Raw genomic sequence first — 144,179 nt, forward strand, 5'->3', positions numbered from 1 at the left:
GCTGTGGCACCGTTAATTAACAAACGAGGGCGGCCAGTTAATGTGTTTCTGAGAATGATTATGCAGAACACTTCCAGAAACACTGGCTTAGAGGACTTCGCTGCTGCCCTTTTTGGGGGAGAGGGGAGTGGCAGTCCATAAGATCACCGGTACGGAGAGGCCATGTCCATCCCATCACAAACATGATAAGGAATTATGTACTGTTAATGGTTATTAAGTGGCAAAAGACTTGATAGTGGAGCGGGGAGTTCAGGAAGAGGGGTGGCTTATTTTCTCTTATTTTGTCTGTTTTTAGTGTGTTCTTTTAAAGTGAGATCTCATCAGTATGGAAAGCACAAACATTTTTACCAATCTGGTGAGTGCCAGAGAAACACACTTAGCTGTATTCCAAGAAACATGTGCAACAGTACAAGTATGCCTTACTCATTGTGCCCATAGGACTAGTATCCGTGATCCTGATCTCTGAGATATGTTAATAAAATGCAAAAACACTGCACTGTTTCTTGAGCTGTAAATAAGATGTTTTGTCAGTTTCACTGAGAACTAAATGAAACCATAAAGGGCTCATAGTCATATTTTTACTTGAGTGAATTCAGATGTGTGTTAGCAGCAATACCTTTCTCAGGCTATGTCTAGGCTGCAAGCTACTTTTGGAAGAAGCTTTTCCAAAAAAAACTCTGTAGTGTAGACATACCCTATCCTCCTCCCTGAATCAAATTTTCTAGACTGTCATAGGTAGGAGGATGTGCTTACTTTTGTTCCCTTTTTTTATCAGTTTTACTCAATGTTGTCTATACATCCTTCTGCTATTTCATCAGACCAATATTTCACAAACTTTTGATTTGTACATATTTATCTACATTGCTATTGTGAGACATTATAATCTTTACTTGGCTTCTGTTTGAGGCTGTCTTCAGAGGTTGTCCTTTCTAGATATTTCTTTTAGGAGACAACACAGAAAGAATAGCCTATCTAGCCCAAGAGACACCTCAAATACTAAAAACTGAAGACAGGCAAGCTGATGAAGCTGGAGTGGATTTTGAGGTATTTTTTTGTGAGATATATGCAAAACACGGGCTGTTGGAAATAGGTTGCACTTTGCAATAGCAAAGGAAATATTTGCATAAACCTGCCAATTGGTCTTTCTATACCATTCCTACTTTATGAACTGATTAATTAATCAGTCTTTCTTTATTGAAAATCATTAAAATTAAATCAAATACACCCATTGCAGGAATGTCTTACGGTGGATACACTTACAAGGTTAATTTTTGTTTTGGAGATGTATCAACCCCAGAAACAGTGCCAATATCTAAAATGGAGAATACCACTAGAACTTTAAGGAATTGCATAAGTATGCCCACAGAGGGACCTCAGAACAGAAAGTGATTTTGCTCCATGTATAATTTTATCATATGGTTGTTAGATCTGATAATGTTCGTAAGGGCTTTTCTAGACGGCATTCCTCTCTTGAAAGAGGAACGCAAATGAAGCAGATCAAAAATTCAAATGAAGTGCAGATTTGCAAATCTCACGCTTCATTTGCATAATTGTGTGAGCGCGCTTTTTCGAAAAAGGGTTTTTGCAAAAAAAAAACCGTCAGTCTAAATGGGGTTCTTTCAAAAAAAGTGGTTTTTTTTTTAAAGAATCCTGTCTAGACTGTGGGGGGAGGAGGTTCAAAAATCCCTTTTTCGAAAAAGTTCTCTCGAGCAATTATGCAAATGAAGCACGAGATTCGCAAATCCACGCCTCATTTGAATTTTCAATCTGCTTCATTTGCATTCCTCTTTCAGCAGAGGAATGTAGTCTAGGCATAGCCAGAGTCACATGAGCAGTCCTTTTGATTTCAATAGCCTTATTTGTATGAGTGAAGTAAGGACCGGTTGGGAGTGTTACAGCTTTTACTTTTATTTTCAAATGACAAGAGACCTTCTGAGAAGAAATCCTGCCAATACAAGCAATTCCATTGACATTAATAGAATTATGGGAATAATGGAACTTGGTTAATTACACTGATAATTAACAACATAATAATAGTTTAAGTCATGTAGGGACCCTGATTCCTGATTCAGTCTGCTAGGGACAGCCACAATGTAAATAACTTCTATGGTGATATCTCAGTGGTGAGCTTTGTGGTTTTAAAGAAAGATGAATCATTTAATAATTAGTTATTTGATTATTAATGGTACTGACCATTTATAAAATAATTACATTTGCTGTTGTGCAGGCTATCTGGCACACTAACCCTCATCCCCCATATACTCTTTTGCATGAATCTTCCCTGATTAAATTAGGGTGTATATTACCATGATGGATTCAAATTTAAAGTGGGCAAACATGCTGCATGTATCTTAATAAGCAGAAGTCACATACAGATGTAAAAAACACCTGTTTTTCAGCTTCCAAATTATGTGCCTTTAATTTATTTTTAACTCTTGTGAACATCCAGCTGCATCAGTAGTAAAATAGGCAAACACCAAGCAGCTAACACTGTTCTGCTATAAACTAGGCATATCCATTAAAGTCACATCTGGTGGATCTGACTGACAGTCAGAAGAACTGTTAACTACAGAATGGCTTGCCAGGACATTAAAAGAAAAAGTCACTTCTCCCTGATACCAATCAATCATTCACCCTCTGCCAGTACAAATGCACATTCAGAGTAGAATGAGTTTGACCTGTACTGTGATCAGTATAATAGCGAGCAACCATTGCCAGACTTTAGGGGTGGAGATGGGACTATAAGCCAAATGCCAGGAAGTCACATGTTGCTAAATGGCACTATAACACGTGAACACTAGAATGGGCAATTATCTGTACTGTGATAGATACGTTCACTAGAGAATATCAGAAATTTACTGTATTATTTTTACCTATAGGGTATTTTATTCAGCATTTCACAGATCAGTTTTCCTGTACTATTGATAAAATAATCTAATGCTTAGAAGTCCTTTGTTCTTTGATCTAAGCTTTAGATCATATGTGTAATCTCTTTGGTCCTGATTCAGCAAACAATTTAAGAACAAACTTAAGCTATCTCTGTTCAGCAAAACTCTTAAGCACTTATTTAAATCCTATTGTATTTAAACCAGTGCTTTCCTGAATCAGTGCTTTACCCTGAATGTCACAAATTCTTCTCAGTCTACCTTGCCTGTTTATTGCTCATGAAGGTCAGATCTCATCCAGATGCCCATAGTTGCAGCTTCCTGCAGCATTCTGCCAGAAGTTGCAGTCTATATAGTCTGGCAAGCACTGGGATTGCTCTTTCCCAGTGCTTCCTGGAGCACAAGACACTGGAGGGACAGTGAAGATCTGGCTATGGCATAATAATTGAGCACACATAAAGGAATCTTACAGCTTTTCCTGTAGAGATTTGGCAGTGAGCATATATCCCCATGACTCCACACCACTGCCAATGCAAGCCAGTGCCTATAAGGCAGGATTGATTAACAGACTTTGTCAGGAGGAAGCGACAAAGGAACTCTCTCTCTCAAGCAGCTTCTTACACCACAATGTTGTTGCTTGTACATCTGAACCCCTTTGAATCTGTGATTAGCTTGAATGTGTTCTTTAGTGTTCATGTACTAGACAGGCGATGTCCTCGCTTAGTTGTAGAGAGAGACACATGCCCCAGTTATTTTTTTTAAATGTACAATGATCCCTTCATACAGACTGTTCTATTACCTTGTTGCCTGCAACAGCTAGTATTTTTCAGTCCCACTGTGAACTCACCCAGATTGGTGTAAATGAGGACTAACTCAATTGGGGCCAATAGGTACACTGGGTACACTTTAATGTAGCTGGGAACAGAATCAGCCTTGTAGGTTCTGAATAAAATGAACCCATCTACAAAAATATACCCATTGTATTCATCACTTCCTGGAAACACAACTTTATTTGGGTTCCAATTCAAAAACATCATTACATTTCACAAGTGCTGCAATCTCTGTTTAAAAAGATAAACTTAAAAAACAACAAATAGTCAAGTAGCACCTTAAGGACTAACAAAACACGTAGATGGTATCATGAACTTTCATGGGCACAACCTACTTCTTCAGATGACAGGAGTGTTGGAAGTCTAGATCCAAGAATAAATAAGGGAAGAAGGGAGGGAAGAAAGAAAAAAAAATGGATAGGAGGATTTAAAAAAGAGACAGTGATAAATAAGCTTTATAGGGATAACTGAGTTAGTCTGTAACAGAAAAAACTTAAAAAACAACAAATAGTCTAGTAGCACCTTAAAGACTAAATAGTTACTAAAAAGATAAAGTAAGTCATAGACCCCAATAAAAGACAAAACTGACTAACTGGAACGGTGGATATAATCCCACTCCATTTTCAAAAGCTCAAAGCACAATGTGATTGGCACAATTACATTAATAATTTATAGCCGTGGAGAATTGTTGGCCTGTGCCTTTTTCAGAGCACATCTGAATCACCATGATTGCTTGCTTTGACAATACTGAGAAAAATTGGAGATATGGAGCTGAAGGAAGCAAATGTGCTGCAATGCAGTCATTGTGCTGGGCAGCCTAGCTGCTACAGCTGGCCATCATCTGCATTTTTTTCAGCCAGAGAGAAGCCTGGTGCGGGGGTAAATATCATTCCTGTGGGAAAAGAATCCCCCCTCATTGCCATTGTTTGGGAGTGCTGAAACTTCCCTACTTTGTGTGTATCTTAGACAAAATGTGAAATCAATTCCAAAATATGCAACCTGGCTGTGTTTGGTTTCTCACAGTGTCAAAGACGCTTTTGAGCAACCGCCATCCCTCCTGCTCCTAAGAGAGCATGGAAAGAACCCTACTTCACTTGACTGTACTGGTTTTGGCATGCCAGTGTGCATGTATATATACTGGACTTGTTATTTCTGGAATCAAACGCATGTGTGGTTTAGAGAATGATTAATTTTCTTATTTTCTGAGGCACACCTTCACAATTTGATTTTAAAATGGTGTGTATTTTTGAAGAATATAAACTTAGTCCAATGTTATGCTAACACACAAATTCTGTCCTGGAAGGCATGTGTATATGTATAGATGAGTGGATACATATAAATATGGCAAGTATTTGGAGCTAGAGAAAATGGTCCACTGGTTTCCCAGCTTACAACTAAATTCATCCTATGTTCATCAGCCTTTTCAAGCACATGGAATCTTGAATGCAAGGATTAGTTTGAATAGGTCCAAGGTTTTGCACAGCTCTATCTGTTGCCAGTGCTGTATTATTTTTAGTACTTTCTGTCCTCTTCTCATCTGAATTATGACTCTGTCTTTGGATCCAAAATGATTGTTGCTTTACTGACAAAGTTCTGTATAATAAAATTGAGTTCTTATTTATAAGGGAAAAAACCCATTTTCCTCTCAATTCAGACATTTTAAACACTCTGGGTATGTCTACACAGCAAAGTTATTTCCAAATAACTTTCCTAGCATCTACATAAGCCAACTGCTATTTCAAAATTAATTCAAAATAGCAGAGGGCTTATTTCAAAATTGGTAAACCTCATTCCATGAGGAATAGCACCAATTTCAAAATTGCTACTTCGAGATAAGTGCTGTGTAGATGCTTATTTCGAAATAGGGGGCCTCCAGCCCTTCCAAGAGTGCTCTGCTGGCTGCCCTGGCCACAAGGTAACTTCTGGCCTGATGCCTGCCGGAACTAATTCCAGCTGGCCTTAAATGTGATTCAGTGTCCAATCAGTGTGGCCGTGCTATTTTGAAATAGCAAAAAGCTATTTTTAAATGCATTTTGTGTGTAGACGCGTTATTTTGAAATAAGATATTTCGAAATGACTATTTCAAAATTAGATATTTCGAAATAACCCTGTAGTGTAGACATACCCTCATACCCCCATTGGTGAGGTCGGGCAGATATAGCTCTCACAGTCTACAAATTATTTTGCCATTCATCTAGCTCGATCAGTTTGAAGGGAGCCTGATCGTGGTCTTTGCGGTAGTACGTTGTACCATAACTAAGTTTTGGGATATCCTGATATGACTCTTCAGCTAAAGAGCTTGGCTTTTCAATAGGACCTATGGAGACTGGGCACCCTTAGGTCCACTTGAAAAATCCCATCTGAAAACTATTATAGCCTTGAAATACAAAGTTTTTATGTTTCTGGAAAGAAAAAAGTGTTGTTTACTGGAAATTAGTGTCTAAAGGCCCTAACATGTATAGCTTTGTCTTCCTTAAAATGCTACCTTTAAATGCTATGAAATTTACAGGTTTTTATGGGTTTTTATTTTGAATTAATATTGATTTAAACCACATGTGAGGATACATGGAGCGAATAGAAGCTATTATAATACATAAAACATGATGTGATATAGCAACAAGTAGCTGGAGCTTCCTAATAAGTGTATATGGAGCTACCTGTGAGGCTTTTGATATAATTACTAAGGAAACGAGGAAGACCCTCAGGATTTTCATCTGAACATTGAAGTGGGTTGATATACAGTCATTCACAACAGTGGAATTAGGCCAGGTGTTGGCAATAATTTTTGCAAGGGGACCACTTAATGAATTTTGGTACGTGGCATTGGGTCGGCTCCACCCATGGAAGGGACAGGTCCTGGGGCGGAAGGGGCAGGGCTGGGTACTAACTTTGCCCCAGAATTGTCTGGGACCAGAGGCTCTGAATTAAAAACACAACAAAGAGCTCCCAGCTCCTGGTCCTGCTGCTATCGTGTTGCCTGGCAGCTGCCTGGGGATGCTGCGGCCATTTAAAGGGCTTGCAGATCCGGCCCCTGCCGGGGTAGCACCACAACTGGGAGCCTTGAGCCATTTAAATAGGATCCTGGTGCCTGGGCCACCACCTGGAAATTTGGTGGCACAAGCAGCAGGATATAAATAGAAAGCAGCCAGATGCAGTCCGTGGACCAGATCAAAGTGTCAGGTGGGCCAGATCCAACCCTCAGGCCACATATTGCCCAGCCCTGAGTCAGGCTTTTATCATCATTCAAGGTTTGCAACATTTAACCAGGACCAGTACACCTTTGGATGTATTGCCCGCTTCCAAAGCCTACTTGGTGAATTCTAGCCAGCTGAAAATTTCAACTGGAGTTTCCACTGGAATATAATGTAAATTAGACAAAGGTAAGTTCCACTTGTATCCTTTGAGATAAGGATAATTTAATTTGCATTTTTGGTTTGTCGTTTCTTTTTGTATTTGTTTTCTTGCTTGTGCATACATGTACCTCCCATTAGGAAAAGAGAGAGGTTATATTACACTTAGAACCTTTGTAATTTTCCTTTTAAAATTTTGACTCCCGTGGTACATCTCATTTAAGTTTCCCCAATATACTCAACCAATACAAACTTGTTAAAGTTGTTTGCATGCTAGAATGTCCATCAGTTAACTTAACACCTATATATTTGGATTTTCATGAAGTGCCAGATTCTGTTACCCTCACAATGAATATAATTTTCTAGGGCAAGGTCTACTCTGCAGAGCTATTTCGGTATCCCAAAATAGCTATTCTGCGTCTTTTGAGCAAGCCCATTATTTCAAAACATAACAGGCTCACTATTCCAATGTCCCTGTAAACCTCATTTGACGAGTACAGGTTGCTTCGGAATAGTGATCTGTTTTGAAATTTGGTGCTGTGTAGACTGTGCCAAATTTTGAAATAAGCTATTTCAAAATAAGCTATTCAATTTGCATAGCTTAAATTGCATAGCTTATTTCGAGCTATGGGTGCAGAGTAGATGCAGCCTAGTAGAGCTACTGAAAAAGATGTGGCTCTTTGCAGAGTAAAATATTACTCAGTGTGAGTGCAGCTACAGGGACTGGCCCATAATCGATGTGAACATATCTTTTGAAAGATATATTGTAATTTTAATTTGCTTTGCTTAGATACTAGTGTCTCTTCCCCGGGCTTATATTTCAAACTTCAGGAAATTATTTACTGTGTTTAGTGATGTACTTTGTATTACTGAAAAATAAAACAAAACAATACAGGGACAATGAAAATAGAGCAGTGGAAGTTTTGTATGATTTATTGGAAGTCAGTCAATTTAATGAGTTATAATTCTCCTTATGTGTTGATTTGCCAAGTGAGTTCAGAACAATTTGTTATACTCCTGTGTTTTTTAAATCAAAATATGCAAGCAATGTAAGCAAGTGTCAAATTCTTGAAAGTGCATTTTACCAATGTAGATTTTTTTTTTTGCTACCTACCTGCACTCAAAACCAAAACAATATAAAACTTTAGAACAGACAGTTCCATTCAGTCTTACTTCTTGTTCAGACAATTTAATGTGAAATAATGCTGCCCGCTTCTTATTCACAGTGTCACCTAAAAATGAGAACAGGCATGCATGGCACTTTTGTAGCGGGCATTGTAATGTATTTACATACTAGATGTGCTAAACATTCTTATATCGCTTCAGCCACAATTCCAGAGAACATGTGTCCATGCTGATGATGCTCATTAAAAAAATGTGCTAATTACATTTATAACTGAATTCCTTCAGGAACGGGCAGGAGATTGTATGTCTTCTGCTCAGTTTCACCCTGATTCTGCCATGTAATTTATGTATAGCTGTCTTGAATGATGACAGCACATGATGCTCATTTTAAGAACACTTTCACTGAAATTTGACAAATGAAAAGAAGGTACCAGTGTGAGATTTCTAAAAACAGCTACAGCACTCAACCCAAGAATCTGAAGTGCCATCCAAAATTTGAGAGGGAAGAGATATGGAGCACGTTTTCAGAAGACTTAAAAGAGCAGCACTCCACTGTGTAAATTACAGGATCCAAACTACCAAAAAAAAATTCAACTTTCTTTTTGTGACATCTGTCTCAAATTATACAAATTAACGTGAACTTGCGTCAGCCCGCACTGCTCTCGATCATTATCAAGAAGAACCCATTGTCAGCATGGATGCATGTCCTCTGGAATAGTGTTTTAAGGGTGAAGGAACAGACATATGAATCTCCAGTGCACCTGGAATCTAAATATCTTGCGATGCTAGCTACAACAGTGCCACGCGAATGCCTGTTCTCGCTTTTAGGTGACATTGTACACAAGAAATGGGCAGCATTATCTCTTGCCAATTGTAACCAAACTTGTTTATCTGAATAAATGGCTAAATGGGAAGTAGGACTGTAAGTTCAGTGTTTGTAAGGAGATTGCATGACGTTACTTTAAATGAGGGAATTGAAAAATATCATTTCTTTTATTTTTACAATGCAAATATTTTCAATAAAAAATAAATATAACATGAGCACTCTATACTGTGTATCCTGTGTTGTAATTGAAATCAATATATTTGAAAATGCAGAAAACATCCAAAACTATTTACATAAATATTCTATTGTTGTTTAACAGCGTGATTAATTATTTTATTGGCTCAACAGCTCTAACCAGAATTCATTGCTAGTATTTCATAAATATTATTATTGGAAGTATCTAAAGTCTCAGGACATCATTCCAGCTCCCCAAACAGAGGTAATACAGCATTTTGAGCCTTCTGACATAACTCGAGCCCTAGTGTAGCCCATTTACCTATATTTGTTAGATCCCTTTGATTTTCACCACAGTCTTCTCTAATCTGAACAATTTTGAGGAGATTTTGCAATAGTAGTTTACTCTTTTGTCTTGATCAATGACAAAAACTAAAATGTGCTGGTCCTTGTGGCATCCCACTGTTGTGGCACCCTTCTGTTTTCTGCCTCCATGTCTGTTTCTAATCCATGACAGAACTGTGCTCCCTCACTCCCTGACTACTTAATTTCTATAATTTTCTTTTGTGAAGGACTTTGTCTAATTGTGTGTGAAAATCCAAATAACACATATCAACCAGCTTTCCTTTACCTACTATCTAATCTGCAAGAAGACTTGAGACATATCCAGGACTTGGTTCAATCCAGAAAATCAGAAGTACTAATTATTATTTTTAGTCAATTGTTTGCTTAGCACTTGCATAATAACAACCAAACTGAGCTTGTCCTTGACATAAGAATAATAAGTGATGAGAAATAAGCTGTTTGGGTCAGCAGCTTATTTTGTGTGGGTGGAAGCTGAGTTTAAAAAATAAGAGTATAACTGCATCTGTATTCGCTATAAGAAATAAATCCATGACTTGAAGACATTTTTGAGGATATAGCTGCCCCATAAGGATATTGTAGCCAGAGGAATTCTGTTAATGGAAGGTAATTTCTATTTCCTTAATTCCTTGTGATCAATCTAAAAGGAGACTATTAGATTTCATGCTTCTGAGCATAAACTGCTCAGTATAGGTTGAACCTCTGTAAATTGGGACTCTCCGGTCTGGCAACATCCATAGTCCAGAAGGACCACGAATATTCCATGACCAGAAAGTCCCAATGCACAGCTAGTGGCTGGGCTCCCCACAGCTGGGATGCCTGGCTCACCACAGCTAGGCTGCCAGGCATGACCCAGCTGAGCTGTCCAGCAGAATTGGGAGCATGGCATGTGGCAGTGGAACTGCCCGGCAGGACCAGGAGCACTGCGTGCCCTAGCAGGGCTCCCTGATAGGACCATAGCTCAGTGTGTGGCAACGGGGCTACCTGGCAGTACAGGAGCCCAGCACACTAGGGGCTGTGCTGAAGCTGGGCTGCCCAGCTTAGCAGGGAAGGGGGAGGGAGGTGGAGACTGGCAGGGCAGTGGCGCTGATAGCTGTGTGGGGAGCTGTCTGAGAGGCTGGTGGCTGATCCAGGACCGGGAGGACTGGTAGAAGGGGAGCCAGATATGACCTCCCCTGGTCCAGCAAAATCACTCTTCCAGGACCAGTCAGGTTTCAAGAGTACTGGACCAGGGAGGTCTAACCTATAGCTAGAGTCAGGAATAAATTTCCCCAGTGGCATAATATTCCACAATTGTCCACATGTCTAGGTTTCTAAAAAAACTTTTTTTTTCATTTTTGTAATAGATGAGTGATCTTAAAAGACTAACCGAATTAGATGGCACTAATATGTGTTTTCAATCAAAGACATAGAGGGCCAATTTTTTATTGGTTGGAGATCCACAAACACAAATATCAACCTATATTGCACAAAATTAGTTACTGTTTATATAAGTATAGGCACAAATATGTGCACATATTTTGCACATGAATCTCAAAATCTTTTTTAAAAAAAATTTACAGCAGCATCTATAAGATATTTAGTCAATAATTATATGTTTGCCTTAGTTCCTTCTATACCAATGACACATTGAGCAGTCCACTGATTATGGTCACTTGCTAGTTGTGGAACTTCTTTCCAGGGAATGTCAGTGCATTTAACATCCACTGTCTTTTGCCAGGTATTCCCTGGCCTTCCTCACTTGGTTTTTCCTCCCTCGGGTATTCAGTTCAATGCCTGCTTAGCCATGGCTCCCATCTTCTATATGGTGTATGTATGCCAAACACCTGAGTCATCTTTCTTTGTTTATGGTTATGTCTACACTGCACAGCTTTTCCGGGATACTGGAGGTATTCCAGAAAAGCTCTGTCATATCCAAGGAACACGTCTACTTTTCTGAAAAAAAATTCAGAAAAGCAGACGCGTTTTTTCAGCATCCCTGTAAACCTCATCCTCTGAGGAAGAAAGGATGTTCCAAAAGAGGGGGGTTTTCTGACATTTGGCCCCATGTAGATGGGCCAAAGTCTCTTTCAGAAGAAAAGCGGAAAAAGATACGCAAATTGCAAGCTGTATGTTCTGTTCTGTCAGCTCCCTTATTCTCACATTTATTATTTTGTCCTCCCAGAAAATGTGTAGTATCTTCCTCAGCTTCTGGTGCGAGCAGCTTCCAATCCCTTTTTGTTAGCGATTGTCATTGGCCATGTCTGCACTCTGTACAGTAGCATCTACAGCACAATCACAGGCAGCGGTGGATATAGGGCAGGCCAAGTGGAACTACGCACTACTACCTGTCAGCTGTGGCCGTGGCGCATGCACAAAATTATGCTGTCCTGGGCCCTGCACTTCAACAGGCCCCACGCCCTAGGCCTCGCAAAACTGTCATCTGCCCTGATCACAGGTTTTAGTTTGGCTTGGAGACCTCTGCTTGACCAGATATTGGTCATCCTTCCACAAGTAGTTGTTGCTTTTCCTAACTTCATATGAATACCCTTCTCGCAGCCACCTTCAAATGTCATTATACTTCCCAGAGAGCAGAACTCTTCTACCTGTTCAATTCCTTTTCCATCCATATATTTTGCATCTATTGTCCATTTTCCTACCTTCATAATCTGCTTTCCATTTTCTTTCACTCGTGTTTTTGCTGCTTCTTATTCTATTTTGTTCTACATCATAGTTAGTTAAGCAAGATTGTCAGCAAAGTCTTTTTCTTTTTGCTAGACATTGAGATTTACATTATTACTTGCTCATCGGGGTTCTACACAGGTACAGTAGTCTGAGGAATGATTCACTTTCCAGAATCAGAGCCTTGGATGCAAAGACACTGGTGAAATATTAGTTTCTGCAGGAGGTAATATGGTGCTCTTTCCTGTAATGCAGCACTGATCCAAAGTTCCAGTATCATGTTAGAGGGCCCGAATCTGTTACAGATTATAAAAACTAGGTTTTGACCTGCAGAACTAGAATTTCACTAGAGTTCTCTCCCCCACTCCTGATGTGTGTCTCCTACGTCCATTTCAACCACCGTCCAAGCATACTCCTCCTCTCTTTTTGCCCTGTCTGTCCTTCCTGAGCAAGCTGTACCCGTCTATACTAATATTCCAATCATGTGTTTTATCCTACCAAGTCTCTGTGATATCAACTATGTCATAGCTGTGTTCATTTATTAGTACTTCAAGTTCTTCCTGCTTATTTCCAATACTTCTTGCATTTGTATACAGGCATCTAAGATACTGATTTGATTTTGCCCCTCAGTTCTGCCTTGTCTCTTCTTTATTATAGCACATGCGCCCTCCCAGGCTTCCATGTTTTTCACTTACCTGTGAGCTTTGGTCACCTGCCCTCGTTGAACCTAGTTTAAAGCCCTTCTCACTAGGTTAGCCAGTCTGTGTCCAAATACTCTCTTCCCCTTCCTCGAAAGGTGAACACGAGGCGTACAGCTAGTTCGAACTAGCTACTCCGTGCCGCGTGTAGCCGCGCAGCACGGGGTCCGAACTAGCCAGCATTTAAAAATGGCGCCGCCCGGCTTTATGCAAATGAAGCCCGGGAAATTCAAATCCCGGGCTTCATTTGCAACTCCGTATGACTACATTACCCCCCCCTAGTTCGAACTAGGGGGGTAGTGTAGACATACCCTCAGATACATGCCCCTGGCAGACAGCATACTTCCTGAGATGTCATTTTAGGGGGACAGTTGGGTGCCACCTTCCACCTCAGAAGAGAGTCTACAACTACTACTACCCTACACTTCCTCCTTGCCGTGGTGGCTACAGATCTCCCAGCCTTGGGGATACAAGGCCTCTCCTCTTCTCCCTTTGTGGGGTGATTCCTTATCTCCTGTATCCAGCACAGTGTAACAGTTCTCCAGAAACATGGTGGTAGGGTAAGGAGCAGAGGTGGAGCACTGTCTGTTGCCAGAAGTGACCAGCTGCCAGTGTCTCCCTGAGACAGAGCCATCTCCTCCTCCACCAATGCTGTGTAAGCAGTTTTTTGTTCTAGGGCTCTATCCAAGGTAGAGAAGGAACCATGGCATGCAATCAACGGATGCTAACAGGGCAAAGGAACACTATTGTGCATGTGTGGCGCAACAGGTCAGTGCTGGAAAAGATCTCCGATCGCCAGCGCAAGGACGCACCGGCACCTAAAGTAGAGCACCCACAGGGACACACATCTTGAAGATCCCTTGTTATTGCACAAGGTGAGTAACTCTCTTTTTCAGGGTTTTAGTCCTTATGTGCTTTTTGAAGCTCTGCTTATTTACTAAATAGAATGCAACAGTACCTTGGGAGCCATTTCAGTCTATCAGGTACATCTGTAATTAGTACCCAGTCGATGTGTAGCATGGTGCTGTCATTATGTTGATATAGACATGCATATTAAAAGAGATTACTACATAGGCACAGTAGGTGATTCACAGATGGTAATAACTCAGCTGTTTTAATTTTTAAAAACCCTACTAGTCTTGATTTCAAGATATAAAAGTTTAACAGTTAAAACACTTCCACTTTAGGGAGACAGAAAAAAACGGGGATTTCTCATTTTAATTGCATCTTTATAATTTAAAAATCAGATTTTCATTAACAAAAATAAAAAAATATTATGTTGTGAGTTGGAATACCATCAGGATTACAAAGATAAGTTGGAGATGGGCAAATTTAGTCTACATCACATACTTAGGTTTGTATAACTATGTCACTCAAGTGTGAATTTTCCAGGCCCCTGAGTGACATAGTTACAGTAACCTAATCCCTGCTGAAGATAGCACTATGTTAATAGTAGGGCTTCTCCCATTGACATATTACCATCGGTTGGGGGAGTACCTATTCCAAATGAGAAACGCTTTCTCTGGTCAATGTAGGTAGGTAAGTGCTACAGCGAATCAACAGCTTGGGTACAGCTTCAGCACAGTAAATGCAGACAAGTCTTAAATGTGTGTATGGAGGGTTTGGAGCAGGAAAGGACAAGTCAGAAGTTGTTTTTTGCAAGCCATTCTGGATTTGGATTAATGGTTTGGATTCAGTTTCCATTTTGTTCCAGACTCAGTTCAGCTATTAGGCTGCATGCTGTGTTCAGGTCTTCACTAATGTATAATAAACAGACATTTCTGAAATGAAGTCAGTGCAATTATACCAGACATGAATTTAGCCCTTTACTCTTATTTATGAACAATGACAACATAGCTCTTATCAGGTAAAAAGGTGTGATTCAGTTAGCAATAGAAATTATCCCATCATATTCCACATTGTACTGCACTTGCAATTTAGTCAGCCCTCTTCTAAGTAGTCGATTAAACCTTTAGTTAATAATGAAGATTTTTCTGTTTTTCATTCCCAGATCATTCAGAGAGGTGGGACATCACAAGTAAAGAACAGATAATTGTGTGATGTTTACAGGAGTGGGTGCTGAATGTATGCTGCAAAGAGAGGAAAATAGGTCTCTCTTGTCAAATATTCCATGGCCCCAATATGCCAGAGCCAGTGTGTTGATAAGACAGATTCCTTAATGGGCACACATCAATAATAAACTATTCTCATTCATATGTCATGCTTGAAAGGAACAATGTGAACAAAGACTGAATGCTACATAGAACACTGTCAGAAACATTTTCAAACAGAGCTACAAAAGCTAAGAGCTATTATGTACATACAGATTCCTAGTTTTGGATTTAAAATGACATTTAATGGTAAAAATGTGTCAAATAAATAAAATCAGGTGCACAGTAAAATAGTACCTCACAGTGAGGAAGGCTGTTCTTGTGCAGGTGGACTGGAACTAGGAACATCATGGTTCAGTTGCCAGTTCAATCAAAGTCTCATTGTGTGATCTTGAGCAAGTCACGTAATCACGTGTGTCTCATCTGTGAAATGGCAATAATAATTCATACATTCATAGATTCTGGGCCAAAAGGGACCATTGCAATCCTTTAGTCTGACCTCCACTATAACACGCCATAGAACTTCCCTAAGAGAATTCTGAGAGAATCTGATATCTAGTCTTGAATTTAAAACTGTCAGTGATCCACTGTGACCCTAAATAAATTGTACTAGTGGTTAATTACACTCACTTATTCTCCAGTCTGAATTTGTCTAACTTCAATTCCTAGCTTTTGGATTCTGTTGTACCTTTCTCTGCTGGATTGCAGGGCCCATTATTAAATATTTGTTCTCCGTGTAGGTGTTACGACGTATTATCGAGTCACTCTTTAACCTTTTCTTAAATATAAATAGTTTTAGGCTCTTGATACTACTATTCCCTTTCTCTTACCATTTGTCATAGTTACTTACAGGCAGAGAATGTTTCTTACTGTGTGCATGTACAGCAGCTAGCACAGTAGTAACTTGGTCTCAGCTGGGATTTCTAGGCTTTACCATAATATAAATAAGTAACTTTTTTTAATTACAGTTCTTAGTCTTGACCTTAAGGCAGGATCAGTGGCAATTAAACTTGTTCAATTGATTTCTGAGAATTAGAAATTCTGATTCTAACATTTTAATTTGCTAGGTTGGCAACTATTTCGGATTCTCTGCTTACAAACATTCATGTGAGCAATGTTCTGTCAATATTGTGGGAAAATTAATTTTGAAGCCATAACTAAAAATGTTTCCATCACTGGTATTCATTTCAACTATCATATATATAGTAGCCCAATGTCTGTGACTCTGTAATGCTGAAACGCTGGCTGTTCCCTCTGGACAGCGCTGTTGCCTCCCGCCGTGGCACTCAGCTGACTTCTGCGATGCTCAGCCAGGCCGCCACATGGGAGCAAGCGGTGCAAGCGGCCATTTGGGGTCTGCGCTCCCCATGCAGTACGGGGGTGCTGCATGGGGAGTGCGGGGCCCAAACGGCCGCTTGCTCCTGAACAGCAATCCGACTGAGCGGTGCAGAAATCAACCGAATGCCACAGTGGGAGGCAATAGCGCCGCCCAGAGGGAACAGCCAGGGGGTGGGGCCTGAATGAGTGTGCATCTCTGATGTCAGGAAAGGGTGCCAGATTCAAAAGGAGGAAAGAGGAACAGACATGGAGGAGACAGAGAGGAGAACGGAGGAGGTGGACAGGTAGCAGAGGACAGCGAGAGAGAGAGATGCAGCAGGAGGAGAAGAAAAACACAGAGTGAGAGGAAGGAGGGGGAGAAGAGAAAGAGAGAGAGAAGGAGAGAGAGGCAGGAGGCAGATGAGAACTGAGAGAGAGAGAGGGCAAGGCACTAGGAGGAGAAGAGAGAGGCCGTTTGTACACTTGCTCCCATGTGGCGGCGCGTCTGAGTGGCGCAGAAGTCAGCCGAGCGCCACGGCAGGAGGTGAAGGGGGACGGGGTGATGACTTATACACCCAGGGGGAGGGGCCTGTACAAGTGTGCATCCCCAAAGGAGACAGAGAAGAGTGGAGAGAGAGTGAGAGGCAGGACAGGGAGAAGAGAGAGAGAGAGAGACGGAGCAGAGAGCGTGTGAGAGGCAGGAGGAGGAGGAGAAGAGAAAGGGAGAGTGAGAGGCAGGTGGGGGGAAAAGAGAAAGAGATAGATGGAGAGAGAGGCAGAAGGCGGAGGAGAGCTGAGAGAGAGAGGGAGAGGCATTAGGAGGAGGAGAGAGAGACAGAGCGAGAGACCAAAGGCTCAGGAGAGAAGACCGATGTGGAGGAGAGACCCGAAAATCCCGTCTTATGATGGGCTAATTGGCTAGTTCATATAATAGTCTGCCTTCATTTCTGAATATTCAAAAACTAATAATGACACATTTCTAATAGTTCTAAGTCTAATGAAAGAAATATAAATTTAATTAACTATTTTTCAAGACAATCAGTTAATCAAAAGCAATCCTGAACTGTCATGTCCTTTAGGGGAATATGATAAGATTGCTTAACTAAGGCATGTAAATTCAATCACAATATGAAAAATTAATGTCAATGTCTTAGAACATTATAGGAGATAAAAAATAATAATTTTTTTAAAACCACAAGAGTTTTGTAGGATCAGAGTAAAAAGCACTTATCATCTTGAATATCCCTATTGCCATCAATGGGACTGTACTATTCTAGTGCATACAGAAACTGATATCTGATAATGGCTAGTCAAGTGCCAAGTTGTAATTACTGCTCCTGATTGGGCAAGGTTTGTACACGTTCTGTTGTGGGGATTGGTTGGTTGGTTGGTTGGTTGGATGGTGTTTGTTTCTTTGTTTGTTGCCCCATCTCCCACTGCCCCTCTCACCAAAACCGTTTGTTCTTCATCAACCTGGGTCTTGTCTTTCAGAAACTCTTTAGGGCAGATACTGTCATTTATTATATGTTCGTACAACGCCTAACTCAATAGGCACCTGACCTAGTTAGCATTTTTGTGCTATCAGAAATGTTAAATAATTGAAGAGATACTGTACTATCCCACCAGAGTAAATGTATTAGAAGCTAGCCTGTGTTAGAATGCTTGTTACCCTTCTGAAAATCTTCACCAGTCCTAGCATAGCTTCTGTTTGCTGTAGTGCTTTTCCATCTTTTAAAACACCTAGATATCCACAAAATGATTGCATTCTTCTTGCCTCTTATGCAAGCTGCTGAGGAAGATATATAACCAACACATAATTGGACATGTAGTGATGTGTTTTCAGGGCATTTAGGAGAATGGTATTGACTAGGTTGTTTGACTTACGGATTTTTAGTAATATAAAAGATCAGTACATATGAGACTGGAGTGTATTATATCAAACAACAACATTAAAATTCATTAAGTCTAATAGCTGCTTGCTACAGAGTGAAAGGGAAGGTACCTGTGACTAATTGGCTGCTGCTGAATGAAAGGAAAGATACCTTGATTTTATATAGCAGAGAAGAATAGACAAGAAGAGAGCAGAAAGTTCTGTGTAGGAAGAGAGTCAGGAATGGTAGGGGAGTGCCTCAAAGGCAGCCCAGGAGCAGTTTGAGCAGGGGCTGAGCTCCTGTCAGGATTCAATTTATGATACAGGTTCTGCTCTTCAAATGGGATGACTCCCAGGCTGCAAGAGCTCTTGCTAGAGTGTTGTAAGAGACATTAGCAGTAGAATATAGTCAAAAGGAAAAAGGTAGGGTGAGTAACTTTAATAATCAAGAAACCTACTGTTGTAATTTATGTACTTCTATGCTCATGCCCCAAAGTCTCTTGAATGGGTAATCTCATTTCTACTTTAGCTGTCTAACTTATTGATAGATCTGGGAGGATAGACGCAGTGCCAGCAATAGAAATTACTTGAGTAGTGAGGTAAATTTCAATGTTCCATTGATAAAACTGAAACATTTTATAATGTCATGGCTCCTCACAAACATTCAGATAACCCTTTCTCCAGTGACCAGGTTCAACCACTTTGACAACCAGTGGACAGCAATGCTTTGTGTGTGGTTCTTCTTTGAACAAGTGTGACCTCTCTATGACTTTCTAACGTAATTTGGGGGGCAGGGGGAGTGCTGTCTACAGTTTACATGGGCAAAAATCAAAACCAGGAATCTGATATGGAAAGAATTAAATTATTTGCTATTCAAATAGGGAATGGGCTTCTAACTATTTCTTAACGGTTTTTAAGATGTTTTCACAGAAACAGTAATGGGAATTAATATAAATGACTGGGAAAAGTTTCATAGCACTGACTCTCCTCCAATTGACCAAGTTTCCAGAAAAGTATAGAAGGGACAAGAAAGTGAAAGAGCTAACTGAAACACCGATTAAATATTGTAAGACTGAATCAAGGGAGTTTTAGGTGTCGATAATATTAATATTTCTTACATATATTTGCCATCAAAGAATCCTTTCATTTGTTTCTAGTCTAGCTATCTTGTGCTCTTCTTGTCCTTTTGTATATATTTTTAGAATGAATAAGTTGTTTAGTTTTAGTTTCGCATCACAGAATAGAGTTTTCTAATGAAACTCACTTTCACACATCAGCAATAAAGTGACATATAACCACATCTTTTTCAATCAAAGTGGAAAGCAATTTTGTAAAATTGTTTCCATCTGCTATTTTTGCCCCTCTGCCTAGCAGGTCAGCTTCTCATTAGGGAAAAAATCAGTGAGGTGGAGGCTTGGTATTAATATAATCTGTTTTATATACACCCATTCTTGACAAGAAATGATCATAAATGATATATAGATAAACCCCTCTTTCAAAAATCTCAGCCCAGGTACCAAGTCCAGTTTCCAGGAAGCAATTCTGCCCTAAGAATCTACTCTAATTAAAGAGAATAAGACAGGCAGTAAACTTCCTGGTTTGTAACAGCTTCTCCTGCAAAATTTCATAATCTGATCTCTGAAATATTTTGGGCTTTAGAGTTTCAAAGAAATAAAAATGTTGAATGCCTAAAATTTCACATAAACAATTTCAGTCAATCTTATTTTAACATGGCATGTGTATTAATCTTAGTTAATTAACCATTCACCAGCTTTTAATTCTTCATAAATATTTGATTTATTCAACGACAAAAGAATACATTAATGTACAGTTCCACTTGCTATATATACAATAGCTTGCCTTGCAGAACACTTGAGTTAAACAACCTCCAAACTTCTAAAAAATCAAGAAATGCTGAATTAAGATTGTTCTCTTTAAGCAGTGCCCCACATGCACATGCACACCTTTACTCTGCCAGGGTATGTCTAACACTACAGCGCTAATTCAAACTAACTTAGTTCGAATTAGTTAATTCGAACTCAGCTAATTCGAACTAACGCATCTAGAACTAAAAACTAGTTCGAATTAGCGTTTTGCTAATTCGAACTAGCGCGTCCACACTGATTGGATGCAGGGGCACATTTAAGGGCAGCTGAAACCGGTTCTGGCAGGGCATCAGGTCAGTAGTTGCTTTGTGTGGCTGCTGTCTGAGGCTATCTGAGGCTCGTGCTTAAAGGGACCCCCCTGGACAGCTGGTTCTCAGCTTTTCCGCTTGCTTGCCAACCTCGCCGAGGGACAGCAAAGCGTTGGTCTCTGTGCCCGTCTGTGTCGATGCTTCCCTTCGGGGATGCCACCACAGGTGGCAACATGGAGCCAGAGCTCGCCCTGCACCTTTTGGTGCACTTTCTGGACTTGCTGCTGCAAGCCTGCCAGCAATGGCTCGAGGCTGCCTGGCACCACCTGGTGCACGTCAGCCCCCTGCCTCTCCGCCTGGCCGCCCTGGGGGCCATGGAGGAGCCGCGGCGGCGCCCCGGCACCGGCGTGTCCTGCCACATCTGGCGTCTGGACACCAGCAGCGACTGGTGGGACCGCATTGTCCTGGACCTCTGGGAAGACTGACAGCAGACCCAGAATTTCAGGATGAAGAGGGACACCTTCCTGGAGCTCTGCGAGTGGCTCGTCCCTGCCCTGCGCAGAAGGGACACTCGCATGAGGCCCGCCATCCCCCTCCAGAAGCGGGTGGCCATCGCCCTCTGGAAGCTCTCCACGCTGGACAGCTACCGAGCCGTCGGGAACCAATTCGGCATGGGGAGATCCACCGTCGAAGCGGTGCTCATGCAGGTACGGCACTCATCGGCCACTGGACTGGGGGGGAGGGGCACTGCAAGAAGGGGATGGGCCGCCCCAGGGAAAAAGGTGGGGGAGGGAGGAGGGAGGAGGGAGGAGGCGAAAGTGCCCCGCACCGGTCTCTCCCGGCCCTACTACACGCCGCCCGGGGTGGGTTGCTTCCAGGAGTGGGGCACGGGGCACTGCCAGGGCACGAACACTCCCAGCCCCCCGGGCACCACACTGATTCACACTTTGCTGTGTCTCTCCACAGGTGGTCAAGGCCATCAACCGGGTGCTGCTCCGCAGGGTGGTCCGCCTCACCGACCCAGATGCCGTCATCCGGGGATTCGGTGCCCTGGGCTTCCCCAACTGCGGGGGGGCCATCGACGGGACGCACATCCCCATCCGTGCCCCGGAACACCAGGCCTCCCGTTACGTGAACCGCAAGGGGTACTTCTCCATGATCCTGCAGGCCGTGTGTGACCACCGGGGACAGTTCACGGACATTAATGTGGGCTGGTCCGGCAAGGCACACGATGCACGGGTGTACCGCAACTCCTCCGTGTGCCAGAGGCTGCAGGCCGGGACCTTCTTCCCCAACCACCACATCAGGGTCGGGGACATGGATATGCCCATCTGCCTGGTGGGGGATGCCGCCTACCCCCTACAGCCATGGCTGATGAAGCCCTACACGGGGCACCTTAATCCCTCCTGCCAGGCCTTCAATGCCAGGCTCATCAGGGCTCGCATCGTGGTGGAGGGGGCCTTCGGGTGACTGAAAGCCTGCTTTCGATGCCTCCTCACCCGTCTGGACCTCGCCGAGCACAATATACCTCCTGTAGTGGCAGCATGTTCTGTGCTGCACAATTTGTGTGAGAGAAAGGGGAAGGCTTTCCTGCCAGCCTGGATTGCTGAGGCTGACCGCATGGCTGGCCACTACGCTCAGCCCCGCACCGCCGCTGTCCGGGAAGCCCACCGGGGGGCTGTCCGGATCCGGGAAGCCTGCGGGAGAGCTTCCTGGTGGAGGAGGAGGAGGACTGAACTCTCCCTGCATGCCCCACTGGGGCCTTCTTCCACCTTCTTCCACCTTCCCCTTTGCCCTTCCTAACCACCCTTCCTAATTTCAAATAAAGACACCTGTTTTGGCAAACAACATCTCTTTTTATTTAACATAAGTGGGGTGGGGGGACGGAGGAGTGAGGGTGGGAGAGGGGAGGGGGAAACCTGGGATGAGGGAGCTGGAAGGGGGTGGAAGAGAGGAAGGGAAAGGAAAACTCAGGGGTGGGGGTCCGGCTGCCTCTCCTGTCTTGAAACACTGCGGGTGAGGGGGCGTCGGGGGGGAATGGGTGTGGAGGTTGGGGCAGCAGGGACGGGGGCTGCGGAGGTAGCAGGAGCAGAGGGAGCAGGGGGAGCAGGAGCAGGAGCAGGAGGAAGCGGGAACCGGTCGAGGAGGCTCTGGAGGTGGCCTCTGAGGGCACGGCCCTGCTCCTCCAGAGCCTCCAAGCTCCGCTGGTGCAGCCGAAGGTCCTCCTGGACCCAGTGGTCCTGGGTGCGGAGCTGGTGATCCAGGAAGCGGAGGTGCTGCCGCTGGTACTCCTCCTGGTTCCTGGCTCTCCTGCTGGCCCAGGCGCGGGTGGCTGCTGCAGGTGGGGTGGTGCGCTCTGCAGGCCCAGGTGCTGCGGCTGTGGTGAAACAAGAGCAGCGGTCAATTCTCCCTGGGGCCCAAGTGGGTGAAACCCAGCCCCCCTCTGCAAGGCCAGGGCCCCTGCATGACACCCAGCTGCTGTTCCATGGTGGGCAAGGGCCAGGCACACGGTCCCGGGGCTCCCTCTCTCACCAACCCCCCGTACACCTATGGGGAGCATGATGGTACTCACATGTGGAGGCTTCCCCGGACTCTGATGACACAGGCGAGTGGCTCAGTGGGGTGCCTCGGGGGTCCTGGGTCCTGGGCAGGCTGCCGGCAGGCTCCTGGCTCTCAGCGTCCAACGACTCCTCCTCCTCGGTGTCACTGAGTGGTCCCTCTGCCCCAGGGTCGATGACCACCCTGGGGGCAGAGACGGCATGAGCCCCCAGGATGCAGTCCAGAGCCAGAAAGTGGGGGCAGGCCTCCGGGTCGGCCCCTGGCAGGCAGGCCCAGGAGTAGGACTGCCGCAGGTCCTTAATTTTGCAACGGACCTGCTCCCTGCTGCGGTGGTGGCCTCTGGCAGCCAGGCTGGCAGCCATGCGGCCGTAGACAGCCGCGTTCCTGTGGCTAGTGCGGAGATCGTGGACATTGGAGGCTTCCCCCCAAACCTGGATGAGGTCCACGATCTCTGCACTAAACCACGCGGGCGCCCTCCTCTTGCAGCCCCGGGCAGGCTCCTGGGAGCCGCCAGGCTGGTCCCGGGAAGAGGGGGAGGGCTGGGGGGCATCGGGTGGCTGGTTCATGGGGTGTCAGGTGCAGGGTCTGCTGGCACGGTGCTGGCAGCCTTGCAACTGGCACAAACTGTGTAGCCAGCCCGTGGCCCTTTAAGGGCTCCGGGGCCGGGAGGGGGGCAGTAGAGTTTGCCTGGTGTTGGCCAGAGTGGCCAGCAGGGCAAGCTGGGAAGGGCTAGCCTCCCACTAGTTCGAACTAAAGGGCTACACAGTCCTTAGTTCGAACTAGTAAGTTCGAACTAGGAGTTAGTCCTCGTGAAATGAGGTTTACCTAGTTCGAACTAAGCGCTCCGCTAGTTCGAATTAAGTTCGAACTAGCGGAGCGCTAGTGTAGCGCCTATCAAAGTTAATTCGAACTAACGTCCATTAGTTTGAATTAACTTTGTAGTGTAGACATACCCCCAGTCCCGCAATGTACAAGCTCTTCTCCTTTTACAAGCAAACAGAAAAAAGCTCTAGGTGTGGACATAAGCATTTTTGCTACTTTAGAAAAGGCCTCCCAGACAGTTTGAACCTGGCTTTTTTGCTGGTTACAAAACACTTCTTAAGTAAATGGTACCATCAGGGGCGGCCGTGAGCCTAGGCAGACTAGGCGGTCGCCTAGGGCACCGCCGGCCCTGGGCACCCGATGATGATGTCACGGGGAGCCCAAGAGCCCGGTGATTATATCATGACCATTGATGGCCGTGCAGGCGGGGGCACTGATTGCACCTTCCGCTTGGGGTGCCAGCTGTCGCAGCCGGCCTCAAGCCACCCCTGGGTACCATACATGGTCTGGCATGATTTTCGTTAGCCAGATGCCCATTTCTTCATAGGTGTGGCCAAGTTTTTTCAGTCACATAAAGTTTGTTTACAGCCACCACTCCTGGTCTCAGTGTTCTATGCTATTATTTAGCCTTTAATGTTTTCTAAGAGCCCAGTAAGCAGTGGAATTGTTGGTAATGCTGCTAGACAATATTGACCTCCCATGGTTTGGCAAATTTTCTGTCTCGGCACCCGTCAGGTCCCAAAGGTGCCAGACTAGAGAGGTTCAACCTGTAGTAAAATGTTACTGAAATATGTACTAAAGGCATGTTAGAAGCTGGAGCCTCTGTAAAGATGCATGAAGTAATTGTCCACCCTAGGAAAGAAAAGCGTTTCATTTCCTTTGCTAGAGTTGTGGAAAACCGTCACTGCAAACTCTAAAATCTTGTAAAACTCAGTTGGTGTGAGATTCTTTCACAAAATGCAAACCAGCCAAGGGCATCTGTTAGAATTGTCTGGAGGCTGCAAACCTTGAGATGAAACTTGAATTATATAGCTTCTGTCGCATATGAATGAATCATTAGTGGATGAGTGAAGTCGGCTGGCCTTGAATTGGATGTGGGTTTGTCACAAGTTCACATAGCATAAGTCACATGCTACAACTTCAGAGTCTGTGACTGAGCCAGCCTCATGCAATCTGGAGGGCCAGGGATTATACGATCATGGATTCACAGAAAACAGTTCTGGAATTCTCGTACTAATGGCACCACCAGAATTGGGTAGACATTTTATTCAAGATAGTTAAATCCAAAACAGGCGGTCAGCTGTTATAGAGGGATCTCAGAAAAGTAGGTGACAGGGCAACACAATGGCAGATGAAATTAAGTGTTGATAAGTGCAAAGTATTACACATTGAAAAATGCAATCCCAATTACACGTAGGCTACGTCTACACTGGCCCCTTTTCCGGAAGGGGCATGTAAATTTCACCAGTCGTCGTAGGGTAATCCGTGGGGGATTTAAATATCCCCCGCGGCATTTAAATAAAAATGTCCGCCGCTTTTTTCCGGCTTTTAAAAAAGCCGGAAAAGAGCGTCTAGACTGGCCCCGATCCTCCGGAAAAAGCGCCCTTTTCCGGAGGCTCTTATTCCTACTTCAAATGCAATCCCAATTATACATACAAAATGATGGGATCTAAATTAGCTGTTGCCACTCAAGCAAGAGATCTTGGAGTCATTGCGGATAGTTTTTGGAAAACATCCATGCAGTGTGCAGCAGCGGTCAAAAAAGTGAACAGAATGTTAGACTCCATTAGGTAAGGGATCAATAACAGGACAGAAAATACCATAAAGCCACTATGTAACTCTATATACTGCTCCTACTTCTTGAATACTAAGCAGCTTTGAACGTTCCATCTAAAAATATATATATTCGAATTAGAAAAGTTATAAATAATGGTAACAAAAATTATTAAGGGTGTGGATCAGCTTTCACATGAGGAGAAATTAAAAAAAATACAACCTGTGGACTGCTGAGCTTTGAGAACAAACTACTAAGGTGGATATGATAAAGATCTATAACAGGGATTTTCAAACTTTGGGCTGCAGCTGATCAACGTAAGCCTCTGGTGGCTCACAAGACACTTTGTTTATCTGAGTGTCCACAGGTGCAGCTGCTCACAGGTCCCAGAATTCACAGTTCACTGTTTCTGGCCAATGGGGGCTGAGGGAAGAGGTGCAAGTGCTTTACCTACCTTGCTTTACCTTCCAGCTTGTTTAGGGTTGATATCTGGAAACTAATTTGAAGCAACTGACAAATTTAAATCATTCTTTGCATTTGGATTTCATGAACAATGACCATTTAATCAATAATTTAACAGCATTACTTTTAAATTTTAAATTTAACTAAACAGTTACATTTTATTTCTTTTCCAGTACTGTTTTTGCCACAACTGTGGACTCACTTCTCCTGTTTGCTGCTTTTGTTATAATTTAAAAAAAAAATGAGTTACCACAGAATGTTAATGACTGATCTACCCCAGAAATTGTAGTAAAAGACACTAGAATTTGAAGAAAAAAAATTGTTTCCTTCTGATGCATGCTATCTGTTTTGCTTTTTCCATCCAGTCACTAGAATACTATGTACATACTAGGAAACAAATTTAAAAATTACCTTTGGAGTTTGGGTTTCAGAGTTTTGATCAAAGTCCCTCAGTCTATGAAACTGAAAGGTTATTGTCTTGTGTCATAAGTTTGATTCCAATATAGTGGGGAAAACATCCTGTTTTTTCTTATATTTCTGGTTAAGATATTACAGGTTGGACCTCCCTGGTCTGTCTCCCTCGGGACCTGACTCAGATGAGGGATTTTCCCAGAACAATGGAGGCCATTTCTGGCCCCCCTGCCACCAAACTGCCCTTCTCCTCCCTCCCTCTCCTCCCCGCTCCCCGCCAGCTCTGGCCTGGCCACCAACCTCTGGGCCAGCTCCCACCATGCCACCAGCTTTGCTGCCTCACACCCAGCCCCACCAGGCAGCCCTGCTGCCTCCCACCATGTTCCCAGCCTTGCTGGCATCTCTGCTGCCATGTGCTGAGCTCTCAGCCCCTTCGGGCAACCCCACTGGTGGGCACCCCTACTGCCACGTGCTGTTGCTCCCAGCCTTGCCAGACAAACCTGCTGTCCGGCTGGCGCACAGGACTCCCAGCCACCAGCCCTCCACCGGGACTCTCTGGTCCTAGAACACCATGGTACATGTTGCTGGACCAGAGAATCCCGATTTAGAGAGGTTCAACCTTTATTAAGAACTCAGTTATAATCTTATTGCACAATACATGCAAAATGGCCCTCCAAGCCAAATGCACAGCAGTGAAATGCTCTTAGTGATTTGTACTACTGTGCTTGTCTTACTGCTAATGTGCTTCATTTATGATGGAAATTAGCTTCAGTCTAACTTCCATTTTTAACTCTAATATTTTAACACTAAATGATGTAACAAGAAAAATGAGAGAAAACGGTCTGCAATCTGTATCATCTCTGTTCAACAATACACAGAGGATTTTTCCAATTAATATTATAAACTTATATGCAGTTAGAGGAAAAAACAGGGAGAAAACTGAAAATAATTTTTAGCATCCGCACTAAAATTTCTTCAAAGAATGTATAATCTTTCCCCTCCTATTGCTGCCTGTGGATCTCTATTTCATATATTAATGAAAGGTTAAAAGTGGTATGAAGGGTAGTAGAAGTTGCACATCAGTTACTGCACCTCATTGCTGATCCATTTTACGTCTTTTATTTATTTATTTATTTATTTTAGAACCGTTTCTACTCTGCTCTCTCCCACTCACTTCTTTTCAGGCCCTTTGGCATCTAACTTACAATGACAAGGCCAGAATCAGAAAGATGCTGCAGAGAAATGTAAGTTATCCTTCTCTGTGCGCACTTCCCTGACTGCATTGCAAGGAGAGGGAGATACCCCAAGGTACGGCATACAATACTGCCACAACTTCCTTAGCATTTTCTGCCAGCAGTTCAGAGAATGTACATTTCTAGTTCCCTGCCAAGGAAGGCTGCCATGAAGATGTACTAACCAAGAGTATCTCATCAGCCCTACCTTTAGGTTCCTAGACCCTGCTGACTTTATGGGCAATAGTGGCCCCCTGATGGAGGGGAGTTTATAGCATATCACTGAGCTGAATCTGGCTCACTTAAATCCTTTTATGCTAGCTCATGACGAACTATTGATATGCAATTTTCACAATCATTTATCGTATCTCTGAGTTTGGCCCAGTATGGCAGGATGTAAGGAAGGGGGAGGTGCATTTAAAATAAATAGTAATACCAAAAGGCAGAGGAAAGCTTAAGCATTTTAAGATTGCCACTGCCCCCTGAGCAACCCAGGGCCCGAGAGGGAGGATTTCTCCTTATTTTGTCCTCTGTCTCCAGAGGTAGTGACAAAAGGTCCATGGGAATTTTAATTCCCTCTCAGCTAAGGTCTCCAGAAGATGGAAGTGGGGGGGGGAAATGACAATGTCAGACACTTGAATACATGTAAGTAATGGCAGAAGCACTTGTTAAGTCAGATGCTTCTTTGAAACATCAAAAAACAAATTAAATTTTCATAGGAAACATGCAGCACTGTGTATTAAAGCACAGTCAACATGCTTCAGCATTTGTAGTTAGAGCTCTGCAAGCAGCCTGCCCCTAGGTATCTTGATTTTCCTTTTTCAAGGCCATCGTGCTAACACCATGCCCATGAAAGATGTTACCTCCAAATGACTACACTAAAATCACATTAAGCAGCTCTGTTAAATCCATTGATTTTAGATGTTGTAGGGATCTCAAAATAGTGGGTAATCTTACATAACATCAATGCTATGAGGCATAACTGAGGAAGTTGCAGCCTTAACTCTTAAATGGAGCTAGAGAAACTGAAGATCTGAAAACTAACAATGGAGGTTAAAAAAAAAAGAATGTTCTCTCTGTTCAGCAATAGTGGCCCACACATGGACTATATTCTTAACAAAGCAGTCAGGCCAACAGCAGTTACTGATAAAATACACATATCACTGAAGTGACTGGCATGACAAACTCCATTTGTTTTTGTGACACACTGCATTACTGAGGCTGTGAAATAACACTGCTGTTGTAGCTTGTAGCACAGCTCAACAGACCTCTAGAGGGGAAAAACTTGCTTCAATGTTTGTCAAACTGAAAAATGGTCGCCCCTTATGAGCATTCATTACAATAACCTTTAATTACATGATCGCTTGCTATTTTTCAAGCAGTACGCTACAGTAGCAAGCAGCTCTTGGATATGAACCTGCAGCATCTTGCAGGACTGTCTACTAGAGTTTATACCAGTCAGTGTTTATGAAAATAAACAATACAATTTGCTTCAACGATGTAGTTTACACTTCATACTATTGAGATTAGGATTTTGTGGTTGTATTTAAGAGTAACTTTACCGTTATGACAGGTAAATGTTTTAAGTATGAACCTAAGAAAGTTATGTCATTAACCTTCCAATTATATGAAAGAGCGATAATGAGAGATAACAAAAATATAGAACAACACAGGGCAAGATTCTGATACATGTATATACAGCAATGAGCGAGTAATTGCATTGAAATTGATTGGATGACTCAAGTATGATACTCCTCAAAATGAATAAAGGTTTCAAAATTCCGCCCAGTCTATTTGCACTCTATAAGCATACTGCAGTTAACCGTGTATTATTAAGTATAATCACACATTCCAAATTTAAGGTGCAATGAAGTAAGACATGGGCCAAATCCAGAAGTCTTTTTCATCTCTTATTTACCTTGGGACAGATTCTGATCCTATTGCTCTCATTGGGCCTCATCTTAATCTGCAAGTAGCCCTTGGCTCACTGGGGCTGTTTGTAGAGCAAGGGGCAATTCAACTTGAGTAAAGGGATCAGAATCTGGTTCCCAGACAAACTGCCACAAATGTTAGTTCCTAAGAAAAAAATCAGAATTTGGCCCTTTATGGGTATGTCTACACAGCAAAGTTATTTCAAAATAACTTTCCTAGCGTCTACACAGCCATTCCGTTATTTCAAAATTAATTCAAAATTAATTCGAAATAGCGGAGGGCTTATTTCAAAATTGGTAAACCTCATTCCACGAGGAATAGTGCCAATTTTGAAATTTCTATTTCAAAATAAGCGCTGTGTATTTCAAAATAGGGAGCCTCCAGCCCTTCCCAGGGTACCCTGCTGGCCACCCTGGCCACAAGGTAACTTCTAACCTGATGCCCTGACAGAACTGGTTCCAGCCTGACTTAAATGTGATTCAATGTCCACTCAGTGTGGACAATTTCAAAATAGAAAAACGCTATTTTGAAATGCATTTTGTGTGTAGACGCGTTATTTTGAAATAAGCTATTTAGAATTAACTATTTCGAAATTAGATATTTTGAAATAACACTGTAGTGTAAACATACCCTATGACAGCAAAAATAAGGGTTTACAGTTAAACAACATTTTCTGTCATTAACTATGATGTTACCAGTGATGCTTATTTCATTCTCTAACTATGCTATTATTGTTTACAAAATAAGACTTGATTAGATTAAGTAGGCCAAGATTTATTTTCAATTTATGAAAAAATCAATGTTAATGTACTTGTGCTTGAAATTAGAAATGTATTGTTCATTATCATAATAGTCACGGGGAAACATAAATTTTAATGTAGAAACAAATGGTTTTTACCTGCTTTTAAAAAAAGTATATTCAATACTAATGCAAGTAATATTTCAAGCTTAAGAGTTAGAGTTCATTATTTTTATTTAGATTTAGCTATATTGCAATGGATGGGGGAGGTAGGCCCTGCTCCACATCCTCAGGAGGCTAACTGCCATAGGCTTCTAAATGCCATTGAGGATCTGAACCTCTCCCCTGGCACAATTAACTTCTCCCTGTGTTGGGACTAAGAATCCTCAAATGCCTGGTGGCAGCCATCTAGTGGAAGTTCCTTTACTTTCTATGCGATGGGTAATAAATATAAGGGAACAAGTGAGTTCCTTATACTCCCTTATGAACCATGCAAAAAATGTCCTCATCTGTTCTTAAGAATTCAGTGATAAGGTACTGTGGCGCTGGAACTCGTTGGAAGGAGGGACTGAGCGGTACCCCTATGCTGGGGTCACACCTAGGGCTGCCAGCTCATTGCTACAAATGATGCCTGGTCCATCCAGTCCAGGAGACTTGGCAACCTAGCCACAGCTGGAGGCAGCTGCAGAGCCCCAGGCCAGTGGTGGGACCCCAAGTGGCAGCAGAGCCTCCACGGCCAATGATCTGTACCATGTGATTGGTGGGCTGCAGGACTCTGGACAGTGGCAGGGCTGACGGGATGCCCAGAGGGGCCGCCTGGAGGCCAAGACCTGGGATTGGCAGAGCCAATGGTGGGGCCAGCCCAGGGGTATGGGGAAGCCGGGTGGAAAACCAGCATGCCCCCCCCCCCTCACACACACATATATATACTCCTACTTCCTGAGCCAATGATAGGGTCTTATTTACCAGTCTTCTCACAATACATTTGGAGGAGTGGTTGGAGTTCACGTTACACATTCCAAAAAATCAATAAAGGTCCTCCCACACTTGCACCTTTATCACCTCATCAGCCAATCTGCTGGTGTCTGCTTGGCACAGGAGACAAGCCTCAGGCCATCTCCACGTGGTCATTATGGATCCACTCCTGCTTTCTACCTGCTGAACCCCAACATACATCAGGTGTGCAAAGCCATAAGCTTGCCCTAGATTTTGTTTCACTGTTATGCATATCCAGAACATTTGAATGTAGTTCCTGTGCACAGAGAGTCCATTAAACACAAGGCATTACTTTCCATTTTTGCGGTGATACAGAGCCACAACATGCACAGTACATACCTAGAGCCACGCAAGTGTCTTTTCTTTTATGCTTTGCTAACCCTGCAGTATTTAAAGAAATGAACTGACTATATGAGAGTTCTGAACAGCTTTCAGATGAGGAAATGCTCTTCAAAAAAAGAAAACCTTCAATCTTAGAAAGCATAGTTAAAGTGAACAAAGAACTGAATCCTTGAGTCGATGTGAATTATTGTATGTTTAAATTAAACAACAAACAAACACCATCAGAATAATCTACTGGCAAAATTACAGTTCTAAGTAGGGCTCAGTGGGTGTCATGGAGGTCGCAGAAGTCATGGATTCCATGACTTTCCGTGACTTCTACAGCAGCCAGTGTGGCATGATAGGGGCAGCTGGCCGCAGGGTCTGGGTCCATGGGTAGCTGGAGAAACAGCAGTGGTGCAGCGGGCAGCCCTGGGAGCAGCTACTGTGTGGCAGTCCCTGGGAACTGGTGCTGTTAGTCCCAGCGTGCACCCTCCCCAGGACAGGAGCTCCTCCTGCCCACACCCCTAGAACAGCAGTTCCCTGGCGGTGTCCCCCTCCAGAGCAGTGTCCCCCTAGTTAATATTTGCTCAGGGGTATTTACAGTACAAGTCATAGGCAAGCCATGGTCAGTGATTTTTTGTTAATTGCCCATGACCTGTCCATGACTAAATTCTAGTCTTAGTTATAATATGGTTAAAATATGGACTATAATAGGGTTGGCACATGGCATGGGGAATGGGATATGAAATAAGACCCATCGAAGACATGGAAAATGAAGTAAAGTAGACAATTGTAAGGGGGTACCCTGATAATGGACAGTTCTATGGCAGAGGTGGGGAGGCTTTTATCTATGAGGGGGGGCACTGACCCACAGAAAAAATCAGTTTAGGCTCACACATGGCCCTGGAGGGGGCACAGAGGCTCCAGGTTTCCTCTAGGTTCTGAGGTGGGGAGAGAAATGAGGGGCTCAATGTGCACAAAAGGCTTCCAGCCTGGGGCAGAGGGTTGAGATGCAGGAGGAGGAGAAGGCTCTGTCTAGGGGTGTAGGCTCTGGGGTGGGGCTTTGGATGAGGCATTTGGGGTGCAGTAGCAAGTTCTAGACAAGGCCAAGGAGCTTGGAATGTGGGTGGGAGCTCAGGGCTGGGACAGCAGGTTGGAGTGGGGATGGGGTGTAAGATGAGGCTCCAGGAAGGAGTGAGGGTGCAAGAGGGGGTTCTGATCTGGGAGAGGGGATTGGTGTGCAGGACGGGTGAAGGACGTGGGTTTGGCCGGATGACTCTTACCTCAGGTGGCACCCGGTCAGTGGTGCAGTGTGGCTAAGACCAGCTTCCTGGCCCTGGCTCTTGTGTGGCTCCCAGAAGCAGCCGCCATGACTAGCCCCTATGCAGAAGGGCCAGGCAGCTCTGCATAGTATGAGCTGCCTACTCCTGCAGCAACCACTGACTTCGGTTCCCAGCCAATGGGAGTTGTGGGGTCAGTGCTGGGGGATGGGGGCGGGGGCAGCACACAGCACTTCCTGGATTGCTCCTCTGCCTAAGGCCTGCAAGGACTTGCCTGTAAGCCAGCATTTGAAGTGTCATGGCTTGGGGCTTCTGAGACTTGCTGTAGGCTGGATGAAATGAAGCAGTAGGCTGGATCTGACCCGCAGGCCCCCCCTCCCGTGTTCTGTCAAATCAGCACTGCATCTCAGCGCTGTTTGTTACATATTCACATGCATTTTGCATGCAGTGTTATTTCTTGCACCTTTGTATTTATGCATACGAAGCATTTACAATTGTATCTCAACTGCTGAAGAAAGTTGCATGCTAAATGGGGATTGCCTGCATTCTATCATTTACGCACATCAATGGATAACAAACGTAGATAAGATGGGTGAAATAATGTCGTTTATTGCACTAACATTTGCTGATCAGAGACACAAGCTTTCAAGCTGCCCAGAACTTTTCCTCAAATCTGAGAAAGGTCATCAGGGTCATAGCAAAACACTGTACAAGATTAAATAGATAGGTTAGCATAAATAGTTAGGCACATATTCTAAGGGACCATTCCAGGTGACCTGCCTGTTAACACCCCTGTAGGCAGAGGACAAAAAGGAGGATAGTGGGTTACAGATTGTTGAAATAAGCCATAAATCCAGTGTCTTTGTTAACACTGTGATTTTTAGTGTCTAGCAAAATTATGAATAAGATCCCAGGCTCGTCTTTTCCAAGTGTTGAGCAGGTTCCCTCTGAAGATGGGGACTGACAGGTCAGATATAGAACGATGGCTTTGTGAAAAGTGTTCACCCACAAGTGATAGGTTGTTTTGTCTTTATCATTTTCCTGTATGAGTGCATATGAGAATGTATTGATTGTCTAGTTTCACCCACATAGTTATTATTGGAGCATTTAGTGCACTGGATGAGGCACATCACATGTTGTGATAGGGATATATGGGACCCATGGATCTTGAAAGGTATCTAGTGGTAGTGTTGACGGTTATAGCAGTGCAATGTGCTTTTGCATGAGTCATTCTGGAAGGGTCTGGTGCCTCTTGGAGTTGGTGATGTCCTGGTCTGCAGAAACTTGCTTATGATGAGGAAGTTGGGCTGATTTAAGTCTAAAAGAGGGGGTTCACAACAGATTTCTGTGCAGATGGGTTCACCAATGTGTATGTGTTATAGTTTGATGAGGCCTTATGTGGGTTATAGCATGGAATGCTGTGTGACAACTAGGAATTTTCGGTCAGAGGAGGTTTTATTTCTATAACAAAGAAGGTTCTCTCAGGATATTTTGATACCCTGTTCCATTAGGCAATCCACTTTTCTGATGCACTGTCCTTGTTTCGGAAAGGTGATTTTGAGTGTTTTATAGTGTATATACAGGATTTTTCTCCTCAGGCTTTTTCCTTGGTTTCAACAAAGTGTTTGTTGTGAATGTAAAATTGTTATAGGTGAAGATGAAGTGGATGAGTTTGGTTATGTGTTTTGTGTGTATATCTAAGTGTTGTCCATAGTCCTGTATACTAGAGGCAGGCAGCTATGCCATCATTGTAAGGAATGTTATTGTATAGGGAAGTGATGTCCACAGTGTTCTGAGGGAGGCTGTTAATTTTGCTGAGTTTGTGGAGGAGGTTAGTTTGTGCTGGAGGAAGCTAGCCCTATATGTGATGAGTGGCTTGAGAATGATTTATCTGAGTCTTGACATCCTTTCAATAAGAGTGCTATGACCAGATATGATGGGTCTGCCTGGGTTCCCTTGTTTGTATCTTGAGAAGCATGCAAAAGACCCTGGAGTGGGTTCATAGGGTTCATAAGGGATGAGTTTATAGAATTTCTCTGGGGGCTGTTTAGGGAAGGATTTGATAATATCCTTGAATTACTTGTTGTCAGAGAGCTGTCGATTGGCCTTATTTGTGTAGTCATCATAGTTGAAGTCTCGATGGAGCCCCCTTTATCTGGTGATGTAATCACTATTTCTTGTTTGGATTTCCTAGACTGTGTAGCTGTCCTCTTAGCAGTGGAGAGATTGTTCTGGATGTGAAGTATAAGGATTAACAATCTATTTTTTTCCTGAAGCAATCAATGTAATGATTAAGAATGTGGAATCATCTACTCTGTGCTGTCCAAACAGAAGATTCTTGTTTCTCATGATTAACTACGGGATTATGATAATTGTGAGTGGTGTCCTTATTATGAAATAATTATTTGAAGCACAGCTGGTGGAAGAATTCTTCTTGTTCTCCACATGTTAGTATGGCATCAGGCTCTGTGATAGGCGGAAGTATAGTTCCATAGATGGTACAGATAATTCAGGGGTAGTCTTGATAAATTGATGATGATTCGCTGCAATGTCTATGTGGTCATTATTGGTACCATAGTTTCTCCCAGAAGTGATATTCTGAGGTTATTGAATACAATCAAAGAATAATAAGTTTTGAAGGGACCTTGAGAAGTCATTTAGTCCAGTATTATCTAGACTAGTGTTTCTCAACCTTTTTTGCTCATGGCCCCCTTCTGAGCCTCGTTTAATCATAGAATCATAGAATCATGGAACTGGAAGAGACCTCAGAAGGTCATCAAGTCCAGCCCCCTGCTCTAGGCAGGACCAATTCCAACTAAATCAACCCGGCCAGGGCTTTGTCAAGCCGAGACTTAAACACCTCTAGGGATGGAGACTCCACTACTTCCCTAGGTAACCCATTCCAGTGCTTCACCACCCTCCTAGTGAAATAGTTTTTCCTAATATCCAACCTGGACCTCTCCCACCACAACTTGAGACCATTGCTCCTTGTTCTGCCATCTGTCACTACTGAGAACAGCCTCTCTCCATCCTCTTTGGAACCTCCCTTCAGGAAGTTGAAGGCTGCTATCAAATCCCCCCTCACTCTTCGCTTCTGCAGACTAAACAGACCCAACTCCCTCAGCCTCTCCTCATAAGTCATATGCTCCAGCCCCCTAATCATTCTGGTTGCCCTCCGCTGGACCCTCTCCAATGCGTCCACATCCTTTTTGTAGTGGGGGGCCCAGAACTAAACACAATACTCCAGATGCGGCCTCACCAAAGCCAAATAAAGGGGAATGATGCCATCTCTGGATCTGCTGGCAATGCTCCTCTTAATGCAACCTAATATGCCATTAGCCTTCTTGGCTACAAGGACACACTGTTGACTCATATCTAGCTTCTCATCCACTGTAACCCCAGGTCCTTTTCTTCATAACTACTACTTAACCGGTTGGTCCCCAGCTTGTAACTATGCTTGGGATTCTTCCGTCCCAAGTGCACTTGTCCTTGTTGAACCTCATCAGATTTCTTGTGGCCCAATCCTCCAATTTGTCTAAGTCATTCTGTACCCTATCTCTGCCCTTAAGCATATCTACCTCTCCCCCGAGCTTAGTGTCATCCACAAACTTGCTGAGGGTGCAATCCATCCCCTCATCCAGATCATTAATAAAGATATTGAACAAAACCGGTCCTAGAACCGAACCTTGGGGCACTCCGCTAGAAACCGACCGCCATCCTGACATCGAGCCATTGATCACTACCCACTGGGCCCGGCCTTCTAGCCATCTTTCTATCCATCTTACCATCCATTTATCCAATCCACAATCCCTTAACTTGCTGGCAAGAATATTGTGGGAGACCGTATCAAAAGCCTTGCTAAAGTCAAGCTATATAACATCCACTGACTTCCCCATGTCCACTTACCTCATCAGAGAAGCTAATCAGATTGGTCAGGCACGACTTGCCCTTTCTGAATCCATGCTGACTATTCCTAATCACTTTCCTCTCATCCAAGTGCCTCAATATGGATTCCTTAAGGTTCCCTTCCATGATTTTTCCAGGAACCGAGGTAAGACTGACCGGCCTATAGTTCCCTGGATCATCCTTCTTCCCTTTTTTGAAGATGGGCACTACATTTGCCTTTTTCCAGTCATCCGGGATTTCTCCCGATCGCCACGACTTTTCAAAGATAATAGCCAAAGGCTCCACAATGACATTTGCCAACTCCCTCAGTACCCTCGGATGCACTAACTCCGGACCCATGGATTTAGGTACGTTTAGCTTTTCTAAATAGTTCCTAACCTGTTCTTTACCCACCACGGGCTGTCCATCTTCATCCCATCTTGCGTCACTTGGCGCAGAAGTCCAGGAGCCGACCTTGTCCGTGAATACAGAGGCAAAGAAAGCATTGAGTACTTCAGCTTTCCCCACATCATCTGTCACTAGGTTACCTCCTTCATCCATTAGGGGCCGCACACTCTCTCTGATCACCTTCTTCTTGTTAACATGCCTGTAGAAACCTTTCTTGTTATCCTTCACATCCTTAGCCAGTCGCAATTCCATTTGCGCTTTCGCCTTCCTGATAACCCCCCGGCATTCTTGAGCTATACCTTTAAACTCCTCCCTGGTCATTTGTCCAAGTTTCCACTCTTTGTAAGCTTCCTTTTTGTGCTTAAGTTCACCAAGGATTTCCCCTGTAAGCCAGTCCGGTCTCCTACCATGTTTGCCTCTCTTGCTACGCGTCGGGATGGTTTCTTTCTGTGCCTTCAATAAGGCTTCTTTAAAATACTGCCAGTTGTCCTGGACTCCTTTCCCCTTCATGTTAACATCCCAGGGGATTCTGCCCATCAGATCTCGGAGGGAGTCAAAATCTGCTTTTTTGAAGTCCAAGGTGTATATTTTACTACTCTCTTTTCTTCCTTTGGTCAGGATATTGAAATCTACCATCTCATGATCACTGCTTCCCAGGTTGTCACCCACCTCCACTTCTCCTATTAGTTCCTCCCTGTTTGTGAGTAGAAGGTCAAGCTGCGCACGGCCCCTGGTCGGATCCTTTAGCACCTGTGTCAAGAAGTTATTCCCAACATTCTCCAAAAACTTCCTGGATTACCTGTGTACTGCTGTATAGGTTTCCCAGCAGATGTCAGGGTGATTAAAGTCCCCCACGAGAACCAGGGCCTGCGATCTGGAAGCTTCGCTTAGTTGTCCGAAGAAAGCCTCATCTACCTCATCCACCTGATTCGGTGGCCTGTAGCAAACACCAACCACAACATCAATGCTGTTGTTTGCTCCTTTAAACTTAACCCATAGACTCTCAACAGGTTTTTCTCCCTCTTTATACTGGAGTTCAGAGCAATCGTAGTGCTCTCTTAGGGTATGTCTACACTACCCTGCTAGTTCGAACTAGCAGGGGTAATGTAGTCATCCACAGTTGCAAATGAAGCCCAGGATTTGAATTTCCCGGGCTTCATTTGCATGAAGCCGGCCAGCGCCATTTTTAAATTCTAGCTAGTTCAGACTCCGTGCTGCGCGGCTACACAAGGTGTAGAAGCCTAATCCGAACTAGCTAGTCCATGCCGCGTGTAGCCGCGCGGCACGGAGTCCGAATTAGCCAGCATTTAAAAATGGCGCCGGCCGGCTTCATGCAAATGAAGCCCAGGAAATTCAAATCCTGGGCTTCATTTGCAACTGTGGATGACTACATTACCCCCGCTAGTTCGAACTAGCGGGGTAGTGTAGACATACCCTTACATATAGTGCAACTCCTCCTTTTCTCCCCTGCCTGTTGTTCCTGAACAGTCTATACCCTTCCATGACAGCGCTCCAGTCATGCGAGTCATCCCACCAAGTCTCTGTTATCCCAATTAAATCATATTTCTTGGACCGGGCCAGGGCCTCCAGTTCTTCCTGTTTGTTGCCCAGGCTTCTTGCATTAGTGTACAAACACTTCAGGTAACCAGTTGATCGTCCTATCTTCTCCATTCGAAACATGGGTCCTCCTTTCTTGCCCCTTCCTCTCTGCATTTCTTCCCAGTATCTGACTTTCCCACTCCCCTCAGGGTTTTGGTCACCATCCCCCGACGAACCTAGTTTAAAGCCCTCCTCACTAGGTTTGCAAGCCTGCCCGCGAAGATGCTCCTTCCTCTCTTCGTTAGGTGGATCCCATCTCTTCCTAACAATCCTTGCACCTGGAACAGAGTCCCATGGTCGAAGAAACCAAAGCCCTCTCTGCGACACCATCTGCGCAACCACGCATTTATGACCTCAATTCGACGATCCCTGCCCAGTCCTTTCCCTTCATCAGGGAGGATGGAGGAGAATACCACTTGCGCTCCAAATTCTTGGATCCTTCTTCCTAGCGCTACAAAATCTGCAGTAACACGCTCAAGATCATTCTTGGCCGTATCATTAGTTCCCACGTGGAGAAGCAGGAAGGGGTAGCGATCCAAAGGTTTGATCAGCTTGGTAAGCCTCTCAGTGACATCCTGAATGCGAGCTCCTGGTAAGCAGCACACCTCTCGAAATTCCAGGTCCGGACGGCAGAGGGATGGCTCAGTCCCTCTATAGAGGGAGTCCCTGACCACCACCACCCATCGTTTCCTTTTGGGGGTGGTGGCCGTGGAACCCCCATCTGTAGGACAACGCATCCCATGCCTTCCAGTAGATGGTGTTCCCTTCTGGTTTCTTCCTTGTGAGGTCCCTTCCAGAGCTTTCAGCACTGCAGAGCCTGTGGAGAGAGCTTGAAAGCGATTACTTACCTCTGTAGCATTGGGGGATTCCCGTGCTGGCCATTTTCCCCTTCTAGAAGTTACATGCTGCCAGTTTTCTTCTTGGTCACGTACTGCCCTCTCTGGCTTTTCTGTCTGCCGTGCTTGAAGGATTAAATGCTGCCTTCTATCGAGGAAGTCTTCATCCTCTCTGATCAAGCGTAGGGTCGACACTTGGGCCTCCAGTCCTCTAATTTTTTCTTCCAAAACATCGACCAGGTTGCACTTGGTGCAGATGAAATCCGTTCTTTCTTCCGGGAGGAAGACAAACATGGCACACGCTGTGCAGGTAACAACAGCAGACCCATCATCAACCATCGCTGCTGTCCTGGAAAAGGGATTTAAAAAGAAAGGCAAGAGAACCTCCCGCCCTTCCCTCTCCCCTTCCAAACTCCCTCTCAAAACTCCCTGTTAGCACTCACCTGTTCGCAAGCTCCTTGGTCGCTTGCCCACTGCCTTATAAAGCCCCTCCCCCTACCAAGGCTCAGCCAATCAGCAGAAGCTTCTAGAATTCAAACTGTTCGCAAGCTCCTTGGTCGCTTGCCCACTGCCTCTTTGGCCTCCTTCATAGCCGCTGTTAGTTGGAAAAAAAGGTACATAATTTACCTAATGTTCCGTTTTTTCCATGTGGCCCCCTAGAGGTAGGGCATGGCCCCTGGAGAGCCATATGGCCCATGGTTGAGAACCACTGATCTAGACCATCCTGGGAAGTGTTTATTTAACCTGCTCTTAGAAATCTCCAATGTTGGAGATTCCACAATCTCCCTGGCAATGTATTCCAGTGTTTAACCATCCTGACAGTTGGAAAGTTTTTTTTTCTAATGTCCAACCTAAGCCATCCTTGCTACAATTTAGGTCCATTGCTTCTTTTCCTATACTCAGAAGTTAATGAAAACAATTGTTCTCTCTTCTCCTTGTAACAACCTTTTATTACTTGAAACTTGTTATAATGCCCCACTCTCAGTATACTCTTCTCCAGACTAAGCAAACCCAGCTTTTTCAGTCTTACCTCATATTTTGTAGACCTTTAATCATGTTTGTTGCTCTTCTCTGGACCTTCTCCAATTTATCCACATCTTTCCTGAAATGTGGTGTCCAGAACTGAACACACTATGCTAGTTAAAGACTAATCTACACATAGAGCAGAAGAACTACTTCTCATGTCTTGCTTACAACACTCCTGCTGATATATTTCATAATTATGTTTGCTTTTTCTGCAACAGTCTTACACTGTTGCCTCATATTTATCTTATGATCCCCTATGACTCGCATATCAATTTCTGCAATACTCCCTAGAAGTCATTTCCCATTTTGTATGTGTGTAACTCATTGTTCTTTCCTAAGTAGAGTACTTCACATTTGTCCTTATTGAATTTCATCCTGTTTATGTTAGAACATTTCTCCAGTTTGTCCTGATTATTTTGAATTTGAATTCTATCCTACAAAGTACTTTCAGTCCCTCCCTGATTAGAATTTTCTACAAACTTTATAGTAGTTATTGCTGGTTCCATTTTTTGTTTTTTGTGAAACACAAAACTTGTGTGATCAAGTACTTTTCATTTTACACATCTGGAAGGTTAATTCATAGGAACATAGGGCTGACAGATATCTCGTGTCAAGTCAAGTTGCCTTCTATTGCAGGCAACCTCATCATATCATATTCAGTAAGATAAATTCCATACTCCTGAAGTTGTAAGCCCCTCCTTGATATATCTGTATAATCATAAAAACATAGTGTTTAAAGAGCCTAAGTCCTATTTTCTTTCTCAGTGCCAGGTTTCTTATATAAGAGATAATTAGCCTGAAACCCTAAAATCCTTGTTTATAGTAACACATGCATCATCGTCATTTCAGGTAGCAGAGAAGCATTTCCCCAAACAATGCTCATTTTTACAACCCATGCAGTTTTAAATTGACTACCAAAGTAGATTTATGAAAGGCATGCATGCAGAAATATCCCTCCGTTCCTTCATGCTCAGTATTATCAAGGGATACAAAATAAGTGGCCTCAAGCTAATTTTAAGGAAGCATAAGCATATGCTGTTGTTCATTTTCAAATATATTTTTTCCCTGGGATCCTAATGATTCACTATATGCTTCACATTTCCAAGAGATAAACAAGCTGATCATGCCAATCTATTAACCCTTTTAGCACCGATCTCTTCAGTGCAGGCAGCACTGTGATAATTTTTTCAAGTGACTTTTTTTTAAAGCATTTTCATTCTTCATTAAGAGACAGCCCTGGAGAAACAGGATAATAGCTATGTTTTACCAGAGTGGAAATTCTATGTATAACTTTTTCTTTGGTTCTAGTCAGACAGCTAAGGTTTTAGAAGACAGCAAAGAATTTATTATGCTACAGGTTCTCCAATTGTAAGCAAAAGAGGCTGTCCAATCAAATTATGCCAAATGAAAACCACCAGAGAATGGGCAAGGATTATAATGGAGTTCATCAGGATTTATTGGGAACTTTATTGTTTATTGGGTACTTTACCAAAAGAGTTCCATATACCTCTGCTCAGGAGTTACAGTTCAATAGATAGATAGATAGATAGATAGATAGATAGATAGATAGATAGATAGATAGATAGATAGATAGATAGATAGATAGATAGATAGATATGAATGGCTACCAAATATTTAATATATTGAAATATTCTAGCAGTAGAATAGTTAGCTTAAAATGTGTTTGGGCACAGAATGGACATTGGAAACTTAGTAGGTGTTAAATGGCAATCATCAAATGAATTGGTACTATCAGTCTATTTCATATCCCTCCTTCCATGCCCTACCCCCTCAGGGCTTGTCTATACTGAATGATACTTTAACAAACACATCAAATACAGACAGATGTTTGAGAAATGTGAACTGAGGGCCTAGAATTACTTCATTAAAACTCTGCTTGTTCTTTCAAAGTTTGAAGACTTGGTGGATGCTATTTATCTTAATGCTACACTCTGAGACCTGGCCTTCTGTCAGTTACTCATGGAAAATGGAATTACAAGAAGTAGTTAATAACGCAAAGGTTGCAGGGCTGCAATTTATCATTTTAAATGGCTGGAAGTAGCACTTGGCCATAGAGAACCATGCACAAAATTTACTTGTTTTAATAGAAGGTTTTTTTCAAATTTATAATTAAAATTTATTCTGAAACTTTTCAAAAAATACTAGTTTTTTAATGAGTAAATGCTCAATGTTGAGAGCAATTTGATTTAGCTATTAGTGGAACTCCAAAGATCACAGTACTTTTCCTAGTTCTGTTAGGCTATGTCTGCACAGCAGCATTGTTTCGAAATAATGTCAATTATTCCAGAATAACAAAGAGCATGTCTACACTGCAAGCCGTTATTTCAAAATAATAGCTAGCTGGAGGACTTCTTACTTTGACTCCTGTAACCCTCATTTTACAAGGAGTAAGGGGAGTCAAAGGAAGAGTTTTCTTCCTTCAACTTCCTGCTGTGTACACAGCACCAAAAGCCAAATTAAGTTATTTAGACTTAAGGTACGCAATTGATGTAGCTCAAGTTGTATAGCTTACTTCAACTTTTGTACTGCTGTGTAGACGTGCCCATAGTGACCTCTTGCATAATCTCTTATCCTAAGTCACTTACCTTTTTGTGGCTTCATTTCTCCCCTTCTCCCCGGTGTCTCTTTATCTGTTCTATACAGCACTTGGGGGCAGGAACTATGGGGGCTAGTCACTCTTGGTAGTACAACATCTAACTCCTAAGAATCCTGCTGCCTAGTGCAATTCTCAGCCCAGGTTATTTGCCCACAATCTGCATGCAGTGCAAGAGGGAGAGTTAGGAACTAAGAAAGGGATTCTCAGAAGCCACTAAGTTGAATGGGAGCTGCCAAAGCTAGGCAGGACTGAAATACTGAGGGAAGGAGTAGGGCTTAGGCCCAGATTCACAAAGCCACTTGCTACCTCCCCTTGATCTGTGCGTTAAGCAGAAAGCACCTATTATGGGTTCTCAGCCATGAACCCTCCACAGGAGTTAGGACTGACCTGGCTTAGCTGCCTTTCTCATGAAAAGCTGAGCCCTTGGACCATACTGGAAATCCTGTATATGATGGAAGCCACTTCAAGCAAGGGGATGCTACAGCACACACACACCCAGCCCCTATGCTTTCATTCCAATATAGCTAGCAGCTTAATAGTTACAGCCTTCTCACTGTATATGGGATATTTAAATTCCAGTCCCTGCTCTGGCTGATTTGGAGCAGGCATTCTAAACCAGGACTAGGCAAGATGCAGACTGGGGGCCGGATCTGGCCCATCTAACACTTTGATCCGGCCGTCGGACTGCATCTGGCCACTTTCTATTTATATCCTGCTGCTTGTGCCACCAAATTTCCAGGCAGTGGCTCAGGCAGCAGGATCCTATTTAAATGGCTCAAGGCTCCTAGTCGTGGTGCTACCCCGGAGAGGCCAGAGCCACAAGCCCTTTAAATAGCTGTAGCAACCCCAGGCAGCTGCCAGGCAACGCAATAGTGGCAGGGCCAGGAGTTGGGAGCCCTTTGTTGTGTTTTTAATTCAAAGCCTCCAGTCCCAGACAATTCTGAGGGAAAGCTAGTCCCCAGCCCTGCCCCTTCTGGCCAGCTCATGGCCATGTACCAAAATTCATTAAGTGGTCCCCTTACAAAAATTATTGCCCACACCTGCTCTAAACCCATGTCTCACACATCCCAGTGTAGAACCTGAGTCACCGAGTGTTGGGTAGTCTGGGGTGCATGTCAGCTGTTGAAACTGTTGGATGTTGTTCAAATAAACAAATGTTCATTAGGGCAGAGAGACAGCACGAAACTGACTCTGCAGTCAAGTGTGTGTGTGTTCCTGTGCAGGGGCGGATGAGAGTTTTGCGGGGCCCAGGGTAGCACAATTTTGCGGGGCCCCCCTTTGGAGACATAATAGAAAAAAGGCATCAAATGCGCAAATTGAAGGCTATTTTTCATATTAAATGTAAATTGGGTAAATTTGATAGAAACTTAATCTAGTTGGATAATTTTTATTTTAATTATATTGTAATTCATTCTTAAACACAATTCTGCATTAATAATTAAAAATTTTAATTTGCATTTAAGTCTATGATAGCTGTCTAGCTCTTTTAGCAGCACATTCCTCAATTATGTCAGTAAAGTCCATTTCTTTATACAGATCATTTTCAATCGATATAATCAAAAGACCTACAAAACGCTCCTGGCTCACAGTAGATTCTCTTTGGCTGCCCATGGCTGGTATTTGCCAGGCAGCGTTGGGTGTTCAACAGCCAGGCAGCATTGGGACTTGAGGGGGCCAGATGGAGTGTGGGTGTTGGGGGGATGCAGCATGTGGCTGTTGGTATTTGGGGGGCCAGGCAGCATTAGGTGCTGGGATTTGTGGAGCAGGCAGCATGTGGGTGCTGGGATTTGGGGGGCAGGCAGCGTGTGGGTACTCAGGTTGGGGGGCAGGCAGGGTGTGGGTACTCGGGTTGGGGGGCAGGTAGGGTGTGGCTACGTGGAGGATGGCGCACAGATGGGCCATAGGGAGGACCAGCGGGCAGGGGTGTCTGATGCATCAGACAGGCCAAAATGACCATTTCAGCCTCTCTAACAGTTCCTGGCTGGGCGGGGGCAGCTGGCAACTCCCCATGCTCCCAGGGACGTGTGTGTGTGTGGGGGGGTGCTGTCTGTGGAGCTGGATCGCACTGCACCCATGAGTGGGGGGAGGTGGGGACTGGTGGGAGGAGATGGGGTCTCCCTGGTGGGCGGGTCGCTCTACCCCCAGGCGCGGCTCCCCCTGCGGAAGAAACCGCACCACCCCCAGCCTCTCTCTGGGAGGGGCAGGAGGTGGAGCACCAGGATACTCGGGCGCCATGGCCAGGCAAGCCACTGGCTAATGGAGCCGCTTGTGGACCCGCAGCGAAAGGCAGCGGCGGAAGTCGCTCCAGCAGGTAAGGGCAGCAGCGGCAGATATACAGCAGGGCGACCAGGGCTGGCGTGGGGCCTATTGAAGCGCGGGGACCGGGGCAGCCTCCCTGCTCGCCCTGCCCTATATCCGCCGCTGTTCCTGTGGCATGCAACAGATTCAGATTCAAGTTCCTACCCAAGAAATCTTTATTATACAAAGTGGGACTGCACTAATGGGGGATTTTGAGTGTGCTCTCCTAGCAAGTGGGAGATCTGCGTGATTGTCTATACATTCAAATGCCTGATCTGAAATAAACCGTGGGGCTGTTGGGTGTTCTGACACATAGTGCCCCTCTTGTCTCTAATGTCTTGCTGTAGGGCTAGTGTGCTCCAGTATCGCCCAGCTCAAATGATAAATCATGAATGGACTCCCCCATCAGCATGTGGAAAACATCAGTCAGCTCCCCCAGAATCATGAGATTAAAAAAATATATATTCTGGGATTTTGTATGGTTTAATTTTGAATGTGTGTGTGTGTGAGAGAGAGAGAGAAAATTAGCATTGTCTATTCTCCAAAATGTACTCGGTAAGATTATATTGGCTCCCACTCTCTAAATCCATATCTGCCCACCCCAGCCTAGCAATTAATTCTGCCCCAAGCCTGTAGATCTGTCTTGCCCCCAGGCAAGATATCAGTTCTCTTCCCCTTCAGGTCAACTCATCTCTACTCACCCACTCAGGTCATCCCTCACCCAAGCTCCATCCCTATAGTTTAGCCTCTCCCACCCCACCCAGTCTCATGTCTGGTACTGCTGGGCTCCAGTCAAGCCAACATCCCATCACTCTTGAGCAAATCACTCATTAGCCATGGGATGGTACATGAACTTAGGTGGCTTTGTGCATCCCTATTGGCAGAAGGATAAGCCCCTTGTGGACTAGTTATCTATAGGATTAGGTAGCAGCTGAGCAGTGGTTTTGAGAACGTCAGTGGTGCTTAAGTATTGGACATAAGTATCTGAAGAGGCTGTTCAAAACCTAGTTACCTTAGTGAATGTGACTGTTTGTACAGTGTCTTTTCCAATGAGGCCTCAATCTCGTGCACGTTCAAAACACTTCTGTGCTATAATAAAATATTGCTGTGGCAATAAAAATAGCACGGTACCTGATTTATATTACAGCATGCTACTGTATCTTTGTTGTTCTTTGTTATTCATAAGAACATAAGAACGGCCATACTGGGTCAGACTGAAGGTCCATCTAGCCCAGTATCCTGTCTTTCAATGGTGACCAATGCCAGTTGCCTCAGAGGGGGTGAACAGAACAGGTAATCACCACGTGTTATCCACTTCCAGCCTCTGTCAAACAGAGGCTAGGGACACCATTCCTAACAGCCATTAATGGACCTAACCTCCATGAATCTATCTAGCTCTTTTTTGAACCCTGTTAAAGTCCTGGTCTTCACAATATCCTCTGGCAAGGAATTCCACTGGTTGACTGTGCTGCATGAAGAAAAACTTCAGTTTGTTTGTTTTAAACCTCCTACATATTAATTTCATTTGGTGACTCCTAGTTCTTATTTTACTTGTTACCATAACATAACTTTTCCTTATTCACTTTTTCCATACCAGTCATGATTTTATAGACTTCAATCATATTCCCCCTTAGATTCCTCTTTCCTAAGATGAAAACTCTAAAGGCTGTGTCTACACTGGCGCGATCTTGCGCAAAAGTGGCCGCTCTTGCGCAAAAACTTGCTGCCTGTCTACACTAGCCGTGTATTCTTGCTCAAGTAAACTGACCTTCTAATGTATGAAATCAGGGCTTTTTGCACAAGAGTTATGATGCTCCCGCTCAGGAAGAAGCCCTTTTGTGCAAGAGTTCTTCCAGAAGAAGCCAGTGTAGACAGGCAACATGAGTTTCTTGCGCAAGAAAGCCCTATGGTTAAAATGGCCATCAGAGCTTTCTTGCGCAAGAAACCGTCTACACTGGCAAGGATGCTCTTGCGCAAAAGCACATGCCAGTGTAGACGCGCTCTTGTAGAAGACTTTTTGCACAAGAACTCTTCCGCAAAAGAGTTCTTGCGCAAGAAGCTGCCACTGTAGACGTAGCCAAAGTCTTTTTAATCTCTCTTCACATGGGATCCGTTTCAAACCCCTAATCATTTTTTTGTCCTTTTCTAAACCTTTTCCAATGCCAATATATCTTTTTTGAGATGAGGTGACCATATCTGTATGCAGTAGTCAAGATGTGGGTGTACCATGGTTTTATATAGAGGCAATAAGATATTCTCTGTCTTATTCTCTATCCCTTTTTCAATGTTTCCTAACATCCTGTTTGCTTTTTTGACTGCGGCTGCACACTAAGTGGATGTTTTCAGAGAACTATACACAATGATTCCAAGATCTATTTTTTGAATTGTTATAGCTAAATTAGTCCCCATCATATTGTACGTACAGTTGGGATTATTTTTTCCAATATGCATTACTTTATATTTATCAATTAAATTTCATTTTCCATTTCGTTGCCCAATCACTTAGATTTGGTGAGTTCTTTTTGAAGCTCTTCACAGTCTGCTTTGGTCCTAATTACCTTGAGCAGTTTATTGTCATCTGCAAATTTTGCCACCTCACTGTTTACCCCTTTTCTAGATCATTTATAAATAAGTTGAATACGTTTGGTCCCAGTACGGACCCTTGCGGGACCTCACTGGTTACCATTCTGAAAATGTACCATTTATTCCTACCCTTTGTTTCCTGCCTTTTAACCCGTTATCAGTCAACAAAAGGACCCAGCGGACATGTGACACAGAGGGAAGCCCAGACACCTCATGGTCCCCTCCTCCCACCTGAAGAATCCTGGTCTAGCCAACACCTTCACATGCCTGCTTGTCCCCAGGATGGGGGATAGTGAGGCTTCTTCCCCCCCCCAGGACCTTCTCTTTTCTTCCACAACAACAGAAGGAGGCTGGGTACATGGACACACACGTGCACGCATGCGTGCACACACACACACACACACCATCAGCAGTGCTGCACACAGACATGCCTGCACTCTCAGGGCCACTCCCAGGGACAGTGCTGAAAGATGCAGAATCATCTGCCACTCTGACACACCTTCCCCCCCGCAACACCCTACCCCCCCTCTCCCGCAGCAAGCAGGGATCCTCTCCCTGTGGGACAGCGTCTACACTGGCATGGATGCTCTTTTCACGAGGAGTAGCGGTAGTTCGAACTAGGAAGCCTAGTTCGAACTACCTAGTTCGTGCCCCGTGTAGCCGTGCTGCACGAGGTTCGAACCAGTGGGGTTTTAAAAATGGCGGCTCCCCGCTTATGCAAATGAAGCCCGGGAAATTCAAATCCCGGGCTTCATTTGCAAGTGCGGTATGCCTACATTACCCCGCTAGTTCGAACTAGCGGGGTAGTGTAGACATACCCAGAAATACTAGAGGGGCAAGGAATTTCTTGCGGAGGAATTCCCTTTTTGAAGAAGAGTTGGGGGAGAGATTGAAATGGAGTTTACCTGCCTGACTGCTCCCCCCTCGCCTCTGAAAAACCAGACCTCAGCCTGAGATATCTCAGAGGCCCCTTCTAGGGATCTGGTGGCACCCTGCTCTCTGTGGCTCAATGCTCACTGACACTGATTAGTCCTGAAGCTGTTGGGGAGAATCCTAAAGTTACTATATCTAGGAGTTGTATATATTCCTCCCTCCCCAAAGCAGCAGGAGCCTGAAGGGAGAATCATGTGTATTTGTTCATCCCCTACCGACTTGACTATTCTTGATCCTGTGGAAGAATGTGAATTTCACACCATGGGAAATCCCTCTACAGCTTTAGGAAGTACATCATAGAACATGGTGTTGTGGAAATGTCTAAGTCATGTAACCAAGTAGTTGAGACTTTTGTGCACTGTGGAATCTTACATGCACCAATTTTTTTATTTTATACTTTTTGAGCAGATGAGTAGGATGGGAGCAATTTGGTCCATTGATCTCAGTGCATTAGGACTGACTATGAATAACTTTGGTGGAACTGGGTACAAAGTACTTAACTGGAACTCCTGAAACTATTTAATCGGCATGTCAGCCAAATCTTATCCTGTGGCTGCCTGCAGCCAGCACATGGGTACTTCTAGTCTATACGCTTCTTTCGAAAGAAGCTTTTTTGAAAGAGATCGTCTAGACAGCCATAACTTTTTTCGAAAAAGTGGATCGCTTTTTCGAAAGAGAGCACCCAGGCAATCTGGATGCTCTCTTTTGAAAAAGCCCTGTTTGCGGTCAAGAAAGCCTTTTTTCAAAAGAGCTCTTTAAAAAAAAAGCATTCTTCCTTGTAAAACGAGGTTTACCGCTGTCGAAAAAAACCCAATGCTTTCTTTTGATTTAATTTCAAAAGAATGTGGAGGCAGTCCAGACGCAGGTGACGTTTTTTTGAAAAAAGGCCACTTCTTTTGAAAAAGCCCTGTAGTCCAGACATAGCCATTATGTACAACTAAAGATGTTATGTCCCTACCTCTTTCTACTCGTACTATATCCATTCTCCTCTGCCAAGGTTAGCAGGATGCTCATGCTTTATGTGAAGTGAAAGAAGTGTGTTTAAAGGTGACGCAAGGCTAAATTAAAAAAAACCTATGTACTCTATCAGCCAGCATCCAGAGAAATGCCCAAATATTGACGGATGGTGGAGGAGTGTATTTCTGAACTGGCAGATCTCTACTTTTAAATCCCTTAGCTCAGAATTTTAACTATAATTAGCAAAAGGCATCCATATGGTGACTTTTCTAGTCCCAGATGGGTAGCTGTCATCTTGCACATGATCTTTGCTTCTCTTTTGAAGTAGAAATGAGTAATCTTGGAAATATTAATCTGACTTCAACTATATTTACCCTTCTATCAACAGTGATGACACACTTAGATTTCTTTCCTGACATAACATGGCATGTGCTACAGTGCAAAGGATTCCAGTTGCCATTATTTTCAGTCAGACCTCCCCCCACAATAATCCCTGAGAGCTATAAACCAGTTATCATGAAATAATGATATATTTAGTTATCAAGACCAAGATAAATTAGTGATTCTAGGTGCCCAACTAGAGATGCTTGTAGGGGTTTGATCTTCAAGGTTGCATGATTAGCACTTTAAGGCCAAATCAAAATGCCTCAAATCAGGCACCTAAAATCACTAGTCACTTCTAAAAATCTTGGCCTATAACACTCTAGCAGATGTTCTATGCATATGCACATCTGTGTCTCTGTTCAGACCTGTCAATCTGCTGGTATGCGTAGCTACATCTTAATTAGCAAACACAAAAATTAATAATATGGACTGCCAGGGAATGTATTTGCTTTTATCTAACTTATATTCATCTTAACTTCTTGATTGCTTACCCTTTAAGCACTTGTTTCTGCCCATGTCACTGTAGCTCTTATTGTGAATTTGACTATGGGCCTCTTGTAAATTTAGATTTTGCATACTTGGAGTCCTAAATTTAATTTTTAATGGATGCTTATTGCTGGCTGGTACATTTGTACACACTGCTTTCCTTGATATGTGAAGGTGAAATCCTCTCTCCTGCTTTTACTTGTTTCCTTTATAGGAGCCTAGTGACCTCTGAACTGGATAGACAAATTAGACATCTTTCACACAAAGATTCCCACTTCTCTCCAGAAATGTCTTTCAGTTTTTGAGAAAAAAAAAGTTACAATGTGGCTGATTTTTACCACATCCAGTGAATTACTGACAGTATTATAGAGCAGATTATATCCACTGAACGTGACCATTCTTCATTTAAACAAAGGGTCTCTAACTCAATTAAGGGTCAGTCAGTGAGGCCAACAGCCATCACAGGCCTGTGAGCCAGGTATAGGGAGCCAGGCTCCGCCTCTGCACCCCAGAAGGGGCAGGGCTTTGGGAGGAAGAGGCGGGGCTGAGGGGAGTCAGCCCTTAGTGCTGCCTGGAGCGTGGTGCTGGATCCCCCACCCAACCCTCAAAGCTGTGCAGAGTGGCCAGCAGGGCACTCCAGCAATCCAGCAGCAATTCAGAGGCCTAGGGCTCCAGCCAGCACCACTGCTGCAGAGAGCTCTGGGCCTCTTTGAAACTCTGGGCCCCATGGTAATTGCCTCATTTGCCCTCCCTTGCAGGCAAGCCTCGGGTCAGTGCCAATCCTCAAAGCCTCCTTGTGGGCCAGCAGGCACTCCCCTCTGGCAGGGCTCAGCATATTCCCACCCCGCGTGTCTCCTGACCCTGCCTGCTGGCCCTCACATTCCCACCCATGTGTCTACCCCCCCTCCACTGCCTGCCTGCTGCCCCTGAGCAATTTAAAACACACACCCCTTGTTCCTAGCTCCACCACTGGTAGCACAGTGAGGGTGGAGTGGCTTTGAGCCAACTTTGGCCACTGCTGGCATATCCCTGTGGTCCAGGGGAGGTGTGTGCAAAGCCATCCATCCATAAAATGGTTCAGAGCAGTCACCTCAGGCCCAGTGGCACCCATCCAACTGCCCTGTGGACTGGATAATCCCCCATACTCAGGTTAGTTCATGGGGCTCTGGACAGGCCGGGTCTGGCAGTAAGAGATGCTCCCCTCCCCTGTTAAATGTGTAAATTACATCTACAACATATTTGAGAGTTTGTCTAGTTCTCTGTATGTTGAAGAACTCGTCCCAAATGGTAAGAGCTAGAACCACCCAATCCAGTATACTGCATCCTCTTATCATAAATTAAAGCCAGGTAAGGGTTTGTTGTGCCAGGAAAATGGGATGTGCCTGAGATAGGCTTGCTTCTCATAAAACCATACAGGAAAGAGGCAGAATCACCAGGCAAGTGAAAGGGGTGCCTGGGGTCATGGTCTTCCTCCTGCCGCCATCTGGGACTATCCCAGTCCCGAGCTTTCGACTCCCCAGGTGCCCTTGGGGGGGCAGCTGAAACTCTCCCCATTCATATGGGAACATTACTGTCTGTTTCCCCTCGCTCCCTGCTGAAGGGGAATTATACAGTTTGCTGCATTCTTCACTCTGGCTGGGGAGCACAGGGGGCAGATAAACCTGGACCTGTCCCAGCCGGGGGACATGCACCCCTGCCCTGGCTGTGCCCACTGGAGTTGTAGCACTATTCATCTGGCCCAAAGTTGTTGCAGTAAGAGAGGGTTAGGGTAATCCTCTCCTGTGGCAGCCTGAATACTGAACCCCTCATCCCCAGCCCCACACCAGAGCAATAATTCAAATGAAGTATGTACATTTTTATTTTATTTTTCACACACAAAAAAAGAGTTAAGGATCAGAGCAATGCCAGGTAAATCCTGTAGTCTTCTATATATTTTAGAGAGCTTGTCTGTCTATTTGATCAAGAATTCCTCCTAAATGGTAAGATATAGGACCACCACATTTTGTATATAGTTTTCTCTTAGTATAACTTAAAGCCCAGTTGTGCCAAGAAAATGGGATGTGCCTGAAATGGGATTGCTTCTCACAAAATAAAACAGAAAGACGGGCTTACCAAATCAAGTACAGTCCTCAAAATTGACATAGCTGAGCAAATGTTGAAAAAGATTGATCCAAGATTTGACAGAATAATAGGATGAACCTGGAATAGGAATGCTTCTCAATAACCTTTACAGAAAAGAGATATTTTGGCACAATTAAATCAATGCTTAAAGTTTGAAAACTGGAAGAAAATGTTATTGGAAACCAAATTGACTATAGCCCTTTTTTGTTAAAACATAGCAAATGATAACAGAGGGATGAAGAAACAAAATACACATGGATGGAATTCCCGAATTATGGACCTGACCTTAAACAGATAGATAATTTTCTTGGAGAGTTTTCCCCCACATGTGCCTCATGGTTAAATGAGTTTTCTTCCTATGAAAAACTACCATTGTGCCTGTGAATTTGAGGTGAAAATAAAAAGTATCAGAATCCCTTTTACCCTGCTAAGAATCAAGTAGAATTCTGCTCACAAGAGTGGTCCATATGTTGACAAAGCTGAGACAAATTTGCATGCAGCTAAAGAGACAGATGAAAAATACCATCATTCTTTCCCCAGAAAAGGAGACAGGGAGAAGATAAACATATCTTTATCCAGAGATGGTGAGAGAAAGACTCATGAAAACACTTACATATGGTCCCAAGTTTACATGAGTCTATATAAGAATTCTGTCTCTTGGATTTGTCTCCTCTGCATTCCAGTTAGAAAGGAAAAGGAGGTCTTTCTTCTAGCCCCTCTAGCTCATGTCTCTTTCAAGCATTTCAGTTAGGGAAGAATGCACATGGATTAAATCCAAATTATAATTAGAAATACAGCTCCACTAGTGCCCCACCTGCTTATCCTCAGAATGAATGGTAAAATGTCCCTTACTGCAGTGACGTATTTCACATCTTGCTTATCATAGGGTTTATTTGACTACACAATGGCCACATGCTTCCTGTAAAGCCTTGAAGAGTGTGTGTCACAGAGAAATCATGGGTTTCTCAAGCATATTATTTAATAATGATGATAATTTAGCATTCAATAGTCAGAAGGTAATTTTAAGCTTCAGCTGTGCTCCTTGGATGCTTGACTACGGAAAGTAATCTCACTGAACTGTTATTTATACTAGTGACATGCATTAGCAGTGTGAATATTGCAAAGGAACCCATCTTTGTTGTTTATAAACAATATTTATTATGCACCTTTCATCCCAAAGCATCCCAAGGCACTTCAGAAATAAAGCAAACTGCTATTGAACTGAAGACACAGCCAGGGCAATATGACAGCGTATCAGGAGACAACATGAAAAATTCTGTACATTCTACAACTGAAATGACAGATTGGAAAACAATTAAAGCCCATATTCACAGTCTAATCAGCATTAAAGAAAATAAGTACAGTACTATCAAAAATGTGTACCAATTTGGTACCCTCTCACAATGTTTAGAAGAAACCTTGTTTCTCCTGCTCCCATTTGGCCTCTTGCTCACAGAACTGCAAGCTATTTGTCAACTCTGGGGGAATTTTTGTGTTTTGACATGCAAAGAGATTTATGCTTGTATTTCCCATTAGCGTTAATGGGAATTCGCATGCAAAAATCCCTGTGTAGCAAGAGGAAAATATACCCCCAAGAAGGCTATACATTCTATTTTTTCCTTGGGCACTAACTTTAGTCTGTTTGCAAAATATAGTTTAAAGATGACAAAAGTCTTTAACTAGATTAAGCACATTTAAAGCCTGTAAATATTAAAATATAGAAACAGATGCATAAAAAAGAGATGTCATTTTGGACAACCAGGAACAATACAGAGTGCAGCAGCAGGAGGCCTAGGGAAATGTTACCTCTTGATAATACACACTCTGCCTCATAGGAATCTAAGCAAATTAGAAGTCATGGGATTGAGCATTGCTTCTCAAAAATTTGAAAGGAAAGGTGCAATTAATGTCAGTAAGTAACAAATTAATTATACAAAGACTAATGCTCAATTATTTTATTGTGTCTAATTTGCTTCCATCACACTTGTGTCACCGAGAATGTTCTGAAGCTTCGTTGCTGTTGAATTTCTTTTTAGCCCTGGCTCCTTCGACATATTTGTTGTTTATTCAAAAAAAAAAAAAAAAAAAAAAAGAACTAAAAGAGGGTATGTCTACACTACAAAGTTAATTCGAACTAACAGACATTAGTTCGAATTAACTTTCATAGGCGCTACACTAGTGCTCCGCTAGTTCGAACTTAATTCGAACTAGCGGAGCGCTTAGTTCGAACTAGGTAAACCTTATTGTACGAGGACTAAGCCTAGTTCGAACTTACTAGTTCGAATTAAGGGGTGTGTAGCCCCTTAATTCGAACTAGTGGGAGGCTAGCCCTCCCCAGGTTTCCCTGGTGGCCACTCTGGCCAACACCAGGGAAACTCGTCTGCCCCCCTCCCGGCCCCGGAGCCCTTAAAGGGGCACGGGCTGGCTACGGTGCCCATGCCAGGTGCAAGCCTGCCAGCACCCAGCCAGCAGACCCTGCACCTGGCACACCATGAGCCAGCCCCCCGATGCCTCCCAGCCCTCCGCCTCTTCCCAGGACCAGGCTGGCGGCTCACGGGAGCCTGGTCAGGACCGCAAGAGGCGGGCACCCGCCTGGTCTAGTGCAGACATCGTGGACCTCGTCCACGAACTCCGCACTAGGCACAGGAAAGTGGCCGTCTAGGGCAGAATAGCTGCCAGCCTGACCACCCAAGAGCAGGTGTGCATGAAAATCAAGGTGGTCCACTGAGACCCCCGACCCTGAGCCCTGAGCTTACAATGGCCGTACTGGGTCAGACCAAAGGTCCATCTAGTCCAGTAGCCTGTCTGCTGACAGCAGTCAACCCTAGGTACCCTGGAGGGGATGGACCAAAGACAGTGACCAAGCCATTTGTCTCGTGCCATCCATCTCCAGCCTACCACAAACTTTGGGCAGGGACACTATTTCTACCCCCTGGCTAATAGCACTCCATGGACCAAACCTCCATGACTTGATCTAACTTCTCTTTAAACTCTGTTCTAGTTCTAGCCTTCACAGCCTCCTGCAGAAAGGAGTTCCACAGGTTGACTCTTTGCTTTGTGAAGAAGAACTTTCTGTTACTAGTTTGAAGCCTGCTACCCATTCCTTTCCTTTGGTGTCCTCTAGTCCTTCTATTATGGGAACTAATGGAGAACTTTTCTTTATGCACCCTCTGCACACCACTCTTGCTTTTATAGACCTCTATCATATCCCCCCTCCGTCTCCTCTTCTCTAAGCTGAAAAGTCCCTTTAGCCTCTCTTCATATGGGACCTGTTCCAAACCTCTGATCATTTTAGTTGCCCTCCCCTCTCCCAGCCTCTCTCTTCCCCTCTCCCACCTCTTTTTCCCAGTCTCCCCCAGTTTTGTTCAATAAAGAGAGATTCTATTTTTGAACACACGTTTTCTTTATTTTGTACATCAGGAAGGGGGGCTAGGGAAGAGTAAGTGGAAGGAGGTGAGGGAGGAATGGGGTATGTGCCCCCGATGGGGAGTACTGGGCTGGCTCTGTGGGCTTCTCGGGGTGGAAGCTCTCCTGCAGCCCCCCAATTGCCCCCTCCCCCTGGATGGCAGCCTGTGGCAAGTGCAGCCGGGGTGATGGCCAAGTGCCGTGATGTTCCGCATGTGGGCACTCAGGGCACTCCAAGCCAGGACTGCTTTGCAAGCGGGGAACGCTGAGAACTGTCTGTCCGGGGTGGGGGTCGGGTCCCTTTAAGCACAGCCCTCGGCTAGCCTGAGACAGCAGCTCCACGCTCTAAGTCCTCCTCTGATGCCCTGCCGGCACTGCTTCTGGCCATCCTTAACCTCTGTTCAGGGTCCACTCTGTGTGGACATGCTAGTTCGAATTAGCAAAACGCTAATTCGAACTAGTTTTTAAGTCTAGCTGCGCTAATTCGAATTAGCTTAGTTCGAATTAACTAATTCGAACTAAGTTAGTTCGAATTAGCGCTGTAGTGTAGACATACCCAGAGGTATTATCCTACTTTGTGTGTTCCTCATGTGATTTCCTCTTCATAAGGTCTGTCTTTAAAGGTGCTAAGCACCCTCAAATTCCATTTCTTTCAAAGGTACCTGCAGCTCCCATTGACTAAAGTTGCTTGGTTCATATAAAATGATTAAGGTTATCCCTACAGCATTTAGGAATTTCTGCATATTTAGAGAATTTAGCATCAGTCAGTAATGCTTGCAAAATTATAGATAAAATGTACTGGGCCAGGCACAACTTTGAGGTGCCCATTGTTTGTCACAAGTGATTATGATTTATTCCTCCATTTAAAAAAATTGTCCTGAGATAGTAGGAGTAACATTTTGCAAGGCTGCTTTACAGCTATTACACCCTAAATTATTGCCTTTTCCTACTGTTCATTTCTTGTTCTCAAATAATTTTCCTCTTTTTTAACCCCTCCTTCTCCGTTTGTCTTCTTTTCCCTCCTTGGGAGTTGTTTCTGTCATTCATTGTTTATATTATTTGCTGCCTCACTTGACTGACTAGTTGTAATTTTATTATTTCTGTGGTATTGCGAACCAGCTCATTTTATATTTAACTGAACAATTTAACTGAACCTCTAACCAGGATATTATTGTCAATATTACATCAAGTAATGCTATCATGTTTTTATTTATCTCAGTCCACTCAGTTGTTTGCGTTTTACTGAAAGTTACTTCAGATTTTTTTATATAAAAAATATAATTGGCTCTTGGAATGTGACATGTGCTTATTTCTTTTGGAATAAGTAGTCTTCTGTAACAATAAAACTGTAAAGGAGAGGGGGGAGGTTTGAAGGTTTCTTTCCTGGACTTTGTATTTAGAACAACTCACTGTCTGGCTAAAAATAAAAATTGCTTGCAAATTAAAAATAGTAGAGCAGATCCTCATCTGACATAATTGGCTGAACTTAGTTGAAATCAATGAAGCTAGACTGATTTACACCAATTGAGGATCTGGCATTATTTAAAAATATATGAATTTTTGTATGTGGTGTTTTGTCAGACTCTCATTGTCACTACATTCTGCAGCTTCAGTCAATATACTCTGACATTCAGATAATCAGTTCTTCTGTACCTGAGAATGACTTGGCAAGCATTTTCGAAGGCACCTCCTTATCATAGTGACTATGGGAAGGAGTTTTCACATCCTACAGGTGATGTAAGGTTTAGATGTTAAACTGACATAGCTCATCTAGTTGCTCCCCTTTCCTTTTGCTGCATTCAAATTCAATTGCCTATGAAAATGCCAAGACTCTGATCATTCAAATTAAGATGAATAATCTGCACATTGACCTACCGTTTGCACACCAGGAGTTAGGTTGAACTAACTACGGTGCTTGTCGTATGATTTTTTTTTTTTACAGCCATAAGTATCATAGTTAGGTGCATCTAATGTTTAACTGTACACCAGGACTTGTTAGCACATCTTCCTCCTTTTACAGGATATAGATTTTTGAGTTGGGAATATCCTGTTAACAGAAAAGTGAAATTTCATTTTAAGATACAGTCTCTTATGTTTGCATATCTCATTTTGAACCTCTTCTAAATACAGTATTACTTACTGTGCATAAAATGCTGGTGTGACAAAAATACTGTCATATTCTTGTTTTTGTAGATTATGGTGGTGGAATGTAAAACATGCCAGTTGCTTTGATTAACAACATGTATCAGTTATCTAACTTCAGTATTTGTGGTGTTCATTGTTTCCTATAACAAAGATCACAAAAGACGATTGATTGGGAATAAGGAAGGGGCAGCTGAGAATAAACTACTATGTGAAAGTACCGTTCCTTTTGAAAAGACAGGGTGAGGTGGGGAAGATGTTTGCACATAACCATTATGTCTGACACTACAAGAACCCACTCTGTTATCCAACTGTTTAGCACTATGTTATATTGTCACTTAAATATAAAATTGGCTTGTGGATGTTTAGGTTTTACAAGGACAGACTGTGTATAAAGATAGCTTGTAGTGATTCACTTAGTTACTAATAATATATTATCCATAGGATGAGAACGAGGTGCTTTTTCCAGCTGATCTTTGATTATTTTTTGTTATGGCATTCAAAGTAAAATTATAGGAATAGCTGTACTGCAGCTGACCAATAGCCATTCTTGTCCAGTGCTCCTGTCAATAACAGCCTGTGTACATGATCCAGACTCCCATGCTTTGTGAAAAGAAACTTCTAATACATCTGACCTATTGTGAAATACTGTATCATTGCAATAATTTTCATTCTAGCTTTTGATCATTCTGTATCTTGAAAGGTCTCATGTGCCGACATGCCATGGTGATGGAAGCATAAAAGATATCATTGGTGCATTTAATTAAACATGTCAGTAATGAAAGCCTCAACGTCTAAGTGGTACAACTGAGATTGTGAAATGTACATATAGCAGTGGGAGGGATGACTAGGTAGTCAATACTTAAGGTCCTAAATCCACAGGTTTCCTGGCGTCAAAGGTTTATATCCTAGGTAATATTGAACTAGCTCTTCATCCTTCCTTAGTTCGAGTTAATTGTTACACCGCATGTAGCCGCGGGCAGTAAGTTCAGACTAAGGGGATTTAAAAATGGTGCTCAGAAGGGAAAATTCAAATAAATCCCGGGATATTTAAATCCCGGGCTTCATTTGCAACTTCAAAAGCCTACATTAACTTCCCTAGTTAGAGCTAGGGGGCTAGTGTAGACATACCTTAAGGTGTCACGGGACTACTCATTGGCTGTGTCCAGACTGCATCCCTTTTCCGTAAAAGGGATGCAATTTAGACACATTGCAATTGCAAATGAAGCGGGGATTTAAATCTCCCCCGCTTCATTTGCATAAACATGGCTGCCGCTTTTTCCCGGCTCGGAGCTTTGCCGGAAAAAAGCGCCAGTCTAGACGGGGATCTTTCGGAAAATAAAGCCTTTTCCTAAAGATCCCTTATTCCTTATTTTAAGAGGAATAAGGGATATTTTGGAAAATGCTTTATTTTCCAAAAGATCCCCGTCTAGACTGGCGTTTTTTTCCAGCAGAGCTCCGAGCCGGAAAAAAGCGGCAGCCACGTTTATGCAAATGAAGCGGGGGGGATTTAAATCCCCACTTCATTTGCAATTGCGATGTGTCTAATTTGCATCCCTTTTACAGAAAAGGGATGCAGTCTAGACACAGCCTAGGTGTATTCAGACTTTAAATATATTTTCCAGTGGATATATATAACTTAATGTCAGATATTCATGACCATTATCATTCTGGCTTTCATTTAAGACATCAGATAACATACTATACAAACAAATACAATCACAGGCACATGCTAGGTGTAGTGAGTTTGTCAGACTTCATAGGAATTGCTGTCATAAAACAGTGAACACTTTGCCAGTTAGCATTTAGAGGGTTTTACAGTCAGCAGAAGATAAATAGTATTCAGTATAACTTACAAGATGTGGGTTCTTTCTCCTGTGTTTATTCCAAATTGCCTCTATCCCCCACTGTCTTGTATCAGGCTGGATTGATAGTTCACCCTGTGCCTCAGAGAAGTTTGCATTTAATTCAGATTCTTCTCCATATATAGTTATCAAAGTGCTTTGTAATCCAGAATGCAAGTTGCAAGGTACATGTAAAATACGATTATCCAGAAAAATATATTTAAAAATCATCTACCATTAGGTCCCATAATAGCTCTGCAGTAGAAATAGCTATATTCTAAGGAGAAAGCCCAGAAAATGTTTTCATGGTATTTTCTATTGTCCTGCTTTTGAAATGGATCTTTATTGCCACTGCTGCTGTAGACTAGCTCCTTTCCCTTGCTCCTTGTTACCACCAGAAGATATTTTACCAAGAAGCTGAAACAGTAGCAAGGAATTAGAAAAATTGATCTAAAAAGTAATCTTAAAAGTAAAGTGATTTAATTAAAAAAGGCAATAGAGGCTTTAGGCTCTAAGATTTTCATTTCACGCCAGATGTGGTGTGCCACATCTGCACTTTAATTAAACTAAATATTTCCAGGAAAATAAATGAAAAAGGGAGCAGTTAGGAGCTCCCAATGGCCTCTGATCTTAAATAGAGCCATTTCAACTTAATGCTGAAAGAGAAAGTGGCCACCAAAAACAACTCAAAGGACTCATAGAGAAAGAGTCTTTGAGGGACATTTTCAGAGACACAAGTGAAAGTTAGGTGCCCAGCTCTTGTTGACTGGGAATTCACTCCTGTGTACAGAATAAGCATAAGACACATATTCCACTTGAGTTGAACACCTAACTGATCCCTGTGCATTTGAACATCTTCCTTCTTTAATTTTCTGTTAATCTCCATAATATTAACATAATATTGCACAATTGTCTGGGGCCATTATGGGATGATTGGATTTTCTGCATCCTTTACTGGTGATGGTAGGATATGAAAATTGTTGATCCAGTGTCAGCTCCGTTAAATACTTTGATTCCATAAAACCAAAACTGAACATTATATATTAAAATCAGAGTTATCAAAGTATTGACACTAGAAAAGGAAAGAGAGTTGTTGACAGATTCAGCAGCCTCTGACTCCCTCCTCTGCCACACCATCCAGAATGATCCTGCCATGTGCACTGAAATAGTGACAGCAGTCAAAGGAGTTGCTATTAGTTCTAAGGTATGCTGCAAATTCACAAGTCAGATCAAGCCTTTAGGGAGTCTTCCTCCATGGATTATTGAAACAATAAATTGAAATCCTTCATCATATTTCCTCTTCACAGTGGTGCCTCATTTACAGTTATTGGATTCTATCTTGGATCTTGCATATTGAGAAGCAAATATACTGTATCAGTAGAATACACTTCATATGAAAAACAAATGCACTGAGATTTCCCATTCAGCATAACTGCTTCTAAAACCTCAGTGCTGTACCTCAGCTGTTTGTTTCTAATAGTTATCGCCACTGAGTAATTTTCTAGGGTGGAATTCACTCTGTGCACACTGGAAGTATAAAGCCCATGTATCATTTGGGTGCCAATTACACCTTACATAATATAAGTGATGTACATAATATAAATAGTATTTTACAACTATAATAAGACAAGTATCTCAGCTCAAGGTACTTAAAACTGAGTCTAGCTGTTTGCAAAGTTTTGTTTCTATGCTGTTTTTATAGATGAAAAGTTTAAGGGTGGGGATTGTCCTTACTTAGCGCCCACTGACCTCAAGAGAGCTTTACCATTAATGTAGATGGGAGCATATGGAGTCAGCCTTATCCATGTATAGAATACAGAGTTGCATAAGGCACCTAAAAATCTGGAGCAACCCTGGTTCTTCATGTCATCCTACCTCCTCTTCCTATCCCTGTTCTGTAGTTCTGCTTCCTTGGGAGAGGATCTAGTTAACTTACAAGTGAAAAAGCCTGCCAGAGCTATTAGCAAAACACTGAATCTCAGAAAGAGCCATTCAAATGGTAATGAAGCTATTTAACAGGCATTTGTCAACCTCAGGTATATGCTGTCAGTTTCTCAGGCTTTTCTACTCTACAAAGTTTTGTCCTCAAAATCTACCTTTTGGTGACAAAATAGTGAGAGTGTTTACGCTTCAATAGGCCTTTTGCTGGGAAAAACACCCAGTTTTGGTGACAAAAAGTCCACCCCTATGTGTGACTCTTTTCTTTTTCCTTCCCTTTATTGTCAACAAAAAGCCAGTATAAACTCTGCTGTTTGTTTTGTCAACAGAACTGATCTTCCCCCTCCTCCCATATCTCACAATGCCTGCCCTGATGGTTGTATACAGTGTTTTGATCGCTGCTGACCTGCAGGCATGAGCCCCTCATCTTTCAAAACTTTGGGAAGTAACTGACAGCTGACTGTGCTCCTCCCTTTGGGGAACAAAGAGCAAATCATTGGCATGCTCCTGTTGTGCCCTATACTAGGAACACAGCGGCAGGCAGATTGGTGCTGCAGGGGAGAGGCATAGATCTGTGCTGCTTTGGCATTCCTCTGCAGAGAGCTACTCATGATGCTGCTCACAGCAGCTGAGGATGCTGTGGGAGAACACAGAGGGAATCCCAAGAAGCCCAGGGATCAGCTCTGCCTTCCCCAAACACTGCACTGACCTCCCACAATGTATACCGACAGCGCACTGCTCACGTGGTTGATCATGGTGCCCCAGTGTGGACATGATCTGACAACAGAGAGCACAGGTGAACAACCTCTTGCAATTTTTGTTTTGTCAACTTTTGGATGGCAACATAAATGTTGTTGCCAAAATTTGATAATGTAGACATAGCCTAACATAGTCAATTCAGGGTAAGTCTACATTAGCATTTTATAGCACTAACTTTCCGGCTCAGGGGTGTGAAAGCACACACACACAGCCCAAGTGCCGCAAGTTGCAGAGCTGTAAAGCATTAGTGTGAGCCAGGTTACACCCCTTGTGGAGGTGGTTTACATTGAGCTCCGAGGGAGCTCTCTCCAAACACTCATGCAGTGACCATACTTTCTGTTTAAAGCACTGCAACAGCTGCATTTTAAACTTTTAAGTACAGACAAAGCTGTAGTCCACAAGACTTACTTTAAAATTTGTTTAAAAATACTTCATTAGTGCATTGCTGAAGATTACAAAATCACATCTCTAAAAAATCATCTTCCCCCTCATTCTACCATTGGGCATAGAGGCAGCAATTTACTAGTACTGTGTAGGGCCCCATAAATCCTAAAGACGGCCCTAGAAGCAAAGTTGCAGTGCAGAGCACTTTGAAAATCCCCTCCCAAAAGTCTGACTCCCCAACATCTACATTTTTATCTCAAAATGTTTAACCCTAAAGTCAAAGATCATCCCTGTAAAGCCTTTAAATCCCTGGCCATTCATAGGACATAAATGAGATTATGATGTGTGCAGATGTGTATGGCAGAAGCTTGGGGATAAATATGTTGGGTTGCCCCACTGATGTTAATGACAAAAGTCCCATTGTCTTCAGATTGTCCACATTGACTTCAGCATGATGAGATTTAATGTTTGTGAACATGCTCTAACTCCAGTTAAATGCAATAGATAATAGATATATTCCCATGGATTTAATTATAACTGATCGGCCCGATGAGGGAGAAACCTATAAACATATCCATATATATATATTGTAAAGAATCCGCTCAATCAGTGACCAGCCACAACTGCATTTTAAAGAGGAGGCTAACATTAAAATATTGAATAACAGGGACATTTTTTAGAAAATATCTTGGAAGTAACAAAATGTATTAGGGTTCTGAAAAAGTTTGTTCTTCAAGCTTCACTTTCCACTTCCGGTCATTTCAAATCTGAGTAAGGGAGGTAGCAGGATACATCTTAGTATCATGCAATAAAAAGTTGTCATAACTTATTCACGCAGGATTTTCTTCATTGTGTCATTTTGCTATCTAAAGTATTTGTTCTAAAATTCTTTAGACAAGTGAGGTTAGAAGAAACATGACTGGACATAACTGCATAGTTAAGTGATATCTAGTTTGTCTTATAAAAGCCAAAGCAGCTAGGTGAAGCCAAGAATACTGCAGCATTAAGAATTTTCAACTGTTTGCAGTAAAATGATGCTGTTAGCTCAGAATATGCTACGGTTCAATGAGAATTTAGAAAAAAATTACTGGCAAATAGAGCTAAATTCTAAAGTCAGTTACACTGATGAATCTGGATTGAAGTCAATGGAATCAACCTACCTTTACATTGCTGAACCCAGATCTTCTGCATTCAAGCCCAAAGCTTCAATGTCTGCTCCACCCTACATGTTTGTAGTGTCTGAAAGAATGTATAAAAATCCTGGCCTTTTGTTGCAGCTGACAAATATATGTTCTCACTATTGTGGCAAATTTAATTAACCAGAATAGAACAATTAGAGAAAGGAAGCACAGTGCCTATATTAGATTAACAGTTGAATTATCTGAAGAAGATGAGCTATGTAGGGAAAAGAAAAAAAAGAAAAGGAATTTATTTCTGTTAGTACTTGCAGAAGAAAATGAGTAGAGGCGTCAACAGACCTGTTGATCTTTAATGAAAAAAATAGTAACTGAAATTGCTGTTCAAAAATAGGACTAAGGAAAAAGTTTGCATAAATAGTTAAATTTCATTGCATTTCCCCTAATCATCAGAGATAAATTGTTATGGAGAATGTTGGTTGTTTGACCTGTGAAGTGATAAGTGTTTGAAATTGTGGGTGAGATTCTGGCAGGGTGAATGGACTCCCTGTAGAAAACCTGGCCCTAGAAAAGATAGACTTTCTGTCCTTCCATTCTGATTGCTTTTCAGAGTGAAGCTCTCATGTTTTCAGAGAGACAGAGTCAATTTAGCAGCATATCAATGTGCTCACATAAATTGTGCAAAAAGGAAAAAACCTGGATGTTCATAGGACTATCATTGGCCAAATTATGGATGCAAACTGATCCTATTTTTGTATTATTTTTGCATTCATTTTGTATACATTTCTATGCTGAGTTGTGCATGTGGCCCATGTTGGTTATACACAGTCATATACCATACAGTTTTAATTGAAAAGGCTAAATAGAAATTTGAAAAAAAGAACAAAAAGGCCCAAATTGCACAACAAATAATTAGAACTTCTTTACATTTACTAGAATACCCTGTGGAAAATCTAGAGAAATTAAACAAGGTCTTTGCTATCTGTTTCACCTCAGATGATGGAAATAAACCTATACCAAGATTATTCTTTATCGGTAATAAAGGTCAGATATCACTCAGGGTTAAAAGGATATAAAAAGATGATTGAACAACTTGAAATATACAAGTGCAATCAACCATGAGAAGTGGCTGATACGGTATTTATCTGAGTGCTCTGATGGAACTAAACACAAGTAAGTGAGCTGCTCACAAATATATAATTTATCATTACAAACTGACGTGTGCAATTTGTATCCATCTTTTTAAAAGGTAATGCTGGGATGCTGTGAGATTTCAGATTAATTAGGTAGGAACATACATCATTTAAAGAAAACCTGAGCGGAACATGATGGAACAACTGTGATTGAACTGCAATATTCTCATTGAGTGCATTGGGGTTTAGCTTGGAATCAAGCATCTCTAAAGGTAAAATTATAACTTTCAAACCTGTTACCTAACCTTTTTCAAAGAAATCTAACAAACCTGTGGAGGAAGTACACTTAGGCTGTGTCTAGACTGCAGGGTTTTTTCGAAAAAAGTAGCCTTTTTTCGAAAAAACTTCACCTGCATCTAGACTACAGCTGCGTTCTTTCGAAATTAAATCAAAAGAATGTGGCTTTTCTTTCGACGGCGGTACTCCTCATTTCACAAGGAATAACGCCTTTTTTCAAAAGCGCTCTTTCGAAAAAAGGCGCTATGTAATGCAAACTGTGATTTTTTTGAAAGAGAGCATCCAGACTGCCTGGGTGCTCTCTTTCAAAAAAGCAGTTTGCTTTTTCGAAAGTACTGGTTGTAGTCTAGATGCTCTTTTTCGAAAGAGGCTTTTTCGAAAGAGGCTTGCAGTCTAGACGTAGCCCTAGGGTGTGTCTAAGCTACATGGCTCCATCGATGGAGCCATGTAGATTAGGCTGATCGGCAGAGGGAAATGAAGCCGCGATTATTTAAATCGCGGCTTCATTTCCCTTTGCCGAACAAACAAATCTACATGGCTCCATCGACGGAGCCATGTAGTTTAGACACACCCTTAGATATTAGATATTAGACTCACTGGCACTTTCAAAAGATGAAGTTCTGTGGTAGGGAATATAAAATATTAACTAGGAGTGCATGGCCAGTTCTCATAATTCCACTTGACACTAGCTGAGGTTTTAGCCCACTGATTAGATGTGAACTGTGGCCAAAATCGTAATTGATTATTAATAAACCCAGTAAATGTAACCCACTGGTTGGTATAGGCTCCTCAATGAGTCAGCCAAGAAGACAGCTGTCATATAAGTGAATAACTGGGACTCCTGCTTTTTACATGATCAGCTCAAAAATTCACATAGACAGTGTTTTTCATGTGTCCCCATATTTTGCAACTGTGCTATTGCTATATGCCTCACAGTAGATAGAAAATGCACATGCAACTCTTGCTTGCAATTCATCCCTTCAACATGATTGTCAGACTGTGGGTGACAACTGACAAACCAATTAAAAGTAACATCTGTGACTCAGTGAGTTTAAATAATTACCCCCCACCTCTGACATGTACCTGCATGCTGCAGGATAAGCCCTTTGCAAGCAATATCTCAGCGCACCAACTGAAAAAAAGCAACTTTTAAGTTATCTTGGTTGTTTTTCCATTTAGGTTCCTTCCATCATCATTTTATAAGTGTGTGTGTTTACTAGTGGCTGTTCAGGAAACCATCATAGAAGAATCATATAAAATGTGACTTTGAGTCATTTTCCAAATAAAGTGCTTAATAACAAGGTGATAAGTGCCCTGGTGATAGATGCTAAGCGATACGTGACATATAATGAAACCAATGCTAATGGGATAAGTGGAGGAACAGCTGAGATTTACAAGGTCTAGAACACGGTACAAAAGAAGAGCTCCAAGCACCAGCTTTCTGCTGCTAATCCAAGAGGCCTAGGCATCATTAGTCAATCTAACTCCATAAATACCGAAACAAAAATGTGGATCCTGCCCGTGTAACTCACCCACTATGCCAACTTAACTGTTCCTCCATGAGAGGCCTAGTGCTGAGGCCAATGGAGTTAGGGTTGATACAGTGTCATTGTAGACATTGTGTTACTTACATTGACTGTTGCTGCCTTTCAGAAATCACCCTACAACACAGTGACACAGTTAAATCTGTGCAAGAACTCCTGAAGAGAATGAGTTCTGCCAACACGTAGTGTGGACATGCAAAAATGATTGAATTACTGCAGTGGCTGTACATTACAAGATTTAGTCAACCTAAGTTATGTCAGTGCAGACCAGGGCTGGGCAAAATGTGGCCCGGAACCCGTATCCAGCCCACCTAACGCTTTGATCTGGCACACTTACTATTTATATCCTGCTGCCCATGCCAGCAAATTTCCAGGAAGCAGCTCAAGCTGCAGGAGCCTATTTAAATGGCTCATGATCATGGCACTACACAAGCAGGGGCCAGAGAAGCGAGCCCTTTAAATAGCCACAGCAACCCTGGGCAGCTGCCAGGCCACGTGGTAGTGGTGAGGCTGGGAACTACAAGACCTTTACTTTGTTTTTAATCCAAAGCCTCTGGCCCCAGACTATACTGGCTAGTCCCCAGACCTGCCCCTTCCACTACAGGCTACACCCCTTCTGGGGGCGGGGAGGTAGAGCTGGCCCATGACCATGTACCAAAATTCATTAAGTGGCCCCTCTGTGAAAATTATTTCCCCCTCCTGGTGCAGACTTATGCTTAGTCTTTGTTTCTTCTCAATATTTCTTTTACAGCCCTCTTATATGTCTTCACTGTTCATTTGCCCTCTTACCTATTCTCATTTTTTGGTCTTCATCTCCCCCATTTCTTTATTGCCTTTATAATAAGGTCTACTTCTACCCCTGTTTCTCTTGCCCCACCTGTGCCCTCTTACTTTCCTTCTCCTGCTGTGTCCCCTGATTTCAGGTCAACTGAAGGTGCTCCAGCACCTTCTAGTTCCAGCCAAATTCCAACCACTTGAGCCCTGCTATTTTCCTTCTACTGTACATAGATTAATCTCTTGCCACACCATGAAGGGATTCTAGGTGCTGAAGTCCCACTGAGAAGAAGTCACTGTGCCCAGGTCCCCCTCAGTCAAGAACTAATAGTGTTGCTTTCTCCACCCTGCTTACCATTAAGATCAATAAGATCTCATGCCCGGTGAGAGTGCTTTCAAGTTAATCATATGTTTTTAAGTAGCCCACTGTTTTAAACGCCAGAAAAATAGCAACCCCTGTCCATTGTGAACAGGTTTCACTGTGTTTGTTTTCCAGGGGCATTCATATTCTAAATAAATAGCAGCACTGTCAGCCTGCAAAGGAGCTCTGAGACACAATCTTTACTGTTAGCATATTGAGAAATAATATGAAGTTCCATATAAACTATGACACATGTCATATGAATGAGCCAGCTCTCATTTGACTCAGAGACTTAAAGCATCAGTGCCAGCAAATTAAGGGAATGAGGATTGGATAAATGGACGGTAAGATGAATAGAAAGCTGACTGGAAAGTCAGGACCAGCAGGTAGCGATCAAGGGCTCGATGTCGGATGGTGGTTGGTTTCTAGCCCCAAGTTTCGGTTCTGGAACCGGTTTTGTTCAACATCTTTATTAATGACCTGGATGAGGGGATGGATTGCACCCTCAGCAAGTTTGCGGATGACACTAAGCTAGGGGGAGAGGTAGATACGCTGGAGGGCAGAGATAGAGTCCAGAGTGACTTAAACAAATTGGAGAATTGGGCCACAAGAAATCTGATGAGGTTCAACAAGGACAAGTGTAGAGTCCTGCACTTGGGATGGAAGAATCCCAAGCATTGTTACAGGCTGGGGACCAACTGGCTAAGTAGCAGTTCTGTAGAAAAGGACCTGGGGTTACAGTGGATGAGAAGCTGGATATGAGTCAACAGTGTGCCCTTGTAGCCAAGAAGGCTAATGGCATATTAGGTTACATTAAGAGGAGCATTGCAGTTTGATCTAGAGATGTGTTTATTCCTCTTTGCTCGGCTCTGGTGAGGCCATATCTGGAGTATTGTGTCCAGTTCTGAGCCCCCAATTACAGGAAGGATATGGATGCATTGGAGAGGGTCCAGCAGAGGGCAACCAAAATGATTAGGTGTCTGGAGCATATGACCTACGAGGAAAGGCTGAGGGAGTAGGGTTTGTTTAGTCTGCAGAAGAGAAGAGTGAGGAGGGATTTGATAGCAGCCTTCAACTTCCTGAAGGGAGGTTCCAAAGAGCATGGAGAAAGGCTGTTCTCAGTAGTGACGAATGGCAGAACAAGGAACAATGGTCTCAAGTTGTGGTGGGAGAGGTCCAGGTTAGATATTAGGAAAAACTATTTCACTAGGAGGGTGGTGAAGCACTGGAATGGGTTACCTAGGGAAGTAGTGGAGTCTCCATCCCTAGAGGTGTTTAAGTCTCGGCTTGACAAAGCCCTGGCTGGGTTGATTTAATTGGGGTTGGTCCTGCCTTGGGCAGGGAGCTGGACTTGATGGTCTTCTAAGGTCTCTTCCAGCTCTATGGTTCTATGATTCTATAAATGCACCAGGGGCTTAAAAAAAATCTCCAAATACAGTAGGGTGCAGCCAAACCATTTCCACCCCATAGTATTTGTGTTTTACGGGTGGATGAGTGGCACCCCACCTTCTCCTCCTTGTTCCATAGCTGTTAAACTCTAACCAGGGTCCTTCATCACATGAGCTTAAGAGTTGTAATGAATTTAATGCAAGGGATTCCTAGTTATCAAACATCTGCAAAATACAACCTCCAGAATGATTTTGTATTGTGGTAGCATATGGAATCCACAGTCATGAACCCATTGTGCTAGACAATTTACAAATGTAATAACAGAAGGTATGTCTACACAGCAAAGTTATTTCGAAATAACAGCTCTTATTTTAAAATAACTTTCCTAACGTCTACACAGCCAAACCGCTATTTTGAAATAAATTTGAAATAGAGAAGCGCTTATTTTGAACTTAGTAAACCTCATTCTAAGAGGAATAACACCAAATTTGAAATAGCTATTTCGAAATAAGTGCTGTGTAGACACTTATTTCTAAATAGGGGGCCTCCAGCCTTCCCAGGGTGTTCTGGTGGCCACTGTAGCCTCAATCACGAACACTCCTCCCCTTCCCACTCTGCCCGGAGCCCTTAAAGGGGTAGAGTATGTCTACACTAGCCCCCTAATTCGAACTAGGGAGGCTAATGTAGGCATTTGAACTTGCAAATGAAGCCCAGGATTTAAATATCCCCGGCTTCATTTGCATGTTCCCGGGTGGGCACCATTTTTAAATCCCCTTAGTCCAAACTGACTGCCCACGGCTGCACACGGCAGTCACACGTTAACTCAAACTAAGTCCATAGTTCGAGTTAACTGTTCAACCTCGTGGAATGGGGTGTAACAGTTAACTCGAACTAAGGACTTAGTTTGAGTTAATGTTTGACTACTGCGGGCAGTCAACTCGGACTAAAAATGGCGCCTGGACGGGAAGATGCAAATAAAGCCCGGGATATTTAAATCCTGGGCTTCATTTGCAACTTTGAATGCCTATGTTAGCCTCTCTAGTTTGAACTAGGGTGCTGGTATAGACATACCCATAGACTCTGGCCACAGTGCCTGTGCCAGCTCCAAGCCTGCCAGCCCAGAGCCAGTAGTCATTGCCCCTGATCCAGTGGCCCCAAAACATGAGCCGGCAAGCCATTGGCAGCCAGCCCTCCACCGCTCCGCAGGAGCAGTCTTCCAGCTTCCAGGAGCCTGCCAGGGCCCAGAGAAGGTGGGCGCCTTCCTTGTCCAGGGTAGAGATCATGGACCTTATTCAGGTTTTGGGGGGATACCCCCAACATCCATGATCTCCGCACTAGACAGAGGAACGCGGCCGTCTATGGCAGGATAGCTGCCAGCCTGGCTACCAAAGGCCACATGCGAACCCAGTAGTAGGTTCACATGAAAATCAAGTTGGTCCAGCAAGACCCCCCACCCCTGAGCCCTGAGCTTCCCCTCCCGCTTCTTCCCCTTGCTTCCCCCTTCCAGCTCCCTCCTCCCAAGTATCCCCCTCCCCTCTACCACCCACTCTCTTTCCCTCTCCCGCCTCCATGCTCCAGTCTCACCAGAGTTTCATTCCCCACTCCCCAGTTTTGTTAAATAAAGAGAGTTTGTGTTCATGAAAATATGTGTATTTTATTTGACATCCGGAAGGGGGGTTAGGGAGGGGTAAGTGGAAGGACGTGAGGGAGGAATGAGGCTCAAACAGGGATGTCCTGTGCATATAGGCAGACTCGGCAGTCGCCTAGGGCACCATGTTAAATGGGGTGCCCAATAATGACACATTGCCATTGAGGGCTTTGGATGCAAGGGCACCGATCACGCATTCTGCCTAGGGCTCCAGTTGCCGGCAGCTCATCTCAGAGGCAGAGGCGCTGATCGTGCATTCCACCTAGGGCTCCAGTTGTCTGCAGCTCATCTCGGGCCACCCCTGGGCTCAAGCCCCCAGTGGAGCAGACCAGAGAGGCTCTTAGTGCTCCTCAGGGTGGAATCTCTCCCGCAGGGCCTCCTGCATACTGACAGCCCTCTGATGGACCTCCCGGATGGCAGTTTGCAGAAAGCGCAGCCAGGCTCGCAGTAACGCGTCAAAGAGAAGCACCAGAGTGCCCAGGGGAAGCTCTGGCACCATGTTGCAGAGTGCTGTGGTGTCCTGAGTGAGGGCAACAGCAACACGCAGATACAAAATGCTTTGCTGTCCCTCATCAAGGTAGACAAGCAAGCAGGGAAACCTGAGAACTGGCTGTCCAGGAGGGTCCCTTTAAGCACAGACCTCAGATAGCCTCTGGCAGCAGACCCACACAATAAGTTCTGACCTGATGTCCTACCAGAACTGGTTCCAGCCAGCCTTAAATGCAATTTACAATCCACTCAGTGTGGACGCGCTATTTCAAAATAGCAAAATGCTATTTCGAAATGCATTTTGTGTGTAGACGCATTATTTTGAAATAACTTATTTCGAAATAAGATATTTTGAAATAACACTGTAGCATAGACATACCCAGAAAAGCAGTCCCTATTCCACCAAACTTTTAAATTTACTTTTTATTGCACATAGTTGTTTCTTACTCTTGGGATATCTCAGCTTGGTGTAATGCCCGTCTACTCCATGATGAATTCTAGCTGGAAATTGTACATTTAACTTTACAGACTGTGAATGAGGCACTTCCTAACATCTGACCTAGCTTCTCCTAAAGTTTGCAAATCTCTCATCACAAAATGAGATGGTCAGTAATAAATCAGTTTTCTCAGGGATGAGATGGCAAGCTTTAGCATCCCTATTTAAAAAGCTGCGTCAGTTTCTTGAAATTTAATAATGTCTGTGCTGAATATTCTTTTTATAGCTGTAATATCATTTACTTGGTGCCTCATAAATAATAATTTGCACATGAAGACCTCTATTTTGAAGGTGCACTTAAGATTATCTGGATGAATGAATATATCAGAATTTTGTGTATCACAGTGGGAGATTTTTAGGTTGCTGTCTAGAGGTGGAGCTGATCAACAGGAACCACTTAACTTTGGATGTAAGTACTGAATACTCACTGTTACAGAAGGGAAGATGCTATGTAATAATTTTCTGAACATTATTGGACCAGGCATTTAAGGGAAGTTATTCTGTATTTAGGTTAGAAAACTTGCCTGGGTGGATGTATTGATCTAACTTATACTGGGGATGAACAAACAATGAAGCAACAAAATGGCTTCCCAAAGAACTCTACTCACTGGGGGTATGTCTACACTACCCCGCTAGTTCGAACTAGCGGGGTAATGTATGCATACCGCACTTGCTAATGAAGCCCGGGATTTGAATTTCCCGGGCTTCATTAGCATAAGCGGGGAGCCGCCATTTTTAAATCCCCGCTGCTTCGAACCCCGTGCAGCGCGGCTACACGGGGCTCAAACTAGGTAGTTCTGACTAGGTTCCTATTCCGAACTACCGTTACTCCTCGTGAAACGAGGTGTACCGGTAGTTCGGAATAGGCACCCTAGTCCGAACTACCTAGTTCGAGCCCCGTGTAGCCGCGCTGCACGGGGTTCGAAGCAGCGGGGATTTAAAAATGGCGGCTCCCCGCTTATGCTAATGAAGCCCGGGAAATTCAAATCCCGGGCTTCATTAGCAAGTGCGGTATGCATACATTACCCCGCTAGTTCGAACTAGCGGGGTAGTGTAGACATACCCAGAGGTAGGCTCAGAAGTTAAAATAGGAAAAGAGCAAGTTAAAAATTATTTAGAAGAGTTAGATATCTTCAAGTCACAGGGCCTGATGAAATGCATCCTAGAATACTCAAGAAGCTGATTGAGGAGATATCTGAGCCATTAGCCATCATCTTTGAAAAGTCATGGAAGACAGGAGAGACTCCAGAAGACTGGAAAAGTGCAAATACAATATCTTCTATAAAAACGGAAATAAGGACAATCTAGGAAGCTACAGACTAGCCAGTTTAACCTCTGTACCAGGAAAGATAAAGGAGCAAATAATTAAGGAATTCATCTGCAAACATCTGGACGGTACTAAGATGATAAGTAACAGCCAGCATGGATTTGTCAAGTACAAATAATGTCAAACCAACCTGATAGGGAGTCGAGACCCACTTTGAACAGGGAATTACTTTGCGCCTTCCCTTGCCCCCAGGTCTCAAGTGGCAGGGCAGTGTGTGGGTCAGATCAAATGGCTTAGCGGGCCATATTCAGTCCAAGGCCATATCTTTCCCACTTCTAATCTAGATCGTGCTTAGTCCTGCCATGAGGGCAGGGGACTGAATTTGAGTTCCTTTCAGTACTAGTATTCTATGATACTATGATATCATATATACAGTAGCCCAATGTCTGTGACTCTGTAATGCTGTAGCGTTACAGAGTCACTTCTGGGGGGTGCTGTTGCCTCGTGCAGTTTGGGATCTGCGGTCCCCCGAATGAGAGGCAAGAGGGGGAGGAGAAGAGAAAGAGAGATGGAGAGAGAGGCAGGAAGTAGAGGAGAGCTGAGGGGGGGGGGGAAGAGGAGGAGGAGGAGGAGGAGGAGAGAGAGAGAGAGAGAGACAGACATGGAGGAGAGTCCCGAAAAATCCCATTGTATGATGGGTTATTGGCTAGTCTATCTATATCTATATCTATATATATCTATATATCTAATTTAGACACATGATTATATCTATATAGATATATAGATATAATCATGGTGTCTAAAGATATAGATATATGGATATAATGATGGTGTCTAAATTAGTTGAACCCATCAATAAAGTGATCTTGGAGTCATTGTGGCTAGTTGTTTGAAAATAACTGCTCCATGCCTAGTGACAATAAAAAGAAACACCCTAACAGAATATTGGGACTCTTAGGAAAGATGCAGATAATAAGACAGAAAATATCATATTGCTTCTATATATATCCATGGTTCACCCACATATTGAATACTGTGTGCAGATTTGATCACTCCATCACAAAACAATTACATTGCCTTATAAGTCAACCTGTAGAACTCTTTGCCAGAGGATGTTGTGAAGGCCAAGACTATAACAAGGTTCAAAAAAGAGTTAGATAAATTCAAGCTATTAGCCAGTGCGGATCCAAACCACATTCTGCATGTCCCTCATCTCTGTTTGTCAGAAGCTGAGAATGAGTGATGAGATGAAACGCTCAGTGATTGCGTGTTGTATTCATTCCCTCTGGTGCTCCCGGCCTTTGCCACTGTCAGAAGACAGGATAGTGGGCTAGAGCGACCAAAGGACCAATCCAGTGTAGCCATTCTGAAGTTCTTACATGGAACTCAGATGTATTTGCCCTGCTGTAACCCACTAGAACTCGCTCCCCTCCCAGAGCTGAAATAGAACCCAGGAGTTCTGAAGGAGCCTCTCTTTCGCTCTCTGCAGAGTTAGTAACAGAGTAAGAATATAGATTAAAATTTTTGAACCTAACGGTGTCCCTTAAGTGACTTACCATAAGGTGTCAGAACATGTTATTAGAAGTCAGTGGTTCTAATATTTCTTCTAATATTTGTCCACTGGAATCAAGATTAAAGTTGCTCCCCGACCAAAATCTGAACTGGCACCCCTGATTCCCACCTCTACTGTGCATACTCATTGTGGCCATTACCAAGGAGGTGCCCCATGTTATTGTGCTCTGTGGATTCATAGACTTTTAAGGCCAGAAAGGAGTATGTACCATGATCCTTTTGTGTGACCTGCACAGCATAGACCCGAGAATTTCTGGCAGTTCTGGCAGACTTTGTGCTTCTTTGATTTTTTTAAGGTAATTGGTCATATTCTGCTTTTAATAATCTGCCACTTTAGTTGTGGTGTCACCACAAAATTAGTTAAATGTGTCCATCTAGTAGGGTCTGGTCCCAGAGGCGGGGAAGAGAGTAATAATGGAGCCCACTTCACAGGTCTTTTAACATACACTTCATTTAGCTATACTAGGAAGTTAATACACCCCTTATTTTGTAATAACAAGATGAGCGTTTACACTAGCAAGCCTGCTATTTTGAAATAACGGGCTGGTTATTTTGAAATAATAACTCCAGCTTTTCATGACGCTTATTTTGAAATTATTTTGAATAGCATACGTGTGGATGCTCATCTGCTGCTAATTCAAAAAAAAAAAAAAAAAAAAAACTGGCCTCCAGTGGCCTCTCACAGCTGCCTTTGTGGCTGCTCTGGCCACACCTGACAACTCCAGTGCTCCCCTTCTCCTGCAGAGCTTAAAGCTTTAGGGAGACGGGAAAGGGCTTGTGGCACGAAGAGAGCTTTGCCAGCCCCGTGCCACACAGCACCCATTACAGGAGCCATGACTGACCCCAGCATTCCCTCTGAGCCCTCCACAGCTGCCAGCACTCCCCCAGCACTCATGGGTGCCACTGGCCAGGGGCGAAAGAGGGCACTGGCCTGGTCTCATGCAGAGATCCTGGACCTCATCAAGGTCTGGGGATAGGGGATCAACCTCCAGGATCTTCACACTAGGGGGAAGAATGCAGATGTCTGCAGCCAGATGGCCACCAGCCTGGCAGAAAAAGGACACATGCGAACCCTCGACCAGGTCTGCATGAAAATAAAAGAGCTCCAGAAGGCCTACAATAAGGCCAGGGAGAAAAGTGGATGCTCTGGGGCAGCTCCTCACACCTGACACTATTACAAGCAGCAGGATGCCATCCTGGGAAGGGGGCTGGTCCCCTCCCTCCCCCGTCGCCATCGAGTCCAGCCAGGACACACGCAGTGTCAGCCTCCACAGGGGCAGGGTTATGGAGGATGAGGAGGATGAGGAAGAGGAGCAGGAGGAGCAGGCCAGCCAGGACACCATGCCTGCCATCCAGGAGCTTCTCCCATCCTGGAGCCAGTCCCCCCTTCCCAGGCCTCCAACAATTCCAGTGAAGGCACTTCAGGTGAGTTCCATAACTTTCCATATACACATGCAGGGGCAGGTGGTGGGCTCCAAGGGGCTGCACACTCATCACTTGGCCTTCTCAGCCTGGGGATTGCACAACAGCCTATGCACATGGGTGCACATGGAGCACCAGTCTGAAGCACTCAGCTCCATGATGCTCTCACACAGAAACCCCTCGCTCCTTCTCACAAGGTTCCTGGAGAGGCCTGCGTTACTCTGGCCTCTGTGGTGGGACAGCATCACAAGAGAAGCCAACACTAAGGAGGCTGGAGTCATAGAAACACACAGCAGTGCCCACACACAGCATAGGGTCATTTCTGCACTTGGACAGCATCTGTTCCCAGTCAAGTGCAGTGATGCAGAGGAGACTGATCCCCTGCATGGCAACCTCCCAGTGGGAGGAAGAGGTGGGGACTCCAGTAGCACTATGTCTGGCAAGCAGCCTCTACTGATCACACACACCTCCCACAACACCTCCGCCCCTCCCGTGGACAGGGATAGAAGTTCTCTCTGCAGGAAGCCACCAGAGCCGGACCCAGAATGTGCAGGACGAAGAAGGAAGCCAAGGCTTCCCATCCCCCTCTCCCACCTACAGGCTCCTGGCCTGGCTGGCACCTTCCCATGCCTGAATCTCCATGGACAATGGGCTTAGCAAGGCTCCCTTGACATGTCTGTGCCCCTGCAGGAAAGTGCCCATTGTCTGGGCAACTTAAGGCCTTGCTCAAAGCACATTGCTATTGTCTGAACTGAGACCTTCAGTGTCATCGCAGGAATTAGGGCTGGGATTCATGTACAGTGTCTCCTGGGATGACTGCCCTTGTCACTTTTCTTCGCAGCTGGGACAGCTGTGAATGTGTTGCGTCCACCACCTCCTGCATCATCCGCCTGACTCTGCGAGATCTGCCACAGAAAGTGAACTCGTGAAGACCTGCTGTGGGATCAGATGGCCTGCCTCCAGTCCCACATCTGGAGGTTCAATGAGGAGCTTTGGGATCACACCACCAACTGGGAGGAGTGCTGGGCTGACTGGGAGCAGCGGGAGGCCACGTGGGAATAGCTAGCACCCCAGCATGAGGCCATGTACTCCTCCATAGCTATGGTGGAGCACATGGACGTGTGCATAGAGTGGATCACCAGTCACCTCCCCGCCCTCACCTCTTCATCTCCCCTCCTTCAGCCACATGCAGAGCTCAAGGAACGTGCCCTTCCACATGCAGAAGTCTGGAGCCACTGCTGGTCTTCCCATCACTGCAGGAAGATGCAGTCCCACCATTTAGAACTGGTCTCTCTCTGCCAGAAGCAGTGTTCCACAGCATCCAGGGCATTGAGGATCATTTGCTGCAGCAGGGGCACCAGGGCCTGGGTGAAGGGGTTCTTTCAGTTCAGTCTGGTTGTTGTCGTGCCAAAGCAACATTTAAGCAGATTGAATGAACTGTACCATGAGTGCAGCACGAGGCCCATGAGCCTGGCACTGCTTTACAGCAGCTCCAGGCTGGAAGTGCTATGGCATTCGCAAAGGCTACTGGAGCACACGTTGTGAGTTTGGTGTGGTGCGAGGGGGTAGGCAGTGGAGGAGTGGTGTGTGACATACGGCTGTAGAGAGGACCCCCTGTAAGCACAAGTCTCAACTAGCCTCAGCAAGCAGCCACAGGAAGGGTCCACCCTCCTGGTGCCCTCCCCAGAATGCTTCCGGGGGGTTTAAATCTGATGGAGATGCCAATCAGCGTGGATGCAGTATTTTGAAATAATTCTGAGCTATTTTGATGCTGCCTTGTAGTGTGGACGCACTATTTCAAAATTATTATTTGGGGATTTATTATTTCAAAATAAGTTATTTCAAAATAATTTCCTAGTGTAGACATGCCCTAATTTAGATTCCACTTTGCTATTTCCTGTATATAAGTTCAAACTGCAGAAGGCATAAGATAGTTTCTAACATTACATATTTTTCTATAAGGGTATTTCTAGGCTTGGCAGAACATGACACTTTCGGTGGATAATGTTTTAAGCATTTTTTTTCAATATAAATCTATTAAAATGTTTACAGTTGTGCAAATTATTGGGTTTAAGCTTTTTTATTATTGATTTTAAATTTTCACTATTGTGGGAAATTGAGGGGAATTGGAAATATTTAATGACAGTTGGTGAAATTCAAAAAGTTAAAGCTTTATAATCATGAAAACACAAATTGTTAAATTCACAAAGTAGATATTTTTACATCAAACTGTAAAAAGTTCTCAAACAGCATTTTTTTCTTCTTCTATCAGAAAACTTAAGTTATCATTTATGGAAATATTTTTGTTGGTTTGTGTGTATATGGTGAGATCAACATTTACTGACACTTTTACCAATAAAAATTGAACTCTTTCAAACCCAGATATTTGGAATAGAAGATAAAATTAGTTAATACCTGTTCTGTGCCTCTCTCCACACAACCAATTCCATTCTAGACACCTTGAATTCTTTTCAGTTGATTTCTCAGTCACTAATCTCTGATTCCTTTTCGCCATATGAAAAATAATCAGCAAAACAACAGTGGTATGCATACCAGCTGATTTCATGCAAATCGTCCTTTCTTATTCTTAGGCCCCAGGCACAAGGTTATTAAGCATTCTTATGTTTGCTTAGCATATGTGGTGTGGGTACATTGTCAATGCCCACATTCCTCCTCTTCATTATTCTCATCCTCTGTTCTCATCTTATTTCAAATGTCAGAATCTGTCACTTTTCTGCCAATTTCATGATGGCAAGCATCCTGAACTCTGCTGTACTGATTTCAGCAAAGGGAGAGGACATGGCTTCTTGAGGCTTATCTTGAATGATGTCATTTTGGCATTTGCTTCTCACATTTTCACGCCACCTCGAGGTATGATTCTGGCTGATAGATTATTTTGGGCAAAAACAATACACAATTTAATGTTGTCAACTTCTAGCCCCAAATCATGTCACTTCCAGTGAGGCGTTGTTAAATTTCAGTTTGAACTTGACATTTCATGTGAAACCCCAGACTACAAACTAAAATAATGTTTTCTTTAAAAAACTGCTTTATTTTACTGTTGTGCTCTGTAGATAGAGAAGCTAACTTGTACTGTTCAGTTTAGTTCTTAAGGTGGGAAGAAAATTTCACAATTTCTACTTTCCAACGGTACTATTATAGCTTTATTTGGCCACCTAAACTTATTGCTGATCTTTAGTGTAAACCTTGAGTAGTGGTCAATTGCGGAAGAACTTTGTATGTGCAATTTTAGGAGTGCTGAGGCCTGCATTCTTTCCCCCCTTTTCCTTTTCCCTATATGTGATGAGCCAGAAGCAAGTCTTCAGGAACATACGCCATTTAAGATAAGCATTGTTGCCAGTATAGCAAGAACAAGTATGAGATAAGGGTAATGGGCAAGAACGCATAAACAATTCTGTTTACCCTAACGTACTGATCACATAAACAGGGCCAAAGAACAAGAAGATCCAGATCAGAACCAGATCGATAACTAACAGCTAAGCCCTACATCAGCACTAATGAGTAATCCCTGGAAATTTCCAAACTGCAAAACAAGGCAGAGAAAACTGTATTTAAGGCTGCCTCAGAACCTAGCAAAATTCACACAGGAATCAGTGGAAGCTTTGGTCAACTAAAGACCCCCCAGAATTGGCTAAGTTACACACCAAACTGCTTCTCTACAAACAAGACATGGTGGACATTCACTTGAGGAATGTGAATTTTGGCTTGATAACAGAAGGATCACTGACTTTGTGAATGCTGCTGTCATGAAAAGCTTGAATTTTATGACTGGTGTTTTATCATACATAAATATTTGTATCATGGTATTACCTAGAGACTTCAGTCTCACAGTATACTGCTATATTAGGGTATGTCTACACTACAAAGTTAGTTCGAACTAACTTTGATAGGCGCTACACTAGCGCTCTGTTAGTTCGAACTTAATTCGAACTAGCCGAGCGCTTAGTTCGAACTAGGTAAACCTCATTTTACGAGGACTAAGACTAGTTTGAACTTACTAGTTCGAATTAAGGGGTGTGTAGCCCCTTAATTCGAACTAGCGGGAGACTAGCCCTCCCCAGCTTTCCGTGGTGGCCACTCTGGGCACCACCAGGGAAACTCGAATGCCCCCCTCCCGGCCCCGGACCCCTTAAAGGGGCACGGGCTGGCTACAATGCCCGTGCCAGGTGCAAGCCTGCCAGCACCCAGCTAGAAGACCCTGCATCTGGCACGGCTTGAGCCAGCCACCCGATGCCCCCCAGCCCTCCCCCTCTTCCCGGGACCAGGCTGGCGGCTCCCGGGAGCTTGCCCAGGACCGCAAGAGGCGGGCACCCGCCTGGTCTAGTGCGGACATCGTGGACCTCGTCCACGACCTCCGCACTAGGCACAGGAAAGTGGCCATCTAGGGCAGGAGAGCTGCCAGCCTGGCCACCCAGGAGCAGGTTTGCATGAAAATCATGGTGGTCCACTGAGACCCCCGACCCTGAACCCTGAGCTTACAATGGCCGTCCTGGGTCAGACCAAAGGTCCATCTAGCCCAGTAGCCTGTCTGCCAACAACGGCCAACCCTAGGGACCCTGGAGGGGATGGACCGAAGACAGTGACCAAGCTATTTGTCTCGTGCCATCCCTCTCCAGCCTTCCACACACTTTGGGCAGGGATACCACTCCTACCCCCTGGCTAATACCACTCCATGGACCCAGCCTCCATCACTTTATCTCACTTCTCTTTAAACTCTGTTCTATTGTAGCCTTCACAGCCTCCTGCAGCAAGGAGTTCCACAGGTTGACTCTTTGCTTTGTGAAGAATAACTTTCTGTTACTAGTTTGAAGCCTGCTACCCATTCCTTTCTTTTGGTGTCCTCTGGTCCTTCTATTATGGGAACTAATGAAGAACTTTTCTGTATGCACCCTCTCCATCCAACTCCTGCTTTTAGAGACCTCTATCCTATCCTCCCTTAGTCTCCTCTTTTCTAAACTGAAAAGTCCCAGTCTCTTTAGCCTTTCTTCATATGGGACCTGTTCCAAACCTCTGATCATTTTAGTTGCCCTCCCCTCTCCCACCCTCTCTCTTCCCCTCTCCCACCTCCTTTTCCCAGTCTCCCGCAGTTTTGTTCAATAAAGACAGAGTCAATGTTGGAAGAAACGTTATCTTTATTTTGTACATCAGGAAGAGGGGCTAGGGAAGGGTAAGTGGAAGGAGGTGAGCGAGGAATGGGGTACGAGCCCCCGATGGGGAGGACTGGGCTGGCTCTGTGGGCTTCTGGGGGTGGAAGCTCTCCTGCAGCCCCCCAATAACCCCCTCTCCTCAGATGGCTGAGGTCTGATGGCGGAGTGCTGTGATGTGCCGAGTGTGGGCACTCATGGCACTCCAAGCCAGGACTGCTTTGCAAGTGGGGCACCCCTGAGAACTGTCTTTCCGGGGTGGGGGTCGGGTCCCTTTAAGCACACCCCTTGGCTAGCCTGAGGCAGCAGCTCCACGGTCTAAGTCCTCATCTGATGCCCTGCCGGCACTGCTTCCGGCCATCCTTAACCCAGGTTCAGGGTCCACTTAATGTGGACATGCTAGTTCGAATTAGCAAAACGCTAATTCGAACTAGTTTTTTAGTCTGGATCCGTTAGTTCGAATTAGCTTAGTTCTAATTAACTAATTCGAACTAAGTTCGTTCGAATTAGCGCTGTAGTGTAGACATACCCTTAGAGATTCCACAAAAGCCTATTGCCAGGTAAGTCCCCATTCCAAAGAGCTCAGTCAGTGTAGGTATGTGACTACATTGGCACCCTTTTCCGTAAAAGGGATGCTAATGAGACACTTCAGAATTGCAAATGCTGCGGGGGATTTAAATATCCCCCACGGCATTTGCATGAACATGGCTGCCGCTTTTTCCGGCTCGGGGTTTTGCCGGAGAAAAGCGCCAGTCTAGATAGGCTCTTGCAGAAAATAAAACCCTTTTCCACAAGATCCCTTATTCCTACTTTCAAGTAGGATTAAGGGATCTTCCAGAAAAGGGTTTATTTTCCGCAAGAGCCCGTCTAGACTGGTGCTTTTCTCCGGCAAAACCCCGAGCCAGAAAAAAGCAGCAGCCATGTTCATGCAAATGCCGCGGGGGATTTAAATTTCCCCCGCGGCATTTGCAATTCCGACTGGTCTCATTAGCATCCCTTTTCCGGAAAGGGGTGCCAATGTAGACACAGCCCAGGTGAACAAAGCAAACAAATGTGGAGAGGAGAAGTGGAAGGGCTTGTAAGAACAAAATAAACACAATATGAATACAGTGGCTACAGTTCACCACTAACACAAGAATTGCCAGGTGACTGTCTTGTAAGTGACCTGGCAGACTGGCCAAGTGGAAGGAGGAATCTGAAGGCAGATTTATTTCAATCAGAGCTTTGACACATGTGGGTAAGCACTAGAGAAAGCATGAATGTGATTGTGGAAAAATCTGACTACTAGATGGTGACCGGTGAACACCATTACACTAATGCAGTGTCAAACACTGAAAAAGTTGCTTGTTCCTCAGATTAGGACAAATCAAACATTTAGTAGATAAATTCTAAGTGGCTCAACATCCAGGAAAATCTGTGCCTTTGAGCATCAGAATTGACCTTATCTGTTCATTTTCCAGCAGCATCTTTAGATTTGACTCTAAGGAAGAACCAAACCAAATACTTGATGCTAATTACCCCATAACGTTGAGAGTGTACAGACAGATCTTTCCCGTTTAAGCCCATCTCTAGTTACTAAGACCCTGAAGGTCCTTCTTAACTGATGGTATGTCTACACTACCTTCCTAGTTCGAACTAGGAGGGTAATGTAGGCATACCGCACTTGCAAATGAAGCCCGGGATTTGAATTTCCCGGGCTTCATTTGCATAAACTGGGCGCCGCCATTTTTAAATCCCTGCTCGTTCGAACCCCGTGCCGCGCGGCTACACGCGGCACGAACTAGGTAGTTCGAACTAGGCTTCCTAGTCCGAACTACCGGAGTAACGGTAGTTCAGACTAGGAAACCTAGTCCGAACTACCTAGTTCGTGCCGCGTGTAGCCGCGCGGCACGGGGTTCGAACGAGCAGGGATTTAAAAATGGCGGCGCCCAGTTTATGCAAATGAAGCCCGGGAAATTCAAATCCCGGGCTTCATTTGCAAGTGCGGTATGCCTACATTACCCCGCTAGTTCGAACTAGCGGGGTAGTGTAGACATACCCTGAGCTTCTATGTGCTTGAATCTGTTTACAGAATGACAATGACAATTGTCAATTAAGATATCCATGGATCTTTGCCCTGTACCTTACGTAGCCATTTGCACTGAGGCAAAGTAAGAGCTCCATTCTGACTTGATAATATTTTAAATCCACTTTACATTAGTATAAGTGATGACACAAAGTGCTGGGGAACAGTGAATTGGGAGCATCAATATAACCATACAGAATACCTCTGCTGCAGAGAAAATGTATTGTACCAGATTCTGTTGCCCTTACTCACAGTGAATACTATCTTGTTCCTCCGGTAGACCCATAGCATGGGAAGAGTAAGGCACTGCTCCATGAGGGTAGCAGAATTTGGTCCTGTTATTTTTAGAGCACTGAAACGTATTTTGCTCATCCAACTAATTGCATGGCCTTAGTAAATATGCTGCTGCTCAGATCTGCAGACACTCAGCTTTGAACTGACATACAACTTCCTGGTATCCAAAGGCAGGTTTCACATCACAGCTCAGCTTTGGAGCGTGGCTATGGACACTGCCTGCTGACATCCCTCTTTCATGCAAATTATGACTTTTCCTGTGAGTAAGTGATAAGCTTTTTCCAATGGCCAAGGAACCTAAGGAAAAAAAGAGCCTCTGTATCTGCATGAAGGAGTGGCCTCTTTTGTACACGTCTTAGAATGACCTTAATTTCCATGCAATGAAATCTCCATCTTTTAATGATTTCACTGCAGAAGATGACAGAAAAATGAGGAGGGGGAGAGGAGGAATTGACACATTTATTGTTTCCAGACTATCTCATTTGAAAATACATAACATGAATTTCAAAATTCAGTAGAATTGATTCACTCGCTGAATTAAATTAGCTTTTATTATAGTGGAGTTTCTGAGAAATTGCTATTATTCTATCACACAAAATGTTCAGATTTCCATTTAGAAAATGATCATCAATGAATGTGGTTTAAATCAGGGGCTGCATATAACAACACTTCTTTTGTCATTTTTCTAACGGCAGCCATCCTCTTGTGACACTTGAAGGACCCCTCCAGTGTGTTTTGTAACTAATGAACAGCCCCTCTATAACAGGTGGGGGGAGTGATTGGAAGCCTGAGGAATATTCATTGTTTGATTTGTTTCCTATGCTGCATATCTTATGTTAGGAGTTTGGAAAGAGAAATGTTACCTGTTAGCAAAACGCAGAACACAGCTAGTGTAATTATAAAGTATTGGCTAAATACAGATCACCGCTCATCTCAAACTCATAGGTGCTGACTTATTCAGAGGCTGGGGAGCACTCAACCCCTGTTCTGCCTCAAGCCCTGCCCCTTCCACTCTTGTACTGTCCTTGTCCTTCCTTTTCCTGCTCCCCTCCCCGGCCTCTTCCCTTCACCTCCCACCTCCTGCATGCCACAAAAATAGCTGAATGATGTAGGTGGGAGGAGCCAATCAGTTGGAGGTGCTGGCGTGAAAGGAGAGGTGGGCTGCCAGTGGGTGCTGAGAATCCACTATTTGATTTTTCCCTGGGTGCAGTGGACTTGGTATATACACTAAAATAGTTTTCAGACCTACTGAAATGCAGTCACCTCTGCCGTGAACCAGAGTAACTGGAAACAGGCATGTAACCCAATCATTAATGATAAGTTTCCAGATCTGAGTCTCATTTATCCTAGTAAATGCAGAGTAACTCCTGAGACTTCAAACCACATTGATTTTAACAGTTACTGCTGTGTAACTGAAATTAAGATCAAGCTCAGTTATGAATAAAAAGAATTAGAGGACAAAATGTAATCATAGAAATATAGGTTTGGAAGCAGAGTCAACAGAACCTTCCTAAAGTGGGGGAGTCAAGGGCCCCCACTCTCTGACACCCCACCCCTGCTCCTCCTCTTCCGCTGGCGTCCCTGCTCCTGGCAAAGCTAGAAGTCAGAATAAGGCCAGGGGGTGTGAAAGCAATTCCCTGCCTGTGTCCCCACCTCTCAGACCAGGGCAGGCGGAGAATCTGCACCATGACTCCCCACAGATGCCCATGTGGCTCTTACCCCAACCCAGCTCCAATTATACAGGTCAGGTTTTCTAAACCATCTATTGCTTTTGTGACTGTCCTCTCTACTCTCTCCAGTTTGCCCACATAGTTCCTAAAATGTATCACCCAGAACTGGATGCAGTGCCCCAGATGAGGCCACTCCCATGCAGACTAGATCAGTATGATTAACTCCCAAGTCTTACATACAATAAGCCTGTTGATACACCCTAAAATAATAACAGCCTGGTTTGCAAATATCTCACCTTGAATAATATGCAGTTTATGATCCACTGTAACCCCCTGATCCTTCTGAGCAGTATTACCACCTAGCCCAGCATTTCTCAGACTGTGGGCTGGGACACCAAAGTGGTTCCTGATTCCTTTTTAATGGGGTTACCAGGGTATGTGTTAACTTGCTGGAGTCTGGGTCTTGCTTCAGACCTGGGTCATGGGGCTCAGGTTGCAGGCCTCCTGCATGGGGCTGAACCTCTTTGGGTCAGATGGGCTCTGACTTTGGTCCTCTCCTGGGGTTGTGTAGTACTTTTTGTTGTCAGAAGGGGGATGCAGTGCAATGAAGTTTGAGAACCTCTGATCTAGCCTGTTATTCCTGATTTGTAGTTGCGTGTTTAATGTTTCTTTCCTAAACATAGTACTTTGAACTTATGTTGATTGAATTTCATCTTGTTGACTTCAGAACAGTTCTCCAATTTGTTGAGGTCATTTTGAATTCTAATCCTGCCCTTCAACTGCTTGCAACCCCTTTATGCTTGACGTCTTGCACAGATTTTTATAAGCATGATCTGCACTCTATTTTCCAGGTCAATAATGAAAATGTTGACTAGTACCAGACCCAGGAGAGAGTTTTGTGAAACCACAGTGGATGTGCCCTCCCAGTCTGACTGTGAATCTTTGAAAACTACTTGGAGTGTGGTCTTTTAACCAATTCTGCACCCACCTTATAATAGAGCTATGAGAAGTAAGATGTATTTTTGCAAAATTGTCATGGATTCTCTAAAAGGATTCTATAAAAGGATCTGCAAAAGCAGCGAGGAGTCCTGTGGCACCTTATAGACTCACTGAAGTGTTGGAGCATAAGCTTTCGTGGGCAAAGACCCACTTCGTCAGATGCATATATAAAAGGATCTGTATGAGGAACAATTCATTTCTTTTAAAGTCTCATTAATAGCAAAGGTCAATCCAGATCCCTTTGCAGGATAAGGATCATAGAAAGGAAGCTATTCATTCCTCCACTACTAGAATCACTCCCTGAAGTACTTTGGGTTGTTTCACTCTTTCTGAATGCCTGAGTACGACAATTTCTCAGTCTGCCAGTGCAAAGTAGACTTTAAGCCAACAGAACTTCCCCCATTTCCCCATTGTGAAACAAGCTGAGGGGCCTACAATATTCTCCAACTATACTGAGTGTAAAGAGTGTGGATGATAGAAAGTACAAGTGTCTGGAGCAACCTTGCCCTCTAGTTATATTTTGAGGAGCCCTATGTCGATAACTGGGCAGGTAGAAAACTGGTCCCAAAATAGAAATTGCTCCTCAGTGTCCATGCTTCCCCACACTTTTAGCTTAAGTTTGCACAGCTGAGAATCTGGCCTCTGTTATTCCCAGATCTATGATTTGATGCGCTGGGCCCATTTTCAACGTCCTTCTCAAAGAGTTCCAAATAGATGTACCTTTTTCAGTATAAAATAACACTCCCAATGGGAATGGAAACCCAGCTATATTAACAGAAGCTCGAGGTGAGGGGATTGTATATATTGTCAAAAATGCCTGAAAATAAAAAAACAAACATAGAGGCAGAAAAGACATTTCTTCTGAGCCCTCTTCACCGTGTGTTCTGTAGCCAAACCTCAATTAAAACTGGCTTATTGGTTTTGCTCTCTATACTCAATGCCTGACTGTCACACATGCTACCTCTCCTAATCTTTTCTAAAGAATAAATCTTCTCATGTAAGGGCATTGTAAGTGTTTTCACAGAAATTGGTCCCCAGTGAATGCAAGGATGGTAGGTGGGTAATTCAGTAACCAATTTCTTGTAAAAGCTACAAATGAAATTGTTTGGGCACTGAACCGCAGTCCAGAAAAGAGGGATTGTTTATTAATTAAACTTGTTAGATAACTCACTCCCATTTGCTGATATTCTGAAGTACACACAGATGGGTGACCCTTGGAGTGGGGTGGCCACAAAAGGAATGGCTAATCTTCATTATGACTGGGAAGGCATATTTCCTGCACACACATTTATAATTGCAATTCTTATCTCTAACATTGCTTTAATTGTAACTACTTACAATGCTGCTGTTGCACAGTAACACCAGCATGCTGTCACGCTGTCTCTGTGATGGTTGAACGGCAGAATCTATCAGAAAGAAGCCACATACTACTCTATGGACAGGTGTGGCCGTGATAATCTTTTCACAGTTTTGAACTTGAAATTTTGTCCCTACTTCTAATCTCTCACAAGCTTGACACCCGTGTGCAATTCTGTTATCTGTATGTTAGTCACTTCTGCTTTATACTAGAGTAAATGAGAGCAGAATCCACCTGAATAATAGAAGATTAGGGTTAGAAGAGGCCTCAAAGGGTCATGTAGTACAAGCACCTGTCAAACCCCAACTATGTAATCACTTGGAGCCCTTCAAAATCTATTTTGTCCTGTGTAAGGGCTGCACTGCAGGATTAAATTCCAGGCCTTGATATTTGTTCAAAACCAGATCAACCTAAATGCTTCTTCCTAGTAAGAAGCTGCAAGTGTCAGTAAAGCTATTTCAGCTCAGGTTTTGTGTGTGTGGTTTTCTTCTCTCTTGCTTGCTCTCTCTCACTCTCACCCACACCACGATCTTCCTGCATTGCCACAGAAATATTAGCCTTCCCAAGAGTCTAGTTAACTGTAGTCCTCACACTACTGCAAGTCAAGTTTTAAACATAAAAATACGCTGAGATGAGCTGTAGAATCCTCCGGCAGACCAAAATATACCACGTATGAAAGCCCATCAAAGACGTTACTATTGTAGGCACAGTTTTTTAACATTCAATATAACATCAATGCATAAAACCAGTCATGATAACAGGTAATCAGGCAAGCATAATGACATTTGTTTGTTGTGTTCTTTCATGAAAAGCAATAGACCAAAATTATATTTGAATTCAGTGGGGTTGTCTATGCACATATCAGGCACCATAACCTCAATTCAAAGAAATGCAATTTCTGACATAACTTTGAAAATATTATCATCTGTTGTGACAAATGGACTCATAAGTATATAACACTGCCCTTTATTGGATGGATTTAGAATTGCCCAAGTATTACAGACTCGATAATGCTAAGACCAAGTCTACACTAGACCTGGAAGGTCAGCTTAAAGTACGCAACTCCAGCTACATAGAATACGTAGCTGGAGTCTACTTACCTTAAGTTGAGCTTGGTGGTGTTCATACAGCAGGAGGTCAATGGGAGAAAATGCTCCTGTCAGTTTCCCTTACTCCTTGAGACTGCCTTCAGGGTGCAATTTATGGGTCTATGTTGGACCCACTAAATCGAATGCCAGCATGTCGATCTCCACCATAGTGAGTGAAAATATGCCCTAAGAATAGCCAACAGCGAGTCTCATTTAGTTCAGGTTTTAAGGTTCTATCTTTTGGAGCATCAAGGCTTCAGTTCTTTCCCCTCTGCCACCATACAGATCTGAAAGGCTGGGATATACAATATAGTAACAACCATTAATTAAGTCCTAGGTCGCCCTGGGTTTAGACATGCACTGTACAGTGTAAGCCATAACATGGCTAATCTACAAAGTTTTTGAAATTAGAACATGAAATTAGAACATGAGAGACAGCATGTACCCTCCCCAAACTTTGCCTTTGAGAACATTATGCAAATACTTCCATTCTTGTTGTTTGTTGTCTTACACTGTGTCAACAGCAGAAGTACTAACAGTGGATGCTATACAATTATTAAAAGCAAAGGAATCTAAAAAATAACCCAGAAAATTCCCACCATCCACAAAAATTAACCTAGTCACATCAAACCAAAGGGCAAGTTGCAAAATATACAAGAGTTTAGTTGACTGTTAGTTTGGTTTACCATTGTCGGGCTATATGGGCCAAAAATTTCCCTGGGCACACAATCCTTTAATGGAAAACGTCTAGCTGTCTAATTCCCTTTCCTAATTCCTTTTAAGAGTCCCCTTGCTAAATCTACATATTCTACAATATATTACAAGCTACAGTTCAAATCAAATAAAGTATGAATGAACTTTCTTCTCAGATGACTACAAAGAAATTAGTTCATCTGCAGAAAAGGAATATTTGAAATTCTTCACTTCCATTACAAATGTAAAACTTGCTAATGAACATTAATAGTTCAATGGCTCCATTAAATGTGGTTACCAAACCTGAGTATTTTAAACAGGTCACGGTTAAAAAATAACAAGATGTGCAAAAGAAGAAAAATAATTCCCACATTTCTTATATTCATCCCTTAATTTTCCGACTGGAACAATGTCAAAAGTTTGTGAGTTAAATGTATTCTTAAGACAGAGATGGGCTAACATGATAAAACATTAATTGTAAGCTTGTACAATATAGATCTCCCTTTTCATATGGGGATTTATTTTTGTCGAACAGACAGCTTTTCTGTCTTTATTTACTGTTGTAAATTTTTAATTACTTCCTTTAAAGTCTGTCTTCCCCATACCCATTCCTACCTGGAATATTTTAAACAGGTGTTGGAGCCTAATTGGCTCCATATTATTGTTACAGTATCCCTTTTTATTTCAGAGAGTTTTCTAATATGGGCAGGACATTTATTTAACAAGGTGAATTTATAAAAAAAAAAAAGTTGGAATTCGGCCTAAGATGGAAACCTCCGTAGGGACTCTTCAGGATTTTGTCCATGCACTAACTAAACTGATTTCTTTGCTCAAAATTCTTGCCTGAGGGAACTTTGCTAAAGTCTAGCCTCTCTTTACAGAAAATATATGGAGAAAAGGGAATAAGAAACATTATAAAGTATTGTGAAAATAACCTTAACATGTTATCTTAAAAGATTCAAAAACAAATAATGACTTAATGCTTCACTCATTGCAAGTTTGTTACACAGCAGCAAGGGAACCAGGGCTTGAGTGGGACTTAATGGTATTACCGCTTGAAATATTTGTATTCAATCTCAAACCTGCTCAGACTGAACATCAGGGATTTGAAGTTTGCAGTTTTTGTGACATCAGCCCATGTTTATGACACATCCAACCAACAAAAGCTCACACAAACACAGGGCTGGGAAACCAGCAAACATAATTTCCTCTGGATATTACAAGAAAAAGAAGAGCGCTCCCCATTCTTATAAGGAGCAGGCAGATCCCTTAGCTATGTCTACTAGGAAACCATTTTGAAATTAGTAAATTTGATTTAACAAATTTGAACTGGCATGTCCACACTATGGGGAAGCCTCGAAATTAGCCTGAGGCAGGATCCATTAATGTGGACTCCTTACCTCAGACTTAGAGCCCCACCGAGCACTGGGGAGTAATTAGTTTGAATTACTCTGGGGAGTAATTATTTCAAAATAGCGGCACCGGAGTGTTCATACTCCAGTTATTTCAAAATAACTATTTCGGCATTAGTGTTACTCCTGATGAAAGCAGGAGTACAGATTTCAAATTCCATGGCTCGTTATTTCAAAATAATGGGCTTGGTAGTGTGGATGCTCTGCTTATAAATTTGAACTTGGGGAGAGGATTATTTTGAAATAAAGTCCTTGTGTAGACCAAGGCTTAGAGCAGGGGTGGCCAAACCATTACAGACAAAGAACAGTGGATACAGCGCAAAGAGCAGAGGGAAAGAAGTTGTTGAGCAAAAAACCCACAAAAAATGCTGCCCTTTTAACAAATGTGCATGGCCCAAGCAGGCTTTTGTTGGCCAGAAAGTTGTTGAGCAAAAAAAAACCAAAACAAACCAACCAACCAACCAACCAACCAAAAAACGCTGCCCTTTTACAAGCCGCATGTGGCCCAAGCAAATTTCTGTTGGCTGCAGCATCAGATCTCGCTGCCACAAGCGGCGCCCAGACCAGACAAGGAAAAAAGGTTAGAGATGGGAATGCAGAACAGCCGTGGGTGTGGGAGTCGAGACATAGGTGCGGGAGCCGCAATTTTTCCTTTGAAGAGCTGCATGCAGCTCGCGAGCCACGGGTTGGCCTCCCCTGGCTTAGAGATTTGGGCTGATCATATCCAATGGAGAGGGTACACTTTCAGCCCCTGTGAACTGTACTGCAAGATTCATGCTGTCCTGCCCCTTAGTTCATCAAACTGACGGTAAAAATACTGTATGCTGCTTATTGTTTAAAAAAGAGTATTAAGCCAGCCCTTTCTCCTTTGGGGTTCTGAAAGTGTATCTGCACATGCTGTAGTGAAGGATCGGGGACATGTCATATTTAAGCTTTTCAGTGTGATCAACTTGCTGTTTGTCTGTTGTTTAAAAAATCATGTGACTGAACTTCAGAAATGAGAAACTTTTCACATAGGGTATGTCTAGACTACATGCCTCTGCCGACAGAGGCATGTAAAATAGGCTACCCAACATAGTCAATGAAGCAGAGATTTAAATATCCCCAGCTTTATTAAAATAAAAATGGCCATTGCGCTGTGCTGGCTTAGCTGATTGTCGGCACAGCGTGGCAGTCAAGACGCGGATCGGTCGACAGGGGAAGCCTTTGTCAACCACTCCCCTATGCCTCTACACTGTTTTCAGAAGCTATGTGACCTTATCAGTGGAGTCATGTATACCCCCTCTACAGCTGCCCGAGCATGCCTTCAGATCCTGGGACACATGGCAGCTACCATGTTTGTGATCTCCCTCATGAGGTTACACATGTGTTGCCTATAGGCATGGCTCGCATCCATTTTCATTCCCAACTGAAACAACCTCATAAGACATCTCACACTTCCACCACTAGTTCTCCAAACTCATGAATGGTGGGCTACCACACACAACCTCCTTGAGAGCGTACCCTTTCATCGCCCAGCCCCATCAATGGTGATCACAATAGATGCATCACTACTAAGTTGGGGTGTCCATTGCAATATGCAGACAGTCCAGGGCAGAGGATCACAATCCGAGATATGATTTCACATCAACTTTCTGTTACATATTTAAACTGACTCAGATACCTAAATCTCATTTTCAAAAGTCACCTTGAAAAAGGAACTTCATCACTTAATCACTTCTAAAAAAAATCATCCTTTAGGTCTTAGATACTAAAACTGGTGCTCATGGGCAAATCCTTTCCGTTGGGCAAAGTATAGAGCCATATTAATTAAATCTATTTGAATATAATGCAATGGGCTTTTCTGAACAAATTAGAAACTTGAAAATTTAGTATTTGGAGGCACCACTCAGCATCTTACAATGCTACACCCATACTTTCCCTTTACATAGAATAACTGGCTTCACTTCAGATATCCACTCTTGATGCTTCTAGACCAAAATTCTATTGTGGGGGCCAATTTCCTGTAGATGGATTTGGTTTTCAGGACATGTCTCACTATTTGTTTTCTCTTTGAACTTGTCTCCACTTACCGGGACATTGATGCTGTGCAGATCATCTTCTGAGTTTTGATTTAATGGGTCTAGTAACGACCAGTGTTCCATCTAAGCTGCATGGAGCTGACTGACTGGGTGGGGCTGATTAATCACCTGTGAAGCTGTGCTGCCACGCAGCTTATAGGGAACACTGGTAAGGACCCACTAAATCCACTGCTGATGCTGTCCCCATTGACTCCAATACTTCAGGGAGCAAGAAACTCTTCCATTGACCTCTTGTAGTGGGGATTCCACAGAAACTCGACTTAAGGTATATCGACTCCAGTTACATTATTCATGTAGCTGGAGTTGAGTATCTCAGGCTAACTTTCTCCCTTATTGTAGACCTGGCCTTTATGTCCGCCTAATCTCTCTGAGCAGAAGAGAGACATATGAGATTCAGTCAGTATTATGTGATTCTGTGCTCAGCAGACCCATGCCAATTTCTGAGTCAGTGATGTGCCTCCATCCATGTTTCAGTCTGATTTCTGGTGCTTTATACCAAAATCTCATAGATGTGGATACAATGAAGTAGATCTTAGTAACTGAACATTTTATCATATGTGGAAGACTGCCAAATTATGATTTGCAATCTCCTAGGCAGATCTTGACACACAAATAAGTTTCTTATTACAATATGCTCTGTATTGAATAATATAAATTTCCTGTTTGCTAGACTTTCAAAAGTTGTATTTCAAAGATAGGAATCTGTTTCCAAGATCACCTTGACCTGAAAGAAATGCAATATAATGAAATAATAAACATAAGCCAGGCACCCATCAATTCAATTAAACCATGGAATGATCTCATCTACTGGGAATACAACTCTTTTTAAGATGCTTACCACAGTAACCTCAACATGAAGGACTGAAATTTCTATTGCTGAGACTAGGCAAATTAAGCTGTTTTCCAGCTATGGATGGTGGAGGTGGGGAATTTATAAACCCAATATGGGACACTCATATATTTCACATCACTCTGATAGCTTCAGTTGAAAATGATACTGCTGTACATACTACAGTGTAAAACCCTGCTTCTGGAAAGCATCTCTGTTTCATTAAACATTTAAACATGTGCTTGGGTGGTTTCCAGAATATGAATGGACTTAACTGCTTTCCTATATCAGATCCTAAGAAAGTTGACGATGGGTGCATGAAAGTATTAATGTTATGAGGTGTCCTGCTAGCATCATTGTAGGAAGGACAGAGGATGCTTTCAAAGGGACTTCACTTATTTTTTTAAAACTCCTTCTCATTATTTCTAAAACTTTAGGCTGTGTCTACACTGGCACCCTTTTCCATAAAAGGGATGCTAATGAGACACTTCGGAATTGTAAATTCCGCAGGGGATTTAAATATCCCTCATGGCATTTGCATGAACATGGCTGCCGCTTTTTTCCAGCTCGGGGCTTTGCCTGAGAAAAGCGCCAGTCTAGACGGGATCTTGCGAAAAATAAACCCTTTTCCAGAAGATCCCTTATTCCTACTTTCAAGTATTCTTGAAAGTAGGAATAAGGGATCTTCTGGAAAAGGGTTTAAGTTCCGCAAGATCCTGCCTAGACTGGCGCTTTTCTCCGGCAAAGCCCCGAGCCGGAAAAAAGCGGCAGCCATGTTCATGCAAATGCCGCGGGGGATATTTAAATCCCCCGTGGAATTTGCAATGCCAAAGTGTCTCATTAGCATACCTTTTACGGAAAAGGGTGCCAGGGTAGACACAGCCTTAAAGTATAACCACTTCTGCTTAGCTTCCTATCTCAAGCCCTACTGTATTGAATTAACCTTTTATGTTAATTATTCTGGTCTTTTCACAGTTCAAAAACATGCCTTACATTTGATCAGCAAGAAAACAATTTTCTGAACTTTAAAACAGCTCGCTGATAACTTCTCGAGCTAAGGTAGTGAATCCATGCAGGATCCACAGGACGTCATAAATACAAGAGTTTATAATTTAAAATTGACTGGAGAATCATTTTCTTTATTGTTCCTGTATGTGATCTGTGATGCATACCCCTGAAACAATTTAAAACAAGTTTCCATTTTGCTCTGCAATATTGAGGGAAAGGTGATGAGTGGATGCTATTTCTACCTGCAGTTGGGAAAGTTCATCAAATGACTGTGAGAACGTCTAGACGGCAGAGTTTTTCCAGGATACCAGAGGACTCTGCTGCATCCAAGGAACACGTCTGCTCTTCCAAAAAAATTTTCAGAAGAGCAGATGCATTTTTTCGGCATCTCTGTAAACCTCGTTTACCAGAGTAGATGGCCAAATGTCGGAAAAAACCTCTTCCTAAAAAAAAAAAGAAGCGGTTCGCAGTTTGCATAGCTTTTTCTGGAAGAACTGTAGTCTAGACACAGCTTCAGTTTAGTACATTCAGCATCATTATCTTATCTGTATTAACCCGATCTCAGACTGTGGGAATCAGAGACAGTTCCAAGAAGTTCTAATTTTCTTCAGCTATTAGAGCATGAAAGTTCTGGTTCTTTTTGACTGTGACAGCATAATGGGGACCGGTAACTCTTTGGCTACGCCTAGACTGGCAAGATTTAACACAAATACTCTAAACGGAAGCGTTTTTGCGTTAGAGTTTTTGAGTAAGAGAGCGTCTATACTGGCATGTGCCTTTGCGCAAAGATTTTAGCCATAGGGCTTTCTTGCGCAAGAAATTGATGTTACCTTCTACACTGGCCTCTTGTGCAAGAACACTTGCACAAGAGGACTTATCCCTTAGCGGGAGCATCAAAATATTTCTGCAAGAAGCACTGATTTCATACAGTAGAACATCAGTGTTCTTACGCAAATACTCGCGGCCAGTGTAGACAGGCGACAAGATTTTGCACAAAAGCCACCGCTTTTGCACTAAATCTTGCCAATGTAAACACAGCCTTTGTGTAGTCATGTTGCCTTTCTTCCCCTTGTTTTCTTGCTTATATTAACATGAAAACAACAGAAACAAAGGGGGGATTGTTTGTTGTTTTGGCTCTATTTTTTGTCCAAAAGGGAAAGGAAGCATTGCCACTCACCTTTTGTCTTTCAATGAACATTCTTGAATGGTTTATTTTGATTCAGTCTAACATTAACATAGTGCACTAGTTAGGCCTCAGCTGGAGTACTGTGTCCAGTTCTGGGCGCCACATTTCAAGAAAGATGTGGAGAAATTGGAAAGAGTACAGAGAAGAGCGACAAGAATGATTAAAGGTCTAGAGAACATGACCTATGAAGCCAGGCTTCATGAACTGGGCTTGTTTAGTTTGGAAAAAAAAGATTAAGGGGGGACATGATAGCGGTTTTCAAATATCTAAAAGGGTGTCACAAGGAGGAAGGAGAAAATTTGTTCCTCTTGGTTTCTGAGGATAGGACAAGGAGTAATGGGCTTAAAGTGCAGCAGGGGAGGTTTAGATTGGACATTAGGAAAAAATTTCTAACTGTCAGGGTGGTCAAATATTGGAATAAATTGCCAAAGGAGGTGGTGGAATCTCCCTCTCTGGAGATATTTAAGAACAGGTTAGATAGACATCTGTCAGGGATGGTGTACACAGAGCTTGGTCCTGCCTTGAGGGCAGGGGGCTGGACTCGATGACCTCTCGAGGTCCCTTCCAGTCCTATGATTCTATGATTAACATAGTGGAAAGTCTCAGAATGGTAGCCATGCTAGTCTGTAACTTTAAAAACAAAAAGCATACCTTGGTGGTGCCTTAGGCTTAGGGTATGTCTACACTAGCCCCCTAGTTCGAACAAGGGAGGCTAATGTAGGCATTCGAAGTTGCAAATGAAGCCCAGAATTTAAATATCCCGGGCTTTATTGGCATCTTCCCATCCAAGTGCCATTTTTAAATCCCCCTAGTCTGAGTTAACGTTTGACCTTAGTTCAAGTTAACGTTTGACTGCCACCTGTAGCTGCGGGCAGTTAGTTCGCACTTGGGGAATTTAAAAATGGCACCCAGACGGGAAGATGCAAATAAAGCCCAGGATATTTAAATCCCCGTTTTCATTTGCAACTTCGAATGACTACATTAGCCTCCCTTGTTCGAACTAGGGGGCTAGTGTAGACATACCCTTACAGACTAACAAATACATCATGAACTTCCATGGATGAAGTGGGCTTTATCCACAAAAGCTCATGATATAATATATTTGTTATTCTCTATGTCTACGTTTACACAGCAGCGTTATTTCGGAATAACAAAGAGCGTGTCTACACTCCAAGCTATTATTTCAAAATAATGGTGAGCTGGAGGACTTCTTATTCTGACTTCTGCAACCCTAATTTGATGAGGAGTAAGGGAAGTCGAAGGAAGAGTGTGCTTCCTTCGACTTCCTGCTGTGTAGACAGCACTGCAGTTATTCAGGAGGTGGGCGGGATTTACTGCCGAGGTATTCTCACAGATCTCTGGCTCTGTTGATGATGATAACCAAAAGGCTGCTTGCATGTGTGCCCAGTGATGTGTGCAGATATAGCACTCTTCCTCTGATTTCCCGTAATCCTCATACAATAAGGGTCACAAGAATCGGAGTAAGATGTCCTCCAGCTCGACATTATTTCAACATTATGTTGAAATAACTGCTCATGTGTAGACGCAGACTGCGTTATTTAGAAACGTCAGTTATTCTGAAATAACGCAGCTGTGCAGACATAGCCATAGTGGGTATAGGCATAAAAATAAATTACTAACGAAATAGCAAGAAGATATGAGACATAATTTTATATCACAATGTTTCCAGTTTGCTTCATCCTTTACTTCTCAGCATTCAGCTCATGAATTGCTTTTCCATTTACCTTCCTTGCAAGTTTCATAGTCTGTTTTTTCAGCTGTTTAGAGACAAATGGAATGTTGGCTAAATGCAGTATTGTGTAGGGTGGCCATAGGAGAGATTGGATGCTAACAGCCATCACTGTGAAAATTTGTACATAATCTGTACAAGCCCAATCCTGCTTAAAAAAATCAATGAGAGCTTTCCTATTCACTTCAGTGGGCCCAAGATTTCACCCACAGTGTTTGGCAGAGTTCATTTTAGCTGGAAAAATATATTGCTTGGAGAATCACAGAGATTTATTGCAACATTCAAGGTACCAACTCCAGCATACATACATTCAGGCTTGAACTTCTGGCTAATCCCCCAGGTCAGATCAACAACATAATAATGTAAAAGCACTAAGATAAGGGTACAGCCCCATCTGCTAGAGGAGGTGCTGTTTACATGAATCAGAACAACTCTGCCTTGTTAGTTAAATAATCATTAAAATAAGTCTATAGAATATAGATAGTCCATCATCCACACAAGTTTCCATGTCCATCTGCCCACATAAGGACAGTTCACTCTTAGCTAATCTACATTATCACTGAGTGCAGGATTCATGTTGTCTAGGTCAAGCGTCCCTGTTGTGGACAGACTGTCTATTAAAACTGCAGTGTGCTGAGGTCTGAATAACTCCCTGGCAATTCCTACTCCACAACTGGGAGGAGAGGCTGAGGGATTTGGGCTTATTTAGTCTACAGAAGAGAAAGGGGGAGGATTTGATAACAGCCATCAACTACCTGAAAAGCAGTTCCAAAGAGGATAAAGAGAGGCTGTTCTCAATGATGGCAGATGGCAGAATGAGGATCAAAGGTCAAAAGTTACAGTGGGGGAAGTCAAGGTTAGATATTAAGAAAATCTATTTCAGTAGGGCTATGTCTAGACTGCAGGCTTCTTTCGAAAGAGGCTCTTTCGAAAGCATCTTTCGAAAGAGCCTCTTTCGAAAGATCGCGTCTAGACTGCAGGCGGATCTTTCGAAAGAGCAATCCGCTTTTTCGAAAGAGAGCACCCAGCGAGTCTGGATGCTCTCTTTCGAGGAAGCCCTATTTACACTGAAGAACGCCTTCTTTCGAAAGAGGAACTTTCGAAAGAAGGCGTTCTTCCTCGTGAAACGAGGTTTACCGCCATCGAAAGAAAAGCCGCGTTCTTTCGAAATAATTTCGAAAGAACGCGGCTTGAGTCTGAACGCAGGGGAAGTTTTTTCAGGAAAAGGCTACTTTTCCCGAAAAAAACCCTGAGTCTGGACACAGCCTAGGAGGGTGGTGAAGCACTGGAATTGGTTACCTAAGGAGATGGATTGGCAAAGACCTGGCTAGGATAATTTAGTTGGGATTGGTCCTGTTTTTAGCAAGGGGTTGGACTTAATGACCTCCTGAGGTCTCTTCCATTTCTATGATTCTATGATCCCACCATGAGTCACAAAAACTTGCTAGGATATCTCCAAATTCTCTTCTGTATTTCTCTGGCATAGTTGCTGAACATCCTTACTGTTTGCTGTCTCCTTTTTTCCAGTGAATCCATGTGCCCATTCTCAATGCACTACAAAAGCATGAGCACTTTCATTTTGCATTAGCAAGACGCTATTGTTTTGTTTCTTGATCATTGTGTAAGGTCCCCTCCAAAAAAGGAGTCAGATTGGAGCAGAGGGAGCTACAAAAATGGGTCCGCCATACATAAAAGAAAATATTTCTTTGCTTCTAAATTTGCATTCTCAGCACTTCCACATTTCACATCAGAGTCCTAGCAATTACCAGTATTTATTTAAATGTCAGTGTAAAGACCACCAAATGTTTTCAAATTAAAACAGATTCTATATCTGGAGGTAAGTGCAGGTTGGAAAAAGTGCTTACAAGGTGGAGGGAAGAATGAAATCTTGCAACATTGCATCTTTGAGATAACCAATGCAATCACTTGCTATGTATAAAAAGCATCTATTTCACGGTGGGCCAATGTTATTGAAACTATTTAGTGTATTGAAGAAATTGAGCTGAAATATTGCATCAAAATAGTGACTGGTAACTTGTGGAGATTTTGTTTTTGTTCATATGTTAATGTGAAAAAAACTGGATAGGGTGCTCTAGATCTTGTTCAGAGTTGATTAAAAAAGACACCACAAAGTACAGGGAGTAATGTCCCTACAGCTTGTGATCCTGCAATGAACTGCTTGTTATTTGCCTTGCAGTAATGCCTCTGGCCCTCAAGCTTGGATCAGACCCTCCTCTTGGTAGCCACTAAACAAACAAAATGAGAGTCTGAGTTGATGTCAGTGAAGCTCCATGTGAATGCAGGTTCTGTCTGCCCAAGTAGAGTTCTCTGCAAGACTGAGGTTTCTGTCTGCTTTGAGGAAGCTGCAAACCAGTCAGACAGCGATTCACATTCTACAAGGCCCAATCTGCTACTGTTTCATAAAAGAAAAATGTCGATGTTTTTGAAAGATTAGCAAGCAAGGGGTCCCAGGTTGGCCCAGCAATGTGTACAGTATTTTCTTTGGATGTTTGGCACCACTGGAAAAGATGAATGTTCCTTTCATACATGCTACAAAAGGAATAGGCAATACAGTAGAATAGTTATCAATCTGTTTGGATAACAAGGAAGGTAGTACTGCTGTTTCTGTTTGTACTTGTGTCTGTTGTACTAGCATCGTCAGATGGTAAACCTGAAGAGGTAGGGACTTTATCATTGTTTTAACCCAGCCCACCCCTTCTCCAGCTCTGTGTGCAGTCACAGTGCATGATTGGCTGTCTGCCCCTAAAAGGCAATACTGCATAATGGTCAGGCCTCCCCATCACATAGCATTTCTCTCTAAAAGTTTGGGGTGATCTGATAAACAAAGCCTGAGAAGGCATAGGGAGAGAGGAAAGGGATCCTGGGAAGATGTAGCACCTACAGTGAATTCTCAGAGGGGTAGCTATATTAGTCTGTGACTACAAAAACTTAAAAAACAACAAATGGTCCTGCAGCACCTTAGAGACTAACAAAATAATATAGATGGTATCATGAGTTTCCATGGGAACAACCAACTTCTTCACTTGTGACATACAAGTGAATTCTGTTACTGTGTCTTACTGGACCCTGGAGTCTGGAAGACAGAGGAAGGCAGGGCTTCCCTCTCGCCCAGACCTCATCCTCTTTCACAGAAGGGCAGATGTCTAGAGGGCCCAGAGATTGCAGGGAGCTGCAGGAGAAGGCTGCAAAGCCCCCAGAGGAGTAAGTGGGGTCAGCTGAGGGAGATAAATTGCAACCCAGCTCCAGGAAGAGAGCTGGGGTCTTCTGACAAGGGGAGGGACATTTGTGTGATTTACTCAAGCTCCACAATGACAGTTGGGACTCATGCCATAAGGAGAGTCAGTCAGTCTAAGAGCGAACCCTGAGAGGACTAGGAACAGAGGCTAGAGGGCAGGCTTTAGAGAAACCCTGAAAGCCAAAGCATTTTGTTTATTTGGGGCTGGTTGTTACAGCCCCTTTCAGATGAGTTTTTTCATAAAGAAGTCCCATGGAAGGCATGAAGAATGTCTGAAATGAAGTTATGGGTTTCCTGAAAACAGAAAGTGAGGCAGAGAGTACTTGCAGTGCCATGCTAATTCTGCAAGGTAGGTGTGGCCTATGACATGGTGTTATATAAATAACGTCAAAAATAGCTGCATTTGTATAGGGATCTTGTAAATAAATTTGCATGTCTGCAACTTCTTATTTGTCCATCCATTTATGTTAGGTCCCTCTCTTTGGGTATCTGAGCATTTTTCAGAAGTTGATGATCCCACCAGCTCAACTAAACATAAAGTTTGTTTCCCTGGAAGAGAGATTTTTTTAAAATGTATTTGTCATTGTTTACCCTTTTTGGCAAGATGTAGCAAAGCGTTGGGTTTCAGCTTTTGTCCTGACAGCAGTAAAGTTTGTGTTCACTTCCTATCCTCAGGGGAGAGTCCCACCGCTATAGGCAAATGTAATTTATGTGGGAAAGTATTCTAGTGAAATGTCTTTACAAGTTTTTTTCTAGCCTATATGAATTGAAAGAACCTCATGATTCATATTGTTTTCAAGAAATAGTTCAAAAGTTAAAACAGAACTGAGGTATTTAACTCTAAGACAACTAAAATCAAAACAATGCTCTGAATTGGCAGTCCTGCAAGATTGCCTTCTAATGATTATCTTAAAAGACAGAAATAAACAATAGAAAGTAAATGATTTTTTATTGCCTTTTGGGGTTTTATGGATTCATTATTTGTCAACATTCTGTCTCCCACCATGAATGTGAATTAAAAGTGAAGTTTAGTCAAATCAAACTACTGTATTCCTGGCAACAGTGACTGCACAAGGGCAGAGATTACTCCAAGCTCTCACAAAATGTTTGATCTGGACTTGGCAAGCTTTCAGGTTTTGGTTACATAATCCACTGCAACAAATGTTGTTTGACTGAGAAAATCCTACAGGACATGTGTTGTGGTTACAGCATGAACTGAGGTTTAGACCCTCTTGCAGCTCCTCTCCAGGCTTTGCTTCCTTCACTTCACTCCGGTGTGGAACCATAGGCTACGTCTAAACTGCAGCACTATTTTTGGGAACCGGTCAGCACCCAATTTTGAAATAAGTTATTTTGAAATTACCCTGAAATAAGATGTGCAATTTGAGCTACGCAAATTGTGTATCTTATTTCGACCAGTGGTGCAGTGTAGACACACCCATACAGTTCTACTGTTCTTAAATGGGGGCAAGGGGGATTACATCCCAATCTACTGCCTGTGAAAAATGACAAGGCCAAATTATTCTGTGCCTACGAGAGTAATTGCCTTTTCCCTCCAAAAGCCTGTGACCAGTGTCCGAGACCCGACACAAAACAGCTTCTTGAACATAAAGTTGCACACAAAGATGCATAACATTCCACAAAGGATGTTAGAACAATAAAAGGCCTACTACATAATGAGTCTTGCCGTAACTTTACCCTTTCCTTCCATGTCTTGATAAGGTCTGCTCAGTCCAGACCTCTGCTCCCATTTCTGATGAGAGAAGACAGCCCATACAGCATTTTCTGTCTAAATCTCTCTGACTCTTTTGCAGAATCTTCCTCCACCCAGCAGCTTCTGCCTCCTGACCCCTGCCCACCACCCTTCCTTTCTATGAATGATTTTTAATGGCTTAGTTTTCTTGTTATTAGGTGTGGGCCCGGAAAAAAGAATCCTAATAGCCTGGATTTGGCCATACTGATGAATATTTCCCAATTAATAGGTCCCCTATTTTCCCTTACAGCCCCTACTTTCTTTAGAAGTATCTTATCTCTTTTAATTGTTCTGTTTCCTACTTGATTTTCTTTCACAGCCTCCTTTGATTTAATTCTGTGGTCACACAAAATCATGGGCAGGTAAACTGCCACATACAGAATATTTATTCAGAGTAACACAGATATTTCCCTCATTCTTTGTAACATGCATGGAAGCAGATTCAAACCTGTGACCTATAAAGCTTAGGCTATGTCTAGACTGCAAGCCTCTTTCGAAAGAGAGCGTCTAGACTGCACGTGGAACTTTCGAAAGAGCAAGCCGCTTTTTCGAAAGAAAGCACCCAGTGAGTCTGGATGCTCTCTTTCGAAGAAGCCCTATTTACATTCAAGAACGCCTTCTTTCGAAAGAAGCACTTTCGAAAGAAGGCGTTCTTCCTCGTGAAATGAGGTTTACCGCCATCGAAAGAAAAGCCGCGTTCTTTCGATTTAATTTCGAAAGAACGCAGCTGCAGTCTAGACGCAGGTGAAGTTTTTTCGGAAAAAGGCTACTTTTCCCGAAAAAAACCCTGAGTCTGGATACAGCCTTAGTGTAGGTGTGGCTACAACTTGAGCTACAAAGCCATCTGGCTTTCAGTTTAGGGTGTAAAGCTCACTCATTCTTATTTCTCACTGTAAGTGGTCTAAGTGCAACTAGCTGGAGCGGTGAACCACACCCACTACGTGCATGGGTTACACATGCAATCTTCTCTGGGCAATCACAGGTCTTCAGACCAAAGGAATGTTCCTTGCTATATACAAAGGTAGCTTTCCCTATCTCTAGTTTATCTTAAAAGTGTAAATGATTGTGTTTCTTAAACATAAGGCAGACTGACACCGGTACTGGGCTGCCAAAATGGCTTTGGGGCACGACAGAATAATTGAATGCATTAAGCACTTAACCATTGGTCAGGAACATTTTTATTGTGTTGACTTTGTCAATACCTTGTGAGCTTGGCCATGTAGTGAGTGAGAACTTTTCCTACATCCCTAAGCAGACTTTTAGTCCCTGGGCCTCAGATGGCGTGCCTGCTTATACATGCTGCACAGAAGGTGGTTGGGGAGAGGTGGGGAATAGGAGGCCTAATGCATGTGGGCCAGCACAGGTGAACTGTCTTGGGAAGTGTCAGGCTTTTCTATTAGATTAGATCAGTAATAAATGACGACCCTCGGATACCCACTTGGAGCAGGGAGGAACCCCAGCATCAAAACCTGACATATCTGAGTTGTGTTGTCTCTAAAACTATCTCTAAACTACCTTCCTCTTTCAAAAGAGGAATGTAAATGAAGCCGATTGAAAATTCAAATAAAGCGCAGATTTACAAATCTCGTGCTTCATTTGCATAATCGCGTGAAAGCGCTTTTTCGAAAGACATGCATCTGATGAAGTGGGTCTTTGCCCACGAAAGCTTATGCTCCAATACATCTGTTAGTCTATAAGGTGCCACAGGACTCCTCGTTGTTTTTTCGAAAAAGGGTTTTTCAAAAAAGAAACCGCAGTCTAGACGGGGTTCTTTCAAGAATGAAAAACCCCTTTTTTCAAAAGAACCCGTACTCCTCATTTTTTCAAGAGTACAGGTTTTTTCGAAAAAGGGTCTAGACTGCAGAGGGGTTTTCAAAAAACCCTTTTTCGAAAAAGTGCTCTCATGCAATTATGCAAATGAAGCACGAGATTTGTAAATCTGCGCTTCATTTGAATTTTTGATCGGCTTCATTTACACTCCTCTTTTGAAAGAGGAATGTAGTTTAGATGTGCCCTAAGGGCTAACCCTAGAGAGACGCAGCTTCAAAACACCCCTTGTTTAGAGCATGGCTGGTGATGACCCTGCCAGGCCCTGGGCAGTATGTGTGTGTGTGTGTGTGTGTGAGTGTAGAGAGAGAGAGAGAGAGAGCTTTGGTTCTGGGCCCCACAGACGGGGGATAGTGCTCAGGTAGACGGTGAAGGGCAAGGAGCTAGCCTCCCCCAGCCAATACTCACTGCCACCCAGACTGCTCTGCACAGTGCCGGCAACAGTTTAAAGGACCCAGGGCTGCAGCCTTTGCTATTGCTATTATAGCAGCCCAGAGCTCCCGGCCCATTTAAGTCACCAGGCCACGGGAAAATTGTCTCCTTGGCCTCCACCCCCCAGCCCTCTCTATCCTGGTTGGAGGCAGTGCCTAAAGACACAAATCTAGCCTATACATTCTTCCAAACTTTCATGGCTCCTGTCTTTCCCAAAATCCTCTGTTAAGAGTGTTCTGTAGTGACTAATTAGAATCAGCTATGAGAAGGGCTGCACATTTTTAATTGAGAAGAAAACTTCCTCTTTCTATCCAGCATTTGCAACTCTGAAATTCTTTTGCCACAGCACAGTTAAAAATTCTCTTATTTTCTGCATGGAGAATATCAGATTCTCCAGATTCCATCAGAACATGTGCATGAATGCTGGCATGTCTAATGTTTGACACATTTTGTCATAAATAAGGTAGCAGATGTTACCTTATCCACATATATTAGTTCAGTAGACAGCATATTTTAATTTTAATTTTTAATATTAACTCTTTCATAAGTTATGCTACTCACAAATACTAAGAGGGACTTAGAGCTAATATTCTGTACTTAATGTTACTTTGTAGTTGGTATTAGGTGTTTTTTTTGGATCTGATGTGGTGGGGACACTAATTCCTTAAGTAGGAAAATGTCATTGAATTTAATTGCTTTCATAGACTATATTTAATATGCACAGAAATAAGATGTTACTTGACAGAAGGAATAAAGCTGGATGTTTATTACAAGAAAGAAAGAAAGAAAGAAAGAAAGAAAGAAAGAAAGAAAGAAAGAAAGAAAGAAAGAAAGAAAGAAAGAAAGAAAGAAAGAAAGAAAGAAAGAAAGTTAACCAAGGATCAACTGACATGGAGTAGAAGCTTCAGTGGGACAAGGCACTAACAATTAATTCTTGGAGAGCTGGGTTAAAGTCTGATTTAGGTCACAAGTGAGATGAGGAGTCTGTTGATTTTGGCCTAGTGCTATGGTCCTCATCCTACAAGCTGTTCCATATGGGTAAAACCCTGCTTCCTTGTGGAACACCATTGAAGTCAATTAAGAGTCCATCCAGGTGGCAGGATTAATGCCATAGACATTAAGTTCTAGGCTGCCCAATTCATTTTATTCATGACCTAGATTAGACTTTAACTCAGGTCTTCAGGGATTAACCATTAGGACACAGTGAGTGACCTGATCCACAATTCTCTGTCCCATGTTATATCATGTCTCTTCCTTCTGAGTGTTCGACCTGAGGTGGAGAGAGGGGATCCACCCACATAGAGCAGTTTGCAGAGCTGGGTTTTAAATCAGGTCTCTTTTGAGACTCCTGCACACATTTTAGTGGAAAAGCCAATTTAAATGTTGACCCGTGTGATTTAAACCAAGCATATCTTATATTAAAATCATTGTGGATCTGACATGTAAAAAATGATTTCACTAGCAAGTCTATTGGGAGCAAGTTGGTAAAGAAGAAACAGCTGCTTTGTACTAAGTTGCAAGAAGCAGAAAAGAATAATTTCTGTAGCATGTGGGATTAGTCAGTCTTTCCCAATGAGTTAAAATACCATCTTTGTACAGCATTCAGTATAGTGTTGTATTTCATCCCTGTAATGAAAGGCTACATCTAGACTGCACTGGTAAATTGGAAAAAGATACGCAATTTGCAGTATGCAAATTGTGTATCTTTTTCCAATTTACTGTCAAAGGAGCCTTTTTCAAAATTTGATGTGTGTACATGTACAGAAAAAAAGTGCTCTTTCAAGCCAGCCCTTATTCCTCATAGAATGACGTTTACAGGGATGGCGAAAGAGTGCATTCCTTGGATGCAGCGTTGCTTTTTCGGAATACCTCCGGTATTCCAAAAAAGCAATGCAGTCTAGACGTAGCCCAAGTGGCTTTCAGAAATTATATGGTGACCCCATTTGACCATGGCAAATGAAGAATGGGTTTTCTGTAGTAGAAAACAAATGTTGTTGTACTTCATATCCCTTCTTCTTTGTGGTTTTGATTTCCTGATGATTCTTAGGAGAGATTATCCAGCTATCCAGGGTCTTAGGTAGGTAGCATCGAGTGGTGAACAGAGGACAGGTAAACAGGGAGTTTTCCTGGGAACCATTTTAGAGGTGTTAAGGTGAGTGGTGCTTTAGGTGGCTTTGTTGTTAGCTGGTGGGGTGAATATCTGTGTTTGTCTGTCTGTCTGTACAGAGCACAATCTGGTCTCCATACTGGAAGAGAAGGTTAAAGGACTAGAGCCCAAGTGTCAACCCTGTGCTGCATCAGAGAAAACAAAGAGTTTCTGGATAGAAGTCAGCATGTGGTACTGCAGGCACATCATGCTGACGAATCAATTAGGCCAGTGCAGAGCAGGGAGGAAAATTGGCATCAGAAAAAGAGAATTTGTGTACCCTTGGTGCAGAGATAAGAAAACTTTTTAAGGCTCTCTGCACAAGTCCTATGGTGGAGAATACTTTGGCAGTTATCTGAGGAAAGGGATCAGAATGGAAGGTCATTGAATGGAAGGCCTAGGATGCATTGGAGGCTTGTGGCCTGGCTACACCCAACCCCACAGAAAAGAGCAGAGGAGAAGTCATCCAGGCAAACTAGAAAAGGTGCTTCCACTGCAGCTAATCAGAGCCCAGCGAGCCGGTATAAAGAAATTATTGGGGTTGACAGTTCCTCTCTGGGGCTATGTCTACACTACAGAGGTTTTTTTTTTTAATTGCTGTTTTTTCTAAAAATATTTGAATTACGTCCACACTGCAATAGCGTTCTTTTGAAAGAAAATCAAAAGAACAGAGGGTTTTTTCTGACATTGGTAAACTTCTGTCTACAAGCAAGAAGCCTTTTTCCAAACATGCTCTTTTGGGAAAAGGCATGTATGGACAGGGAAGAGGTAGTTCTGTCAAAAAAAGAGGAAAGAGGAAAAAGCACAAGTGCCATTCAGTGGGGACGCTATCTTTCGAAAAAGCAGATAACTTTTTCAATGCACTTTTGATGTGTAGACACTCTCTTTTGGAAGTTTTTTTGGAAGATCTCTTCCAGAAAAGCTTCTTCCGAAAGAAGCCTACAGTCTAGATATAGCCTGGATCTCAAACCAGGCAGATCCAGGGACTGACTGACTGACTGGGAAGGCAGCGGTACCTTGGACAGCTCAATGTGGAGGGTGGATTACAGACCCAGATGAAGCCCAAGTTCCTCAGGGCATTGTGGGCTAGGGAGAATTGCAGGACCCTGGACAGGGTGCTATGAGGACTTTGAGGCTGTGTCCAGACTCAGGGTTTTTTTCGAAAAAAGTAGCCTTTTTCGAAAAAACATCACCTGCATCTAGACTGCAGCCACGTTCTTCTGAAATTAAATCGAAAGAACGCGGCTTTTCTTTCGACGGCGGTAAACCTCATTTCACGAGGAAGAACGCCTTTTTTCGAAAGTGCTCTTTCGGAAAAAGGCGTTCTTGAATGCCAACAGGGCATTTTTGGAAAGAGAGCATCCAGACTCACTCGCTGCTTTCTTTTGAAAAAGCGGCTTGCTTTTTCGAAAGTACTGCTTGCAGTCTATACGCTCTTTTTCGAAAGAGGCTTGCAGTCTAGACATAGCCTGAGATAAAGCCCTGAAAGAGCAAAAGGAAAAACTTTAAAGACTAACAAGATAGTTTAATAGGTGATGAGCTTTCGTGGGCCAGACCCACTTCCTCAGATCATATTCTGGAAGAGAATTGCCATGACCATATATACCAAAGGAATACAATGAAAAAAGTGAACACATTATTAAACTGACAAATCAGATTTCGTACAGAAGGTGGGGTGAGGGAGATGGAGGAAGGAAATAGCTATTTATAGTCTATGAATGGCTAATCAGGGGTGATAAGTGGGGAAGCTATCTTTGTAATGGTTAAGATAATTAGCATCTTTGTTAAGGCCCATTCGCAAAGTGTAAAATTTAAACATGAAAGAAAGTTCTGAAGTTTTCCTCTGTAATCTGGTGTTAAAGTCTCTTTGAAGTAAGATGCATGTAGTAAGGTCATCAAGATTACGTCCAGGTAGGTTGAAATGAAAAGCAACTGGTTTTTCCTTGTGAAGATGTCTGATGTCTGATTTGTGGGCATTAATTCTTTGGGGAAGTGTCTGAGAAGTCTGTCCAATATACATAGCAGAAGGACACTGTTGGAACATGATGGAATTTCCTGGGCACCACAGTACAAATCAGGCTCTCTGGGGGATAGACCCATAGTCTCCTATAGACAACCACCTAACCTCAGGAGGATTCTTATCAACAACCACAGAACATACCACACAAATACCAACCCTGGAACTTTCCCTTGCAACAAACCCCGTTGCCAGCTTTGTCCACATATTTACTCTGGTGACACCATCACTGGACCTAACCATGAAAGTTTTATGATCAAGAACACATATTCCTGTTCATCCAGAAATATAATTTATGCCATCATGTGCCAACAGTGTCCTTCTGCTATGTATATTGGACAGACTCATCACTCCTGATTAGCCATTCATAGACTATAAATAGCTATTCTCTCCCTCCATCTCCCTCACCCCTGAGGAGAGGCTGAGGGATTTGGGCTTATTTAGTCTGCCAAAGAGAAGATTGAGGAAGGATTTAATAGCAGCCTTTAACTACCTTTAGGGGGATCCAAAGAGGAGGGAGTCAGGCTATTCTTAGGGGTGGCAGATGACAGAACAAAAAGCAATGCTCTCCAGTTGCTGTGGGGGAGGTTTAGTTGGAAGGGTGGTAAAGCTCTGGAATGGGTTGCCTAAGGAGGTGGTGGAATCACTATCATTAGAGGTTTTTAAGTCCTGGCTTGACAAAGCCCTGGCTGGGATGATTTAGTTGGGGCTGGTCCTGTGTTGACCAGGGGGTTGGACTGGATGACCTCCTGAGATCTCTTCCAACCCTAATCTTCTATGGTTCTATGTTCTGGTTAAGAGGGTTGGAGAATATACAGAATCTTCTCTTTGTGTTCAGCATCAACAGCAATAACATGGTACAGGGATGGCATTTTGTTGCACTGCAGGGACACCAGTTGTGAGAGGAGGCACTGATTTTATGCATGTCAGATTAGCTTTAAAAAAGCCTTGCTTAGTAGCATTCAAACTAGAAACAGGTGAAATAGAGGCTTGCATGGTGCCAGCAGGGTGCAGGGAGCCTTGTCCTCTCCTCCGTTATATTTGCAAAGGGGCCTTTTTCCTCCTTGTGGGGCAGTGGCAACATGAAGTAGCCTTATGCACTGAGGCTAAATGGGCCATTTTGAGTTTAGCACCTCTTGTGAAAGCCAGGCACTAAGAATAAAGCTCTTCTTAAACTCAAAACATTCATCATTTAAATGGTCTGGAGCTGATTATTACAAATGTGCATATTATCAATGTCAGTGGTGGAAAACCTGGAAAATGGCACTGGGGGGTGATTTTAAATGCCTAAAATCTAATCAATATCATAGACATTTTATAGAGTTTACTTTGTAGGCAGAAAGGAAAATCAAGTCAAAGAATACTTTGTTTTTGGAAGGGTGGGAGAGAGAAAAGTGAAATGCCTCTGATTTCTGTCCGGATGGTAAGAAACCTCATTATAGAACGACTGCTACTCTGTTCATTAGAATCAATAATAATCCGTTTCACTTGCTTGCATACTGCCCTTTTTTCAGTATGTTGAAGGAATAGCTTTTTTTTCTATAGCAGCCAAGCAACAAAGGAAATCTGAGGACAGTTTGCAGGTAGAGAACATATAGGTGATAATTACCAATATTTTTCCCCTACCAATATTGATATTTACTTTTTCCCATTCAACAGCCTTGAAAGAAGGCTTCATCTTTGCTTATATTATGGCATAAGGTACATCATATTAATTTATTCTCTTTATTCTTTAAATATATTTTATTTTGTTTGTTTAATAATTATATGTGCTAATCTAGCATTTAATGTTTGCAGTTTTCTACTCTCAGGAGATGGGGATACTGTAAATAAGGGTGCATTTTGTCATTGAGTTCTGTACTACCTGAAATGTTATATAAAAGTGATATGATACAGATGTGACAAGGAGTCCTGTGGCACCTTATAGACTAAGAGTATAGCAGCCCTTATTTCGAAATAACTTGCCTAGCATCTACGCAGCCAAACCGCTATTTCAAAATAAATTCAAAATAGCAGAGCGCTGATTTCGAATTTGGTAAACCTCATTCTATGAGGAATAATGCAAAATTCGAAATAGCTATTTCGAAATAAGTGCTGTGTAGACACTTATTTCGAAATAGGGGGCCTCCAGCCTTCCTAGGGTGCCCTGGTGGACACTCCAGCCTCAACCAAGAACACTTCTCTCCCTCCCCCTTACAGATGTATTGGAGCATAAGCTGCTAGAAGTGGGCCTCACCCTCCCTGACTGAATTAACCTCATTATCTCTAGCCTTATTCTGGCCTGCATATTTAAACCTGCCTCTGGAAATTTCCATTATATGCTTCTGACGAAGTGGGTCTTTGCCCACGAAAGCTTATGCTCCAATACATCTGTTAGTCTACAAGGTGCCACAGGACTCCTTGTCGCTTTTGCAGATCCAGACTAACATGGCTACCCCTCTGATACATGATACAGATAGCATGCCCTACAGCCAGACTGTGGCATAGGTCTTTTGCGGGATCTCTGTACAAGTGTGCATTACACCCAGACAGACTATATCTTTAGGAACTCTCCTTGCTCTCTTTTTGTGAATGAGTGCAAAGTTATAGCGGTCCATTACTACTTTGATAGTCACTTTCTGGTATTCATTGTAGGAGAAGAATTGCCGGGGACCTGGCATGAGTGCTGGGCCCATGGGCAATATGGGGATGGCTCGGTTCCATGCACCCAGAAGAGGCAGGGCCTCAGGTGGAAGGAGCTGGGCTGGGGTGCCGTGCCTACCCCCCTCTGCTGGGAGAAGTAGCCAGGAAATCCAGGCCCTTTAGAATTGCTGGGCCCCAAGGCAATCGCTCCCTTTACACCCCTGTAAAGAGGCCTGGGAATTGCTATAACTTGCTCAAATTAGGAGCTGACTCCAAAGAGCTCCTAGTCCGGCACCCCCAGGACCTGACCGGTGCCAAACCGGAGAAATTGCTGGACCACAGGAGGTCAGTATGGGCTAGTGACATTATCAACACTTCCACTGCTTACTGGGATGTTAGAAGATTTAGGGGTAAATTAGAGCTAGATAACAGCACAGAACATTTGAGAGCCAGGACTGGTAGCTTCAGAGAGGTAGCCATATTAGTCTGTAATGGAAAAACTTAAAAAACAACAAGTAATTTTGCAGCACCTTAGAGACTAACAAAACATGTAGATGGTATCATGAGCTTTTGTGGACAAAACCCACTTCTTCAGCTGAATGGAGTTTAAGGGATCCAGTTTTCAAATAAATAAATAAATCTGCCGACTGTTACACTTACATACATGCCTCCAGTTTCCATCCAAGACACATTTCCCAATCATTTGTCTACAGCCAGGCCCTAAGATAAAACCAGACTTGCTCCAATCCCACAGCCAGAAACAAACACCTATAGGATTTATATAAAGCATTCTTAAAACTGAAATACCCACCCGGAGAAGTAAAAAACCAGATCGACAGAGCTAGATGGGTACCCAGACATCAGCTACTTCAAGACAGTCCAAGAAAAGAAAACGACAAGACACCACTTAGCATCACCTACAACCCCCAACTTAAACTCCTCCAACACATTATCAACAATCTACAACCTATGCTGGAAAATGACCCCTCACTCTCACAAGCTTTGGGGGACAGACCAATCCTCACCTACAGACAACCCCTTAACCTTAAATTCTTTCCAATAGCCACACACTACACCTCCATCATACTCTGTCAACTCATACAGCACTGTGTGGGGGGAAGGGGGATTCATAGGGTTGGCTCCTGGGGTGTTTGGAGACGGTAGCAGGGACCTCCCAAGGGCTCCGGCACCCCCTTTGATTCTTTGTTTTGTGTGTTTCTTTGTCTCCTCCTTTAGGTGATGAGGGCCATCAACTCCATCCTGCTGCACAGGGTCATCCACCTGGGAGACCTGGACCCCATCACGGTCAGATTTGCCTCTCTGGGCTTCTCCAACTGCGGGGGAGCCATAGATGGAACCCACATCCCCATTTGGGCCCCAGAATATCGAGCCACATTATTAGGAACGGCTATTTTTTGATAGTCCTCCAGGCTCTGTTGACCACCACAGACAGTTTACAGACTTTTTGTGGGGTGGCTGGGGAGGTCTCACAACACCCACATTTTCAGAAAGTCTAGCCTCTACCAGAAGCTGAAGGCACATTCTTCCCTCAGCGTGACTTCAGGTTTGGGGACATGGAGATGCCACTGTGCATCATGGGGGATGCGGCCTACCCCCTCATGCCATGACTCATGAAGCCCTACACATGCCATCTGGACCTGAACAGGGACCAGTTCAAAGCCCGCCTAGACAGGGCCTACATCCAGGCCAAATGCACCTTAGGCCACTTGAAGGAGAAGTTCAGGTGCCTCCTGAACGTTGGAGACCAGGATGAGGTCTTCCTTCCAGGATGGGGGGCAGAGGCTGGCTGGGAGGGAAGGGCCTTCATGCAGCCATGCACAGCTGTCATTCACCAGGCCCATCAGGTGGGGGTCCACATCCAGGAGGCCCTGAGGGAGAGTTTCTCTGAAGGCCCCCAGTAACTCTACCCAGGGCCTCCCCACTAGGGGACTGTGCCTTGCCCCTCTCTGCCTTTCCCACAACAACCCCTCCCTTCCTCGCTTCCCTGTACAGTCAATAAAACAACAGTTGTGTGTTCAAAAACATTTTTTTTAAGAAAATAAACTGTGGAGGTGGGGGGGCTGAGAACCTGGATATGGGGAGGGAGCGGGCAGCTCAGAACCTGGATCTGGGTGGGAGGAGCAGGGATCAGAGTTGGGACGGAGAGTGGCGCATGGTGCAGCTGGAAGTTCCACCTCAGGTCCAGGGCCCTCAGCGACATCGGGACTGGGGAGGAAGAGACAGACATGGCAGGAGGAGCGGAGGTGGGGACAGGAGCCGGATATGCCATCATCTCCCGGATGGTGGTGCACATGCTGAACCAGCTCAGTCCACATTTGGCTCCACCGCTGGGTGTCGTCCCAGACCTTCTGGGTCAGAGTCTGCTGCCTGTCCCAGAGGACAGCCAAGTGCTCCCTCATAAGGTCCTCCTGAATGCACTGGTGCCTGTGGCTCCTCCGGAGTCGGGCGGCTGGCTCACCTGCTGACGATCGCTCCTCAGTTATGGCTGGTCCGGCTGTGGAGAATAAAGAGGAAGAGGTGATCAGTCATCCATGCAGACACTGTCCCTGAGCCCTTGCCCTCCTCCGTGAGCTGTGAGCAACAGGATTCGGGGCACAAGACAGTGATGTCCCAGGAGCAAGGCCATGTGTGGCCTGGACAGCAGGCCACACCGGGGGCTTCACAGGGGCCCCAAGGAGCCCAGGAGACCATGCTTCCCACCTCCACCTCCTCATCCCACTGACAAGCAGGCAAAGGGATGTGTCCAGCCACACTGGGATCCTACAGGCAGGAGAGGGGCCTGGAGCAGCCTGACCTTTCATCGGGACCACACACAGCCTGGCAGCACTGTCCCTGGGAGCAGATGGTGCCCCAAGCGGGCAGGCATGCCCGTGTGCCAGGAGCGGCACTCCTCAGTCTGTGTGTGGGCATGTGTGTGCCCTTGTCCCCAGCCTCCTTCCAGTGGTGGTTGGTGGTGGGAGGGCACCCCCCCTTCCTGAAATCAGATATGTGTGTGGCCTCCCCAGAGCCTGTGAGCAGGAGCCCAGGGGTGCTCTGGGGCTCTGGTATGGCACAGACTGGGGCTGCATGTGCATCCATGTGCATGGACTGCAGCACAAGGGCCAGGCTGACAAGGCCAGGCCAACAACGATCGCAACCCAGCCCTACAGCACCTGCCTCCCCCACCCTGTGGGTGTGAAAAACTAAGAGCACTTACCTGATGATCCCTCCCCAGCCTCGGAGGAGGCCTGGGAGACATTCAGCCCCTGGGGTACCGACTCCAGGCTGAGGGTGGCAGTGCTGGCCATCTCTTCCTCCTCCTCCAGCTGGTTGTTGTCGTCCTCCTCGTCATGTGGGACCCCCAGGCGGGTGACGATGGGCATCTCCAGCCCTGAGTCTGTGACGAAGGGTGGGGAAGGGGGTGCCCCGGCCCCCAGAATGCAGTGGAGCTCATTGAAGTAGGGGCAGGAGTGGCATTCTGCCATGGAGTAAGAGCTTTGCTCCCTGATCCTGGTATAGCCCTGCCAGAACTCCCTGACCTTGGTCTGGACCTACTCAAGGCCCCTTGTGGCCAGGGCCTTGGTTGTCTGGCCGCAGATGTTGGTGTTTCTGCATCTGGAGCAGAGATCCTGGAGGGTCTCCTCTTCATCCCAGACCTCCAGGAGGTTCAGGATCCCTGCTCCAGACCAGGATGGCACACGTCTTTTGGTGCCCCTGGTAGGCTCTTGGATGCCCTGGGCATGCTCCCTGGGAGGGCCAGTGGGCTTTTGGAGGGCTTGAGGCTGGCCCATGGCTGCTGAGGAGCATGGCAGTCTGAGCCGTCTAGTGAGCTGCTGCTCCCAGGGCCGGCCCTTCATTCTTTCAACTTTTTGTCAAAAGAACACAATTGCAGTGTGGACGCAAATAGTTTTTCTGGAATAACACCTGTTATTCCGGAAAAACACTGCAGTGTAGAGGTACCCAAACTGAAACTGGTTTGAGGAAGAAAGCCTGCCACCCTGTAGAATTACAGATCATACAGTGCAGTGACCCTGTACAACCAGTGAGGCCTGGGAGGGAGACAGGCTTTGAAATCCAGAGCATAGGCTATAGATTTCAAGGTTCTACTTCTCTCCCACACCTCACTTGTTGGGAGGGAGGGAGGCAAATTACATTCAAGGTAATCAGGCTTCCCCTTTGGACACTGACACTGGTCTCTTTTGTGCAAATCCAGCCTGATTCATAACAACCGAGGCTAATATTATGTCATTAAAAAAAACACACATTCATGGAACCCCATGACCTGTGCCTGTTTTTTCTTAAAAATAACCCTTGAGAAAATGGGGATGAAGGAGGGTCCAGCATCCACTCCTACTGGGGCTCTATTCCCTCCCTGTCACTCACAGACCTGAGGGGCTGGCACCTGGGAGCTGCCTGGCCTGCAGTTGGTTGTAGCAGGTCCACCTGTAGTGGCTGGGAGTTCTTGGGGACCGGTTGGCTGACAGCTGCAACTCTGCAGCACCAGGGCTGAAGTGAAAAATATCACAGAAATCTCTGAAGGTCAGAAAGCATGGAACTTACCTGCACCAGAGATCTTGCTATTTAACAGCAGCTTGTGACAAAAGAGAGGTGAAGAGTACAAGCTGTCATCAGAAAAAGCTTTATTGAAGAGAAAACTGTTTTGCTGAGGAAGGAAAGGAGAATCCTCAAATCACTTATTGCACTTGCTGGATACTCAGTCTCTCAGGAAATTAAAAGCAACAACACAATCCTGCCTGAATGTACTTCAAGGGCAGGTCTGCATCTGAGTTCCTTCCCACAGCTCTACTCCACACCACTCAGGGTATTTCTAAAAGCACAGGGCTAACGTGTCCTCCCTTTGCTGTGTTCAGCTTTTCGCTCGGATTCTTTTCAGAGACTACTGCAATCTTTGGGCACATTTGGAATAAGTCAAGGACAGTGAGTGCCTGTCCTGATTTTACTGATCCCAGGATAAATTGGGAGTAACTCACTGAAGTGAATGGAATTACACTCAGTTTTTATACTGTGTAAGTGAGCAAAGGATCAGGCCAGAGTGGTAGCTTTCACTGTACATGCAAGTAGTTCCACTAAATTTTTTTAAATTAGACACTAAAAGTCACTTTTGCATATAAAAAGGAGAGGCAGAGCCTTCCTTCTCCCTTCCCCGTCTTTTGCCCCTGCACAAGAAACAGCTACAAACCACATCCTTGAAATCTGTGAGCAAAAAGGTCAAAGTCACTTGCAGTGGGCAAGAAGAGACAAGTGTGTCTTGTCTCTTTCCTCCAGCATTGAACTAGTTTGGCACAGTGGGAATATTCTTACGGTGCTTTGTTGGCCATAAGGCTATGTCTAGACTGCAGGCTTCTTTCGGAAGAAGCTTTTTTGGAAGAGATCTTCCGCAAAAACTTCTTGCTCAATAGAGTGTCCACACTGCAAAAGCGCATAGAAAAAACAATGCGCTTTTGCGCAAGAGAGTGTCCAGACTGCATGGATGCTCTCTCGAAAATAAACTGTGATTGCTATGTACAGAATTGCCACCAGCACACCTGGGCTTTTTTTGATTGCCTCTTTTTGCGCAAAAAAACCCTGTTCCCTGTCCACACACATCTTTTTGCACAAGAGTTCTTGCGCAAAAAGAAGTTATTCCTCTTAGAAAAAACCCTCTGTTTGTTTGTTTTACTTGCACAAAAATGCACTTGAGTTGTGGATGCTCCGCAAGTTTTTGCAGAAAAATGGCCATTTTTGCACAAAAACTCTGTAATGTATATTTAGCCTTAGATGCAGCCTCCTTCACTCATAGAAAATTCCTGAGTCCACCACAATGCTTCCTATACCTGCTGTAGGAAAAGTCTTCTGCTCTGCACATGTCACATAGGCTATAACTTAACTACAGTGTAGCCCTAATATCAATCCCTATATTATATTTTGACATAGATTTCTATATTTTATTTTTGCATTCATCTCTAAATTGCATACCTTTCTTGCAAGGACTGAGTCTGTGTTTTCTGGGCAGTGTCCAACACACCATCTTGTGAGGTTTTCAGATGAGGATGAGGATTGAAGGGAACAAAATTTGTTGCAAAGCATTTGGCTTGTCTTAATCAACAGACTGCTAGAGTTGTTCTCTAAGGGTACGTCTACACTACAGAGTTTGTTCGAACTAACTTAGTTCGAATTAGTTAATTCGAACTAAGCTAATTCGAACTAACGCGTCTAGAACTAAAAACTAGTTCGAATTAGCGTTTTGCTAATTCGAACTAGCATGTCCACATTGAGTGGACCCTGAACAGGGCTTAAGGATGGCCGGAAGCAGTGCCGGCAGGGCATCAGATGAGGACTTAGAGCGTGGAGATGCTGTCTCAGGCTAGCCGAGGGCTGCGCTTAAAGGGACCCGACCCCCACCCCAGACAGACAGTTCTCAGGGGTGCCCTGCTTGAAAACCAGTCCTGGCTTGGAGAGCCCAGAGTGCCCACACTGGGCACATCACAGCACTCGGCCATCAGACCGGCTGCACTTGCCGCAGGCTGCCATCTGGGGAGAGGGGGTAATTGGGGGGCTGCAGGAGAGCTTCCACCCCCAGAAGCCCGCAGAGCCAGCCCAGTCCTCTCCATTGGGGGCTCGTACCCCATTCCTCCCTCACCTCCTTCCACTTACCCCTCCCTAGCCCCCCTTCCTGATGTACAAAATAAAGATAACGTTTCTACCAACATTGACTCTGTCTTTATTGGACAAAACTGGGGGAGACTGGGAAAAGGAGGTGGGAGAGGGGAAGAGAAAGGCTGGGAGAGAGGAGGGCAACTAACATGATCAGGGGTTGGGAACAGGTCCCAGATGAAGAAAGGCTACAGAGACTGGGACTGTTCAGCTTAGAAAAGAGGAGATGGACCAGGGACAGGATAGAGGTCTCTAAAAGCAGGGGTTGGGTGGAGAGGGTGCATTCAGAAAAGTTCTTCATGAGTTCCCATAAAGAAGGACTAGAGGACACCAAAGAAAAGGAATGGGTAGCAGGCTTCAAACTAGTAAGAGAAAGTTGTTCTTCACAAAGCAAATAGTCAACCTGTGGAACTCCTTGCTGCAGGAGGCTGTGAAGGCTACAACTAGAACAGAGTTTAAAGGGAAGTGAGATCAAGTCATGGAGGTTGGGTCCATGGAGTAGTCTTAGCCAGGGGGTAGGAGTGGTGTCCCTGCCCAAAGTTTGTGGAAGACTGGAGAGGGATGGCACGAGACAAATGGCTTGGTCACTGTCTTCGGTCCATCCCCTCCAGGGTCCCTAGGGTTGGCCACTGTTGGCAGACAGGCTACTGGGCTAGATGGACCTTTGGTCTGACCCAGTACGGCCATTGTAAGCTCAGGGCTCAGGGTCGGGGGTCTCAGTGGACCCCCTTGATTATCATGCACACCTGCTCCTCAGTGGCCAGGCTGGCAGGTCTCCTGCCCTAGCTGGCCACTTTCCTGTGCCTAGTGCGGAGATCGTGGACGAGGTCCACGATGTCCACACTAGCCCAGGAAGGTGCCCGCCTCTTGCGGTCCCGGGCAAGCTCCCGAGAGCCGCCAGCCTGGTCCCGGGAAGAGGGGGTGGGCTGTGGGACATCGGGTGGGTGGCTCTGTGCCGTGCCAGGTGCAGGGTCTGCTGGCTGGGTGCTGGCAGGCTTGCACCTGGCACGGGCACCGTAGCCAGCCCGTGCCCCTTTAAGGGGTCTGGGGCCGGGAGGGGGGCAATAGAGTTTCCCTGGTGTTGGCCAGAGTGGCCACCAGAGAAACCTGGGGAGGGCTAGCCTCCCACTAGTTCGAATTAAGGCTTAATCCTCGTAAAATGAGGTTTTCCTAGTTTGAACTAAGCGCTCCGCTAGTTCGATTCAAATTCGAACTAGCGGAGCACTAGTGTAGCGCCTATGAATGTTAGTTCGAACTAACGTCCGTTAGTTCGAACTAACTTTGTAGTGTAGACATACCCTAAGCTTTTTCAAATAAGGTCTGCTAATCCCAGGATCTAATTAATTAGGCCAGTGGTCCCCAACCATTTGAGGTTGCCGGGCGCCAGGGGGCGTGGCCGTTTGCCCGCTGGGTGCCAGAGGGCGGGGACACTTGCGCACCCGTGGGCGGGGGCGGGGCCCCCCCATAGCCGCGCGCCTGGGGCCAGCGCCCTTCCCCTAAGCACCATGCGCCCGGGGCCAGCACCCCCTCCAAGTGCCACGCGCCCGGGGCTGGCGCCCTCCCCAAGTGTCCGGGGCTGGCACTCCCCCTCAAGTGCTGCGCGTCCGGGGCCGGCTCTTCCGCCCCCCCAAAGCGCCATGCACCCGGGGCCGGCGCCCTCTCCAAGTGGCACACACCCGGGGCCGATGCCCCCCCCAAGCACCCAGGGCCGGCGCTCCCCCCCCCCAAGCGCCGCACGCCTTGGGCCGGAGCCGGCGCCCCCTCCAAGTGCCGCATGCCCGGGGCCAGGCCAGCCCCAAGCACTTGGCGGGCGCACACAAATGCCCCCACGGGCACCATGGCTACTGGACTACATTTTGTCTATAAAATGTTACCTCCATTTATCAAAGTACTTGTCTGAGAACTGGGGAGCTTTCTACTGCAAGAAATTCCACGGGGAAAAAAATTGAAAGCACAGAGTACAGTAGTACTGTCACTCAAATGACACTCCAAGCACACATAAGAACATAAGAATGGCCATATTAGGTCAGACCAAAGGTCCATCTCTGCCAATACCAGATGCTCCAGAGGGAGGGAACACAACAGGTAATCATCACGTCCCGTCATCCACTTCCAGATAAACAGAGGATAGGGACACCATTCCTATCCATCCTGGCTAATAGCCATTGATGGACCTAACCTCCATGAATCTACCTAGCTCTTTTTTGAATCCTGTTCAAATCTTAGTCTTCACAACATCCTCTGGCAAGGAGTTCCACAGGTTTACTGTGCACTGAGTGAAGAAAAACTTCATTTTTTTTAAACCTGGTGCCTATTAATTTCATTTGGTGACCCCTAGTTCTTATTTTACTTGTTCCCATAACATAACTTTTCCTTATTTACTTTTTCCATACCAGTCATGATTTTATAGACCTCTATCATATCCCGCCTTAGTTTCCTCTTTTCTAAGCTGAGAACTCTAAGTCTTTTTAATTTCTCTTCATATGGGACCCGTTCCAAACCCCTAATCATGTTTGTTGCTCTTTTCTCAATCTTTTCCAATGCCAGTATATCTTTTTTGAGATGAGACCCCATCTGTACGCAGTATTCAACATGTAGGCATACCATGGCTTTATATAGAGGTAATAAGATATTCTCTTATTCTCTAGCCCTTTTTTAATGATTCCTAACATTCTGTTTGCTTTTTTGACTGCCACTGCACACTGAATGGATGTTTTCAGAGAACTATTCACAATGACTCCAAGATCTCTCTCTTGAGTAGTTGTAGCTAAATTAGTCCCCATCATATTTAATGTATAGTTGGGATTATTTTTTCCAATGTGCATTACTTTACATTTATCAACATTAAATTTCATTTCCCATTTTGCTGCCCAATCACTTAGTTTGGTGAGATCTTTTTGAAGCTCTTCAGAGTCTGCTGAACCAGTGACTGAACCACAGCCTCAGTCCCACCAAAGCCAAATCTCAGTAGAAGTAATATTTGATTATGCCAGGGGCCTAGATTAATAATATTTCAATCTACCACACACTGCTTTATACATTAATTATTCAGTTATCTTTTCCCTTCCCCTCTTTGTATTTGTTTCTTTCACTACTTCAGTTTCTACAGAGAAAGATGGGATTGAAAAGATATGGGTTAAATCAGCTGTGACAATCATGGCAAGAATGACAGTAGATGACATACTATGTACGGCCATTTCCCAGCAGTTCCAGCAATGGATCGTTTTGCTTAGCTGCTTGCTTGTTAGTGGCTTTGGGATTTCCTTTGGGGTTGCCATGTAATTGGGCTACTATAGGGCTGCTGAAGCTTTTCATTTTTCCCAGACCCATTTTCAGCTCCCTCATGCATCTCACTTCTATTTATCACTTTCCATTGCTTTAACTTGAAAGAGGCCTTTAAAATATCTACATACAATTTATCTTTTTCATTAATGCAAATACCCTATTACCAGAGTCCCTTCATCTATTTTAACTGCACTCCAAACTTGTTTACATCCAGGGAATCAAAAGTAAACTCCACTTTACTTGCCTTTCAACAATCCCTTTGAATGCATGTATACAGTGTACTTCTGGAGAAGGAATTTATTTTAAAGCCTGTCTCTTCATTATCTGCTCTTATAAAGGTGGGAACACTTTTATATAAATATAATTAGCATTCCAAGATGTTTTGATCTTGCTTACCCTAGTCAGAACCTCATTAGCAGCAATCTTCTACTGATGAGAAAACCTAACTTTGAGTTTTAAACTCTCGAGATCAAAGCCAAACTTTAGACTAAATTTGTCCTGATTCAGTTTTTTTTTAAAAAAAAGGATAACTGTTTAAATAGTTTTTTTCCAAATATCACTTTTTAAGGGTGTGAGTAAATGAGACTATTTAATTGCAGTGTGATTGGTGGATGTCTAACTGTAGTTTTTCCTAAGGATGGATAAGCAGCAAGTTCATGTTTGGGTTTCTTCGTATTTCTTTCATTCATTTACATAGCACTTCCACTTTTGTTTTTAACAGTGCCAAAAAGCGTAAATGCTAAAAATCTAGAAAAATATCTAATACCTTCTATTGACTCAGTGGCCTGTGTCTTTTCAGATATAGGTAATAAAAAGAATATACAGAAATTTGTTGATATACAATAGCTACACATTTAAGGCTTTATTCATGATAGATCTTTGTCCCACTTCTTTCCTTGTTGAACTTAATGGCAAAACTCAATTCCATAAAAGAAAGCAGGAACATTTTATTTATGGTAAAATTGTAGCTCCTTTGTAATCAGCAAAAGTCTTGCTATTGCTTCAGTGGTGCAAAGATTTCACCCTTAAAGTTTCCCTAATTAATGTAATTCTATTGACTCTGAATTCCAACCATACCCAGGTACTGTAATTTAAAGCATTAGCAGTGCTTTCAACATTCACACCTGGAATAAGCAGGCCACAACTCCAGTATTTTCAGTGGAATTGTCCCTGTTGTCAGTGTTCAAGGCAGCTGTGCAACTCCCAGCAAGGACAGACTGCCAATGCTATGCTTGTAAGAAGCACACAGGATCTTTATTGGAGGGAAAAGGCAATACACTGTGTTTATTGAGAATGGCAAAGCAGTTAGTATATGCTTAAATAGACAGCCATACACACACACATACACTGTCCCGCCAATAAATGTTATATTTACCACTCAATGCTCTGTGCATTGATCACGGTCTGGACCAATGCTCCAGTCATCTCAGGACGTCCCCACTCTTAAAGCAAAACAATTCTCCTTTTCTAATGGTTCTTTCCCATTGGGACCAGGCCAGGCAGGCTTTGCCCCTTAGCAGCTGCAGGACATGCTCTGGGAGGACGAATCATTTTAAAGGACATTGGTGCAGCCCATAGAAAGAAGGGAAGGTGCTGCAGGTTGCACCTGAAAGCAAGGCTTATCATGCCTGCTGGTTAGATTTAGCCATGATCTAGAAGAACTGTGTCATCATCACGTGGCTAGATGACTATGCACATGCTAAATAAAAGTAGAATCTGTCCAGAGCCCACACCAAGACAGATGGGGTCTGGACAAATTCAGGCAGTATTGTCATCACACTGTCCCACTTACTGTCTCCGCAATGCTAATAACTGCACCTCACAAGTGAGGTTTGCCTAACATCACCCTTGTCAGGTTGAGCAGTGGCATTTCTGTGTCACAGATGTGACATGCCTGGAGTGAAAGGGTACGTCTAGACTACAGGCTTTTGATACTGTCGACAAAGCTTCTGTCAACAAAGAGCATCTAGACTACATCCAGTTCAGTAGACAAAACAAGCACCTCTGTCGACATGAGGCCGTAGACACAAAGGACAATGTAGATGCAATAACACCTTCTGTCGACAGAACTCTGTTGACAAAAGGCGTTATTCCTCATAGAATGAGGTTTACAGCCATCGACAAAACTGCTGAGTTCTGTCGACGTTATGTCGACAGAACTCAGCAGCAGTATAGACGCAGGTATATCTTTGTCGACAAAAGTCCACTTTTGTTGACAAAACCTTGTAGTCAGACTCATCCAAACATTTATTCTGCAGTGCACCTGGAAGATTGGGACCATATCTCCTGAATAGGCTGAGAAAATAATTGTTTTTTTCAGTGCATTGGCAGTTCACAAAATCAGTCTGATCTGAACTAAAACCAAAAATTCAGGGGAAACACCTGACAACAGTGTCAAGAAAAATAAATGTCCATTTTCTGTTTCTTTTTCTGGCCACTTTTAAAATAAGAACAAAAAAATTAAATACATTTACAAAATGAACGGTGCAGGGTGGGCCGGGTGGTGCTCCCAGTTCTTAGCCCAGTGTTTAGGGCACACTCTTGAGATGTGGGAGATCCCCATTCAATTTCCATTTGTGCATAAGGCGCAGAAGAAGGACCAGCTGTTTTACTGTGAATATATCAGAAGAAGAATTAGTCTAGTTACTGCTGCACTCTGCAAGATCTGGAAGGCTAAAACTATTTCTATTAAAAACTAAAATCAGTATTTATAAACCAGTTATTGTGCCGATATTGCTTTATGGGCTGGAATGCTGGAGTATGAGGAAAGCAACTGAATGAAAGTTATTGACTGCAGATGAACTAGATGAGGGGAATACTGAGAGTTTCAATACTGCAGAAAATAAAAACATGAAGCGATCAGAAAATGGCTGGGATAAGAACGGATGCTTTCATGAACGATTCAAGAAAGATAACTTCAATGGTTTGGGTGTGTATTTCTAATGGACCTTGGAAGAATGCCATACACAGTGACCCATCTGGCTACATCTACACTGTGAGTTTTCTTGGCAAAAAATATGCTAAAGAGGGACTCATTTGCATGATTCACAATCTCATTTGCTTATTTTCTGCCGATCCATTTTTGTGCTAGGGATTTTTGCGCAAAAACAAGCATTGTGGATGTTTTCTTTTTGCGCAAAAGCCCTTTCTCTGCAAGAACAGTAAACCTCCTATTTTGGGACATAAGGATCTTGTAGAAAAAGAGGTTTTTGTTCAAAAAGAAAATGTCCACCCTGCTTGTTTTTGCACAAAAACCCTAGCGCAAAAACGGATTGGCAGAAAATATGCAAATGGATCGTGACTCATGCAAATTAGTCCCTCATTAGTATATTTTTTGCAGAGAAAACTTGTAGCGTAGACATAGCCTCTGAGTGCAAGGAACTACAAATATAGAAAGTGAGAGAATGCATTGGATAGACTCAGTAAACCATAACATAGAACCAAAAGTTTTAAAGATGAAAAAGCTGTGAAGCCTGGGTCTGTAGCACAATTTTTCTTGTTATTTTACTATTGCTCCTACAGCATTTTGGATTTCTTGTAAAGACTACTTGAATCCATATTTGGCACTCTTCTTCTCCCAACCTTTTAGGTTTTGGCACCAATTCCCATCTAAAGTCAAAAAACTAGCAATTTATCTGACTGTTAGTCTGCCTAGCAACTGGGACACTATATAGGGAGCAGTTTTCTAGTCAGGTGGGCTGTCCATCTTGGAAGTACCATGTGCTGCTGCTCATAGGTAGTGCTGCTGCTCTCCTGATAGGTAGGTCATTAGTACCACACAAGAGTGTTGGGAGGATAATTCACTTTGTACCCCCAGACATCTTGTCATCATCCATTCAGGTCTGAACTCACATCCACCCACAATGGCTCAGGGAGGAAAATCTACAAGAAAAAAAGGAACAGAGTGGTCATCTACCTGTCCTGAGGTCCTGCTTCCAGTACCTGCCGGGGTCATCTGGATCCAGAGTCCAACCAATCATCTTGGTGTTAGCTGTCCATCAAGCTGCAACAGAGGGCAAAAAAGCAACATTGTACTTTTTTATTAAATCTGGGTTTAATCTTGGGGCAAGGCTTCCAGCCTTTATCCCTGTTACAGCCAATGCCTGATTGTACTTGGTTCTCTTTTATTTCAGAGTCCTTAGAGTCTACCTTGTTTTACCTTCTTTTGCTTACTTGTGCTTACCTTTACCTAACTTGTTTAACAGTTGCCTGTTGTAATCAATAAACCTGTTCCTTTGCTTTGCACCTGATCACTTGTAAGTTTTCTTTGGGTAAACAAACCTTTTGATAGACATGGGGTAGGAAGATGGACCTCAGATTTGTTCCTCTGGCCAAGGTATAAAATTCAGTCATAAGTACAAGACAGAAAGTGGTAGAAAGAATTCGGGTGGTGCTATTGTTGGTGCTGAGTTGATAGACAGGAATCAAAGAAGAAAAATTAAAAGAACGTTACCGAATGCCGTACAAGACCCAAACCCAGCCCGTCATTTAGGGTAAACTGCCAAATGCCTGACCTCTGTAAAGAGGAGTAGCTAATTCACTACCCAAGAGTACAGTTGCAACTGTTTAACAGTAGTGAGCGTGTTCTCTTCAGCCTATCTTGATTTATATGTTTCTAAATGATATCTATTACATGTTTATTCACAGATTGCTACATGTCTGCTCTCTCTTTATTAAAGATCCCTACAGCTACATCTTAGTCAATTACCTACCTCAAGCAATTTGTCTCATAACTAATTGGGATATGGAAGGTTACATTTGCGTTGTTCATTGATACATAGCTGTTTTTTCATTTTGTATGTAGTATAAATATATAGAGAGCCCAATGTTTTAAATACCTATTTTGAGGGTATTTAAGTAACTCACAAAAGTGAAATCCTGGGCCTACTGAACTCAATATCAAAAATCTCATTTACATTAATGAGGCCGAACCCAGTTGCATTTGTTGCATTCGTTGATTAAAGTTTTGCCATTAGCTAATATCAGTATTCAAATTATTTCATTGTACTAAGAGTAAAGTACAAGGGAACACTGTAGAGGCTGCGATAATTGTATGAATTTATTGTAAAATCATTGGCAATTTTTTCAGCTCTATCACTGTATATATAGAAAATTATGTATGCTTTTGTTGAAAGCAATAACTTGGGAAAGCAAATTTGCAGCAAGGAAGACTGAAACTTTCAATGTCTGTAATGCATGGCAAAATTTCAGTGGTTGAGGAGGGAAGCCCTCAGATTTAGAGACCAGTGTGTTGTAGTGTATCGGCAGACATACAACATACAATATATATGTTATTGACAAACTTTTCTTGTAGTTTATTAAAGGCATTTATCTAATCTTTAAGTGGATAGACAATAACAAATTTCTTGATGGTGTAATTTCACTGAATTCAATGGCATTATGCCAGTAAAATACTTAGCTCTCAAACTTGAATTGTGTTTTGTAAATTTTACTTTAATCTATCATTGTATCCACCAACAACAGCAATTCATCATGTGTTCGGGTGCGTGGCTATGTCCCTCCTCCACCTCCACCTCCTCCTCAAAAACCTAGGAAAACAGATGGGCTTTCATAGTAACATACAGCAGGTTCCTTAGTTCATATTTTTCTCTACATGACTATACTTAGGTTTTTCAAAGTTTTCACTTGAAGGATAGGAACAACTAGATTATTAGGACCAAATTCAAATGAATTCAAATAAAAATTGTTAGAACTAAATACAAATGAGTTGTAGTGAAGCAAACACAGTAAATTCCTGGTCCAAAATTATATTATTAACTCTAAAGAACATATTTGAATGTGAAAGGATATGTATCTGCAGTTTTAACAGTCACCATTACTAATTTTCACCTTATCTAGGGAGCTGACAGAATTATTCTCACACATAGATTAACCAGTTACAGAATGTTTCCTCCAGTCATAGCAAGGTGCCACATTTATATACAGAAGATGACTACTGGTAACTTTAATTTGCTTGCAAATTAAATTGATAACACACATTGTTTAGACCAAAAATTGATTTTTTAAAAGTTAATTAGAATTACAAGTAATTCTTTCTGTTGCTATTGAGTCAGAATGCCAGGCAACCACAGCTAAGAGCTCCATCTATGAATCTACTGAGTTAGTATCCAGTCTCGCCCCTTTCCTGGGGTTTGCCTGTGCTGTTAGCTTAATGAATAAAACAAACATCGGACTGTGTATTGGAAATCGTGTTAAAATTACCAGCTATCACTTCTAAGTTTGTAAGCAGTTTCCAGGTCCTGCATGTAGGCTGGTTGGCTTTGTAGGGCTTATGCAGTCATTGAGCAAAGAGTTGGCCTAGAACAGGCCTGGGCCTTGCCCAGGGGCCAGATCCAGCCTGCCAAACCACCGGATCTGGCCTTCGGACTCCCCTGCCATGACCCTCAGGCCACAGCTGCCACTGTTCAAAACACAGTCCCTGTGGCTCTCTGCTCTGTAGGGAGGGGGAGGCTTTGTGCGATCTCCCCACCTCCAGCCCAATCCTCAGTTCCTATTGGCCAGAAACAACCGGCCAATAAGAATTGACCTCAGTCAATCTCTCAGCTCCTATTGGCTGGAAATAGCCAGCCAACCAGGTCTGAGAGTTAGCCTGAGAGCTTTAAGAGTGGAGACACTCTTCCCCCACACCGAGTTAGAACCACGTGAAGGGAGCAGCCTGTATTTTCAAGTGGGATGGGGCTGCAGCAGGCTGGGAGTTTACCTAAGTGTCTCACTTAGGTAGGGGTGAGACATTTAGGTAAACTCCTCCTAGCCAGAGCCATCCTCTGGCACCCCAACCCCTCCTGTACCCCAACTTCCTCCCCCAGATCACCATCCAAACCCTCTGCACCACCTGCCCCAGGTCACAACTCCCCCTCAGATCCTGTACCCCCTCCTACACTCCTCCCCAGGCCAGAATCCTTTCCTGCACCCACACTCCCTCCCTGACCCTACACCCCAATCCCCGACTCAGGTCACAACCCCCTCCTTCACCCAAACACCCTTTCAGACCCCACGCCCCAATCCCTTACTCCGTGTGCACTTCTGCACCCAACCGCCAACCTAGACCTCTCATCTACCCCACAGAAAAGTGCAGCTCTTGACCACTTACCAAAAGCTTGGAGTGGCCCCTAACCAAAAATTATTGCCCACCCCTGGTTTATACAATGCACAAAAACAAGATGATGTACTGAAGTGGTTCTGTTCGCAGAAGAAAAGCACAGTACTATCTCTACATACATACATCAGTACCTACATGTTAGACCATTAGGCCAGGGGTGGGCAAAGGGGCCTCTGCAGGCTGGATCCGCCCCACCAGGTGAGTTGATCCAGCCCATGGAGGCTCTGCAACTCCCCCACAGGCCAATTGGGGCCTGGTAGCAGGGGGAAACACATGAAGTGTCCTCCACCCTACAAGGAGTGTGTAGCGCTTAGAGGCGACTTGGAACACACACCCATGCTCTGATTGGTCTGGGGGGAGAGGTGCAAGCTTGCAAGGTCTCCTCCCACTCAGGGCATGAGTGCCTAGGGGGAGGTCAGCCCACCCGGACAGAGGAAGTAGGATGGAGTTCACACTCTACCTCCCTACCTTCAGCAGGTCCATTATTCTGCTTTCCAAACGCTAGAGCCAGTTCCAGCCCAGATGCAGCCTGTGTTGGCTGTTTGGCTGCTCCCAGGGTGGGACTGGAATGGAGCTTCCTCTGGGGAATGGGACTCCCACCACCCTGGGAGTGACCAGATAGCCAATAGGGGACCCTCCGGACACAGGGTAGGTTGGAGGGAGGTGGGATGCCAAGGGGGTGGGACTTGAACCCACTACCCTGTGCTCCCCAGGAGGCAGCCCAATTTTCTAAGCCACTCCAGAACCCACCCCACTATGCTACCTACAGAGGGTTCCTTATCCTGCTTTCCTACTGCAGGAGACAAGTCGATCCCTGAGGCAGCCTTTGTTGGCTGTCTGGTTGCTCCCAGGGTGGGCAGAGGGAGGGAAGGGACTTGAGCCACCCAACACTGTGGTCCTGTCACTTGCCACCTCCACCCCACCAGGTTAGGTGGGGTCGGGGCACTCACATTAACATCATGGAGACCCCACTTCTCGATTTAGTCTGGGCCTGTGAGTTCTAGGGGGCGGGCTGAGCCCAACACACGATAGCCGAGTCCCCCTTGGGCCGACCACCTCCCTTACGACCACTATCGGTAATGGGGGTTATAGTCCACGCCCGCAGAGGGCGTCCTCCCCTCCTCCGCCTCTCTTCCCCAGTTCACGGGAGGGTAACCCCTCCCCAAGTTCAGTCTGCCAAGTCTTCGCTCTAATTAGTTTGAGTTGGGTAGGGGAGCGCGGGCCCTCCTGCATTCCCAAATTCCAGTCCCAGGATCCTTAGGGTGAGGCCACAAGGACCTTACCCGAATGGTGAGACACACCGGGTTTACTCACCACCCCACCCCTCTCAGGGGGGTTTCTTGCCGTCTGTTCCAGCATCCCCCCGTCCTGGGCCTCCTTCCTATGCAGGATATATGCTCCTTCTCTGGGCACCTTGCACAGGTGATGACAGAGTCTGCACCATCACCTACGGTCTTTGTCTCCACCTGGATGCTGGTGTCTGGGGGCCGGTCACGCTGGTCATCTCTGGCCCAAACCCGATGTCTCCAGCAGCTTCCGCGGTGGCCCCAGCATCTCCGGATGCTTCTGTGCCAGCCCCGGCATCTCCCGCCGTGTCCCCGGCAGCCCCAGCATCTCTGGCCGCTTTGCCGTCTGCCCCGGCGCCTCTGGACTCTTCTGAAGTGGCCCCGGTGCCACTGGCAGCTTCCCCGGTAGCCCTGGCATCTCTGGCCACTTTGCAGTCTGCCCCGGTACCTCTGGCCACTTCTGCGGTGGCCCCGGCACCTCTGGCTGCTTCCCCGGTAGCCCCGTCGTCTCTGGCCCCTTGGCCCTTTGCCAGCTGAGCCGGCGCCGTTTTTAAGTGTGGCGCCCGGCTTAGGGTGCACATGCAGCAGTGTTGGAGGGGGCCGCGCCAGTCTCCTTCCAGGCCAGGAGCTATCAGTGCACTCCGGCTCACGAGGGGGGACAGGCTGACCCTGTCACAGGTCCCCAGGCAAATGCCCTATCCCCTAGGCCACTCCAGAACCCACCCCATATCCCTGCCTTCAGGGTGTCCCCTCCCACACTCCAAACCCCATGGCCCAAGACCAGAGTCTGCACCTAAACCCCCTACCCCAGCCTGGTGAAAGTGAATGAGATTCGGGGAGGAAGGGGGATGGAGTGAGCAGGGTGAGGCCTTGGAGAAGGGGTGGAGCAGGGGCGGGGCCTCAGAGAAGCTGGGGAAGGAAGCCGGGCAAGGGTATTTGGGTTTGAGATAGATCTTACATTGCCCTTAAATTGAAAAAGTGGTGAAAAAGGTTGGATACCACTGATCTAGATGTTGCTTGTTCCTGCAGGGAGGGCAGGGGACTGGACTTGATGTCCTCTCAAGGTCCCTTCCAGTCCTAGTATTCTATGATTCTATGAGTCATATTCATTCTGTTTTCCGGCAGGCCCTAGAAATACCTTTTGACTGTGGTACACCTTGTCCAGTGAGGACAATAAATGTTCTGATGGTTTGTTTCAGAGGTTTAGTTGTACCTCTGGGATTTAATTCCTTTGAGCTGTGAATAGAAACTCTAACATTATCTGAGCTCACCAAATTCTTCTTCAGATTTTCTTCCTGAGTTTCTGCCTGCCTTTACTGATTTAATTAATACTTCTATGTCCCTAGGTTATATACCTGCTGACTTTAAATCTGTTGTCATTTAGCCTTATTAAAGCAACATTCCTTGCCTGATGACTTGGCTGCTAGTTACAGAACTACTGCCAAACTCCCATTCCTCTCTGAGAGGCTTAGAAACAAGGAATGCAAAGTTAAAAAACAAATGTAAAGTAGTAAGAATTGCCTTCATAGTTTAAAGCCTAAAACCTTGAAGATCTGTAGGGGTAAATTAGATTGTGATCTTGGTCTTGGACCTTCCTATTTTCCTATCTTTGATGCCAATGATCATTTGGAAACTACACTCTGCTGAAAACTTCTTAGCTCTTTTTGTGAACAGCTGTGAGCAAGGTAATCGATATTAACAATTATACCCAGGGTCTCAGACTCACTTCCCTTGATGTCTCTGCCCAATTTTCTTGTTTAAAGTCACATGACTCCTCAAACAGCATTTCCTGTTGGAGATGGACACATTCTTACAGTATAGGGATGAGGGGGGCTTCACAGTGGCAGGCTCAGAGGAGTTCCCTGTCTGTTAGGAAGGGTACCTCAGCCACATGGCTCACTAGGTTCAGGATGATGGTTTCTGGTAGGTTGTGTCTGTAACGCCTTTTGAGTAACTATGGTTCACAGTCCTGCAGTATCCAATTGTGATGTGAAAGAGTAGCATTGCATTGATGCATTGCTTTCATCTGGACCACAACATCTGCTGACATCTGAGCACCAAGCCTCAGTGCCTCAGCTTGGTCCTCCACACCGGTTAGACTAGGAGATGTGGGATCAGGTCCTAGAACATGTCTGCAACCACCTCTGTCAGTAAAGCCAGACGAAGTAGACCCTGGCTGCATCCCCACCTGTCCGCCGTGGGTTCTTAGCAATTTGTGTTCTCTCTACAAACATACATTTTTATATTTAAGACTAGAAGGGCATTTTTCAAGCGTATCTGTGAAAATGCTCACCATTTAAAAAATGTCAGGAAAACCACATGAAACATTTTAGTTTATGATTTCATGCAAAATATTAAGGAAGACACTTCCACTAATTTCATCCCATCTTAGATCAAACTGATCTTTTAAGTGCTCAAACATTTATGAACATTATTGCTTGATATGTTTTATTTACTTTTCATGTTGATACAGAGCCACCTTTATTGGGACAGACTGCATGGTTTGTACTATGCATTCTTATTGTCTTCAGATAACTTACATGATTTTGTCATTTACCCTTTCTCACTTGGCCCTCTTTCTAATGGGCTATTTCAGATTGTCTTCTTGATTGAGGATTTTCTATCGGTAGCACTTCACTAATGGATATTATTCTAGAGTTTGAGTTTCAAACATTACTGCTGTGCAAATGACACAGATGTTTCAATGTTTCTATACCTGATTTCATTTCATCTCTATAACAGTGTTTGTCCAAAATTTAATGTTTGAATGAATACAATTAAATTGACCCTCAGTGTTTGAAAACCAAGTTTGGGAACTTCAGCTGCCTTACAACATTGAGTTTTCCCTTCCAGTTCCTTTGCAGGGTTTGAAATCACATTATGTCTTGCTATAGAAAATCAGTTCCAATTCATTGTTTTAACTGTGTTAAATATTTTTATGCTTCACATGTAATCATATTTGTAAACAGCTTTGATATTTTTTAAGATTGAACTATACAAATAAAATGCTGTTTCTGAAGCAGAGCATTTTGAGCTACAAATGAAAAATCTTTGTAATTTTTGTATTAAAGTATAATCACACTTAGGCTAAAAACTCCTTTCGTATGTCATCTGGACATATTTGAGCAGTTTACAAGCAGCTTCCTCTACTTTTGTAAGTACTTATAGGACTGATTCTTTTCATTATAGGAGAATGCCCACACCTATATTTGAGGGTGCGTCTACACAGAAGGGCTTAACTCAAAATAAGCCATGCAAATTGAACTATTTCAATTGCATAGCTTATTTCGAAATAGCTTATTTTGAAATTGGGAGCATCTACACAGCTCTTATTTTGAAATAGAGCACTCTTTCTCCGATTTCCCTTACTCCTCGCACAATGAAGGTTACAGGAGTCAGAGTAAAAAGTCTTCCAGCTTGACAGTATTTCAACATTATGTCAAAATAACTGCCTGCTGTGTAGACACGGACCAAGTTACTCTGAAATAACGCTAGTTATTTTGAAATAATGTTGCTGTGTAGACGTACTCTGAGTGATAAATACTGACATTTGATGAAAGTTGCTGATGCAGCAAATTGATGTTTTCCCACTGAGGTTTATATTATGGCTACATCAAGCTATCCCTTTACATGGGGTGGAAAACCCTGTGTCAAGGCTGTTCTCCACTCTGGCACTCTGAGTGCAGAAGATGGGGTCCTGCATAGGCTTCTGCTTAAAAGCTTCCCAAGATCACAGATTCCCTGGCCTTGTGAGATAGATGCCACCATCAAGCCAAAACCCCCTTTCTTTTTGACCCCAGGAAGAAAGCAATTGGAACTTCTTCCAAAGGGATACCCCAAGCTTGTTTACCACAAGAGAGGTTGGGAAAAAAAGGGAAAACAAACGACAGTCTCTGATAGCTGACCTCTCAGTCGTAGGCATAAGCTGACAGCTTCAGTGGGTCTCATGCTGCCACTTGCTTCTTATCTAGATTCTGTACCAGCCCTCCTCTGTGTGACAATATTCAAAGAAGCATAGAGCTCTCACTTGTCATCTAACCCTGCTTTGCACCTTCAACAGGAACTATCCAACAACTCCATCACAAGAAAGTTGTCCCCATTCCTGAATGGGCAGGGAAAGGGTTTGCATCACTGTGCAGGGCATCTGCACAATGGCTTTCTTAAGCTGTGTTTTTTACAGCATCTCAAATCACTTAGGGTATGTCTACACTACAGTGCTAATTCGAACTAACTTAGTTCGAATTAGTTAATTTGAACTAAGCTAATTCGAACTAACGCATCCAGACTAAAAAACTAGTCCGAATTAGCGTTTTGCTAATTCGAACTAGCATGTCCACATTAAGTGAACCCTGAGCAGAGGTTAAGGACGGCCGGAAGCAGTGCCGGCAGGGCATCAGAGGAGGACTTATAGCGTGGAGATGCTGTCTCAGGCTAGCCGAGGGCTGTGCTTAAAGGGACCCGACCCCCACCCCGGTCAGACAGTTCTCAGGGGTGCCCCGCTTGCAAAGCAGAACTGGCTTGGAGTGCCCTGAGTGCCCACACTGGGCACATCACAGCACTCGGCCATCAGACCGGCTGCACTTGCCGCAGGCTGCCATCTGGGGAGAGGGGGCAATTGGGGGGGCTGCAGGAGAGCTTCCACCCCCAGAAACCCACAGAGCCAGCCCAATCCTCCCCATCGGGGGCTCGTACCCCATTCCTCCCTCACCTCCTTCCACTAACCCTTCCCTAGCCCCCCTTCCTGATATACAAAATAAAGAAAATGTGTGGACAAAAATAGAATCTCTCCTTATTGAACAAAACTCGGGGAGACTGAGAAAAGGAGGTGGGAGAGGGGAAGAGAGAGGGTGGGAGAGGGGAGGGCAACTACAATGATCAGAGGTTTGGAAGAGGTCCCATATGAAGAGAGGCTAAAGAGACTGGCACTTTTCAGTTTAGAAAAGAAGAGACTGAGGGGGGATAGGATAGAGGTCTATAAAAGCATGAGTGGGGTGGAGAGGGCGCATCAAGAAAAGTTCTTCATTAGTTCCCATAATAGAAGGACTAGAGGACACCAAAGGAAAGGAATGGGTAGCAGGCTTCAAACTAGTAACAGAAAGTTGTTCTTCACAAAGCAAAGAGTCAACCTGTGGAACTCCTTGCTGCAGGAGGCTGTGAAGGCTACAACTAGAACAGAATTTAAAGGGAAGTGAGATCAAGTCATGGAGGTTGGGTCCATGGAGTGGTATTAGCCCGGGGGTAGGAGTGGTGCCCGTGCCCAAAGTTTGTGGAAGGCTGGAGAGAGATGGCACGAGATAAATGGCTTGGTCACTGTCTTCGGTCCATCCCCTCCAGGGTCCGTAGGGTTGGTCGCTGTCGGCAGACAGGCTACTGGGCTAGATGGACCTTTGGTCTGACCCAGGACGGCCATTGTAAGCTCAGGGCTCGGGGTCGGGGGTCTCAGTGGACCAACTTGATTTTCATGCACACCTGCTCCTGGGTGGCCAGGCTGGCAGCTCTCCTGCCCTAGACGGCCACTTTCCTGTGCCTAGTGCGGAGGTCGTGGATGAGGTCTACGATGTCCGCACTAGACCACGTGGGTGCCCGCCTCTTGCGGTCCCGGGCAAGCTCCCGGGAGCCGCCATCCTGGTCCTGGGAAGAGGGGGAGGGCTGGGGGGCATCGGGTGGCTGGCTCGAGCCGTGCCAGGTGCAGGGTCTGCTGGCTGGGTGCTGGCAGGCTTGCACCTGGCACAGGCATCATAGCCAGCCCGTGCCCCTTTAAGGGGTCCGGGGCCGGGAGGGGGGCAATAGAGTTTCCCTGGTGTTGGCCAGAGTGGCCACCAGAGAAAGCTGGGGAGGGCTAGCCTCCCACTAGTTCGAATTAAGGGGCTACACAGCCCTTAATTCGAACTAGTAAGTTCGAACTAGGCTTAGTCCTCGTAGAATGAGGTTTACCTAGTTCGAACTAAGTGCTCCGCTAGTTCGAATTAAGTTCGAACTAGCGGAGCGCTAGTGTAGCGCCTATCAAAATTAATTCGAACTAATGTCCGTTAGTTCGAATTAACTTTGTAGTGTAGACATACCCAAAGAGAAGTTGAAGCCTCATTTGAACAGTGATGCTCAGAGGCTCACAGTTACTGCTGGTGGCCAAACAATAAAACAGAAAATTAACTACTAGCATTCCCGTTCTGCACCTGGACTTGGAATTGTGATGGCTGTTCCTTACAAGACACTCACAACCCACCTGGAGACACGTGTAGCCCATAGGCAACATCTCTTGGAAAGCCAAAAGGGAGCCAATCCAAAGCCTCTTCTTGCGTCTTATATGGTCCAGGCCCGTAGATGGAGTGTGTGTGTGTGGGGGGCAAATGGGGCAGTTGCCCTGGTGCCCGGTGATTGAAAAAGACCTAGGGCTCCTGGCTGCTGCTACCACGGCAGTGCTGGAGCACTGAGCCCTTTAAATCGCCCATGCTGCAAGCTGTGGGTGGCTCTGAGGTCTGGCGGGGGGAGGCACTCCAGAGAGCTGGATGGCTGGCCCCGCTCCTTCTGCTCAAAGCCCTGCCTCTTCTGAGAATGCAGAGCCCCGCTCCTCGGCTAGCGGCTTGCGGAGGCCACTGGAAACCCTGAATTTATAGATTCTTTCTTTTCCCTCTGTTGTGCCCAGTCTCTTCTCCCTTGTTCCCACACCAAATAATCTCCAACCCTCTTCTGTTCCAGGACCGTAGCTTCAAAATGTGGTGGGTAGATATTGTTAAATCTCTGGAGAAGGCCTACATGAAGTCTAGCTGGGCTTGCTAATCTGTTTCAATCTCAAATGTCCAATGCATGCTAGGCTTGGTGTGCTTCAGGGGCTAGTGCTGTTGTGCCAACAGTCTTCATGCACACACTGCTGGTGATGAGAGGCTGGGCAGGTAGCTACAGCATCTACTGTTTTAGTGCATTCCTACTGCAACCGCCAGTGGTCTGACTTCTGTGGAGACCCTGCGGAAGATCGCCTTCGCCCTCATCCATTTCATCTTTGCAGCCATGCAGTTTTATCATGATTGTCCTTAGGAAGGGTGTAAGGACAAGATACTAGATTTACTCCTTCTGGATCAGAGAGGTACAAATTGCAGCTTCTTGCCTCTCAGAAGAGCCTCCACATTGTGCTCCTGGTGCCTTTGTCACAACCTCTCTAGTCAGTGCTGCTCACTTCTTGGTGTTGCATTGGCTCGCTGGAGGAGGGATTACAGAAGCCTTTTAATTACACTCTCTCTCTCTGGATAGACTTTGTCCCATGGTCCCTTGCCAGAGCCTATGTTGGTTATTGCCAGTATATTGAAATTTCACTTAAGGAAGGTTCTGTAGGAATCAGAAAGTCGTTTTTCTTTCTCTTTAACTTCTATAATAAATATGGTTTAGCTCAGGATTTATCTTGCACCTACATACTTTTCTGTAACAATATGCCCCTTGCCAGGCAGCGATATCCAAGTATTCCAGATGTCAGAAGTAGCAAGACATCATTGCTTCAAAGAACCTTACCCCAAGTACATGTTCAATAACTCATGAAAAGGCTAGTTGGCAGGGGCATTTTTTTCAGCTGAAACTTTAGAGAATGTTGTCCTCTTCCCCTCCCCCAGGATTAAAACAACGTATTTTTAATCCAAAAATGATTTGAAGTTGGATTGAGAAAAACAAGAATGGCCAAAAGTTTAGATTCAACTCTGGAAATAAAAAGGCTGCACTCATTATAGAAGAGAATTCTGACGGATTTAAAGATGGAGAGTTCAGATGAAGGGAAGGAAGCGTCACAATTTTACACTTAGGCTTTGTCTACACGGGCACTTTTGTCAGCAAAACATACCCGTGTGCCTCAGTAAAGCCTGTAGTATAGACGTAGCCTTAAATATATTAGAAATATGTGAACACTACACCAGTATTACGAGTACTCTTGGAGTACTAGAAAGACGTCTGTGGGTACATCAACACAACTGAAATTTGGAGAAAACTGAATTTTTGTTTCAAGATTCACAGTGTTTTATTATTTTTTGTGCTTTTTACACCCAAAAATTTCATCGCCTGCCTGGCTACAATTAAATTGTTTAAACAAATGTGTTGCAATGGTAGATCAAATTTTGTATATCTGAAAACTGTAGGTACTGGGGGTACTTATAATTTTTTTAAAGGGGTACTTTATAAAAAAAGGTTGAGAAACACTGCACTAGATGACATTGAAATAATTTGCTTATAGCAGGACACTCATAGATTCTGGACTGCATTCAGGACTCTCCCTCATTTCTGCAGTAGCCATAATCACAGAACAATTTAAAACTAGGAGAGCTACTGAAATGTGTAATATATCTATCTTTCTCCTCAGGTCACACTGGCTGTCCCTTCTCCCTGCTTTTGTTTCTTTTTAGAAATGTATTGATTAGCATCTTTTTAAAAAGAGAGAGACATTTTGAGATAGCAATGGCTCTGTAATTGATTTTGAACTCCACTGTAACAATAACCATTCAGAGATCCTGTAGACCAGTGGGAATAGAATGAGTCTGGGAAATAGTAGATGCAGGAAAGAACATGGAAATTTAATTCACAACTAAAATTGTTCTAAAGTGGGTTTTAAGTGTAAATAACAAATATAATGCGGCTCAGATTGTGGCACACCAAAACATAAAGGATTCTAGGTGATTTGGGGAGGATTACAAATATTGCTGCACTACAAGCAAAGCTACTACAAAAAGCAAGTCTTGCAGGGCAAATATAATGCTACAAAAACTGAACACAGCATCAGCCTGGTTAGATATTGAAGACTGGTGTGTCCGTTTAAATATTCCACCAAATTCAGACACCAGTGGTGCGGGAACAATTGGTATAGCAGGGATGCAGAGAGTCACTGAACCAAATGGCAATCCCTGTAGATAGTGGAAACCATTTCAAGATAGCGGGCGCTGCACAGGCGCACCAACAGGGGACAAAGGGAGCAACTGCTCCAGGGCCCAGTGCTTCAAAAGGGCCTGGGGCTCCCATCTGCCACTGCTGCAACAGGTGGTTCTGAGGGCTGGCTGGGAGGAGGAGCGTGGCGCAGCATGGTCCAGGTGGAGCTGAGGGCTGCGTGAGGCCCCGCCCCTTCTGGGAATACAGAACCAACACTCCCACCTACCCACGGGCCTGGCAATTCTATTGGCCTTGCTGGTGTGGCAGCAGGCTTAAATCCAGCACCCATGCCAGAGACTGTCCTTTCTTTTATTTTAAATAATTCTGCACATTTCAAGGATATATGGTCCTCATTTGGGTCCCAGTCTAGCAAGGTACTTAAGCACATGGCTAACTTTAAGCATTCAGTGTGCTATTGACTTCAATGGGATGAATCTCTTGCTTAAAGCAGGGTTGTGCTAAACTGTGCTTAAAGTAGGTTGTGCTGGACTGGGACCTCAGGACATGGCTGAATGTACATTAGAATCAAAGGAAAAACTTCATTATACTAGGGTTAGTTTAATGCTTGATTTTACTCATTCAACTAAACACTATCATAAGACTCCTATAGACTCTGGGGGTGCAGGATCAAGGCATTATCTACATATATTTTAGAGTCCATCTGTCTGTCTGTGAGTCCGTTTGTTCAAGAACTCCTCCTAAATAGTAAGAGCTAAGGCAGTGGTTCTGAAAGTTTTTGGCCCGTGGCCCACCCTGCTCAGTGCAAACCTTTCAGCAGGCCACCAGCCAAACACCCATGCTCACAAAATGGGTGCAGGAATAGGCTTGAGGTGGGGGGGTCTGGCTGGGATATTGGGTGAAAAAGCAGGTTGAGGGGGGTGTCTGGTCAGAAGGAAGGATGTAGGAGCAGGAGGGAGTGTGGGATCTCAGTGGGAGGAGGGGAGTGTGAGGGCAATGGGGGTGCAGAGTCTGGGCATGAGGGAGATGGGGGCACTTATCTGGCTCTGCGCCCCCAGGAAATGACCCCCACTACTCCCATTGGCTGGGATTCTGGCCAATGGAAACAGCGGTGAAAATCTCCAGGCACACGGGTTTCCTGCACTGCTGTTCCCCCAGCTGGGGGGACGGGGAGCGGCAGTGCTCTGAGGAGCCTCTTCCTCCCTCTGCAAGCCAGATCCAGCCCATGAAGCTCAGCTGTTTTCCCCCGTCCCCACACAGTAGGGAGCTCGCATTGGTGCTCTAACCTTGCAGGGTGGAATGCCAGTGCGGGTGCCCCGCTGGAGGGAGTGAGTCCATGGCCCACCTGCAAGACAGCTGGACCACACTTTGGGAACTACTGGTTTAAGTTATGATAAGAGGAAGCTGCATACCAAATGTGGAAGTGGTAGCTCTTACTGGTTAGGAGGAGTTCTTGAACAGACAGACAGAAAGACAATCCAGAAACACAGACAGACAGACAAACGCACATATAGACCCACAGACAGTCTCTCTCAAATATATAGTAGATAATTGATCAGTTCGGTAGGTAGACGACACTGTTTGTTTAAGGAGTCATTTGTCAAATTACAGTCATGGAAACTATTCTGCAAATATTTTTTCTGGCATGTAACCAGCTCGAATAAATGGGGGTGGGCAGATGGGCAGGTGTGTGTGTGGGGGGGGGGGAGGCATTGCTGAGGCACACATAGAAATACAGAACTTAATCTTTGCACAATATGTTGTCAAAGGAGATTCCCACCAGCACAAATGTGCCATTTATTTTGATGTATCATACTTACAACACAGCACCTTTTATCTTCAATAGTAATGTGTTATGATTTCTTCCCAGGCTAGAGGGACCGCAAGTGATTCCTAAGGAAGGCTTAACTCCCCCCTTTGTTTATAATAATAATAATAATAGGCTTTAAGTCTTCCCTGGGGGGGTCTCTTGCAGTCTACATCCTGGTCACACTAAGCTCATTGACAAAATTCCCACTTACTTCAGTGGATTCTGGATTTAACTCTTAGGCAGTGTACCCATTCCCAGGATTGGCTATGACTCTGGAGCTATTGGGTTTATCATAGAATCATAGAATCATAGGACTGGAAGGGACCTCAAGAGGTCATCGAGTCCAGCCCCCCGCCCTCAAGGCAGGACCAAGCTCTGTCTACACCATCCCTGACAGATGTCTATCTAACCTGTTCTTAAATATCTCCAGAGAGGGAGATTCCACCACCTCCCTTGGCAATTTATTCAAATATTTGACCACCCTGACAGACAGGAATTTTTTCCTAATGTCCAATCTAAACCTCCCCTGCTGCACTTTAAGCCCATTACTCCTTGTCCTGTCCTCAGAAACCAAGAGGAACACATTTTCTCCTTCCTCCTTGTGACACCCTTTTAGATATTTGAAAACCGCTATCATGTCCCCCCTTAATCTTCTTTTTTCCAAACTAAACAAGCCCAGTTCATGAAGCCTGGCTTCATAGGTCATGTTCTCTAGACCTTTAATCATTCTTGTCGTTCTTCTCTGTACCCTTTCCAATTTCTCCACATCTTTCTTGAAATGTGGCGCCCAGAACTGGACACAGTACTCCAGCTGAGGCCTAACTAGTGCAGAGTAGAGCGGCAGAATGACTTCACGAGTTTTGCTTACAACACACCTGTTGATACAACCTAGAATCATATTTGCTTTTTTTGCAGCAGCATCACACTGTTGACTCATATTCAACTTGTGGTCCACTATGACCCTTAGATCCCTTTCCGCCATGCTCCTTCCTAGACAGTCGCTTCCCATCTTGTATGTATGGAACTGATTGTTCCTTCCTAAGTGGAGCACTTTGCATTTCTCTTTATTAAACTTCATCCTGTTTACCTCTGACCATTTCTCTAACTTGCTAAGGTCATTTTGAATTATGTCCCTATCCTTATGTGGCTGGGGTTGCTCCAACAGGAAGTAGGGGGACCCACAGTGCCCACAATCCAAGTATATGATGAGAAAAAGTTATATTATCTCAGTTTTCCAGATGGGGAACTGAAGCAAAAGGAAATGAAGTGACTTGCACAAGATGACACAAGAAGTCCATGTGCCAGTGGTGTTGTAGCTGTGCAGGTTCCAGGGAACTTCTGTTGGTCAGAAGGACAAGCCTTTGAATGTATAGAGTTCTTCAGATCTGGGGATTTTCCAAATTACAGCTATGGGTGGAATAGATTGTTTAGCCTAAGTAGTGAATAGGTATTTCAAGAGACCATTTACAGTGAAGGGGCCAATTAACACCCTCCAGAAAAAGGGAAGAAGCACCTTTAGGGATTTCTAGTGGATTATAAATTGTTTAATAAGCCATAAATCCAGTGTCTCTGTGCCGTCCATGAGAGTTAGAGTCTAGCAGTGTAATGAATTTAAGCTCCCACACTCATATTTTTTGAAATTGTTGTGCAGGTTTCCTTTGAGGATGTGGACTACTAGGTGAGATAAAGAGCGATTGCTTTGTGAAAAGTGTCCACCCACAGGTGATTGGGGGGTGGTTTTCGTCTCTTATCGGTCAGAAGTGGGGGTGAGCTTCCTGGCTAATATGAACTAATGCATAGGATGAGTTCTGGCCTCACCACTCAGTGCCTGTCTTCAGCAGACGTCACTGCACATTGCACAAATATGTGAGAGGGCAGCGCCTGGCCCTTCAGAGTTCTGTCTGACTCACACGTGAGAAAATCAAAATGGCAAAGCCGCAGTTGACATGAGAACTAATTAGTAACATGAGAACTGGAGCAAACTATAAACATTGAGGAACTATCATAGACACCGTGGTACCAATTGCACAGGGTCAGCGTACATCTGGTATTTCCTTGATATTGTCTTTTTACATTTTTTGGCTCCGTCCTCTGTCAGGGCAGAGTTTTCAAATAACAGGAAATGGCTGGGATTTTTCCACAGCAGACAAGCTGCAGCTCAGAAAGAACTCCGATTGGTCTGCTTCCCAATTGGTCCCTCCCTTGCATGAGTAGCTGATTGGTCCATTTCCTTGGAAATCACAGCTGCTGGATACTGCCTATCAAAGGGAGGAGCCCACAAAGATGATGACTATCACTGTGTCCTGGACTTGCACCAGATACCTTGCCACAATGATAGGGAGCAGCATTGCTCACCACCTCCAGTGAGTACCCCTGCAGCAGGCACCCCTTCCAACACCCTCCAATCCACTCCCTGTATTCTCACGCCCCTCCAGCAGCCGCAGCTCCACCCCTACCTCCTCCCCCAGCAATGTTCTCTTCTTGGGAATGTGATAGGGTTACCCTATAATTAT

Source organism: Pelodiscus sinensis, chromosome 15, assembly GCF_052426305.1.
Source record: "Pelodiscus sinensis isolate ZL-2025 chromosome 15, ASM5242630v1, whole genome shotgun sequence".
Taxonomy (NCBI): Eukaryota; Metazoa; Chordata; order Testudines; family Trionychidae; genus Pelodiscus; species Pelodiscus sinensis.